Here is a 144179-nt window from a genome sequence, read left to right as displayed (position 1 = left end):
CAGAATGATTGGTCATCCTACCTCAAGCTCTCCTACTTATTAACTTTGGGATTTTAAGTGAAACCTATCACTTGTCTGAATCTAGCGCCTCATCTGTAGAAAGTAGAGAATAAGTGTTCTCTTCATTCCTGCGGGGTCATTGGAAGGAATAACCATGATAATGTAAATAGGATGCTATGTAAATAGTGGTGTACTATACAAACATATGGGTTTGAGACCGTCGTAACTCATGGCCGCCCCATGCTAACACTATATTTCTCCTATGCTTCACTCAGTTGGACTCTCTGGCAAAAAAAAACAGTCATAAAATGATGAAAAGCTTTGCTCAATTCCTCCCGTCTTTCCAACCAGAACAATATTTTCTGCCATACTTGAGAGAACCCATTTAGCTAAGCACAAATTATCATCTACCCCCAAATTACGGCGAAATGCTGTTTACCCTGTAATCCCTGCATTCTATTCATCTGACATCACTTTATGGAGCTCTTACAAATAGCATAGTTCAAGTGTACAGGCTGAGGGGGCGGATTTGAATAATTGCCTGTTTATGTTCAAGAATATAATAAAATATTTACAAATCCAGTATCCTTTCCAAGAGTAACACACGATCCTGTGTAAAAGGCAATGGCTGGTTGCAGACGGCATCCTGCATGCTAATTATGGCATTTAGGAAAGTAATAACAGAGCTTTGGGCAGAGGTTCTGTGCAAGTTTCTGGAACGTAGATACTTGAGCGCAACATACCAACAGATTTAAGCAAATTCATGAGGCTTCGAAGTTAATATCTGAAACACTGTCAAGTGCCAGATCTTTTGTTGAGCTCTGTTAGTAAATGTAACAGATGGTTTGCAAACATGTTTGGGATCTGATGCTGACTGATCATGTCAGTCTGATAGAAATAGAATGCAGCCATTTACCACATCGGAATGGGAGAACAGGAAAGCTTCAAAATTAAACCTTAAAAGAGAGCAACTCTGTCACTAGGGCTCACTAACCAAAGAGAACATGGAGTTTAAAATGTCTGTTCCCTCATCACTAACTTTTGAGTTCTTCCTTTTATTTGATGCCAGCATGGACTATTAGAATAAGGATCTGTCACCTTCCAGAATATAAATAAAAACCACATTTGAATCTTTGACGCAATGGTGAAATTACCATCATAGATAGACTTCGGTTTCCATGGGGACGATGACACTCAGGAAATAGAGTAATTCAACTTCTTCTCTGTGACTCCAGCTAAACAAGAGGCAAAATTCTGCCTGTTTCCTTCAGTCTGCCAAGGAGAATACTGTTAACCTTGCAGAAGAGAAATGCTAATAGCTGGCCTCCTCTATCTGCCTGACTTGTACTCTTCCCTTCCCCTCACCGTGCTGAAGCATAATGTAGGTCAGCCAGGACTAAAGAAACTTACTGCTATCACTGAAAATGCATGTGATAACATATTTTGCTTTCTTCTGTCACCAGTCTAAGAAAGAGTCAGGGCAAGACAATTTCCCCAATTCAGGCTCTGAAATGACGGGGTCGGTGGCAGGCATATCGGGGTTTCTGACTGGGAAGGGGCACAAAAGCTCAAGTCATTCTAGAAAGACTGCCAGGAAATGACCATTTGATATAGGATGACTTCAAAATAGGGATGAATGGAGAATTAGGGAGTAGCTCTTGAGGTCAAGTGCACTGTCTTTTTTTTTTAATTTCTAATTACAATTTATTGGGGTGACAATGGTTAGTAAATTTACATAGGTTTCAAGGGTACAATTCTGTAATACATCATCTATACATCATATTGTGTGTTCACCACCCAGAGTCAGTTCTCCTTCCATCGCTTTCTTTTTTCTTCATCTGACCAGTTGAATTGAGGACCTCCTCTGTGCCAAGCACAGTGCTGGCTATGGGAGCTATAACTGAAAAGACTGACAATGTGTCAGCTCTCATGGAGTGTACATCCAGCAGATGGAAACAGACACCAGGTGAGGTCTCTCTGAGATGGCCATATTTGGGCTCAGCCTGGCTACACCTAATGAGCAGTGACATTTTGTAAAGGTCCCTCCAATAATCTCACATTCTATCCTCAGTGTTTCTCTACGGTGAACATTCCCAATTGGAGAAATTGAGATGCACAGTGGCTGCAATGCCCTCCGCTATTAGGTACTCAGAGAAGCAAGGGAGGGATCCAATAAAAAGAATTAAACAGCCACTCATTTAAATCTCTGCTAAACCACCAGTTGTGTAACTAACTTACCTGAAATTGAGTTTCATCAGCCGTGCATACACTAACTTGAGGCTCTGTCATCCCCAATACTAATGTGTATTTCTTTCCAATAAAGGCATTCTCCAACATGACCACAATACAGGCATCAAAAGCGGAAAATCAATGTTGCTATATTACCATCTCCTCCTCAGACTCCATTTAAATTTCACCAAATGTCCCAATAATGTCCTTTACAGAGATAGCATGCTGTTCAAAATCATATGTTCCTTTTTTTCCCCCCATGTCATTTTACTATCCTGTTGAAGCAATTCCTCATTCTTTCTTTGACTTTCATATCCTTGACACTCTTGAATAGACAGGCCAGTGATTTTGTAAAATGTCCTTCAATTTGAGTGTGTTTTCTCCGGACTTGATTCAGATGCCCTCCTGAAGCCGCACGTGTCTGACATAACATGACTGGCCACCCTCCTGCGTGGACACACTCTCGTCACCCTGTTTGGACTCTGAGGCCATGCCCCGTCTGTCATCTATAGAACCACCTTCTTCACCTGTTTACACTCTGATGCCCTCACACACTAGATATCCCCCCCTGCGGGGATGATCGCCTCATCCTACTGAGGTTCGGACATCTGTGCCAGGCAGACTCCTGGGCAAATGTCCCCTGCCCCCCAGTCCTGAGCCACTGTGCTCCTTCCCACTCAAACCAACATCTAAATTGCTCTGCTCCCCCTACTGACTTAACAGGGCAATCGTTCAGGAAGAAAAGAGAAGAGGAACATGTTCCGGGAAAGAGAAATATGATTAGTATTTTGAATATTATTCCAGAGTGTTTCTAAGTACTCTGAGGAACAGTACACACTTACCTTCATATTATTCACTAATAGAATTGGTTATGGGACACACTAGTCAGAAGCCAGTGAAACTGGAAAAATTCCCACTGGGCCCTGCCTCTCCTCAGAAGGAAGCTGTGTTAAACAATCCCCTGCATGGGTCCAAAGTCATCCACTCAGGATATGTAAGCTTCTTAGCAGAAAATGATTCTAAATTTGTCCAGCTGAGTGTAAGCTCCCTACTGTTGTATCCACCCCCACTTCCCAGTTCTGCAGATGACCCCCCAAATTCTCCTTAGCCACAGGTAACTTTACTGTTCATTTTCAGCTTATCTCTGGGTGTGTTCACTTTCTTAACATCTCCATCCATCCCACGTCTACACGTATACAATAGAACTTGTTTACTGATGTAGGTAAACACCATCTTTACATGTTGCACGGGGCTTTGCAGTCTCTTACGTTGTTGTCCACTATTACTACATACCCTAAATTAAGTCTCGTTATCACAGAGATAACAATCTCTCTCTCATCTCTCTCTCTCTCTCTCTCTCTCTCTCTCTCTCTCTCTCTCTCTCTCTCTCTCTCTCTCTCTCTCTCTCTCTCTCATACACACACACACATTAAGGTTCATAGCAGCTGCCCAGAGAGAATTCTGCTGCAACTCATTCATTCATTCACATGTATTTTTAACACATACTTTGGAGCAGTAGTCATTGCAAGGCCCAGGGCTTGGACCTGAGGTTGGACACGTGATTCAAACTGAACTCCAGGTCAGTTTCCGGTGAGCTTCAGTGGCCAAGTTGAATATATTAATAAACAATTACCATTTATTGCATTGTTGATTCACTTTTTCCCTTTTGATTTGTCTCTCTGTTCAAGTCTCCTAAGTTGACAAGGACCAAAGAAATATATGTACTCTTTCTTGCTTTTGTTTTATTTTTAAGGACTTATATTTTTAAAGAGCTGATTTAGGTTTACAACAAAATTGAGAGGAGATATAGAGATTTCCGGCCCCCACACATGCACAGCCTTCTGAATTATCAATATCACTCACAGAGTTATGTGTCTGTCGCCACTCTCCAGAACATTATATACTAAAATCCACTGAACTGTACACTTTAAAAGGGTGAACTTATAGTGTGAATTACTTTTCAATAAAGCTGTTATTTAAAAAAAAAAAAAGAATCCTAATAGTACCTATTTCATAAGGTGTGAGACAGGAATTATGTATGTAAAGCACCTAGCACATAAATAACACACATTTTATTTCAATAAAACTGTTATTTTTAAAAAAATAACTCACCACAATGCTGCATTTTTACTAAGAATGAACCTGCAATTGACATATCATAATCATTCAAAGTGCATAGTTTATCTTAGGGTTCACTTCTGGTGTTGTGGATTCTATGGGTTGGGGCAAAAATATAATGATACATATCCGTCATCCTAATGTCACACAGAGTATTTTCAGTGCCCTAAACATCTTCTTTTCTCTGCCTATTCATCTCTCCCCTTCCTCCACCCCTGGCAACCACGGACTGATTTTTTCATTGTCCTCATAGTTTTGCCTTTTTCAGAATGTCATATAGTTGCAATCATGCAGTTTGTAGTGTTTTATGAATGGCTCCTTTCACTTAGTAACATGCATTTAAGTTTCCTGAATGTCTTTTCATGACTTGATAGCTCACTTCTTTTTAGTGCTGAATAATATTCCAATGTATGTATGTACCGGAGTATATTTATGCATTCACCTACTGAAGGACAAATATCTTGGTTGCTTTCAAGATCTGGAAATTATGATTAAGGCTGCTTTAAAGAACCATGTACAGCCTTTTGTTTGGACATACATTTTAAACTCTTTTGGGTAAATACCAAGGAGTGTGATTGTGAGACGTGTTGGAATGAGTATGTTTAGTTTTGTAAGAAACAGCCAAATTGTCTTCCAAAGTGGCTATCTTCCCACCAGCAATGTTCGAGAAATCCTGTTGTCAGTATTTGGTGTTGTCAGTGCTCTGGATTTTGGCTATTCTAGTAAGATTCTAATAAGTATATGGGAATATAAAGTATTCCCGTGATATTTCTCTTTAATTTTTATATACCTTATATATAGAAAAACACATGAAGTTCAATGAATACTAAAAGTAAACACTGATGTTTCCAGTACTTATCCAAAGAATTAGAACATTTCTAATATCCCAGAAATCTCCAGCCTTTCTACTTTGATGTATTTATTTCTCTATTAAAGGACATTTGATTTGTTACATATCTGGGACTAATAAGAATATGGCCATAAACATTATTTTGCTTATAATCTGATGCCCAGCTACATAAATTTCTCTATATCTAAGATTGCAATTGCTGAGCCCTTGATCATATATTCAACATTATCAGAAAATAACTATTTTAAGAAGCAATTATACCAATTTGTACCAGCAGTATGAAAGAGTTCCCATTATTCCACATCCCCCTCAACACTTGGCATTGTCGGCGTTTTAATTTTTTTTCCTTTTGATGGGTGTGTAATGATACTTTGCTATGGTTTTAAATTACACTTCCTTGATTGCTTAGGAAGTTAAACATGAATCCATGTACTCTTTCAAATGTTGACCTGAAATGTTGACTCTGAAAAGATCACTTCTTGACAGGGCATAAGAAACCGTTCAGCATTGGGCTTATGGAAAAATTACTTTAGAAAGAGGAAAATTCCACATCATTCTTCAGACTGAGAGGAAGATAATATCCTTTTACATGATTTTAATATTTTTTTTTTCTTACACGAAGTGGCTACATCAGGAAGATTTGGTACTCACCAACTACGAAGAAATCTGTGTGCAATGTGTAGTCTGATAACCCAAGAGACTACCGTACATAAAAAACAATGGTAAAGAAATAAAAATGCAACAGTAAAATTAAAAGATGTGTTGTAGGTAGCAAAGAACAGACCTGGCACGTGGGAAACTAAATTGGTGGAGTGTGTCCACGAAGAAAGAAGTGCAGATCCCAAAGCACGATCAGCTAACTTCCAGGTATGCTCCCTGGTATGCTCTCCCAGGGACACTCATCCCAATCCTCGGCCTGTTCTCCTCCATTACTCTGACTTTTACCAGTGTGCCCCACCACAGCACTAAATTCTCTTTTGCTTTGTGCTTTACGTACAATTCCCATTAAAATAAATAAATAAGTAAATAAGTAAATAAATAAATAAATAAATAAATAAATAAAACAAAACACTCCCACACACTACCCATTCCTCACCAGTCAGCTTCCAATTACACGTGTTCCAATTTATTTACCAGAACATCTCTTATGAACCATCTGTTATGACTTCACTCTATTACAATGTCTTCCATTCATCCCTCAGTCCACTGAATTGTTACATTTATCTATTGCCATATTTTCAGGAAATGGGCAAACTTGACCAAGAACTAAAGTTTCTTCTGCATCTTGATGATTTTCAATGGCTTAACAAACTCAATGTAAGGAATAAGGGTTTTCTGTAATGTTTGTTCCAAGATTCCTGGTATGCCTAGGACTCAGCTATATAATTTATAGTGAGACTATCCCTCTCCAGTTATTTCTGACTTTACAATAAATGTTAGAGTCTGACTATTGCTCCTTAAAGGTAGCTACTGTTCTAAAGCTAACTCAGATCTAACTCAGATCAAGTTTTTAATAGATAGTTTTCAAGGTATGTACAAGCTCATAGAAATGCGTGTTAAGATATGTGTGTGCATTCATGACTTTCAACCCAAGAAGTTTTAAAAATATTGATTGGATTCATACTGCAGAGGTAAATGAGGCCCTGAAGTGTTTTATTTTTCCATTCACACATTTTTTATTAGAAATTTTTTTCTTCTCTAAGTCAGCCAATTCGCCAAAAAATAACAGGTCAATGCTGTGGAAACACTAATGTGTTGCTTAGGGACCTTCATTTCCAAAGCACACTTTTCAAATTTCTTTTGTTGGTTTGGGTTTTGTGAAAAGGCCAATTCATATGAAACCTTACAGAGATCAATCAATTGGGCTTCAACAGATGTGCTTTTGTTAATTTATTACTGTTTACCTTACCACTGGTTTCAGCATGGGAGGAAGCACTACGTGGGAGGGAAAGAGCAAAGATATCACTGATGACATTGGCAACGTGGCCATGTCTGAGAGAATTGGTCTCAATGCTACCAGTTGTTCATTGAGAGAAGTGTCATAAGTTGCTTCCCCTCTCAGTTCCCATTTTCACTGGGGAAAATAAACCAAATAATCTCCATGGAACTTTGGGAGGAAGCTGTATTTTTCAACACTTATTTGAATACCATTCATATCCACAGGGCCACATGTTATCGCAAAACATTGTCTAATCTAGCTGAATTCAAGCTGGATATACTCAGACTATGACCATTCTTTTACCGTAATCTAATATATCTCTGGAGAAGGGTACTCCATATCCTTCTGCAAAATCAGTTCAAATGATAGCCCTTTTCCTTAACGCTTCTTGATGTGTAATTTAAATCTCTTGCATTTGTAATTCATACTTGTTTTTTATAAGCTATCCATGGTGAAAGGAGAAGATAAGAATTTAAAGCTGTTTCTGATCTTGCTGACCTAACTACATAAAACACAAATTTTTGACCTAGACATTATAAACAGTACAAAGGCAAATTACAAGTTGAGAAAAGAAATATATTTGGAACTTATATCACAAAGGACTTTTTTTCCTTCATACAGAGATGCTGCTCTTATAAGTCAATAAGAAAAGACCCCTCGTCCAAATACAAGAAGCAAAGGATCTAAACAGAAAGTGAAGAGAAAAGAAAATATAAATTATTCTGAAACATATGGAAAAATGCACAGGGTCACTCTTAGTAACACAAATCAAGAGAATATTGAGATACCACATTTCATCTTTGAGAGTAGCAAAAATAAAACAGATAATACAGAGGATTGGGGAGAGGCGGGACACAGGCACTTTCTTCCACGGCAGGATTAGGGGGTTACAAATTGGTACAGCTCTTGTGAAGTGCAATTTGGCACACACCTTTTGACACAAAAATTCCATTTCTTGGGATCTTACCAATAGACTAGCACATATGTAGAATGACACCTCTACAGGGCTATTACTTGCAACATTTTTTTTCTATAATAGCAAAAGATCTCAAATATCTTAAAATGCCTTCAGTATAGTACTGGTTTAAAAAAAGAATAAGGAAGTTTTTTGGATACTACTACGGAAAGACCTCCAAAACATATTTTAAAAGAACAAATTAAGGCATAGAACAATATTTGTAATATGCTAGTACAATTTGGGCTTAAGAGGGTGGGCTACATAGACATACTTTCTTATATTTAAAAAGATTGTTTCTGGAGCAATGAGTAAGGTACGGTAGCACTGCTTCCCCTTAGGAGGGGAATTGTATGAGTGAGGGGACAAGAGTAAGAGTGACAGATCTAATTTTACACATTTCTTGTCCCTTTTGAATGTTGTACCATGGCAAGTATTAACTATTCAAGATAAAATAATGTAAACATATAATTTGAAAATATTCCTCTAAGTCCATTTGACATCCATATTCTTTCATCCATTTGTTAATTCAATATTAATTTAATTTCGCTGGAAAAAAAAGGAGTAGAAAAGGTATAAATAAAAATGGTAAGGCACGTAAAATGTCACTATTGCCTATGCATGAAGGTGTGACATACATTTGTAATTGTAATACAAGACAGAATTGTGACAGATGTTATAATGAATGTCTAATCTAGAAACTATAGAAGTTCCGTGAAAAGAAAAATTACACCAGGGTACAAACAAAGGTTCATATTAGAGGTGATATTTGACTGATCTTGAGAAAGAGAGAAACCTGTGAATGGATAGAAAAAAGAAGTCATGTCAGATAGAACAGGCCATGAGTCTTAGTCATCTACACAAAGGCAGGCTTTGGACCACCTACATTAGTGACATTTAATCAACTAAGCATTCTATCTTTGAAATAATTTTTGCATATTTTTTTTTCCTAATGAACTGGCAAATTTTGCTATTAATGACATTATTATCATCTTTTATCAATTGAATTATTCAGTCATTTGTTATTTTTTTCTTATTACTACAGAGTGAAATTTTGGACTGTATTCAATAGCTTGGCCACCATGTGTGGTTGGCAGGTTGTGTCTGCACAAGACACCCTGCCAAGGAGAGACTCCAAGACATGCACTTTGGGGGCTCTGTCCACCTAGAATGGGTGCCTTTTTCTAAACTGCACAAACATATCATCTGGCCTGGTGGGCCCCCATTTTGTAGAGAAACAAAGGTTTTCATCACATAAAACTATTTTGAAATAAACTGATCATTTAATTGGTCCCCTACATAGTTCTAGTCAAATATTCTACCCATCATCTATTCCACCAGTTCATTCTACATGCCTCTTTAGAAGTCTCTTGCTGATTGCAGGATATTGCACAAACAATTTCAAACAACAACCAAATGAAATATGTAGTCAGAGACAAAAGATTTTATAAAAAACAAAGGAAGCAATAGAGAACTGTTGGAATCATCTACAAAATAATAATAAGATCCTTAATCTCATTATCTAGGTCCTTAATCTAGATCCTTAATAAATAAGAATCTAGAAAGTTAGACCAGACAATGAATAAAAACCCAAAAACTCAGTGGTATCTTTTGCAAGACAGGTACTTTAAAAAGGTATGAAAGTGAGTAACAACAGAAAAAGAGATGCCTTTGAGAAAATTGATCAAAGTGATTGTGTTATGTATGATTCTATTGTATTGTATATGAATTTGTTATAAAAATCAAACCTGTGCTGTAATACATTTATGAACACCAAAACACAAACATTTTGTTTAGTCTAATAACTGCAATTAAAATCTATTTTAGTTTAATGTAAGTTCAAATATAGTTACTTTTTAGAATATTTTTAGTTGCATTTTCCAAGATAACGTTGCCATGGGATATTTTTTTCTTCTTTTTTGCTATAAAATTGTTTTTGGTATTTAAAGAGGATCCAGTTTAAAAGGTCTTTTTAGTAACATTTTTCTTTATCAGTAGATTTTGTGGGAAAGATTATTATTCACAAGATAAACTAGAACAATAAATGTATAAGTTATTATGTAAAGCAATAATTCATTTTGGAAAGAAAAAAGAAATTCCATAAATTCTATTAGATATATTGCTGGCAGGTATATAAGTTTATATATTATAGAAATGAATGGCTATTTGTCAATATTATAGAAACCTTGAAATTTTTTCCCAGCAATTCACTTCTATAATGTATCCGAAAATTTGTGCATGTTGAAAAACATGTATCGCATCATTGTTTATAATAACGTAAATTTGAAAAATCTGTATGTCTAACAGTGGGGGATTATTTAAGCAAAATATGGTACATCCATCACAATGGAACACCATGCAACCGTTATATATGTTGATGAAATAGATTTGGATGTAAATTTATAACAATAAAAAGATTTTCAGGATTCATTTTTAAACAAAATAAGAATCATACACACACATATCCTATAAGTTCATTTGGGTCTAAACAATCAGGAAGTTACAACCTGGGGAGCTGTACTCCCCAAGGCGACTTATCCAGAGTCTGCATCTCACTCTGAGCCTGGGGCTGAAAAGAGTGATTTCATTGGACTATCCATTTTAAGTACGTAGAAAGAGCTGCCTACAGAATTGTCTATTTGTTCTTGAGGTTCTGTCTACTTCTTCAGCCTCATTTGCTCTCACTTTCTCCTCTGACTCATTTTGATTTCTCAGCTCTGAATTGCTTGTGGTTTTCTAAACAGGTGTTGCAATTTAGTTCCCCCGTGCCATGGTACATGCTATTCCATGCCCTTCTTGCAACCTCTGCTGTCTTGCATATATTTATTTACCTTTCAAAACTTTGCTCAGCTACACCTCCTTCAAGATGGCCTTCAAGATCCCTTGACATAATACACCCCCCACACACATCCAAAGAAGATTATACACGTACTAATTGCATCCTTTAAAACTTGTATTATTGAAAATATAAGAGAGTGTTGTTTTAGCTTATCTTTTCCACTTATGGTGAGCTCTCTGGTGGATGAAAATTCAATTTTAATTACTCCTGCATCAGTAATGCCTTGTGTATGACATGTCAGCAAATCAAATGAACAAATGTTCCCAAGAGAAAAACACTGTAGGACTTTCCTGTACAAAGAAAGCCTCAGAAGTTAAATCTATGACTATACCATATTGTGATATAGCCAAGTTCAATATTAGACTCTTCCTCCCCTCAAATGTAAAGGATCATCAAACAATAATTTACGTTAATCCGACTCTTTCCATCTGCATTTTCAGCAGATGTGTTTTCAATTTCTACTTTCTAGATAGATTTTTGACGAACTAAATGGCCTCATCAACTTTCTCTTGCTTTACAATGGAAGATAGCAATGGGGAAAAACTTCTGCCTAGGAAAAGAGGTAAATAACAGACAAGCTGTTTGAAAGATCCTTCTGTTCAGAGGAAAGCCTCAGGTGCTCTGAGTACAAAACACATGTCTATTCTCCACAAATTAAGTTTTCAGGAAGCTCCAGAAGAGAACGTTAATTCCGACGACTGCATTGACTCCTTTCTCTCTCTTTTTCCCACTCCTTTCCTTCCCCTTTATTCTGTCAAAAAAAAAAAAAATTCCCCCCCAGTTCTATGTGTGTCTATTGAAACCTTAATTACTATGATTCAATTGTTATGTATCTTCTCTATGAAGTTCTCCAAGATCAGCCTTGCTGGTATCAATTCTTCCTTCTGACTTCCTGTAGCACTTCCTAAGGGTTGGGCATTGAGTATTTATCCTTCTTGATACGAGAGTTACTATTACACCTATCTTATATCTCTTAGCAACCTGTAAGTTCCAGGGGGCAGAGGCCATATCATATATACATTTATTCCCCTGACTGTTCCAGAAGACGATGCATTTGCATAATGTGGACGCACTAAACAGGATGAAGGAATTTGAAGGAGGAAAAAATGCATTGTAAGGAAAGATTAATAAACATTGAATTTCTTTATTGGAAAAGGGATAGAATGGAACACAGGTAATACGTGGCTAAATAGTTTGAGTCTTACTACTCTTTGTAACTGGAACCGTTGGTTGTTGGTTCCCTTCCTTGAAAAAAAATCACAACTCTAGAGAAGTACATCATATGAGAACAAACCCAGGCAGTTACTGACGCTGACCACAAAACAAGAAAGGCTGCCACAGCATTACTATGGTACCTGTCCAGGGGCCAGGGACAAGAGCAGATGCCACATCATCACAGCTGACACTACCGGACACTACAGTGCCAGGTACTAGGCTGAATTAATCTCAGGGAATCCTCACAAACGTGGTCAGAGTCAAAGAGGCTAAGTAACTTGTCCTAGGTTATATAACTAACTGATGATGAAATCAGGAATCAAATCTTGACTGGCCTGACTTCAGAGATACTGTAATGCCCTAACATGCAGGAAAATCAGAGACATAAATTATAAGCCACCTCTTTTGTTTGATTTTGTTAAAAATAAAACTATATTATACCTGTAATTCGAAAACAGAATTTCTATGAAAATCTCATTCTAAAACTATTTCCACAAAAAAGAAACATCCTAAAGTTCAACAGAGGCATTTAAATTCACAGTACAATCACCTTCCTATGTCTGCCCTTCCTTCCCTCACCTTCGACATTCTAGTGGCTTTTCTTCCGTCATGCAATGCTGAATTGGAAAACTGGTGAGTGAGTATTAGCATACCTGTCATCTAGAGATATTTATTTCTACTAATGCAGCCTAAGATTGCATTGGGCCATTAGAGTCCATCACACTCTTCCTTATCATACTGGGTTTGTAACATTTAGGAATGTTTCCTGCTGTAAGTAACATATCACTTGATACAGAGGCATAAATAAATAGGAAAACAAACACTAATAATATGACACCTGGAGGTAGACAGCTCCTGCTGTTGTTTCTGTGGTTTGGCAATCTCCTAGCCAACATCTCTGTGATTTCCTTGATCATATCCTCCTAGATGTTGCTTCAGGAAATCAAGATAGCTGCCTTGCCTGCCTTGTTTAAAGTAGGAAAGTAGAAGAAAGAGGAAGAGCTTTGCCAGTGTGTCTTTCTTTTTCGATGGGGAAAACAAATCTTCCCAGATATTTACCTCGTCTCATTGGCCAGATCTGAGCTACATGGCCACCCCTCACCATAAGAGGCTGCAAAGGAGAAGGGATTTCAAATGGGTATTAGGTAGCCAGTAAATTGTAATTGCTACCCAAGCCTAAAGTGGACAGTTCCTTGGCTGGGCTACCGAGATGCTTTATCTCTCAAATCAAGTGTCACTTCCTTAGAGATGTTTTTCTGGACCCTTCAGACTGTGTCAGATCGCCCTCCTGTCTTAATAGCATTCCAGATTCCTCTCCACAGTCTTTATCACAAATATAAGGTATAGCTATTTAAGAAGGGACATATGAAAACTTTGGGATATTTTTCAGATAGTGTTTTGGGATAGACACTAAGAATTGGCCATGATTTAAGGGTTTCAGTGTTTTATAGCTCTGCGCATGTACAAATATGCCCTAAAATATTTACTCTATACAGCTTAGACCCTGCACTTGAAAAACGTTTCCTTTGATAGTTGGACATTCAAGCTAGACGCTAATTTGTTCAGAAAATTGGCTAGGTGTGCATTTTTCCCCCAATTATTTCTTAAAGTGAATTATAATTTCCTTCTTATTAGTCAGTTTCCATTTAAAGCATGAACTATGCTCCCAAGCGCAATTACAAATTCCGGTAAGTGTGACCTCTGTTAACATATTAATTTAGGACAGCTTCCCCTTAAATTGTCTTCCCTGTGACATCAGGTGAATTGATCACAAGAGACTTAATAACTTTGGTTTAAGTCTACACCCTTTATAAATCTGTAATCACTTCGCATCAGACTTTCCATTAAAGAGCAGATATTTGTACAGCAAATTATTGGTTTCCTCCAAAGCAGTTTGCTGAATGGTCACACCAACTAATTAGTGTTTATTACAACCTACATATCTTCCAAGCGAAGCTTTAAGCAGGCAAGACAGCATATTTGAACAGATACCGATATGTAACTACTTAGAAGACAGAGAATAAATTTGAATGCCTACATATTCGTTTACAGCTGCCTATTACTTTCTCAAACCAATAAACAATAATTCCTCCAAAGACCATGCATGGCCATTCCAATAAAGACAAATGTGCAATGATCAATATATTTTAATTAAATAGAGAGCAGTCATCAACATGGAGATGTACATTTGAAGCACCAGGCTGACTGCATCAGTTCAATTGCTGTGATTGTTTAGGTTTGTCCTTCTTAGGATGCATGGCCATGTTAGTCCTATTAAGGAATACCTTTCTGTATTTAAATTACAATAAGAAAACATATCTGCCTCGGACAAGAGGTAAGTTAGTATGTAGCAAGGGCTTGAAGGACTCATCTGCTCAGAAAACACAATGGATTTACAACCTGTGGGTGAAAGAAGCCAAACCTTAATTCCACCTTCTCTACTCCTAAAATCTAGTGAGAAAGAAAAGGATAACAGGATAAGGAGATACCATTGGCACAATTCATGGACTATAATGCATGTTATACAGTCTTTTGTTCCAATAGCGTACTGGACCCCAGAGAAATGGGTCCTGTCTTCTGTGGGTGAGGGATGAATTCGATTTTGGTCATTAGGTCATACCAGGTGAAACAGAAGCAGCATTTTAATGTTGGGAGCCTGTTCTATAATATTTTCTCAGACTGCTCCCAAAGAGCCCCAAATCCCTCTTTTTAAGGAACCACGTGGTAATATTCCTGACTCATGCCACTCCGGCACAAATTGCATGCTAACCTGTTTTGCTTTATAAACTTACAGGTTGATTTTTTTTCTCTATTGTTCAATTATTCACTTATTTATTTTCTTTTCATTACTTCTAGAAAGTAATTTCCATGAGAGCAAAGGCTATGTCTCTTTAGATCACTACAGTAACCCCCAAACCTAGTACATGATTCGATATACCCCAGACTCTCAGTCGTCCTTCGTGAAATGAATTAAAGTGAATTATACTTTTTAAAAAAATGGTCTGCACATTCAATCAATGTTAGTGCTTTTCCCCATAAACTCCAAATAAAATCACCAAGAGCAAAAACACAACGAAATCTCCTTAGCCTTTTCTAGTCTGCTTAGAAAATGCTACTGTAGGCTTCATTCTCTCTTCTCTCCTGAATATTTTAACTGAGGCGTTTCCATCCATACTGCTGGACAAAACATCCTGTTGAGCCAAAGCACATCACAAAAAAACCCGAGACCAGAGCACTGAGGATCAAGAAACTCTAATCTGGCAGGCTTTGAAACATGAGGAGACTATGAAATCCTAGGAGTACGGCCCAAGCTATTTGACAATTCCTTGGGGGGTAAACACACATATTTGGTTTTGCCCAGACTATTTGACCATGATCCAGAAAGTGGATTCAAACATTTTGGGATAGATAAACCACAAGTGACAGTGCTGGGAACCAAACTGAAGAGAGACTAATAAGAATGTTCTACTTTCCTATTTCAGATACTTTGTACCAGATGTGGCAACAATTCTTTTTCATACCTGAGCCAGCTTGACAGTCTAAAAAAACCGCTGCTTTCTCTAATTGTAAGTTTTGGAAATCCCACTGGAAATAGCAAACACAATATGTTAAGAATCACTCCAACAACAAGGAGAGGGTATTCCTTTCCTGTAACTTTAGAAGCCCTGATGTCTGTTGACAAAAGACATCTAGAAGTTGCTTTCATAGCTTTTAATTTCAACTTACTTTAATTTACAGAATGGTGGGGGGAGGGGGGAAGTAATGTGCTTACCTGTCTTTATTTGACAGTAATTCAGCTCAAGTAAATCTTCCATATTGCTGTACTTTAGTCGTATCTTTAAGAAATCATCAGGTTAAGAGGCATTAATCATAATATTTTCCCCTACAAAACAGAAAACACCAGGAAGGCAAGAATTAACCTTGCCACAAATGCCTAATTTTCTTACTAGCATAGTCAATGATTTTGAGTTTATGATTAGCCTCTCAGCTACTCCAATACCGGAATGAGAAGGTTTCAGGAAGAAGGACCCTGAGTAGAAGTTCTACCCAGTAGGTTTGAGATGTCAGGTAAATAACTTCTGATCACCTGGCTTCTAATTCCTTAATACCACACAGGTGAAGAAAAGGGTGTGGTCCAGTTACCCTTCCTTTCAATGAGAGCAGGTTAGCTATTTTCTCTTTTCAGTATTAGGAACTTGTAAGAGTCAGTGTAGTGGGTTGAACAGTGGCTCCCAAAAAGATATGTTTGTCTTGGAAACTGTGAAAGTGACCTTATGTGGAAAAAATACATCTTTGTAGATGTAATTAAGCGAAGGATCTTGAGATGAGATTGTGGGGACAGAGCCAGGAGTGCAGTTTCCAGGCTCTCCCTCACATGGAAAGGTGCTCAGTTGGGTAGTAAATGGCCATCGACTGTGATTGGATGGCCATCAACTGTGGCTAGTTGGCCATCAGCTGTCACCAGTGAGCCATTGGCCACTAATATAATTGTCGTGGCTACACTAGCAGCAAATGGGGGCTAGCAGGAAGATGGGGGCTGAGCTGGCAAGCGCGGGTTGCAGTTAGCACGGCGGACTCCCCTATTTATGGCTCTGTGGCCTCACCATGTCCTGTAGGGAGCGGGACCAGAGACCCTGCATGACACCCTGCATTACAAGATCACCCTGGATTACCCTGGCGGGCCTGAAATCCAGTGACCAGTGTCCTTCTAAGAAGAGAAGGGCTCCATGTGAAGATGGGAGCAGAGATTGAAGTAATGTAGCTATAAGCCAAAGAACTCCCAGAACCACCAGAAACATGAAGACACAAGGAAGCATTGCCCCCTAGAAACTTCAGCGAGAGTATGGCCCTGCCAATACCTTAATTTCAGACGTCAGGCCACTAGAACTGTAAGAGAATACATTTCTGTTGTCTCAGCCGCCCAGTTTGTGGTAACTTGTTTCAATGGCCACAGGAAATAACTAAGGTCAGGGTATGACAGGTATCAAGATTCTAATCAAAAGGGCTACAGTAAAGAGGATTTCATGAAGGTGCTTTTTGAAAGAGGTGTGAGCAAGACTGCAAGATCCCAGGAAGCACTCTGGGATAAGCCACAGCCTGGAGGAAGAAGTGCCACCTCTAGACCTAAAGAGACAAAAGGAAGAAACAGCTTTGTCTTTATGGGAACTAAAAGAGCTGGAGCTGCTCAGGAAGAACGACCCACTGGGAGCTGGAGAGGGACACACCAACATTACAAAAATACAAGGTCAAAGAGGAACAGGAGCCGCAGCAGAAATGCAGGAAATGCACTGGTTTCTGTTTCTCTTCTTTGTCCTGCAGGCTTTTGGTGGGAACATTGTCCAGACACAACCAGAAGCAGAGAGCAATGAAATGGAGGATTGCACCTGTAGTGTTCAGCCTTCTGGAGGACAGAGCAGGGCAGGGAAGTTTGGAGAATGGCTGGGAGAAGTCAACTGGAGAATAACCTGCAGCGGTGCTGAAGAAGGCTTAGCTTTTTAAAAAGGAATTTATTAGGAAAAAAAGAAAGCATAAAGTCTCTGGAGATTCTTTTCAGGAGCTATTTGAATTCTAACAGTCTGTGATTCTCTGAAACATTATATAGAAACATGTGCCTCTTTCCTAAATTTCAGTTTTCTCGGCTTTGAAAGAAATCGCCTCGGCAAAGTTTAATAAATCTTTAATAAATCTCAATAAATCTCTTCAATCAGCCCACTAGGAGGAAACTGGCATTTTTACAACAGTTCCAAGAACTCTTGGAAGTTATTTAGATAACTTCTCAAGTAAACCTTATAACAACTATACAATGCAAGTGTTGTTGTATCCATATTATACAGAATTAAATTGAGGCTCAGAGAAATTGAGTGAAATTTCATGGCTAATAAACAACTAAGCTGAGGTCTAAATCATTTCTCTCTGACACCAAAAGCTGCTCTTGTCACTCTTCCCTGATGCCTTAATTGTACTCAATATCCAGAAATTAAGGTATTACTGCTGTATCCCGCTACTAATCCCACCTTCAAACTGGAAAATTATGTAAATTAAAATTCTGCTGAAAAACAACAGACTAATACACTGCTGTCTTCTGGAAGAGTCCTCTTTTTACTATGACTGGACTGCTTCAAGACCCGTGTCAGCCATGTTTAGAATAGAAAAATATTAATGACTACCACTCAGTAATAGTCTTTATTAATATGCTCAAATCATCATCGTACTTTGTTATTGTCAATCATAAAATGTGTCCCATCCATGAGGAAATAACAAGAAGCAAACTTGTGCTCCCACTGTCAGCAATTAGAAAGCGGAAAACAAATAATTGAAAACAAATAACGTTAGAGGCTGCATAAGAGGCAGTTCATAGCTGATCCTTCATGAAAGGGACACAAGTGAGAAAATGAGCCCTGTTGATCTGGTTTTCTATCTGACTACAGAGTGAGATCCAAGCAGGCACACCTGGGCTTTCTCTCTGGAGGAGACAGAGATTAGACACAAGGGTGTCCATGAATGTTTGCTGAATAATAAGCTGTGTATGCAAAGGAAGATGGGCGGAGAGCAACTGGGAAAGTGTAACCTGAACAATTTCCAAAACTCACACAGATCAGGGAGACAATTTGCCTTGGTCAACCAGAAGGGAGCATTCTCCATTAATACCTGGAGTATTCAGATGATAACCCAGATCACTCACACCATAGTAATGGAGCTAACTTATTTCTAGATTAAAGGCTAGTGGAGATTTGCCCTGACAAAGCCTTAAATGAGCCTTGACTAAGCTCAAACTGATCTGCAAGTCATTTAATTGTCAGAACAAATTCTGACACTTTCAAAAGGAAGACAACAAAATCCAGACACCAAGCAGTGTAATACTCATGAAGTCTAGCATCCAATAACAATTTCAAGATGTGCCAAGGAACAGGAAAATATAGCACCACCGAGGGAAACAAGTCAACTGATAGAAACAAAATCCAAATGACAGAGGTGATAGGGCTTAAAGACAAGGACTTTACATCAACTATTATCAATATGTTTAGCATGCTTAAAGATTTAAAGAGGAGCATAAACTTAATCAGGAGAGAAGTAGACAATATCTAAAAAGAACCAAACATCTGGAATTAAAATTCCACCGGGTGAAATTAATAGTAGACTGCTGAAAAACAGATAAGTGAATTTAAAGATAAGACTGTAAAACAAAATGCAATTCCAGGAATAAAGAACACTCCATACTGATAGTGGGTCAATTCACCAAGAAAATATAACAATCCTCAGTGGGTGTACCCAATAACAAAGCTTCAGGATACATAAACAAAATGCTACAACTTCTTTTCGAAATACTTTGGCAGAAGAGTAAAAAGTGAAATATACAATTAGCATGCTGCCATTCCATTCCTAAACATTTACCAACAGAAATGAAGCATCATTCTATACAAATGACTTGTACGGGAATGCTCGGAGCAACTTTATTTGCATTACATAAAAACTAAAACAAGCCAAATATCTATTATAGATGAATGAGTAAACAAATCATGTTGTATTTATACAACGGGATACTTCTGAGAAATACAAAGAAATAAATTACTGATGAAAATAACAACAACATAGCTGATTCTTAAAAACATCACACTAGACATAAGAACCTAGACATAAACGAGTACACAGTGCATGTTTCCACTTATGTACAACTCTAGAGAGTCAAATCACTTCTAAAGTGACAGAAATTTAAAAGTTCCCCAGGACCAGGGTGCCTGTGGAGGGATTAGGAAGGGACATAAGCAAACTCTCTGCTGTAAAGGAAATGTTCTACGTCGTGACTGTTGTGGTGGTTACAGGGTATATCCATTGGTCAAACTCACCAAACTGTATTCTTAACATGGGTGTATTGTGTTGTATCTGTTTATACCACGATCAACTTGATGAACAATATGTATCTTTTGGTGTTTAATAAAAAGTTGCTAAGAAATTTTCACTCACAACATGGTTGAACAGTATTGTCAACCATCTTGTAAAATGTGCTAGAATAAAATTGGGTCTGTTTTTCACCAAGTGTTCATGCTGGTAAGAACATAATCACTTCAAACCAAAGGAAGTGGGTGTTGGTTGTCACGTACTCTCCTGAGAGGTTTCCTGGTGCCTTTCCTCTTAAAATATTGCCTTTACTTGTGATTCCCTAAAAAAAATTGTAACAATATTTGAAACATGATAAAGGTATGTTTTGTTCAAATAACTTTGAAGAAGTTATGTAAAAGTTAGAAATTTCTGAGCCACCACATTCCAGACTTGTGAATTTCCTTTACCTTGCTTATGGTGCCAAAAAGTTGAGGTATCTTCAAAGTGCTTTTCCAGGGCTCAGTGAAAGGCTTTCTTTGCAAAATGCTTTAGCATCCACAGGGAACTCTGCCACTTGGGCATAGTCTCGTTGTGTCCTTTGTTTCCTCAGATTACTGTGCAATCTGCTCATCACAGAATCTTATAGTTGGAGAACTAAAGAAATTGAAGCAACTTCCTCTGTATATAGCATCTTTCTCCCTCAAAGTAATATTTTTCTCCCCGCCCTCCCTCGCTCCCTTCCTCCTTCTTTTCTTTCTTTTTCCCTTTCTTCCTTGCTTCCTTCCTTCCTTCCTTCCTTCCTTCCTTCCTTCCTTCCTTCCTTCTTTCTTTCTTTCCTTCTTAATTTCTTAATTTCTGAGAAAGATGCTCTTAAGAAAGGCATTTTTGTCTTTAAAGACCCTTGGTTATCCAGCAGTCCTGACCCTCTTTGGCACCTGCTGTGTTGTAACATTAATATCTACTGACCAGGAATAGCACATGACTAATTTATGTATTCTCTGACTCATGCCTAATTACATGCAGGTTGAAAAGGGAAAATGTTCAAGGTAAAGGAAGTATTTTTTACATTTTTTTCTTCCTTTCTTTAAAAAAAAATATGGTTAAAAACATACTACACATTCTAGACCATTACACATTTCTCTGTCTACCCATCTCTCACATTTTAATTCTGATAGAGATGCTATATTTAAGAAGAACCTCCTAAGCTCAGTGAATTCAGAGATTCTAACCAATAGGAGAAAAGTTTTGTAGGAAGAAATGGCTTACAAATCGGCATTTACTCTATCATCCTGACATTTCCTTTCTCATGAGCGTTTTCTATTTCATACTCCTGCTGCCATTGCATATGGGCCCCAGGGTTTACGTTAATCCCTTTAATACTTTGATTGAACCTGAGTCAGATCTCCTTTCTTGATTCCTCTTAATACAGCTAATACAGACTAAAGTTTTCTAAAAAACTTTTCTGAACACAGGATTAACAAAAGTGAAATAAACACAGTGACTTCAAGAGCACTAAACCACTTGGCTTACAATTATAGGATTTTCTTGTATTAGCTAGCTAGTTCCCAGAAAAGTCTTACTAAGTTTTCTTTTGTCTAGTTACTGCTCAACTTTCTAAGTTGCTTATCACTCACTCTTAGGATGACACATTTAACCATTCTGACCCCTTCCCAGTCAAGAACCAAACACTGGGTAAGATTTCTCCTATTCGTCAAACATTTTCAGCTCAGATTTTCAGTCTGAGAGTTAACTGTCTTTGTGAAATGGGTGCCAGGAATGATGTCTTTTTTGTCATGTTTCTTATCTACTAAAGAGAGAGAGAGAGAGAGAGAGAGAGAGAAATTTTTTCCCAATGTAAGACCTATAGTATACCCATATCTCAATGAAGCTTTGTATTTAGGTAAGGAATATTTCACCTATGCCATAAAATGGTTGCCCATTCCCTATAAAGACCTCCAAAAGACGGATGCCTCTGTGTACAAAAGGGTAATTTAGGAATATTTCTTGGAAAAAAGTTGAGGGCTCCAGTCCTATCACTTTTGTTTTCCCTTGAAAATGATCTCTTCCCATTTTTGAAGGAAATGAATTTTTTTAATCTATTTTCTGCTTCTGTCTTTGTGATTTTCCACAGTTGAGCTACAAGAATTTTAGATCACACCAAGTCAAATGATAGACATAAATTTTATAAATCCGAGAAAATACAAAGAAGTGCCAAGTAGAATGTCATTTGAATCAACCTTTTGGCATTCTGTTATCACTGCTGCCAAGTCATTGAGCATAAATACAACCAGGATTATGAAATGTGGGAAGGCAAGTGATGGGATTGTTGGTGAGGTAGACTCTTTAGCTCCCTGACAGCTAATTGCTAAATTCCTGACAACAGTCCCACCATGATATTCTAAGTATTTCTTTGGGTTATCTGTTGTCTGGTGACTTTTACAGACAGGAAATACAAAGAGGTGGGGATAATGGACGACGAAACTCACTGCCGGGCAAAGGCTTTCTACAGAAGCACTGGTGAAACGCAAAGGTATATTGGGTCAGGGTAGAATATAAGATACGGATTTAAATCTCCTTTGAATTTCATTAGGATGTTTCATAGGTGTGCTTCATGCTATAAATATGATGTTAAATGATTACTTTCTAAGGGTATAATCATGAATCTCATAGAAACACTAAATGAATGCATCAAACATTTTATTTAACTCATTAATTCATAAGAGAGCCTAATAGAACTGCACATGAACTAGCTTTGTTTAGCCTGATAGAACTATCATTCGCTTGTATTCTTTCCCCCCAGATCCTCCTCCCTGTACATCTACTGTGTGTCCACTCCTTTTGATCATGAAGCCCTTAGGACATTAGGTTCTGGTCAGCGTTAAACTCACTTAAGAATAAAGCTTCAGGTCTATGAATCATGACTGAGATACAATAACGAAACCTCAAACTAGAATAAGGTTTTAGTCCAATAAAGATAACACCTCGGTCTCAGTTATGTTTCGGCTCCAGACTCATGAAAGCAGAACAGCGTCAGGAACCTCGCCCCCTGGAAACCAGACAGAACAATGCCATGACTGACACCAGGACCTGATGCCATGATCAATTGCTCCTGCCTGAGCCCCAGCCAATCAGTGGAGCCCATGACCCCAACTCCCATGGTAACCACGATGAATGGTCTTTCCCTTGTATTATAACCCGGCCACTACAGCCTACCAGGGAGCCAGGTTTCTGAGAGCACGAGCTCACCTGTGTCTCTGGGCTTGGAGCCAACTCCTTAAATAAACCTTTACTTACTTTGCTGCAATCTCCTTGTTTCCGTCTTGTTTGGCTTGGATGCGTGCAGGCAAGCGGACCCTTTGAGTCTGGGATAACACCACTCAGGTGTTAGAATAGGTTCAAAGGAAAATTTAAAGTAGCACACATATAGGCATAGAAGAAATGCCAAGATGACACACAAAAAAAAAAAAAGAAAAAAAGAAATGCCAAATGAATTTACAAATTGAAGAAAAATGGCAATTTACAAAAAGAAGTAAAATGGAATTGCATCCCACCAGACACTGCATTTCTATGCACCAGAATCTCTGGAATTATTTTCAATTTGTTTTGTTTTCACCACTTTACAGAGTTGTAAATTAGTCCAACTCCAAGGAAAGGTGGTTATCAGCTAGAATTAGGCACAATACACGATACATGGTGATCATTTTTTTGTTCACAGTTTTTCCCTGACAAAGCAGATAACTTTTCAATGAACTTCAGATAAGTTTGTCAAACACTTAAATGGTCAGTATTTTGATTTACCTCACTATGGTTAGAATAAGATAAAATAGAAGGCAGTGTGGGGTAAATTCTAATAGGTTTTATAGTTGTAAGTTACTACTTTAAGTGCAGTCTATCTGTTGCTGCTTTATACACACCAAAGCTCTCACTAGCACCATCAGATTTTTGCATCTTCTCCAATCACTACCATGTCTGAAAACACACCTTTATCTAGCCCCTCCATAACGAATATTTAAAAAGTAAGGTATTTGCAATGCATCTTCAAGCTTCAGCTACTTCAATATCATTCAAATGCTGTAGAAAACATGTATCATTCAACGAAAAAAACTTTTAAAAAGAAAAGAATGAATGGGTTGGAGTACAACCAGGAAAATGAAAAATGGCCAAAAGTTCTTTTTGAAACCCAAAGCTCTTACTGATATGTTAACGAGGTCTTTAGCCTCTAAAATGGTCAAAGCTCCAAAAAGAAATTAATTTTTTAAAGCCCTTCTGCTTTAGATAACAGCTTGAAAATACCACTTCAGTGTTTTTTGCATTGCATGTTTTTATCACATGTAATCGATGTTCTACTTAATGCAGCCTGACATTTCAAGTGATTAAAAGCCTGGTGGGGGCATTAACAGTGCAAGACCTTATTTGCATTTACACTAATGATTTTATAATGGGGGTTTTATTATATTAATTATGACGATTGGGAGTCAAAACAAAAAAAGCAGAAGAAATCCAACTCTACTCTGATAAAATAGCTGTTACCCAATTTGTTGACATAGATGGTTCTTTGCACAAAGGGAAACAAAAGTCTTTAGGACTATTAATCACTAGAAGCTTGATGTGTGGATCGTCAGTACTAAATTAATTTATCCATTATTGCTGGTCTTTATGTGTAATTTTTTTTCGTTTTTTTTTTCCCCTCCACAGCTTGAAATAAAAATTTAATCTTTATATAGCTACAGCTTGAGCATTTGAGTTGCTGGGCATGCAAAATCAAGTTGGTTTGCTCCACCTTTTTCTATCTGCCCCCCCTCCCCATCCCAACTCAGTCTAATAGCAAAACTCAGTTCACAGCTAATATCTCTGTTACTGTCTTACAGAGTGTTTGGATGGTGTATAATTTTAATATGGCACATTGCTTATTAGAAGCAAAAATGAATAGACCCCCTCCCTCTGGAGGTCAGAAGGCAGCCTGAAATATCTATTGCTGGTGTCCAACTGCAGGTACTTGCTGAAGGTAGTTCAAGAGATTCTGTATCATTTTTAAACTATTTTGTCTCTGACGGGCACAATGATTTCTCTGTGTTTGTGCAGAAAGGTTTTCCTATAGACATGAACATCTGAAGGTGCCCAATAAAATATCGTTTGGAAGACGTAACTTTCTGACATACCCTCAAACCAACCAAGTGCAGGGAAGTGAGCTAATGTGACAGTCAAGATATGCAGGAGGCAATAGAGGTGATACTTGCAGATAATTATGAATTGTGTTGTTCCTTAAAAGCAAGAGAGACTAGGAAATGGTATAATTGGCCATGCCTGTTTGTTACTCCAGCAATATACTGCTTGTAATAAGATTTCACACTTTAATTCATCAGAGAACCTTGCAGTGTTTTACAAGCACTAATTACTGAGAATCTCACCATGTTCAGCTAAGACAAGCAAAGGCATCAGCACAGATCCTATTTTTAAAGTTGGAGAATCGAAAGGGAAAATTCACCATGCTGAAGAGCACGGAGAGAGAATTAGGAGCAAAAACAGCTTGCTGACATCACAGGCCTTACTATTGAGGCCGCTGCAACCACAAAAAAGTATGAAAGTCATCCTAATAATAATGTATTTTCCAAATAAATTTTTATTTATTCAAAAAATTGTATTGAGTGCTATGTGGCAGACACTGCATCAGGCACAAGGGATAAAAGAGTCTATTTGGGGTGACAGACATACAGACAGGATACTAGAATACCTTGCAGTAAGTGCTATGATGAAGACACATATAAAGGACAATGGGAACAGAAAGCAAATTTTCTTAATCCACTCAGGGAAGTTGGATTTTAGTTGGAAGCATTAATGCAGGAGTAGAGAATGGGTTTTCAGACAACAAAACAAAAAACAAACAAATGAAAAACACCCTACCTTCTTTGCAAAGGCATGGAAACGTATTTCTGAACCAGCAAATAATTTGGTGCAGTTTCAGTTTAGGTGGGGAAGAATGCGGTAGATGGATTGCAGGAGGCATGAGGAAGAGTGAATAGAGTTCGAGCAAAGAGTATGTAGCAGGGAAAGATTTTTTTTTTTTTTCAGAAAGTAAACCCCTTATTCTTTTAAGCAGAACCCGAATTAAGATCACTTGGTTCTTTAAAATTATAGCAGACGTCTGCTTTCAGAAACCCTATATTGTAACAGTAATTCCTAAAATCTGATTAATATAGCCGCCACATTGCTTTTTAGCATCTTCTAATATTGTTAGAAAACCATGAATTGGAAACTTTTATTCCAAGCTTCTTCCTCCAAAGGGATTAGCAGTAGGTTTCCATTCTAAATTGGTTTCCTTGCTTTACTGAAGGTAAATAGTTCTAGCTTTAATAGAGGTATAATATATACATGCTGTCATTTTTCATTGGCAGTTTTGTAAAAGTTGGGCTTTCGGATACAATGTAAATGTTGCTTTTATACTTCCACTAAAGTTGGAAACATAAGGATGAAAAATGTATTTATCCACCTTCCTCCCCCTATAAGAGACTCAAAATCAGTTTAAACTTGAAAATTTTAGAAAGCTGTTGACAAAAAGGATAAAGAAGTGTTTTGCCAACCAAAATGGCATCACTGTCACTGCTAATTTGCTTTAAATTGCCATGAAAGGAGATTTTCATTTCATGCTAGCATTTATTGGTTTCAAACTAACCAGTGGATATTATATTTTATGGGCTCAGATATGAAGTGTATGGCTAAATATTAATCTTGCAAGCTGCCCCACTTATAGCCAGAACCACACACCTAGTGGATGAAAACAGTAAAATAACTTATGGCTCAATTGAAATGCTAGAGTGTGAGTTTGAAAAACGATGTCACTTAGTCCCATTTGAAATGGTCCCAAACTCTGTGGATGGACTTAATTGTTCATTGTGAGGTCAAGCACCTACTTAAAAAAGGAAAACTAGTATGAGATTTTCATGTTTGATTTCTCTGTGTTTCCTGGAAACTGTGACATAGCTTTGAAACCAATAGAAAGACTATAGGGAGGATTCCTATGACAGCTTGGGATACAGGTCATTCAAATAAACATTGAATGTTTGAAATGTTTATTCAAATAACATTTATTGATCTTCTAGTAAAAAACAAAGTACAGTGTTCTATACTGACAAAATAATAATTAGAAGACTTGCTTTCTGCCACATAGTTGGAAAAAACAAAGGCTATTAAGTAAGAACAATTCAATGTTGTAAGCATTTTAAAATATCTTTAGAGAACACTGAAGAGGAGATTGCTGACTGTCTATGAGGGATAAAAAAAGCTTCACATTTGTGCTAACTTGAATAACTGTACTCATTTAAAGTTCACAATGACATATATATGTATGTGTGTATATATATACATATACACATATATATACTCATATATATACTCGTATATATATATATATATGAGTATATATATATATATATATATATATATACTCATATATACATATGAGGTCAGACCACTAAGTTCCCAAACTCATCCTAGAAAAAGTGCTACATACCTCATTGCTGAATATCACTATGGTCACCTATGAAGAACTCCCCTTGGGAAACTACGCACTGACGCCAGCATCTAGTCCACCCTTCAAAGCAATTTGGGAACTCTTTTTCTGGAACAGCCATCAGAGCTGTCGTCCTATTACCCTTGATGTCCTGAATGTCATCAAATGTCTTCCTTTCAATATTTCCTTTTTATCTTCAGGTAAAGAAAGAAGTCATTGGGGACCTGATCAGGTGAGTAGGGAGGGTGTTCCAATACAGTTATTTGTTTACTGGCTAAGAACTCCCTCACAGACAGTGCCGTGTGAGCTGGTGCATTGTCGTGATGCAAGAGCAATGAATTGTTGGGGAAAAGTTAAGATCATCTAACTTTTTCATGCAGCCTTTTCAGCACTTTCAAATAGTAAACTTGGTTAGCTGTTTCTCCAGTTGGTACAAATTCATAATGAATGATCCCTTTGATATCAAAAAAAGGTTAGCAACATCGTTGCAATAAGTTCGCAAACTTCATTGTCAGACTCCACACACATGTGAGTGCATAAGTGCGTGTGTGTGTGTGTGTGTGTGTGTGTGTGTGTGTGTGTGTACTTGACATTTCCCCTGATGGGTGGACCATAGACACTACCTCTTAACATTGACCTTGGCCATATTATTTGCCTTGAGCAAGGGGATGTTAATGGACCTAAGACTAGCAGAAGCATAAACCTTGCTCACAGATTTGGGCCTGCCCTTTCACTCCAGAAGAATATACCCTGGAGAGCTGCTGACGGGTCAGCAGGGGGCCCGGAACAAACTGGCTTTCTAGACCCATGCCTGCTACCCTACAGGCTGAAGCAGAGCCATTAAACGAAACCCAATCTAGCTCACTCAGACTACAGTCAAACTACAGACCTGTGAACAGGAGAATAAATGCTTGTGGTTTCAAACTATTGAGCTTTGTTTAAGGTAGCAAAACTGACTAATACAATATTTATACTCGATTTTAAAAGATGAATAAGGATTTTCAAGGAGGACAAGAAGGAAAGCAATTCTAAGTAATTAGAACAGCATGTAAAAAAAGTAATGGAGGCAAGAAATTGTATGACAGGCTTCTCAAGTATCGAGGAATTAGATATGGCCAATATACAGGTTATGTGAAGGGACTGGCTGAGAATTAAACTGGAAAGGTTGGTTGATATCACATTGTTAAAGAGTTTGGAATGTATTTCCTAAATAATGAACATATTTAGAGGGTGCCAAGAAAATGTATACACATTTTAAGAAAGGAAATCTGTATTAAAATTGTAATAATCAATATATACCCACAACAAAAGATGAATACAAGTTACGTTTGACTTCTGCAATTACAAGAGGTGCTCAAAGTGGTTACCATCAGCTTCCAAACACTTCTGATTATGGCGAACTACTGCTTGAACAACGCTGACCAAAGTGTCCACTTGTATACAGTTTTTTGGCACCGCTGGCCCCGTATATATTTTAAGAAATATAACGTTACAATTCTTCTGTGGGTTAAACTTTCAGGCATGAAGGTCAAAGGGCTCACTTGCGTTCCTTCCAAAGCATAGGACCAAGGTCGTGCATTTAACTGATTGACCCCTCATAGTTCCACACAGTGAAATGGTTTTCCTGGTGCAATGCTTGCCACAAGGGCCAAAACCTTGTTCACACAGCGAGAGCTGAATGAGTTTTATCTTTTAACTTGGTGTCAGGGACTCTCAGTCATAGTGAAGGAGAGGAAGCAGCGGTCTGACATCTCTCTGACTTTTCAGGTTCCAACTATGCAAATAATTGTTATGAAGGACCATTTGGCTTTACTTAGCATTCACATTGGGTTTGACTTTAATGTAGCGCACTCAGTTTTTCCCAAAATATCTGTCCTTCCTGAAAACACAGCAAAACTCCAACAAACCTTTGCCAACCACAGGAAACATGGCATCTAAGACATGCCTCTGTAGTCTTTTCAGGAGGCAGGAGACGTAGCTACTGTCATAATGAATATGCTAGAGATTTATGGGGACTATGATTGTGGCTCAGGGAGCCTGCTCAAGCAGACATAAATCTTGGTAAAAGAGTCAGTGAAGTCATATAAAGATGCCATAAGGAAAACCGTTAAGTGTCAAGGGCTGTACTTATTAGCATTACGAAATTAAGGAATGCTATAAATCTCATTTACATATAGATACACCCATCTTGTTCTAAACCATCTTCATATTTAGCAATATTTCTATATTACCAATCAACAGAATAAGCAATAGTTACTAAAGGGAGATAAGTCAGTGATTAAAACAAAAATACTGTAATAATTTCTCACATTTATGTGGTGCCCCCTAAATTACAAAGTGCTTTCATGTACACTAGCTTATGTTTTTTAAGTCTTATTAAATGTATTGGGGTTACATTGGTTAATAAAATTATATAGGTTTCAAGTGTACAATTCTATAATACATCATCTGTATGTATATTGCATTGTGTGTTCATCACCCAAAGTCAAATCTCCTTCTGTCATCATGTATACAATAGAATACTACTGAGCCATAAGAAAAGATGGAATAACTACCTTACTGCTTTTTTTAATTAAAGTTTACTGGGGTGACAATTGTTAGCAAAGTTACATAGGTTTCAGGTGTACAATTCTGTATTACATCATCTATATATCACATTGTGTGTTCACCACACAGAGTCCATTCTCCTTCCATCACCATATATTTGATCCCTTTTACCCTCATCTACCATTCCCCTCCCCCCTTACCCTCTGGTAACCACTAAACTATTGTCTGTGTCTGAGTTTTTGTTTCTTCATTTGTTTGTCTTGTTCCTTTGTTTTTTTTTTTGTTTTTTTTTTCAGTGTTATATCCCACTTATCAGTGAAATCATATGGTCCTCAAGTTTTTCTATCTGACTTTTAAAGTCACTGCAAACTTGTGAGTCAGGCAATGTGGATACTTTCTAACTTTGTCTAAGATAATCAAGCCTCAGAAAGTTTAAGACGAACTTGCCTAATTTTGTTAATGACTGAGTTAGGACTCAAAATGGGTCTTTTAACTCTCTGGCTCAGCCTCTTGACACTAATTGAAAGAATCTCAAAACAATCAGACTTCGGTTGTAAAAGCTCTCACAGTAAGACTTGTATCTAGCTAGAAGGTAGGGCCACTGCTAATGACTGAAGGGTTGGTGTCTCCCCCAAATTAATACGTTGAAAACTAACCTCCAATGTGATGGTATTAGGTGTGTGTGAGCAGGGCATGGGGGCTTTGGAAAGTGATTAGCTCATGAGTGTGGACCACTCATGAATGAGGTTAGTGCCCTTATAAAAGAGAGCGGAGAGAGTTCCAACACATGAGAACACAGGCAGGTGGCCAGCCTTCCATGAACACTTTCATGAGGAGGAAGTGAGTCCTCCTCAGATACTGGATCTGCCAGCACTCTGATCTTGGATTTCTCAGCCTCCAGAAAAGTGAGAAATAAATGTTTATTGTTTAAGCCACCCAGGCTACGGTATTTTTTATTATTATTATTGAAATGAAATAAGACAACCATCCATTTTGTGCTAGGGCATTTGTGCTAGGGCATTTTGTGCTAGGGCATTTGCCTACCCAAATGCCCTGTTGTTATGTGACCGATCTAATAAAATCAAGAGAGGGCTTCTAGTGAAATGGGAGCAAGTGATTAATCAGTGAAACCATAGTAACCTTTGCATTTATGTAATGCCTCACAGTTTAAAAAATACTTCCATAACCAAAATTAAAATTATTGATTTTAACTCTGTGGCGTGTTTTCTCAGGGGAAGCATTTGTGTCAAAATAGCTAAAATTCTAAGTCAGGGGATTTGACTTACACAAATTCTTATATATCACTTAACAAACTCTAATTTCATACATATTTCATTGAGGAAGTGTATGCCCCCAGCAGTGAAAGACTTATCAAGAATAACTCATTCAGTTAATTAACCGAGACTCCAAACCTGTTGTCCTAACTTGCAGGTCAGACATTACACAACTATGACTATTCATATTGTCCGTTCTCAATGCTGAAGAAGAATCATTCTACCTTATTCCCAACCCAAATTGCCACCCACAGTCAACATATGCAAAACACACACACACACACACACACACAATGTTAGGATTCTCTCTATATCTAGTTGTCAAATGTCATTACCTTGTTCTTTTTAACTAAAACAAAATTGTTCTGCCCAGTAACATTTCTGTAAATTGCCACAGGCTTAGTTTCCAGGCTTGATTTTCTGCTCTCTCTCAATATTGATTTCACACACCTATCACCTCCAGCAGCCATTCTCTTTCATTTGTTCTGTACTAACCCACTTGGAACACTCAGCCTATTTTTCTTTAATTTTCAAAAAAATACAGTCAAGTAAAACACTTATGAGTAGCAAATTTTAGTGGAGGCTTTGCATGTTTGGAAGAGCTTACATCACAGAAAAGTATATTACTTAGATTATTCGCAAACCTATTCATACAAGTTCCTTAATCATCCCACGCGAAGGAATTTCTCATTGGCCACTTAATTAGTCATATTTTTCTTGGGTTCCCACTCTCCGTCCTATAGCTCAATAACAAATCTGCTGCATAATTGTGCTTTCCATCCATTATTGTATCAACCTTTGTGTACCCAAGGATTATTTAATGTACTCTGCCAAAACAAAGACCGTACATCCATTATTTCCCCTTTGTCAGGACAGAGGGCCTATCAAAAGCTTTGGAATTCATGTATCCTTCCTTCCTCCACCTAAGTCTCTCATAGTGGGTTGCAATGATGAGGTACAACTCACACCAGATCCCACATCAGAGAGTAGAAGTGACTATACTCAATTCAGGTTTTAAGCCACACTTTTTTTATATATATATATAATCTTGTTCGAGGAAGTAAGTAGAGAATTTCCCTTGAAAATAACAGTTTGCTGTCAAAACCACTTGACATTCTGTCTGTATAAGATACCAGTTCTGAGTTTCTGCAACACCAGCTGCTGGTTGAATAAACCATGTTTAAACAGAAGAGCTGGTGTGGAGGGAACCAGTCAAGATGCTCATAAGACAGGTAACCTCCTCATAATTTAATTAAGTGGGGAGTTTCTATCTTTCTGTGTTTTAAAATCAATGCGTGCTCTGGTTCTTGAATCTCTGTTCCCTAGTCACCTAAGCTGCTTTAAGTAAAACCATTGTTCTCTGTCTTGGGCCCTGGGCACAGTGGATAATAATAATTAGAAAAAACATGTGCTCCCTAAACTTTCTTCAGCTGCATATGCTTGTTATGCTGTAGGAAGCAGCTCATGTAGTCATCTCCATCCCCAGTTGGTCTGGAAGCTAAAGGTGCTGTTAAAGTTAGTGTACATGGCACTAGAGTCAAATCCTGGCTCCACCATCTATCACCTCTGATCAATAAGAAATTTCTAAATGTCATCTCACGGAACCTGTTGGTAGCATTTGACATAGTTTACGGTGTCTCCTTCTTGGAACACTTTCTTCCCTCGCCTTTCAGGATACCACCCTCTTCTACTGTATCCCTTACTCACTGGCAGCTCCTTTTCAGTTTTCTTCATGGGTGTCTCCTCATTTCTTTGATCTCAAAAAGCTGAGGTGCCACAGAGGTCAGTCCTGGACTCTCTTTTTCCACCTTCCCTCACTTCCTGAGTGATCACAACCAGTTTTATGGCTTTAATTTGACATCGATTTCTCCCCTGAACTCCAGATTCACATGACCCACGCAAAGGCCAACGCTGAGTTCATGATCCACACCTCCCCCAAACCCCCCAAACACAAGTTCTTCCTGCAATGTGCCCCATCTCAGGTGAGGGCAAATACATGTTTTCACCATCTTTTTCTGTCATGCTTACATTCAATCAATCAAAATTTGCTATCTTATCTCCAGGTAATTCATCATCTGACTAGTTCTCACCGTTGTCTACTGTCAAGGCACCAAAATCTCTTGCCTTAATTATGGCTATTGGTTCTTCTGTGGACTTACATCCTCATATTCTATTAGCAACACAGCAGCGAGAATCACCCTGTGTCTAACACAGAAACAGATATATGCCAGTGACTTGTTTGTGGGCTTTTAGCCTTGTACTTGTCCTATCTTCTCCATTCTGTCACTGAGCTAAAGGCATGAACACTGCATTTCCAAATCCTGTTTGCTGAGTGTGCTGTGTTTGGGCTCTGCCAATATGAGGCACTGGTGGGATGTTAGCAGTTGTTTAGCAGAAAAAAAGAATACATGTCCTCTGCTTCTGGCTCCTACCGCAGCAGCAGGAAAAGACCTCAGGCAACTGAGAGCTCCAACATCCTTGGTGATTCCCATGTCATTGGAAATTCAAGCATTAGCAACAGGGCCAGCCCCTGCGCAGTGACGCTTTCTTAGTATCAGCAACGGTGATTCAGGCTGCCCTGGTGGAAATGTCAGCGAGGATTTGCTCTCATCTAGTAATGAAGGCAGGCCGATGGGCTGCAACGGGTACCGTGGCAGAGTTCTGATCTCTGGAGAAACCCTCTGCTCCCTTTGGCTCTTCCTACTCCAATCTCTATGTACATCACTCTCTGTTTCTGTTTTCCTGACTGGACATTCATCGAAACAAAAAATAATTGTTATTCTGCTTGTGGGGAAAGAAGTGAGAAAGCTTCATTGGGGAGAGATTTCTTGCTAAGGTTCTAAAAGGTGAACAGAGGAATGGCATAAGGGAGAAGAAGGAAAACATCCTAGGCAGAGAAAATAGCAAGTGTAAAGTTAGCCAGATTTCTTTTTTTTTTTTAAGCATGATATTTGGAGAGGGATATATTATATATATATATATATATATATATATATATATATATATATATATATATATATATATATATATTCCACCACCCCCCACCGCACCCCAGAATTCTATCCCAGTTATGTAACTGTATCCAGATTCTTCTAACCCCTTTTAACTCCACAGGATTCCAGACTCTAACTGGCCAAGGGCAAAGTTGGGAATAAAAAAGGATGGGCAAACAAGTTTCATACATCTTGTTTGACAGATGAAAGAAATTAGCAACTATGTAACCCACAGGAATACATTGAAACATAATTAATCAATGTTGCAAATTGCTTTGAGACTCCGAGTGAGTAAATACATTCGAAAAGTTGTATCATCATTTCTCTTATCTAAAGCAGTTTGTTTCTGAGGTTATAAATTACTGAGTGGCAGAGAGCAGGTAGCTGCCCATATTAAGTTTAAGAAGGACAATTTTATATCAAGAAAATAGTAAATGTCTATTAAATTTGATTAAGATTGTTTTGTTACAACAAGCAATAATAGTTATAAATAATTAAACAATAAAACAAGTCTAGGCATGTGCAATTTAAAGTCTTTAATGCATGCCTCAGGCATGTGATAAGTCATAATGATAGAATCAAATTGACTTTAATCAAGAAGCCTGCATTAATGACCTAGTAATTCATACCCTGTTGTCTATTTGTTGTTACAATAACATCAACATTTTTACAAGTTCAGAGATCCGCTTTCTTTTTTTGCACCACACACAGACACACACACACACACACACACACACACAATGCTGATTAAGAACAGATGTCCTTTTCTCAATATCAGTATTTAATATTAATTGCAAAATCTTGAAGGTCCTTTAGCTTTAAATGTCGCATTTTAGGTACAAAGCAAGATGTGAACATAACAATTCTTTTCACTTTCCGTCTTGTTAGATTGTTCCTGTGATGCAGTTAAACAGACCATGAAATGGACTCTTTCAAAACTAAATTTCAATAGATTAAAATCCATAGGAATTTTCACACATTTACTCTTCCTATCTCATAAATAGGGCACCTTAAAATAGTTCTTGTTTTAAAAAAATCGCAAATTAGTGCCTTTAGTAAAGATAATTGGACTTGAATAAAATTTCCAAATGACTCTCTCATATGCAAGCTTGCCATCAGAACCCGCTCATAGCTCTGCATTTACTGAAATACCATAAAGTTTCATGGTAACTGGCAGGCAACAAACAAAAAGATTAAGTCTGGGGGCAGCCGGTTAGCTCAGTTGGTTAGAAGGTGGTGGTCTTAATAACAAGGTTGCCGGTTTGATCCCCACAGGGGCCACTGTGAGCTGCACCCTCCACAACTAGATTGAAACATTTGACTTGGAGCTGATGGGTCCTGGAAAAACACACTTAAAATACATAAAAGTTAAAAAAAAAAAGATTAAATCTGGTTAATATTTATATTTTAGTGACACATTCTAAAGAAAACTAATTGATTCTAAAATTGTGCCTCTGTGAGGCCCAGTGCAGCTCCTTAAGACACCACTCATAAAATTTTCTATTTGAATGATGCACTAGACCCGACTGCCTAGGCATCTCCAGGGCGAATCTGACATGGATATGACTGTTTCGGTCCAGGATTCCAGCAGAGATGGGGCAGCTCATTCATTTTATGACTTGATTCTTTCTTGGCTTTCCCAGAGATTTTGAAGAATGTCACCACTTCTTACGGTTTCTTGATTTAGCGTATATCAGAGGATGGCAACCCTTGGATTACATGCCAAAAAAGTATATCACTCACTTTCCATTTAAAGCCCTCTTCTTTCCCTATTTCAGAGAAATGTGCAACACCCTGCAAGAGTTACCAACTAGATCATAGCCCCCCTTTTTCTCTTTGATGGTTCTCCAAGGTCTAATGCTTAAGTCCAGGTGGAGCTGAGTTTATTTTTCCAATATCATTTCCCACCAACATACTCACCACCTCCGAGGTACAATAAGCTCTGGGAACAATGGGCTACTCCACAATTTTCAGAAAGGTCACGTACTTTGATGCTTCTGTGCATTTACGATATTTTCAGTACTTGGAATCACATTCTGACTTTTTTTTTCTCTTGGGAAGATGATATTAATTCTTCTAAATTAGATTTTTTGTTTTCTCAGTGACACATTGACTTGCCCAGTCAGATGTATTTCATTCATCCAACCAATATTTATAAGATGCCTCTTATCTGTTGGGTATTAAAGGTCGAGACTCAACAATAAAAAGAACAGATCCCCTGACCTCACCAAGATTACAACATTTATCAAAGAGGCACTTGTAATGCAGAAGACTGAGTGCTACGATAGAGAAGTCTTTAGTGCCGTGTTAAGGTGAAGCCCTTAGGACACCTAACCCAACTCTGGTGACTCCGGAAAGATTTCCTGAAGAGTGGAATATCCAAGTGGACACATGAAGAATAAGCAGAAGTTAAATGGGCAAAGAGCTGAGAATCTCATTTCCATTAAGAGATCAAGCTTTCCCCAGAATACAATACTTTGAAATTTATAAAGCTTTTGTAGACATCATCACCTTTACTTCTTTGGGCTCTGAATTAAATATTATTATTCCCATTTTTCCAATGAGGAAATCAAGGCTTAGCCCTTTTGAGGGAAGTTCAAATAGGTTCATATTCCCATTTTGTCCCATGGAGATGTTGGGTCATGATGTTGGATCACCATTACTGAGTGAATCAGTCCAAGTTCAAACATGAGATAGAACTTAGATAGGAATTTGAATAGGAAAACTTTAACATAAAGAATTAGTCACTGAAACTAAGTAGTGAGTACAGAGAAATGACTCTTAAGAATGCTACATAGCTATGGGGTCAAATATATGGTGATAGAAGGAGAACTGACTCTGGGTGGTGAACGCACAATGTGATTTATAGGTGGTGTATTACAGAATTGTACACCTGAAACCTATGTAACTTTACTAATCATTGTAACCCTAATAAATTTTAATTAAAAAAAAAAAAAGAATACTGTACAGCTGAGGAAGACTACCCCCAAATAGGACAGCTTGGAAGAGGAATCCCATTCCAAGCCTGGGATTTACACTTTGTTGGAGAAGATGTTATTGTAGCCTATTGGATGGTGTGGAAGCTCACTAGCTTCCACGAGCCAGACTTGGTCCAATATGCATGTACAATCAGGAAACATCTTTCTAAGGTAGAGACAACCTGAGGCTGCTAGGCAGGCATGCAGAGGAAGTAAAGGAAGTCGGGGTGTGTTGACCCTGCTCACAGGAGGGCAGCATATGACCTGGGCTGCATGTCAGCAGGGCCAGAGGAATAATCCTCCAAGAGTCAGATGGGTTGAAAGGGAAGAGCAGTAAGGTGATCATAGGGTTGGGAGCCCATATGATGGCAGGGCAGTGTACACTCTAGAGCATGTGTTTGGAGTAACCATGTCTTGGAGACTCCATGTAAGAAGAAATAAGGGAGACTGTCTGCCCGGTTCCTTTCCACTGTCTGTTTCCCACTGATCAAAGTTCTCCCCACAAAGAATCTCCTGCACTACTGGGTTCCATCATCTGGCCATTGTGTAAGCCATTAGAATGCCAGATCCCACACCATGCAGTGCGTGTTTCATCCGAATGTGGAAGAAACAGGAGGAGCCAGAAACCCTGGGCTGACGGAGATCAGCACAGGTGTATGACAGGTACAAAGAGGGCCTGGTACTCCCTGGACAGGAGGTTGCTCAGTCCCTCATGGGTCCATGTGGTCCCGGTGGTAGGTAGAGCTGAAGGACCCTCAGCAGGAATCTATCAGACCCTCTGACCCTTCTTGTTTAACATCCCATGACTGATTAATCCCCATGAGACAAACAGGTTGCCACTAAATCTCAATTACCATTTTTTCTGTCTTTCAATGAAATGCATATATTTTTCCTTTTATATAGTCTATGTTTGTTTTGCACTGGTATTTTCAGTCTGATCATATTTTCTAAGTGTATGTGTGCTGGGGAGCCTCACTCTGACAACGAAAAGTAAACCAGAACTTGAACCCAGATCTTCCAGTTCTTTCTATCCTCTTGGGTGAGAATCCTGTATAATTCTCTTGAAGGCAGTTTCTCTTGAAACTTGTATCATTCTCCTTTCCTGTCCTTCTCCTGGGAAGTTTTTAAATCAATCTCTTTATTCTCATTAGATTTGCATCAAATTATTCCCTGAACACAGGAGTTCCGAGGACTCCATGAATGAAGATAATTGCAGCCTTCCAAAGATATCATTATCAGAGCAAGAAGGATAATGAGAGACCCCAAATCTATGAGTCCTAAGGATGTAGAAGGGTGGTTATTTGAAGCTCTGGAAGCAGAGGAATGCTGTGTTAAAAGCAATGGGCACTGATGCGGAGGACATGAATTCAGATATGAGCTCTTCTGCATCTTCACTGTGTGGTGTTGGCCACTTCATTTTCCCTTCCTGAATTTTGTTCCCTTATTTGGAAAAATCAGAAAGTAATACTGATTTTTCCAGGTTTTCGGGAGGAATTACATCACACCTATTTGAAACTGCCTGGCCCAGATCAGACACAAAATAATCTTTTCCATTGCTTACTGTTCTGCAGCAAGAAGTCCTTTTTGTTTCTTTTGTTTCTGGGTTGATTTGGGTTGGGTTTTGCACAGTTCTCATTCAACACGATTAAAGGGAAGTTTTGAACACCCAGGGGCATTGTAACCATTCCATCTAGCCTTTATTTGATTGCACTTGTGTGGCCCTGACTCTGTGTGCATGAGGGCATTTGTCTGGGTCTCTGTACGCTTGCATTAAAGCATCTCTCGTTATCTGAAGAGGCACAAATACAATCTAACTGATGTACCTGAAAGATTTAAAGTTAAAAGAGAAACAACTAGAATGTAGATTCACATGATATCAAGGCAATTCACATCATGACAAGATTTTATGAACCCCCTTTTTTTTTTTGCCATATCAGATATGGTAAGTTATACTTTGTTAACTTTTTTCTAGAGAGAAGCTGGTAGGATCTTCCTGTCCTTAACACACAGCAGAGCCCATTAAAACTCAAAAGACAGGCTATTTATCAATGCACAAAAGAAACATTCGCTCAACCTACAAGGTGCATGTGGCACCACAGATGTGCAAGCTAGTGAGTGAGTCATGGACACATTTTGCATTATTGTTTTTAAGTTCTTAAGACTCTTTTCTCAGGAGATTATTGACTTATTGGGGGGAGGGGATGTACTACTTCTTGGCAGTGGAAAATTAGACCAAGGAGAGGAGAGGAAAGGGACCAGCATTTATTATGCACTGTATCAGGGAGCCCAGGCTATGCAGCACTGAGACATCAGCGGCTAGAGTACAGAAAGGGTAGGGAAGGGCAGAAAATAGATCTGGGGACAAAGGGAAGAACACCAGCAGAGGTTTTGTAAATCAACCCTTGTACATTTAACCATCTCCTTCAATTCCATGAATCTCCCAAGCTCCAGTCACTATAGCATTCCACAGTCTATGTGGAACTAGAGTCTTCAACAAAAGAGAAAGGAAGAGGGTCGGTCAGATGGGTCAGTCGGTTGGAGTGTGGGCTCTCAACAATAAGGTTGTTGGTTCAATTCCCACATAGGATGGTGGGCTGTGCCCCCTACAACTAAAGATTGAAAATGGCAACTGGACTTAGAGCTGAGCTGCGCCCTCCGCAACTAGATTGAAGGGCAAAGACTTGGAGCTGATGGGCCCTGGAGAAACACACTGTTCCCCAATAAAATGTATTTTAAAGAGAGAAAGAGAGAGAGAGAGCCTGTTATATTTGCCTTACAAGGTTTGATTCTTTTTCTTTCTTCCCTTCATTCTTTCCTTCCTCCCTCCATTCCTCTTTTTCTCTTTCTTTCTTTACATTTCATTTCATCATTTAAGATAACCTCAGCTAAATTATGATCTCAAAGGATTCCAGATGTATCACTTTCCATCATCATAGTGTTTTAAGTCCTTGAGTTCTTCCATGATGTACCACAGATACATCAAAAATATGAAGTTGCCCAGCTGTATATATGACTCAAAAGAAATAGGGACTTTTCATCCTTCTGTTTTCTATCAGAACCCTTCTTTGAGATAAAGAAAACGGTAGTATGTGGAGGAAATTATTCTGTATTATAAAGGATTTTAAATAGATGTCAGAAGGGAATAATGGTTATTAAGTCTTGAGTAAAATTAATTATTTATGTAAATTCCAATTTAGAATTGAGAGAGAGAGAGAGAGAAAGAGAATAGAGATTTCAGAATCTTCAGCCATTCAATGCTGTTCAATCAAACTCTATTTGAAGCCTCTTTTGAATAACAACTAGTCACTTACATTATCAATATTTATGCCTTAATTAATCCTCACTCACAATATATGAGGTACATATCATCATTTGCACATGAGGAAACTGAGGTCTAAGGAGATCGTAACCAGAAAGCAAGTGGCAGAGCCAATATTCATTCACTTCCTGTGCTGCCATACTCCTAATTCTCTGTTCTTTCCTCCTCACCTTACCTGAGGTTGATAGACGCAGATTTACACAGGGAAGCATTATTCATTTTGCACTTAATGTATTTACTAAATGCAAATTATATGTATTTACATGTATTTACTAAATGCAAATTAAACACAAACATTCCTTGCACTAGATCCAAGAGTAATTATTTCTGTGTTTATTAATAACTAAAAAAGTAGTGCAGAGAACTGGAACCCTAAAACCCAACAGTCTAAACCTTGAGAGGTTTCTTACAATCAGATAGTTGATTCTCTGACATTGAATAGGATATGGAAAAAAAATTACCAGTAGCAGTACACTGTGGAATGAAAGGGGGACTCTTATGAGAAATATAATTTCCCTGACATCATTGAGATTCAATGAAGCAGTTCTGAAAAGGCACAGCAGCAGGCAATTACCCCAGAGCAAAGATATCACCTTAGGAGGGATGGAATAAAATGATTAGGGTTAGTGTGATACCAGAAAATAATTAAAGTTTTGACCAATAAGCCATGGTATCTCTTGGTGATTGTAACTCACATCAGACTGGTAATATCTTGACAACAAGTTCAAAAGCAAATCCTTCTATAAACTTTAGCTGTCCATCTCTATTCAGATGACTTGAACTGGTCGAGAAGTTTAATAATTGCCTGGAGAAAGCATTTTGTGAAGGCTTTTATTCCCGTTCAAAATAGAATCAGGAAATCCAATCAATAAATATTGTCTACATGGCCTTGGATAAAATTGTGAAGATAATGAAAATCATCACCAGAAAACTTTAGTCATTGTCTTCTTTCCACACATATTATCCTCTCTCAGTGGCAGCTCTGTTCACATTCCTTGATCCCCAGTGGATTCATTTCACCTTTTCTCCCCTCCTTTAAAATTACCAAGTCTAACTGGCAGGAGATTTGAAACTCATTCATGGTAATTTATGCCTGATTGATTATATTAGTTACCTGTTGCTGTGGAACAAATTACCACAAATGTAGTGGCTCAAAATAATACACATTTCTTATTACAGTTTCTGGGCATCAGGCTTAGCTGGGCCCCTTGCTTAGGATCTTACAAGGCTGCAAACAGTGTGTTGGCCATGCTACACACTTGTTTGGGGAAGAATCTGCTTCTAAGCTCACTCAGGTTGTTGGTTGAATTATCCTTCCTTGTAGCTACAGGATTCAGAGCTTCAGTTTTTTGCTGACTGTTGGTCAAGACGCTGTCTTAAATTCCTAGAGGCCATCTCTAGTTCATTGTCATGTAGACTTCTCCAACATGGATGCTTATTTCAGCAAGCCAGGAAAAAGATTGCTAGAGCAAGTCAGCCAGCAAGATGAAGTCTTATTTACGGTAACATAATCATAGCAGTGACATCCTTCATCCTTGGCTTACTCATATTTCATTGGTCAGAAAAACGTCATAGGTCCCACCCACACTCAAGTGAAGGGAATTACACAAAAGCATGAACACTAGGAGGCAACGGTCACCGGGAGCCACGTTGGAGTCTGTTCACCCCCTAAAAATGACGTCTTTAAGAGATAGCTTTCCAACACATGTGCTTTTAAATGTGAATTAAAATAAAAGAATAATCACTTAAGACAATGAACAATGTGCAGCAAGAACATTTGAGGAAGAGAGACTAGCAACAGATCTTTCTGATTTCTCCGCAATTAGAGATTTCCGATGACAGCATAAGCCTGTATGATATGCTAGAAACTTTATTCCACACCCATGTTTTACTATTATGTACTCATACTAACAAGCAATGGGATGTTGGGCAAATTGTAAAACCCTTCTAATCCTTATTTTATTGATCAGTAAAATTTGTAATAATCATACCGTACTGGCAGATTTGGTATCTGGATTGAATAACTTTGAACATCAAAAGGACCTGGTATATAGAGTTGCACTTTGCTCTTTGTATAATGTTATGCCACTTCCATCTGCAAATGAAATCTAATTATACACTAAACTTTGCCTTAAGGTTCCAAGTAGCCAAGACGAAAGGGGGAAATGTGTCTTCAACAATATTTTCTATAAAGTCTTTCTTTTATAATTCTTCCATAACTCAATAAAAGCAACTGTCAAAAAATAATTTTTAAAATGTGAAATATATAAAATATGTTAATTTCACAAAATTTCAAACATCACAGATACAAATTCCCTTTGCCCACCATATGCATTCTAATTTTGATATGAGTGTAACTACTTTTATAGATGTTTAAAAATATTATTTCAGAACTTTTACTATGCACTTATAATCAATTTTGTAGATAGTTTTGATAGATAGGTAGATAGACAGACAGACAGACAGATAGATAGATATAGATGGATAGTCTTTTACTCTACAGTATAAGAACTAAAATTCTTTAACTTTCTTTTTCATTCAGCATATTTCCAATAGTTCTATCCAGGTTAGTACATAAAGAGTAATATAATTCTTTTGAACGGTTCCATAATATTTCCATGTCCACCAATGCTCTATTGTGGATATTAAGGTTATTTTTATTTTTAGCTGTAGCAAACATGCTTGAATGAACTTCCTTGAACATGTCTAAATATGCAGATAAAAAGTTTTTCTGAAGTAAAAACAAAGAGGTTGATGTAACCTAAGCTAAAGGCATTTTAAAAAATATATACATATTGCCAAAATACTCATACTCCCTCAGTAGTGAATTTACACTCTATCAGCAGTGAAATATTAGGTTGGTGCAAAAGTAATTGCGGTTTAAAAAGTTAAGAATTGCAAAAAACACAATTACTTTTGCACCAATCTAATGTTTTTATAGTTAAATAAGGTAATGTGGGTTGTATGCCTAGTGTAGCCCTTGTCATATAGTAAAGTGCTCAATAAATGTTAAATATTACTATCACAGTGAGCTAAAAATGAGCTATTTTCTAGTAGTTTGACTTGTTAGGAGGATAGAATTTGGAAGAATATCTAGGACAGTTGGTAAGTTTTATTAAATGTATGAGTGTAAATGTGAAACTCAAATGAGCAATGCAATGAGGACAAACTATGCTTCACAATTTTGCTTAAGGCCAATTCAGAGTGTGCTTAGAATGCATGTATTAAAATTATTAACATATCTGGCACAAGGATATAACCATCAATGTCCTCAAATTGGTGAAGTCAAGTATTCCAGCCCCAACTGTCCCTCATTAGAAAGCTTCATGTGAACTAAAATATTTTCATAAATTGTATGCCTGTTGAATTCTAACAGACTTAAAGTTTCATTTGACTTAATAAATGTTACCACATAAATTGAATGTGACTTAAAATATAATGACATACCAATCCTAGCATATTGCCGGAGCATAATGAATTACTAAAATGAGATGAGTCTTAATTGGTAAAGCTCAATGACAAATGCCAGGATTTCTCTTTTAAAACATTCAATGTTTGACTCCCTGAGCTAGATTAAGGGGAATATAATTGAATTTCTATTGGGTAGAGCTGGTAAATACAAAAATAGCGGCTGAAAAACAAATTCTTAGCTAATTTTTAAAGGATAATAGAGAATTGGTGGTATTAAACATTACACAAGACAATGATATAACACATATTCCATATATTTCATTCATTTTGGTTTTGTCTTATTAGTTTTTGTTATAAAACATTATATGCAAAAAGAAAAAATTCAACTAGAACTAAAGGGATTATAGTGAAAAGTCAGTCTTACTGCCCCCGTTAAACCCCTTCAAATAGCCTCTCTAGAGGTAACTGGTATTGCCAATGTCTTCTATGTCTTCCAGAAATATTCTATTTATACAAGAATATGTTTTCGTAGACATATTTTTCTCCAAGTATTAGAGTTAGAATAAACATTAATTTGCATTTTTATTCAATATCTTAAGTTTGATTCCACAGAAGTACACTATTTTAAATTACTGTAAAATATTTTATTCTAGGAACATACCATTCTTTATTTAATCAATTCCACAATGATAGGCATTTAACCTCTTACCAGTCTTCTGTTATTATGCTGCTATACACTTCTTTGTACATATACTTTTGCTCAAATGTGTCAATATCTCTGAAGATCATGTATCTCATTAAAGTAGAATTGCCTGGGTCAAATATCAATTTTCATAAATATTGGGAATTGCAATGAAGGTTGAGAATGTACAGTCCCATACATATTTCACTAAAATTTCTGTTTCCCAGACTCTCTCCAAATTGTGATTTATCAAGGATTTTTTATGTGTCAACCTGATAGATGAAAAATGGATAGCATTTATTTAATTCATAGGGAGATTGATTTTATTTTATTTTATTTTTTTATTAAATTTATTGGGGTGACAATTGTTAGTAAATTTACATAGATTTTAGGTGTACAATTCTGTATTATATCGTCTATAAATCCCATTGTGTGTTCACCACCCAGAGTCAGTTCTCCTTGATTTTATTTTTACTAGCTATTTATTTTTTGTGTGCTATGCTTGTGGTCTTTGTACATTTTTTTTTATTGTGTTGATGTTCTTTTACCCATTAAATAGATGAATTTTTCATATATCAAAGCAAGTAGTATTTTTCTTTGGTTTCAAGTATTTTTTCCCTAGTTAGTCATTAGTCTTTTGAATTTCTTTATCCAATTTTTTTTTACTGTTCGCAAACTTATAAGTAGACAACTTTATCAATATTTTTCCTTTCAGCCTTTGAGTTTTATTTCTTGCTGAGAAAGATCCTCCTCATTTCAAAACTATAACATAACTTATATTTTTCTGGAAAATTATCTATTTCATGCAAGTTTTCAATTTACTTGTATATATTTGAGCAAAATAGTATCTTAAAATCTATAATTAAATTCTCATTCCTATATCTCCTTTTATGTTTGTGTTTTCTCCCCTTTTCTCTTGATGAAAATAATGATCATTTCTCAATTTTATTTTTCCCAAAAGAACAAGTTTAGGAGTTTATTTACTAATTCATTTTCTTTTTTCTCTTTTACTAGTTTAAAGTTTTATCTGTACTTACTTTGATTTCCTCAGGTATCTTTTGTTCTTTTTGTTTATTTTATCACTTTCAATTTTTATCTTTACTTTTATCTCTTTCCTTAGGTTGCTTTGTTGTATGTTTTCCTTCCTGAGTTCCTGAAATCAATGTTTAACTCATTTATTTTCAGTCTTTTACTTTTCAAAACATAGTTAAAAAAAAAAAAATTAGGCACTGGTTTATTTCCATTAATTTTAAGACATAACAGAAATAAATTAATTTCTAAATGTATTTAATGTACATTTCCGTAGGAAAAATATATAAGAATAATTTGGCTAAGCATACTGGACATATCCATGTAAAAATAAAAACAAAAAAAGTTCATAAGAGAGAAAAAGGATATTTAGTAAATTATTCTGTTATATTGATTCTATCACAACATAACATATTCAATAACAGAATAATTGTCAGGAAAACTAAAGGTGAAATATTCTCTGGTTTTAGTTATAGTCCCAGGCATTTAAAATATGATTTTATTTAAAATGTTTAGGCAATTTTAATTGTAGCATATTGAAATAACATTTATAATGCAAACTGCCCATAGCTGTTTGTTTTCAAAAGTTGAATGGGAAATCAGAATTTCAAAGTCTTAATTAGTTCTTCTGTACCAACTAAAGGGGAAACCTTAGAGCTGGTAGTCTTCTGTTTAAACTTCATGTGGTCTTGGCTATTCCACATTGGTTCTGGAATTTCACAGTGAATTGAGAGCTAAATTCCTCAGGAGAGGGGGTTGAGGAGGACCCCAACCAGAAGGAATGCAAACTCAGAAAGACAAAAAACTATTTGAAGGGCACTGAAAGACAGAGTGAGGTGGAACAAAGTGACAGAAAGTTGAAGTCTGCAGATTAACGTCTCTTCTGAAAAATTCTAATTGGTGAGGAGTCTAAAGTCTTTTATTGGAAATAAATATCTAACCATAAAATTTAATGTGTCTGTTTTACATTCATGAAAAACCCTCTATAGTCAGAAGTCTTCAGTGATGCTTGCCATACACAAATATGTGTGTGTGGTTTGGGGAGGGTCTCAAGAGACATGATTGCCTTCTATTCTAAAGTAAATGCTCTAAAAAAGGAAACCGGGAAATTCAGGGCCTAGAGTCAGTAAGAAGCCTTTGTAAAGCTTAGTCACACTGAAAGAAACATTAACATTGTCTTGGTCACTGGAAAGCCACAAAGTATTTTGATTAAAAGACCATAATTTAAAGAAATTCTGGATTACAAAAGGAGAGTCACAAGAAAACTCAACATATAGAGCAATCTTAGACTCTCTGTAGGAAAGAGAGAAACAACCTCATAAAGGAAGTTTTTCCTGGAAAAGCCATGTCCTAATCTCAAATAAAAGCTCAAATTTCAGGCAGGGTTGAAAAACTGCAGTGAGCCATGGGGCAGATTCTGGTGGAATTAATTAAAGGCCACAGAAATAACTGCATGAGGCCCCTCTCAAAGTAACGCCCTCAGGTGAAATCTCAAATAGTCTTCTATTTAAAAGCAGAAAAGACCCAGCATGGTCTTTGGTTCTAAAGAAAAAAAGAGGAGTTTTTTTTGTTTTTTTCTTTCAAGTTTATTGGGGTGACAATTGTTAGTAAAATTACATAGATTTCAGGTGTACAATTCTGTATTACATCACCTATAAATCACATTGTGTGTTCACCGCCCAGAGTCAGTTCTCCTTCCATCACCATATATTTGATCCCCTTTACCCTCATCTACTACCCATCTCCCCCCTTACCCTCTGGTAACCACTAAACTATTGTTTGTGTCTATGAGTTCTTTTTTCTCATTTGTTTGTCTTGTTCTTTTGTTGTTTCAGTTCTTTTGTGTCTTGTTTTGTTGTATCAGTGAAATCATATGGTTCTCTGCTTTTTCTGTCTGACTTATTTCGCTTAGCATTATAATCCCAAGATCCATCCATGTTGTCACAGAAAGTCCTATTTCATCTTTTCTTACTGCCAAATAGTATACCAACAGTATGGTATTGGCAGAAAAACAGATACATAGACCAATGGAATAGAATTGAGAACCCAGAAATAAAACCACATAAATATGGACAGATAATTTTTGACAAAGAAACAAAAAAACATACAATGGAGAAAAGACAGCCTCTTCAATAAATGCTGCTGGCAGAATTGGAAAGCGACATGCAAAAGAATGAAACTGGACTGGTATCTGTCACCGTGTACTAAAATTAATTCAAAATGGATCAAAGACTTAAGCATAAGACCTGAAACAATAAACTGCATAGAAGAAAACATAGGTAGTAAACTTATGGACATTGGGTTCAAGGAGTTTCTCAAATACCTTTTCGATTGTGCTCAAGAGACAAATGCTGTATGGACCTGCCATGTTCTGTCATCATCCAACCCCTCTCTGCATGACCACACAAATCACAGCCATCAAATCAACATTTGTATTCACCTCCAGTAGAATACAGATTTTTCTCATATTGAGGACATGAAATACTGATCAAACAGTCTTTGAATTATAAAAAGCTATACACTAATTGCTAAACAGACTAAACACTCAGAAAAACTTACCACAGAACAAAACAGTTGTTGCAGGAATCAGAAGAGAAGCTCAAATTAATTATAACTAGCATCTTCTGAGAGATTCAGAAGGATTTCACAATTACTGAAAATTAATTGATCACTATTTAAAAAGCAATAAGAAATTTCAGCTATTAAAATCAATGTGATGGATGGGGATGAGGCTTGGTAAGCAACCTTGAAGATGGTTCCCCGTGATGCCTACTTCCTGTTATTCATGCTTTTGTGTAATGCCTTCCCTTTGTGTATGGGTATGGGCTGGACCTAGTGATTCTCTTCTCACAAATAGAATATGATAAAATTGATGGATAGCTCTTCAAGATTGAGTTACAAAGAGACTGTGGCTTTCATCTTGTTCTTCTTTAGTTCTTTGCTTGTTCACTCACATGGAAGTTAGCTGCCATGTTGTAACCTGCCTTATGGAAAACCTCCAATAACAAGGAACTGTGGGAGTCCTCCAGGAAACAAACAGCAAGAAACTGAAGCCTCTGTGCAACAGCCTTGAGGAACTGAAGCTTGCCAACAACCATGTGAGTAATACTGAAAGCAGATATTCACTTAACTGAGCCTTCAGATGAGATTTCAGCCCTGGTCAACAACTTGAGTTTAGTCTTGTGAGAGACTAAAGCAGAAGAACCCAGGTAAGCTATGCCTGGATTCCAGACACACAGAAACTATGATATAAGTGTTTGTGTTTAAGCCCTTAGATTTTGGAGCACTTTATTATGAAACAAATGAAGATATATAGGTGGATGGGAGATGGGGCAGGTAGAAGGGAATTTCCCTGAAGGACAAATAGTAGAATGACTCCCGCTGAAAATCAAATTAATGAGCCAAAAGTCAAAGGAAAAGAAAGTGGAGAAATGATTGGAAATGTGAAGAATAAGCATAGGAGATGAATGGATAGGAAAGTAATAATAAGGAGATATATATATATATATCCCTAATCTAAAGAAAGTTGTGAATCTTCATCTAGAAAGAATCAATTTAACAGTGCTTAAATTATTATTTAAAAGACATCTAGTAACATTGTGGTGAAATTCGTTAATGCTCAAGAACAAATAGAAAGTTCCATAAATTAACAGAGAGATAGCAAGAGAAAAAGAAATATTTCCAGTATTCTAGAAAACATTCAAAGATGTCCACAAAGTGTTCGTGGAAAATATTTTAAACTCATCTAAATTATATTCAAATATAAAAGGAAACCAAAAAAAAAAAAAAACCCTCAGAAATTCAAGGAATTAAGAGGCTTAAAACTAATTCCTTCTCCTTGATTAATTATTAAAGTATTTTTCCAGCAAAACAAAAATTGAAGCCAAGAAAGAAGATGACAGAAGGACATGTTAATGATAAAACACATAAACAACTATAAATGATATGAATAATTCCTTTAAGGAATTCATAAAATGGAAGCAACTTCAGTTTTAAATGGCAGATTGACCAAACATTTCTTTCGTTTCTCCAGGTAATGTGTGATAATTATAATAAATAAATATGAAAGACATAAATACACAAGGTAAAGAGAATGGAAACAGGAACACCTACATATTGGAGATTTTAACAAATTTTTTAAAGACTAAAAGCAAATGGAAGAGTAAAATCTGATTTATAATGCAGAGGAAGCCAGACAAGAGTGCGTTCTGTGTAAGATATGCTAAGAAAAGAACTTATACTTGTAACCTTGCAAAATCCCATATTTTGGAATGCAGAAATTCTGTATAAGTAGAAGGCTGAAATTTAGTGACAGGCTGAAATCATGAGAGCTCAATTAAAAATCAGTATACAACATAGTCTAATTCTTCCACTCAATCGAGCTCTTAAACAGCTCTCTTTTTAGGTACAAAGTCAGGTTTCTTATCAGGAGAAATTAACTAGCAAAGACTCAGGACTCTAAGAAAACGTAAAAGTCAGAAATTAAAGTCTATATAACATACAGTTAAATTTCAACTGCCCTATCATGTACAAAATGCCACCAACTAGGTTTTAACATCCAAATGCAAATCAATTATTGATTTTTTCCATTCCCCATTTGAATAACCCCAGGAAAAAACAACTTAGCATATGGCATTTGGAGATCCTGCAGTAAAATGGACAACTCCTAACCTCACCCTCGAGGCTAAAGCTGAGCCTACAAGTAGAAAAATCCCAATCAAGTGCATAGAGCTTCCAATTAGCTTTTAAAATGTTGCTCTTAGATATGAATTTTTTTGTTAAAAATAAGTTATCAAACTAAGAATAGATAGAAAATTCCTTAACTTGATACACCTACCAGAATTCTACAACAAATGTCAAAAAGTTTTGGAACATTCCAACCAAACCACTAAAAAAAAAAAAAAAAAGAATTTATAATATTGAAAAGGAAAGGATTTAATTCACATTTGCAAGTAATATGATTATTTTTCTATAAATTTCAGAACAGACAGATAAACAGCTATAAAAAAATACAGAGGATGTAGTATGGTAGTTAAGTTAAACAAAAATAAACAAAATAAACATGTATATATCTGAAATAACCAAATAGGATTTTTTTGAAATATTAGCACTTCTATTGCTAATATCAACTATTAAAAATAACAACATCCATCAAAGAATAAGCAAAGAAAAGTTCTAGAGAATATGGCTGGTGGAGCTGGCATTGGTAGTTTGAGGAGGAAAAACAAGGTGTGAATGAGCTTCTAAACGACTGGGAAGTGAATGGACCAGGGAGATATTTTATGATTGTATAGCAGCATTAAAAGTCCACCTGGCATTTGTGATCATAAATTTAAAATGAGATCCATTAGCTTGATTTAGTATTTTTAAATAGGCACGTTTATTCACATTGGTACAGGTGCAGAGTTGACAGCTGGATTTCCCAGAGTTGTGATTTTTATTCAGTGAGTTTTAAAATTGAGAGAAAAGGCAAAGGAGTAAAGAATACATTCACGCGAGTGAATCAAATGGTTGGCCACAGAATGAAAGCTAGATGAGGGGAGAAAAAAGGACATCAAGAAATAGACTGAAGGACAGAAATGAGGGGGTAAGAAAAATTAATTGGAGGCCTCATTCAAGTGGAGGGATTGTTGAAATTGGGGTAAGAGGAAGAGGTTGTGCACAAAATTGAAATTATGAATCAGTTGAAATTTTGGGAAATGACAAGATCTGAGTGTGACCATGGAATCGTGACTTACAGTCGTGGACAAGATGATAATCAGAAAATAGAAAATCGAGTAACTAAGAAGTATTGGTATCGCAAAGGCCATCTATGTACCTATTGAAATCAATAACAATTCAGATAGGCAAACTACTGGGGAAAAAGTGGGTGGCAACAGGATAGGCAATAATGAAGCATAATGGGTAACATAATCTAAAACGCTTGTGATTGATTTTAAGCTGAAATTTTTTAAGGAAGAAAGAGGGAGAAGGCTCTGGAAATGGCAAGGGTAACACGAAGCTATCTAGGCTCAGTGATAAAAGGAATAGAAATAAAACAGGTGGAAATAAACAACTACTGCTAAGGTGTAAATGAGCTTCTAAAAGATGGAAGTGAATGGACCAGGGAGATATTTTATGATTGTGTAGCAGCATTAAGAGTCCATCTGGAATTTGTGATCATAAATTTAAAATGAGATCCATCAGTGTGATTTAGTATTTTTAAACAAGCACATTTATTTGCACTGGTACAGGTGCAGAGTTGACAGTTGGATTTACCAGAGTTGTGATTTTTCCAGTGTGTTTTAAAATTGAGAGAAAGCAATAACCCAGGGGGGATCCTGGCTTATGTTGGAGCAAAAAGAAAAAGACAACAATCAAGGAAGAGCTTGAAGACCTAGGGGATTTCACTGGTGATGAAAAGTGAATTGTATTGGTCTGAATGGACAGGTTGAGGAGTTGAGGATGAGTGTAAGGTGGAAGAAAAGAAGATGTGCAGATCACAAATGTTTCAAAATGTAAGAGATGAGGTGTCTGAGGCTGTGAGGACATGAAAGGGTCATAAAAGGGAAAGGGCAACATGAGCTGATTTCTGGTATTCTTAAGGAAGTTAGTGTTCATGAGGCTAAAGCTTCAGGGAGGTGGGAATGGTGGTTGTGATGTTCTCTCATGATCACTGTCCATGTCAGGACGAATGTCTGAGAGAGTAGGATGGTAGTCCAGGTGCCTGTCTGAGATGAACAAAATGTACGTGAAGCTTGGCGCTCTCCTTAACCAAGATGATGGAACTGAGTTCTCCTGCGGAAGTCAGGTGTTACTCTCTATCCCCATTAATGGGGTGGGGGGCTGAGGGTTCAGTTTGGGGACTCACTCTTGACCAAGCATAGTATAGGGCTCATTAAATCTCAGTGCCCAGGACCACTGCTTGAACTCTGTATGTGGCACTGAGGATTCCTAACAGCTGGGAATGCCCTGAGTCCCACTAAGGAACCTGAAGAGAAGCAGATTCCCTCCCAGCCCGGTACTGAGAATTTGGTCAATAAGCCTAAGTTTTGCGAGTCAGGTATTTCGGACATTTTCACCAAGGACTGTGAATAGTGGAGTAGTGATGCAAAGGCTTGGATTAAAGGAATTCATCCACAACATCCAGAGTATGACAATGTGTGGTCAAGTCAGTCAGTTTTGATAGGCAGCCATAGATGACCAGTGCTGACAGTTCCTATAGCAGTTCCCTGAGTAGGTTTCGGAGGTTGGCTGTGCTTGGGCTCCCCTAGTTCCTTCTTAAGCTGTATTCTCCAAAATCCCAATATGAGCACTTCCCACAAACACTTATAAATTGCTTTCCTGCTTAAATAAACCAAATTGTACTTCGGATATTTACAGCCAAGAATGCAACTAGCAGTCCTGGATATGAACAAGATCTAGCTAGCCTCCAAGCTTATGCACTTTTATTAAAGAATCTCCCTCTGGTCCTTTCCACAAGGAAATACAGTGTGTAATCTTATTTTTAAAACTCCTGGAGCTTTCCTATGGCAGGGCTGCTGACAAAGTTTACTGATACTCTGACATTTTAGTCTATCCCACACACCAATTACACCATCCATGTTCAGCAGCTGTTTCTTAAAAGTAGTAGTTCTTGGAGTTGTGTTTATAAAAAGCAGCATTCAATGAAAGCTTCACTTATTATAAGTGCTTATTCCACACTGCTAACAAAAGGACCTACTGGTCCTTACACCTGAGAAGTAGGCCTCCATTATTCTTTTTTCCCTCCACTGGGTAGTTTTCTTAAATTCCATTCCCTTAAAGAAAAGTAATTCAACCTTAATCCTCGTTTTTTTTTGTTTTTTTTTGTTACCCTACATTGAATTAATATAAAGTAAGAAGAAACAATGGCAAATATTAAGCACAAAGTAGGAGTTTTCAAAATAACTATATGAGTTAGACCAATATTTTGATTCACAGGTGGCATTGTTTTACTTCAAATTAAATCATCAGACTGTTCACCGAACTTGAAGCTTGTGGTTTTTCAATTGGTTAGCACAGTCTGTTACCCCAAATAAAAATTTTAAAGGAGTCTATCTTTGAATATTATATCCTACATAGCTGACAGGGACACTATCTAATTAGCTATTTATATGCAAAGCAGAGGAAAGGATAATTAGAGACATGGATTATGCAAAGGCAATCACACTGACAGAGGGCAAGAGAAACTGCAAACACATTCAATCCAATTGGTATATGTGTTTCTACAGTTTATCATGTTTCATTTGTATTCTATTACGTTTATGTATCATTTAACATGTTACAAATGAAGTAATATCTTAATCTATTAATTGATAAACTAAATATAAATCTTATAAACTATGTATTGGACTACAAATATAATAAGCTTTAGGGAGTGAAAAGAAATAAAGTCCTACATTTGGAAAATGCCATCTATAGCTCCAACATCCTGTACTCTTTTCTGTAGGGAGATAGGGGGAAATTTTGTCATAGTTATCTTTCTATTACTAATCCCACAGTCCAAGAGCTTATTAAAAAAGAAAATTCCTGGCTTACAGCACCAGTTCTAGTTATCTACTGTTGTGTAACAAACCACCCCAAATATTTTGGAAATAAAAAAGACAAATATTTTATTATGCTCACAGTTTTGCGAGTCAGGTATTTGAGAGAGGCATAGGGAAGATAGCTTGTCTCTGCTCCGAGATAACTAGGACCTCAGAGGGATGACTTAAATGATTGAAGTTTGCTGGGAGAATGTGACTAGGACCATATGTCTGGGGCTTCAGTTCTGGCTTCAACTGGTTTCTATAGTTCTTTTCCATGTTGCATCTGCTGGGGATTAAGAGTCTAAGATGGCTTCTTCACTCACGTGCCTTGTACATAGGCCACGATGCAAATAATTAGAAGAACCCAACAGATATGGCCAATAGTAATCCCCTTTGTGGAATGGAATGAGAGTCATGAAGGGTAGAAAATTTTTCACCCTGCTATACTTTTCATAGTAGTTTCATGGACATAGATTCTCTGATAATTTGTAGAACAGATGGCCATCCAAAATGCACAACGCTTTTCAGTTTTCCTTGCATTGAAATGTGGTCGTGTTGCTAGGGTCTAATCAAGGAGATATGCTCAGAAATGTGTAACAATTGTCAGAAACCATCAAGAGGTATGTAGTGCGTACTTTTTATTCCCTTTTGACTAGAGTATTCCTCTTCCCTGTTGCCTGAAACATGGATGCTGTCTTGGAACATAAGAATGAAAGCCATACACTGGAGAAACATCCAGTAAGTAGCCAATGTCTTTGAGAACTCAGTAGAGTAGGGAGGGCAGATGAGCCCTAGACTGCATAGCTCCAAACTTTTACATGAGAGAGAAATAAGCTTTCATATTTGATCTAAATCAATGTTATTCTGAGTTTTTTTGCACATGTATTTAAAATTAATTTTAATACGTTACTTTTATTAAAAACAAACTTGTGCTCTGCCGTTCACTTTACTTCCCTTTTGTTTTCTCAAACAGCTTTCTCATACTTCCTTTTTTTTTCTTTTAAATATAATAACTGTATTTTTAACATCAGTCTCTTGATGATGTGATCTTTGATGAAGGCCATGGTTGCTTCACCATTTGGAAAGAGCTCCTAGATTATCTTCCTATGTGCATCTTTGGAGTAAAGCAAGGCGAATATTCTGCCTTCTAGCACACCATCCGTGTACTTAAGCACCAGTACACATTTTGGCACTTTTGAGAAGACCATGGCTGTACGATGTTAATACTGTCTGTAAATTCCTTCAGTTATTAGTACAAGAAAATGGAATTTCAGACAAGCAGCCAACATTAATAAAGCTCTCCTTTTAGTCTTGCACATGTACATACGAATTTCCATTCCTTTCCAGGTTTACATAGTTATTATTTTTACTTCCTTGCTCATGAGGTAAAGGTATAATGTAAATGCAAAGTATCTTTACAGACAAAGTCAAATGGGATGCCGGGAGAAAACCTGACAGCACCCTGGAGGAAATGACCAGATGTTTGTCATACACATTTCTAATGCTATGGCCTGGGTTGAAACAAATGTTATGAAATGAAAACAAAAAAGCTGCATATTCTGCACATTAACCAAGACAACAACGTGCTTTAATCTCTGGCTGCCTTAGTTCCCATGGTGAAATTATTTCATCCAACTTTATTTCTGCAATTCCCAGAACAAATAAAATGCCTGTGCCCCTAAGCTAAATGGGTAACCACTGACGTGCGGATCAAGCATTACTGATGAACTGTATAATAAGTCATTTCAATTACTTTTTCACAGATGGGCAACATTTATTTAATTGTTTAATAACCTGAACTCAAAAGGAAACTTGCTAATGCACCTACAATTGAGAAACAATAATGCTGTTTCAGGGAAACATGAATTTACTTACCTTTTATGACGAGGTCATCATTTGAGTAAACTTGAAAAGCTTCGTTTTAACTGGCATCAGTCAAAACATGCACGAGCATCTGATGTAGGAGAACCCTCGGTCATGCAAAGGCTCAGAAAAGGAACTAACCTAGGCACTAGAGATTCCAAAATGTGCTTCTTGTTATTTTGTTTTGACCCTGTGAAATTTGTATATATTTGTATGTACTTGTCTGTCAGATATTCCCCAAAGGGAGCTTATTATGTATAATGTGTTGACCAAAAGTACTTTAGAAAACAGAAAACACTCTTCATAACCAATTGGAGGTGTATTTATTATAAGAGGCATAATATTTCAGCTCTAGACTTCTCTTCAAATTCCACTTGAGTAATACCTTAAATAAGGACCCTTCATTCTACCGTTTCCATCTGACAAAGGACAACAACGATGATTTTCAAAAGTTCACTGAAGTTTAAATTCAACAAATATTTCTTGAACACATATCAGGTACTGCGTTAGTTGCTAATTACCTGCATGCCCTAGCATTGAAGTCAACTTGCTCCAACTAAACATTTTATCTCAGAAACAGGGACATGTCAGTGCTATTAAAATAAATTTCTGTTTTTGATGGAGACTCCTTTAGTCAATATCATTCTCATTGCTTTTAACTCAATCAGGGACATTTTTACATGTAAAATTTCAACTTCTTTTTTATGTGGTAGTCACCTTTGCCAAAAGTCAAGTAAGGAAGAACACTAGACTTTTGGACTATTCACCTTGCGGCAACTTCGCAACTAATTACTTCATCTCCATTAGCATCTCTAACATTCCCATCCAGTCTGCATTTCTTATGTGTAGGATTCGTCTACTCTGCTGCATGTTACTCACTGTGTCCCCCATGGTCACACCCTGAAAGATGATAGAGCCTGAAGTTGCACTCTGAGATTGGAAATAACTAACTCAAACATTGACCTCCCCAATCATACCTATTCTGACCATTTATTTATCCAAGCATTCCCACCAAAATATTTCTTTCATTTAGACAACCAATAAACTAACATCTTTCCAGTCTCTATCTAGCCCAGTGATTCTCAACTGGGGGACGTTTTGTCCCCAAGAGACACAATAAGATCCAGGGACATTTTTGGTTGTCACCAGTGGGGATGCATGTAACATTGTTATCTAGAGGGTAGAGAGGCCAGGAAATCTACTAAATACACAGGACAGCTTCCACAACAAAGAATCATCCAGTCTCAAATATCAATAGTGAAAAGGTTGAGAAACCCTGCATTTAGTTCCCTACTCTTTTCTTTTTCTTCTTCTTCCATTTTAGACTCAACAATGCATTACAACATCACTCTTGCAAATACCCTCAATTCTTTTGCACATATCTCCTCCCATCACCACTCTGGAAAAATCCCAGTCTTGGCTGTGGACTCCGTAAAAAAAAAAAAAAAAAAAAAAAAAAACAACCAGAAGTACCTGTTGATTGAGCACAACTAAAGTCATTTAGATTCCTGAAGTAAAGAAGAATACCACCCTGACAGGATCTCAGAAGACAGAGGTCAGGAAAAGATATCTGTGGAGTTGTATGCTTGCACTAGGTGATTTAAGACAGGTATTCAAAGGTAAGAAAATAATCAGGAATGGCAGAATTTACGATACACTAAGTTTTGGATTGGTAGACATGCTGATATGAGGATTTTGGAGTACTACTGACAAGCAAGCTACTTCGGTTGTTTCACAGTCTCACCTTCCAAGAGCAAGTATTTCTTGAAACAAGCAGTTAAGTCAGTTTCGTTTTTGTTTTCTTTTTGCCTGGTCTTGGTTTTAGTTTTGTCCCAGTGATTGTTTAGCACAGAATCAGGAAAGTATTCCTTATACCAGAATTGATTAACATAATTAGAATTTTCTTTGTGTGATTATGTGTTTAATAATATGAACAATACCTGCTTTATTTAACACAGCAGACTTTAGCATCTATATTGTCTAATAAGTAGACATGCAATAAATGTTTGATGAATGACTTGTTGAATGAATCAAATAACTAAGCTTGCTCAGAGAGGCTGAATGACTTGCTCAAGGAAGAACACCTAGCAATTACCAGAACTGAGAACGAACTGACAATTTTTATCTGACTCTCTAAATCATGCTGTCTCCTTTTTATTACATTACCATTACACAGAAATAATTGAGTTAATTTTTTTTCTCTGTCTCCCATGTTCTCATTTTTTCTCTGTTTCTGTCTATATGTCAATATTCTCCTATTTTTTTTTACTGGCTTTTCTGATCCATTTGAGTCTTGAAATACAGGATTTTACACTTCTTCAGTCCTATACAGTTCTGAATAGAGTTTGAACTTATACATCAAAGTTATTCCATTTAAAATTTTTTATCTTTTAGTTACCAAGTCTTTTTTAGCTTTGAGTGATATGAACCTTTAAAGGTCATAACTGCTCTTTGATCTAATAGAACACTATATGACTAGTGACAATCTTGGGATGTGCCACTCAGCTCTTTAAGAAAAAAACTTGTCATTCAGCTGCAAGGAATGTAGTTAGCTGGCAGTCTTCAGCTATTAGCACCATGGGGAAGTGCCTCAGCTCTCTAACCAAGCCCATGCTCTTCCCAGGAAGATTGAGGCTCTTCCTCAATCACTGAGAACGATTCCTCCACAGTTAGAATCCTCTAACAGGCCATCTTTGTTCTAGAATTGTCAAGTGGGACGGCTGACACTGTCATATCTGCATTTGAAGCTGAGGCTTTCCCTGCCCAATCAGTTTCTGTCTCCCCTCCTTTTTTTCAGATCTGCTTTATGATGGTAAGTTTTTCCTTGCTCAATAAACCTCTTACACTCCATCTCAGTGTCCTCTTTCAGGAGGACTCAAATGACAGACTAGTATGGGACTACATTCCTATGCCCCTGGGCAAGTCATCGGATCCAATTTACTAAGTGTTTATTGAGTACCTATGTATTAATGGAGTGGGCCCAATATGTTTTAAGGGCTTCTTATATGCTCAGCATATTACTCGTATATATGCAAGCCCAGGAAGTCAATAGCAGAGTTATGGATGAATCACACATGTGTCTGACTCAAAATCCTGGACTCTAGCTGTTACACGCACGATTCCCCATAGTAAGGTAAGATGTTAGTTGCTGTGAATGACAGAAGAATTACAAGATACTCTCTTCCCCTCCGGCATTTGTAAGACTTCTATTTCTAAATGTGTATGAATCTGTGAAATATGAATTAAATGCTCTATTGTTGTGGATAAGATCCAGGAAGCTATAGAAACCCCCATGTTAGACAGAATGTCCATTGCTGTATCACGCTTACAGTTCGAATTGGTCATACTATATCCCGGATTTTAAATTGAATGTCAAATTTAATTTGCCCGAGGAAGCCTAAAGCTCAAAGTCTATCACACAACACAGAGCCAGATGTGACAGCTGCCTGATGAACCAACCTGATAAGGAGGAAAGGGGAGTAGATGATAAATCACTGTTCAGAGCATCCATGCCTCATGCGCCCTCCTCCTCTAAACAGCTGCACCTCCCATTTGAAAGGATTTTGTCTTTGTAAGATAAACATCAAAGAAAATGCACTGTTCCAGATCATGACAAGGCTCAGCCTATAGATTTCTGCTACCAAGGATTTCCATTAACCATTTCTCTGTCTTTCTAAATATTAATTTTCAAGGTTCAGCTACAAACTTACCTATGAGAAGTCTCATTTCACTATCTAACACTCACTGAGTTCTCTTTTTCTGAATCAAGGACTACCTATACTTTGATAATAAATTTTAACATCTGATTGTCTTTCATTATTTTTATTCAACACATATGTCTTGACTACTAACTATTGGAAACATTCAGTAGTCATTGTGGGAGACACACAGATAGACAAAGCCCTCTTTCTGCCTTTGGAACTTGAAATCTAGTTTAAGATGAATAAATTTAAATAACGTAGAGAAGCATGAACCGAATAAGAGTCTGTGGATTTAGATTCAACCTTGCTAATTACTAGACGAATGAGCTTAGACTGTCTTTCTAACAGTTCATGACCTATAATAGATAGAGTACAATAAAACACAGTACTACATGGTCAAATAAAATAACATACACCAGAATTCTTTTAAATGGTAAATTTCTGTACAGTTCTTATTTGTTGATAGTATTAGTATCATTAATAAATTATTACAAGGCAAAAGAAAATAAGTGACATAGTAGAGATACAAGTAAAGTCTTGGCATACAGCCGCTAGTTTGTGGAAATAACATTTAAATTAAGCTGGCAAGTGTGAGTAAGTTGTTGGCTTTGAAGAAGGGAAAGGTGGACAATAAAGACTGAGAAAGTATTTAAACCAATGCAAGTCTACAGGAAAATGTGTGATGTGTTTAAGAATGGGTAAGTAGTGCGATGGGTCTGAATTATTTTATGCAGAGAAGGCTCTACTAGAAATAAGATTTGAAAGGTAGGATAGGGCCCTCTCATAGGCAGTCTTGATTGTCATGCTAAAGCATGTAAACTTGCTTTTGTAGAGATGTTCTTGTAGTAGACATATGTTTGTTTCATCCTGTGACTTTCATTGATTTCTATTTAAGTTTTGTCTGTTCAGCATCCTTCCCCTATGTCACAGTTATTATAGTGAGTTTTTGTAATCAAGCAGCCCTACCTCTAATGCCAGGGGTGGTCATGTAACTCAAACTAAAACAAGGTGCTGTGGCCTAAACATTTGCATTTTGAGCAGAGCCTTGCAAACTATGTTTGGAGCTGAGTCATTCAAAGGAAGAGTTTTAGAGAAGTCCTGATTCTCAAACCTCTATAGCTGCCCTTACTCTTGCTCTCTCTGAGGTATAATCTTTCAACTTTTCTTTTAATGCACCATTACTGCTAATGTTAGCCAGAATCCCTTTTTATTCAGGGCCACCACACACCTCTGATAGAGCAATGAAGAACTTTGAGGAGGAGATTAGTATGATTTGACTTACCGTAACAGTGTGTAGGAAAAAGGATTTTTGAGAGAGAAAAGTTCAAATTAAGAAATTACAATAACAATAATGAGGATCTAGAATTTCCCCAACATATTCATTCTAGTGTAACCTTCCTAAAGCACATCTCTATGCACGACTCTTCTCTGCTTAAAATCTTTCAGAAAACACAACACGTCACTTACAGGAATATCAAAATTCTTTGGCAAGGCATGAAGTTTCCTCAGATCTGGCCATAACTTTCATTCCAACAGAAGTTCATTACTCCTGTTCAGGTATCTAATTTCAGGTCTCTCTGAAACTACTCACGATTACTTGGACCTCTTGATTTTTGCCCCCATGTCTGTTTGAACTTCCAAAGACCCGGCCCTTAGATATAGAAATCAGAATGGAGCACTAGGGGGTAAAAAAGGGAGAAAGCCTATTTTGTTCTCAAGCAATAGAATATAAACATTTCACCCTGATAGTCCACCCATTTGTACCTTTCTGAATGGCATCTGCATATTTATTAGCAAGCTATAAATACGTCACTGTTCACCTTGGAGGAACAGTGACATTATCATGTTAATGTCTTAGAAGGTAAACTCAGTTGACTTTGTTTTGTTCTGAAGGTGTTGTTGCCCTTTCTATAATAGTGGTAGGGTTCTTCTACAGTGCCACGCAGATTTCCTCTGTAAATCTTATTAACAATGATGGGAATTATGCGGCTACCCTGCTGGGAAGTTCTGGAATGGCTCCCATAGTGCCCTCATCAACAGTGTTGAGTGCAAACCGGAGGGCTGCCAGCTGACTAGCTGTGTAGCAAGGCTCTGGGAACATATGGACCAGAGGCAATTACTGGCTAGTGCTGGTTGATGACATTTATTGAGCACCTACTGTGTGCAGAGCCTTTACGACTGCCAGCAACTCAAGGGGAAAATTGCCCTGTAACCTTGGGGGGTTTGAAAACTAATTAAAGGTTTAGAACATGTATATATGAAGAAAAAGGAAATTAGGAACTAGCAGAAAGCAGCTTAACAGCAAGTAACAGTGACAGCTAAGGCAAAGGAAGAGCACTATAGAAATGCCATTCTCTCCACCCATCTTTTTCTATTCCTGGCCCCTATCACTAGGGGAAGTAAACGTCTAGTAGCACCCCATACTTTATCTCTTAGCACTTGTCACCCTGAACTCTAATTAATGTTTACTTGCCTGTCTTCTCCACTGGACTTTAAGGTCCAATCTGATTTATAGCTATAACCCACCCCTTCATGCATTACCTGGCACAAAATAAGAACTGAATCATGAAACAGTCAATAAGAAAATCTTCTTTGGATTCAGGGGAAAGGGACCAGCTGCAAAGCAACCTAGAGTTCTAATAGGGTTCTGGGCAGTTGGGTTACAGTTTTGGGTGATGTTGCATTAAGGAGGATGGTGACTAACTGGAAAAGTAAATTTGGAGGATTACATCCAGGAATTTAGAAAATGAGAAGAATCGAAAATTTGGAAAGATTGACAATTTGAGCAAGGTGAAAGGATTTACCATAGACACCAGAATTGTAGGATTTTTTTGTTTTGTCTTTGTGTTTTATTTGTTTGCTTGTGTTTTCTGTTTTGTTTGTTTGTGGGGAGAGAGAAAAAGTCAATTAAATCTCTATCAGACATTGCTTTCATATCAGTTATCCACCATTTATAAACATTAAAAATAGTTCAAAGACAATGCACAGGGCTAGAATTGGATAATTTAGCAGGGTGTGCTATGGACATGAGGGGTTACATGTCCATATAACCACCCCCTACCCCCCGTCCACGAGGGGGTCACAGGTTGACTGTGGAAGAAGATTCTGCAGCAGTATTTCTATGGGAGTGAGGATGAGAGTGGGAATTGCTACCACTTGAAGGAAAGGGGGTGCACAACTGCAGGCTCAGAAGGTTTAGAGGATCTAGACCAGGGGTGTCCAAACTTTTTTCAACGTTTTTTACCAAGGGCCATATGCGGTAAAATAATCAAACAGCCGTGCCACTCACTCAAGGTGAACTACGTATTGCCTCACCTGGTTTATTTAAGTAAACTAAATATATTTTTGGAATTTGCTGTGGGCCAATAAAAAATGGATTGCGGGCCACAGTTTGGACACCCCTGATCTAGACAGTCAAAGTTTTCCAGGGCACCTATCAGATATCCCATTCCCAGTGTAAGGATTTCAGGTATTCCCAACAAGGTATCTGACCTTAACATACAGACCTGCTTTGGTTGAGTGTTTAACTATCTTTGAAGTTCAGCTACTCTGACTATTAAGTCATGGGTTTGGTCGTTAGCTTTCTCTGCCCTTTGGCTTGAGGAAATAAGAACTTCCATCACCAAAGAGACTCTCTGGCTTTCCGTTGTGGCTTTCTATTGCCATGTAACTTGTCCACAGCTGTTTTATCTTTCTGAGAGAAGAGGTTCTTAGGGTGTTTGTGAACCAGCAGAATTAGCATCACCTAGGAACTTGGAAATTGTTTCCAGAATTGTAGAGAGAGGGCTCAGGCAGAGGGCTGTCTTCTGTCACCTGAGACTTTTTGTTAAGAGACACAGCCAAACCCCGCTGGGAGGGAACTGGGGTGATAAAACCCCCTCTTCACTCCCCTGCCTCCCTCCAATCTATTGCCATGACTTTCACAAGCCAAACCTACCTGGAAGCCAGGAAGTAAGGGAAGTTGGCGATGACATGCAAATGGTACAAATCAGCCTCCTGGAGCGAGGGCAGGATGAAGAAGGATGGAGAGTGGATCTGCAGAGGCAAATAAAAAATTTTATCATACTTTTGTTTTTGCCTACCAGCCAAAATGAGGATACACTGGGTTAGACTATTTATATGAACTGATGTTCACATGAGAGTGATGATAAACGAACCCAAAGTTTTTATATGTGAGAGAACACACCCATCAGAACCTAAGAATATAATCTAACAAAAATTCTGCAAACTCTAATGTAACAAAACAGTTCTTTTAAGGGTTTTTAAAAACAGTTCTCTGTGTTTTTAAAAAACAAAACTATCCTCATGTTATAAATGAGCCATGAAATTCTTAGCTCTAACAGCTTAGGAATGATACAAAAATCAAGAAGGTATTACAAGTAGAAAATTCTCATTGATTATTTGAAGCTGTTAAGTTAGCTTTGTCTATTCAGAGATTGGCAAAATGTTTTATGTAAAAAGCCAAGTAGTAAATATTTTTGGCTTGGCAATCCATAGATAGTTGCAACCACAGTTACTCAATTCTGCCATTGTAGCCTAGAAACAGCAATAAATAAATGGGCACGGTTGTGTTTCAATAAAACTTTATTTACAAACATAGGTAACTGGCTGGCCCATGTGATTATTGGTCAAAGGAGAGAGCAATGGTTTTGAACAGACATATGTGGGTCCTGATCCCAGTTCCTACACTCTTAGCACAGTGGCCTGGGACAAATTGGTTATTCTCTGACCAAACTCCCTACTTCATAAAGTCAGTGAAAAAGTCAGTTCAGAAAAATATAGGTAAAGTAACCTGGTACAAATAAGCCACTCAATAAATTGTAGTTGCCTTCCTTATCTACACAGTACCAAAGAAAATATGAAAACTCAATAAGTGAATTTGGCTCAAACATGTTGAGGTACTTACAAAGTGGGTCAAAAGGTCTCTAGGGAAAATTTGGAGAATATATTGTCTAAATTCATTCCATGGAGAAAGATATCACATAAAAGTGCCAGAGTTTTAATTTTTAAAATGAGCAACTTAATATCTTGAGTAGAGTTTAGTAGATTTAAAAGAACAAGGCTGCATTATTACTGCCAGCGGGGGACTACCTAAGTGGGAGTCCATCATCTACCGTAGAAAACACAGCTGGAACCCAATCAACTCGTGGTGAACAAGAAAAGGGTGTGCAGGAAGCTGGGGTGGAATAAGGCAATGTGTGTCGAAAGAGAGAGAAGCAAAAATAAAAAATAAAAAGGCATGGCTCCAAAGGAACACTCAGCATCAAATCTCAGAAACATAACATATAAGTCAGTTTCCCAGAGGCATGTTGTGATTTACTGAAAACACTTCACCTCCATCTTCTCTCCACCAATACTCCTAAGATTTCAGCAAACTCAAATTCTCGTCAGAAAACAAAAAGGGCATACACCTTTGATCTCACATTGGCCAGTGTCTTTTTCCCAAAATCAGAAATTTCTCCATTGCCCAAGGCTGGATAAATCCTCCACCTACATGTTTCTAGCACATTGGTTTATCCAAATAACAGGACAGTATGGCCTCTTTATTTCTCTGTCTCTTCCATTTGTCCGTAAGCTCCTGTAAAGAAAGTACTGTGTGCTATCATTGGAGTTCTAGACACAGTGTCTGGTTTAGTCTAAGGGCCCCTAAGACTTTGGTAAATATGTGTATTTTTTAAATGAAGAATGAATACCTGAATGTGGACTAGAGTTGGGTTCCTTTTTGTCTTTTAAGATACTTCTATCTTCCTTCAGACCTCAGCAATAAATAGTCACTCTTCCAAACTTGATCTCTCTAGCTTCCATTCTCTTGATCTGTGAAATACTTCCCTTTCTTGTTGAAGTCTAAGTTGCATAATAAGGGTGAAGAACCTATCACAGACTCTGCCAGTTGGTGTTCATTCAATGCATATTAGTTCTTTCTCCCCTTTCGTGTCAGTATGCTAATGACCTCAATGATTTCTTAATGAAACATTGCCTGCAATTATATTTGCTTTTGCCATCTTCTTTTGAAATCACTTACAAGACAATGAAGCAAGCTAAATTTAAATAATAGTAAACTACTTTTCTTTTAGCTTCCATTGAAATTGCATGCATTCTAGACCAGGTCAATATTAAACTTCGCTTTACCTAAAATTACACCCGAAAGCAACCTAGGCCTTTGAAAAGGATGGCTTTTAAATCAGCAAACCCCAAACATTTTTACTCTTAATTAATGTCAGAGCGGTATGTACAGCAAGTATAGAGTCCATGCATTATCAATAGATATCCTTACAGCTACCCACATGTAGATTTACAATAGACAGTAGGCCCAAGGATACAACTTTTGGCAGCCGAGTCTTGGTGTTCAAATCCTAATCTACCATGATGAGCTGGTAGAAAAAAATAATAGTACTCAGTTCATTGGGCTATTGCAAGGATTAAATTAGTTAATATATAGAAATCACTTACAATAATACCAAACACAAAAGAGCCACCACAGTTGTGTTAACCACTGTTACTATTATTACCATGTGGATCATTCTGAAGAAATATTGGCTGTCTCTGAACCATGGGTCTATAAGGACCATGACACATTGACAGAACACTTTTCCATTTCATAGTGCTTTCTTACCACAAACTTTCACCAGGAAGATGGCACTTTATCCCTCTTACTCTCCATATGGCATATGGAGAAAGTGGGCTGAGAGGGGCTAAATTATAAGTAACTGACAGAAACAGACTAGAAACCCAAATCTGATTCCATTTTCAGTATTTATCCACCACCCCACAGCTAAGGCAGAAAGAGATATTCTAAATATGTAGCAACAGGTGGAATCCACACCCAAGTTAAAGTCTAACTGCAGTGAGAGAATGTGTACATCACTGGTAAAAAAATAAATTTTAGTATGGATCAAAATGTGGTAGCACATCTGTAAAGGACTTGTAAGTTCTGATTAGGAAGCAGCTCCCAACATCAAAGTGCCTAGTTTGCATTTGATCCCAGATCTTCTGAGTCAAACACTAGAACTGATTCATTCCTTTGCTATTATGAGTATGCCATCGTTCTTCTCTGGAAATATTTAAATGCTGAAGAAGAAAACCTGTTTGCAAAAGAGTATTACAGGCATTTATAAAAATGTGCTTGAGTACAGATTTCACATGGACTTTGGAACCTGCTATAAATGCATTGCTTCATCTTTCTTAGCGTTCCTTTCATTTTGTATTAATTGAGTAGCACGTGCAATATCCTCTCCTAGGAAATGGTGATTTGCCGTGAAATGAATATATGTCGGTTATCATAGACTTTAATAGCACATTTTTGTTCACTGTGTATTAATAGACCCCATTGAAGCTTTCCATATTTTTTGAGATTTGTTTTTTCTTTCTATAAAATGTGCTAAATACTGGTGCAGCATTCAGGTCAGTTGTTAACTGGCAATCATTTGTATGTTAAAGTGACTTCTTAAAAACAAGACAGCATCATCAGGCAGATGGATAACATCAATGCCGGGCTATTAGGCTGCATTACATGGTGATAGGCTCTTGCTAATTGGCAAACACAGATATGTCCTCTATTAGGGCTGCAGAGAGCGTGATCCATCCTGCTGCTGCAAGAGTCAGAAGTAACCAGTGCATTTCGATGCAATCTTCAAATCCCCTTTTCTGAATTAAGCCGCGGGAGATGAAAGAACCATGCGACAAATCTTGGTTCAAAGGCTCTCTTCTGTACTGTCATTGCTTTCTGTCATTCACACACCTCAATTTCCTTCTCTAGTTACACTTCACCCTCCTTATCCTTTCAGTCAATAAGTCATCCTTACACATCATCTTCTGAGATGGTATCAACTACCTCTATGTCGGTAACTCCCATATCTTTATATTTAACCTTGATTCCCCTCAACACCCCCCCAGCCCATGATCCCAGCTGTATATACCCACTGAGTCTCTCCACCTGGAGATCCCACAGCACCTGGGTGATAAAAACTTCCTCCTGACACATCTAAATCTGCTTTTCTTCTCGGTCTTTATCCCCAAAAACATTTCAGAGTCATCTTTGGTTTTTTCTTCTTTCCTAAACCCCTTCTTAAACTAGAAACTTTCAAGTCTATCTCTGAAGTGTCATTCAAATTTGTTTGCTTCTCTCTATCTCTATTACTAATGCTTTCCATTGAGTCCTCATCTTTTTTTTCTTGGACTGATCCAGTAGATGTCTCATTTATCTTCCCACATCCTGTCACTTTCTTTTCCAAATCATTCCTCACACTGACTTTCTAAAACACAGATCTGATCACGTAATTTTTCTTTTCCTAAATAGCCTCTCTCCCTTTCCATGCCAGTGAATGTCTTATCAATCTTTTAAGACAAAGTCAACTGTTACAACATCTCTACATCCTATCTAGACTTCTCCATGCAGATTTAGTCTCTCTTGTCTGAATTCCAATAGCCCTTTTAAAAACATCTGTTACAGTGCTGTCACTTCCTTTGTGTATTGAAGTGACCCATGTAATAAAGACTTTGAGAAATGCACCAAGGTGACAGTATTCAGAAATTTTCTTTTCAGGATCCCCAGGCTCAGAGCACAACTTTGTGGTTCTTGTGGGGTACTGAAATTTCTCCTGTTAATCACCAATAGAATGCAAGTTACTGAAAACACAGAGTTAGTTCAAGTAAAGGGTTAAAATCTTTTTTGCAACTCTATACCAAGAGTACCAGGCCCAAGCCTAAAGCACACTGTGTTATGTGTCTGTATGTGCCTGTGCACACATGCCCACTAAACCCAAAACTTTAGAATTGAATTCTCTGGCTTGCTTAAACTGTCTCTTCTTCCTTATTAAACTGAAATTCATAGTGTACTTTACTAGACTTTCTCACCCTTAGATGATCTGCCTCTGAGAACTATTAACTAATCTCAGCCTTGACCCACCTCACTTTCTTCTTTCTTGTCTCCCCCCCGCCCCCGCAAAACTAACCTAAGTAACTGTATCTTCTGTAGGTACCAACAGAAAGGGACAATCTCCCTTTCATTCTAACCCTCTGGATAACAGTAAATCAGGGCTTTATTATTGCTGTTCCACTTTCCTAGAACTGATTTGAGAACTCTTTAACATCTGTTGAATTCAGTGGCAGCTACATGTTAGTAGTAGGCACTAAATATGTATTTGCCAGATAAATGGACATAAGATCTTTGTGAAAAGTTAGTCTTGAATCAAGAAATGAAGCTGCAGGTAAATAAGCCCTAGATGTGAGTTCAGTATGGCCTAGATTCTTTGCCAAAGAGAATCCTAAAGCACATCAAGTTGTGGGGTTAAGTGTTACAGAAACATACTAGAAAGACAGCATGCTAATCTAGAAAGCATTCTAAGATGGCTCTGTGCTTTTATGCTAGTTATGCTTGTTGTTGTACTGCCTTTCCATTATTCCTGACTAGTCAATAAAATTTTATTAACTGTTACTGCTGGGTCTCAGTGACATGTAGAGAAACAAAGGAAGGAAGGAAGGAAGGAAGGAAGGAAGGAAGGAAGGAAGGAAGGAAGGAAGGAAGGAAGGAAGGAAGGAAGGAGAAAAAAAAAGAAAGAAAGAAAGAAAGGAAGGAAGGAAGGAAGGAAGGAAGGAAGGAAGGAAGGAAGGAAGAAAAGGACAAAAGGAGGAAGGGAGGGAGAGAAGAAAGGGAAGAAAGAAGGAAAAGAAAGTTGTGTGTATAAATTAATAAGTTCTAATAGTAAAATAAAAAATAAAAAACATTAAACAGGATAAGGAGAACTCAATTGTGGGTGTTTGATGGGAATGGAGCAGATTGCAACTTTTATTATTGTGAGAATAAGTCTTATGGAGATAGAAATAAGGGGAATAGTATTTGTGGAGTTGAAACCTTTTGATGAACAGAGATCCCTTCCTGACATGTACGGCACCTGTAACATACTCATAAGCAAAACATTTTGTTGTGTCAAGCTTTTAAGATCTACAGGTTGTTCTTTACTACAGCATCACTGAGTCATCCTGCCTGAGACAGATACATTATGAGAAGCAAACAAAAAGCAATTTAGATAATCTTGGAGAGTGGAATCCACTAAGCAAAGCAGAAAATTCAGAAACTCTAAATGGAGAGAACAAATTTCATTACCTAAAAATGAAAACTCTATAGAAAAGGTACTATAAGGAAATATAAAAGATATACAATACAATGATGATGGAATTGCTGATATACTCACATAACAGATATCCATAAGATATAAAGATTTCCTAAAGATCAATAACAATATAAAACAATTCCAGAAATATTGACAAGGGCTATGGAAAGGCAATTCATATGAAAGATCTGTATGTAGTAATATTGAATAATATTCAGAATACTACAGATACATAAACAGATCTATACCATACTTTTCTTTTAAGTAAACATGAGTGTATATGCCTGCATACGAGGTCTGACAATTCGTGAGCTTGCCACCATGAGCTTACATTGGTAGCACTGCACAAACAGCTCAGTAAGGTTTCATAATGGTGGTATATCCGTGTCTCACAGTTGTGTTTGTGTCGACGTGTGGCGGTGTCTTGCTGAGTGGAGTTCATTATTGTTGTTGCATGTTTTTGAGTACCATTATGAACAAACATAATTTCTTGTTAAACTTGGCAAGAGTGGAAGTGAAATCAGGGACATTAGTCCAAGTTTATGGAGATAATGTCATGAAGAAAATGGCTGTGTACAAATGAATTCAATGTTTTTCTGAGAGGCGAAAATGTGTCACAGACCAAGAGAGGTCAGGGCGGCCAGTAACGAGCAGAACTGATGAAAACATTGCAAAAATTCATCAAATTGTGCGTCAAAATCGTCAGCTTACTGTGAGAAGCATAGCAGACCAAGTAAACATCGATAGAGAAACAGGAAAATCTTAACTGAAAACCTTGGCATGAGAAAGGTGTATGCAAAAATAGTCCCCAAGAACCTCACGGATGCACATAAGCAAAGATGAGTCGAAGTTTGCCAAGACTTTTTGAAGAGACAAGACAATGTTTTGGGCTATGATATCACTGGTGATGAAATATGGGTGTACCAATTCGACCCTGATACAAAGCATCAAAGTGCACAATGGAAGTCAGCCATGACCAAATTCTCCATGACCAAAAAAGTTCCGTCAGTCCAAATCAAGAGTCAAAACGATGTTGCTAAACTTTTTTGATATCAGAGAGATTATTCATTATAAATTTGTACCAACTGGACAAACAGTTAACCAAGTTTACTATTTGGAAGTGCTGAAAAGGCTGCGTGAAAAAGTTAGATGATCTCAACTTTTCGCCAACAATTCATGGCTCTTGCATCATGACAATGCACCCGCTCACACAGCACTGTCTGTGAGGGGGTTTTTAGCCAATAAGCAAATAACTCTAGTGAAACACCCTCCCTACTCACCTGATCTGACCCCCCAATGACTTCTTTCTTTACCCAAAAATAAAGGAAATATTGAAAGGAAGCCATTTTGATGACATTCAGGTCATCAAGGGTAATACGACAACAGCTCTGACGACCATTCCAGGGAAAGAGTTCCAAAATTGCTTTGAAGGGTGGACGAGGCACTGGCATCACTGCATTGCTTCTCAAGGGGAGTACTTTGAAGGTGACTGTAGTGATATTCAGCAATGAGGTATGTAGCACTTTTTCTAGGATGAGTTCATAAACTTAATTGTCATATTGTGCATATATATAGATGCATAAATTCATATATTTTTATTTGTATGAGTGAAGGAAAAGTTTTATAAAAATATGTAATAATCTTTCAATTATTAGTGTTCCAGATATTTTTTTTTTAGCTGCAAGTTCATTAATTGTATGAAACAGTGTTTCAAAATGTCTTAGTATGGTCCATTTTTGGTAGATGTCTCATTAGCACTTGAAAACAATTTTATTTTTCAGTTTTGATTGTGGTGTTCTATAAATGACAATAAGGTCATGCTGTTTAATGATATTATTCAAAGCTGCTTTATGCTGACTTATCCTCTTGTTCTATAAGTTACTGAGAAGGATGTATTAGAATTTCAAACAATGACTGTGGATTTGCTATTTCTTCTTTTGCTTCTGTCAACTTTTCTTTATATATTTGAAGCTATGCTATTAGGTATACACAAATCTAAGATTGCTACATATTCCTTTGTAAAAACATTTTATCATTATGAAATATCTCTCTTTTTCTCTCATGACACATGTTGTTTAAGGTCTAGTTTGTCTGATATCATTGTAGTTATACCAGCATTCATTTGCTTAGCATTTATTTATTAGCATGATATATTTTTCCATCCTTTAATTTTAACCTATCTGTATTTTTATTTTAAATGTGTTTCTTGTAAACAGCATTTGTTAAGTCTGTTTAAAATCCAGTCTGACAAATTTTGTCTTGATCCATTTAAATAATTTATAAACACATGAAAGGGTGTGCAACATTACTCGTCATCGTGGAAATGCATTTTAAAACCATAATTAGATGCCTCTACAAAGCCAAGAGAATGACTAAAATGTAAAATAATGACAATAGCAACTTTTGCAAAGATATGGAGTAACTAGAACCCTCACACATTGTTAGTGGGAGTGTAAGTAGGCTAAGCCACTTTAGAAAATGGTTTAGCAATATCTATCACTAAACCTAAACATATGCTGCCCTAACACACACAAGTTCTACACGTAGGGATATACCAACAGAAATGAGTGTATATGTCCAACAAACGACATGCACCAGCATATTCATAGAGCTTTTTAAATCACAGGCAAAACTGAAAATAACTCAAATGTCATCAACAGGAAATAGATGAATAAATTTTGGTTTATTTGTGAGATGATATACCACACAATAGGAAAGAACTACTGATACATAGAGACACATGAATGAATCTAGTGGATATGATGTTGAATGAAAGAAGCTAGACTTAAAAGTATATACACTGTGTGATTCAAATTATATAAAGTTTAATCAGAGGCAAAATTAACTTTGGCTGATAGGTGTCAGAACAGTGGTTACCATGAGGGAGGATGATTGATGATACAGTTGATTGGCAAGAGGAAACCCTCTGAAATATGAAAATGTTCCATATCTTGACCTGAATAGTGGTTTCATGGGTACATACAAACACAAAATGTCATTACTCTGTATACTTAAGATGTGTGCACTTTATTATATGTTATACTTCGACATAAAGAAAAAACATAAAAACATATAAAAAGAAAATAAATATCAAGTTTTTTGTATTAAAAAAATAATAATCCCCAAATCCATGTATAGGAAAGTGACTTAATTGATATACTAGTTTGGGTTTTGTTGTCTTTCCATAATGTAATGTTGGGTAAAGTAAGGTGTTTTCCTATAGTACTGCTCAGCACAGCAAACATGTTTTGGGTGACATTATTTCCAAGTTTTTAAACAGTGGAATTGATCTTTGGTCCTCAAGAAAGGTTGTGCTGACGACACAATGAGGGAAAACGAGGGGGAAACATCAAAGTATCAAGCTCCAGGCTGGTTACCCTTTCCCTTCCAGAGAGGATTTGCTCAGGTAGATGATATATTAGGAATAATATTAATAATTGTAATTTATATTCTTACTTATGTTGCCTGGTCTTTCTGTCACTTTTTGAGACAGCTAACTAATAATAATACTTTTTGGAAGTATTATAGTTATACAACAGAGTAGCAGTTATATTCATGCTGGTGAAATGTGTTATATTTTCTGTTTAAAATTACAATGCTATTTTGCTCCTTTGGATAAACCAGCTGAAGTTTCTTTAAAGCCCAACTAAATATACATTATCCTGTGAAACCTCACTTCTGCTAGAGAATAGCCATTTGGAACCTCAGGGACATTTAAGCAGATGAGGTATGAGAACAAAGGCTGCTGTTTTAATGATTGTGTGACTGATTGAGCTCAATGGAGTTATTATGCCAAGTATTCTGCTTGTCTCACTTTCATCTCAAAGTAGGTAATTTTGAGAACGAATATTGGCAATAATCCTCCTTGGCAGTTTATAAGCTATCTAGTGTAGGCCTCGAGACGGGCAGCTCTGGAGACAGACTGCTCAGGTTCAAATCCTGTGTTCACACATAATAATTAATAATGATAGCTCTCTTCATGTTTATCTTTGCACTTTGAAACAAATGTATGTCTTTTGAACCTAGACATGTCTCAATTCCTGAGTAGATTCAAAAAAGATATTGATTAATTTTTAATCTCTTTATGATTCATTGATGACAAAGCATGAGTGTGGGGATTTGAGATCACTTGTCAAGAGGGGATGAGGAATAAGAAACTCTTTCATTTCACTTATGTGGGATCTCTTTAAAATCTGGGCTCTTAATCAGACTACGTTATGCTCTATTTCCCACATGGCAAAATGGACAACCGTTAGAACATTCCCTAGTCCTCCATATTACTCCTTATTCCATGTTATTAATTCTTTTTTTTCCCTTCTATTAGGCGTAGAGATCCTTCAATAGGATTACATGTTAGCCTTCTGGATTCAACGGAATTTCCCTTATTGCCTAAAGCCCAGGTTTTCCAACTTCTCAGTATCTGGCAATTCATCTATTCATCATCTCTTGTAAAGGGTGATGCGTTTTTACAGAGTTGCAAATAAATTTAGCACCTTCTCAGAAATTCATTTCCCATTCTTTGAACAACCACGGTCACTGAATAAAAAAATCCTCAAGGACTCCACTTTATTTTATGCCTAGTGGCAAATATCACTTGATAATGCTGGAAGTTAGGAATGAGTCAGCTTTAATTTAACTTTTCTGAAAAATAGCTTGTAGCCCACTGTGTACAGGATGACAAAAGCCTGGTGACAGGTGAACACCTTAGCTGTCCATCTGGATAATTACTAAATGCCAATCATCCAGGAATGTACAAATGGCTGAATGGGTAACTGAATTTTCACTTTTCTTCCCCTTTTTATATCTTTTTCCATGTTTGTTTGGTTTTTTTCTTTTCACTGTTCTGATTTCCCTTCTGATTCATCTATGATAACAGCCATTGGAGCGTACTGAATTTTCTTTCAGGATGACAGCATCCCTTACTGTTCTACCAGAGTTCCATTCTCCTTTCTCCATAGGATTTATGTTAGTTGAGGAGCTAAGCAATTGATAAACTGTAATACTCATCCTTATATATAATTGATGCTGGCATTCATTCAGGGACTGTCATATGATTTTGGGGTATAAATATAACTGCCTGATAGATAAACTGTGTTCAGAACTCTAGATACTCAGTAAATTTCCCAAATTAATAACATCTTTGGTGCTTTTGATCTTGATTAATGAGGGAGATGATAACATATTTGGCCCTTGTGGCTACCTTGAATTTAGATTCCTTATCATCACATCTTGCTGTCTGTATAAACTTTGGCAATTTTTTTTTTTCACTTCCTGAGCCTCTTTTTCATAACCAGTAGAACCAAAATTACCTGTGAGGGTTGCTGTGTGGACCAAATGAAATACCATAATCTAAGAAAGTGCCTTGGAAACTATCGAGGGATTTGTAATTATGAAGTATAGGGATATACAACAGCATTTACTATGTTGAGAAGGATAACATTAGCAGCTGAATACAAAGCAGAGACTTAAATGCTGATAGGAGTCTCAGTGACAGGAATCAGGCCATTGTATTATTCTGTGCTTATATATTGGCTGTAACGAGGTGTACGCCATAAAAGTTTGCTAAATAAGAAAAAAAAATTTAAACTATGAAACAGAAGAATCATTACATTTCAGATCTCATTGCTGTATTCTGATAGAGTCACCCTGTCATACAAAGACATTATTTTCACCCTGCTAAAAATCAATCAATACTTATTTCTCAAGAACTTACTATGCACCAGGCACTTGGCTAGAACCATAAGAAACACAAAGGAATCATTCAAATTCAAGGAGAGAGAGTTCTGGTTTGGGGTAGTAAATTCAGCCTATGTATTTAACTCTCTTCTGTCCCCTTCACCCATAGCGCCTTCCAAATGAGTAAATCTTGTCATCCCCAGGAAGCAGAAAAATGTCAGAAACCTGCACAATTTCATTGGAAGTAAAGGTTTCCAACCTCCAATTCATGACATACAAAGAGAAAAATGATCTATTGAATACATATAAAAAGGAGCCCAGGAGAAAGCCAGCAAAGCAACCAAAGTCAGGGTAACATGGGCTGGAAGTAAGGCTAAAATTCTTCCTTCCTCCTATTGTAATAGATTCAAGTAATAGACACTGAACATACTAACATCAGGATCATTACTTACAGACTAAATATACAATTGCTCGAAAAAGAGAAATGGAGGTACTCTATGATTGCCCCACACAAGTAGAACGAAGCCAGGAGTTGTAAGCCTACCGTGTGCCAAAAAACAGAACCAGAAATTTAGTTACAATGCTAATGACTGAGCCCACTGAGCCCACCATACTACTTTGCTTTCAGAGTCAAAAATACAGGAAGAAACATAACTTTGCAAATGCATGCTGATGAAAATAGATGACACTCAACCCCTCTTCTCCTGTGACAAACAGAGAGATATTTGGCCCCCCAAATCTCCAAAGTGACATTCCATATATTCTTTTTGACAGCCACTTCAACGTTGAATTCTAAAATCACTCAATGACTCGACATTAGTAAGAAAAACTTTCCTCATAATCTTCTGCATGGCATTTTCTGGAACAACATCAGGAAAATAGTGCCTGAATGTACCCTAGAGATTAGATTTGGATATTTTCTTTGAAATAATTCTTAAAAGCCTTGTCTTTATAAGCTTCATTAAGACAGGAAAATGATGAGGTATTTTAAGAGAAAACTTGCTGAATCCATAGTTGGATTCCAACTCTATCTGTTCAGAGTAAATCATAAGGAGAAATGATGCTGGTATTTCAATGTATTCAAAACTTCAATAGTTCACCCAACTACACCAAGCTCTCCTGAAAGTTATACTTTTTTGATAGTTGAAACCCTTAGTGTTATGCCTGATTTTAGGAAAGCAGGGAAAGATGTGTTTCAACTTGTAAATCCAACTAGGTTGCCTCCTGTTGACAACTGAGGTGTGAGACAAAATAACTTCATGATAACATTCAAATTTTCACAAAGCAAAGCAACTGAGTGGTGTGTAGAGAATATTTCTTCATCTGACCCCCTTATAATATGGTTAATGTCTTATAGATTATTGGGCTGTTTGGGAAGCCAATGCTTAGAGCTGAATTGTGCAAGTGGACCTTAGTGAGAGGGTGAGAGTCCATGCTTTCTGTGAAAGAAAGCCCACTTTTGCCTGTGCCCTATGGGGGCCATCCCTCCCCTCCCAAGGACGGGACTTGCTCCCTCCCACAGGGCCCCTACACTGAGCTTGATCCCATGATGGCCAGCCCTCACTAGCTGTTCAGATTTTGAGTTTTCTCCACCGTGTAGGCCTTGTTTCTTGAGTCAGTGGCATTTTGGTTTGAAAGAAATGGGACATCAGGTAAAATGTGACCGATTCCCTCAGGTCCTCCTGCCCTGAGGCCTCGCTGGCATTTGCGAAGAGGAAAGCACAGCAAGATAAGCCTCTCAGAGATTAAAAGCAGCCAGAACTGGTAGAAGTCCTAGGCTGGGAGGAAGCTCGGAGTCACTTCTGTGACAAGAAGCACAACCTACAGCTTGGGTGGTTATCTGCATCGGCCACACTTGTCTTCAGAAGTAAAAGCCAGCCTTGGGCTTGCATATTGAGACTGAGCAAGCTTAAAGGGCTGAAGCTGAGACTTTGAGGCTGGAGTGCATGTTTATGCCAACACTTTCTCTGTACATGTATCTCCAATACAATAAGGCCATTTTTCTCTGCTGAGTAACAGAAACCACCATGCAGCTACTGTATTATACCCTCTCAGCGACTGGTCGCAGTCTCTTCTGCCCCATTTTCTACACCAGAATTGCTGGGTACCACGGGGAGCTCTTTGCCCTCTGCACAATGACCTTCCAACCACCACCAGCCAGGAGTCTGCCAGTCTTGATTACTGCCACAACCAGGACCTTGGGTCCACCAACAGACACTGTCAGTGATAATAAACTTTTTCCTGGTAAGAGGAGGAAACTCCTCTCCACAAATGTGTTTGGGCTTTGTGCAAAAAGCACTTTAAAAGAGTCCCATGAACTTGAAGTCCATGAGCCAGGGGCCTATGCAAAGGTGCTTAAGCGTTTTGGGTCTGGTTTCTCTGTTCATCTCCAATACTGGTGCTGTGGAGCAGGAAATCATGCTGACGCCCAAGGGCCACAGATGCTGGCAACCATTTGTCTAAATTTTCCTTCATCTGAGAATGTCATTATTTCACATGCATTCATGAAGGGTATTTTCACTGAACATATAATACAATTCTGAGGTGACAATTCTTTTTCTTTCTTTTTTTTTTTTTCCCAGCACTTCAAAAGTGTGGCACTTCCTTCTTCCCTCCCTGGTTTCTGACTTGAAAACTGAAGTCATTCACATCATCACTTCTCTATGAGTAATATCATTGCTTTTTATTTTTAATTTATTTTTCAGTTTCCAGCAGTTTGATTATCTGATCGTGAATTTATTTCTTTTCTCCACTCCTACCCCTGTTGGGTTTCACTAAGCTCAAATTTGTAGACTTCTCCCAATTTGGGGAAGTTTTATGCCATATTTCTTCAAATTTTTTTTAGCATCACACTCTTTTTCTTCTTCCTCTGAAACTCTAATGACCCAAAACTTAGAATTTTTTTGTATTGTCCTACAAGTGTCTGAGGATCTGTACATATGTTTTTTCTTTTTTCAAAATTTAATTTAATTATTAGTTTCAGGGGTGAAACACAACATAATGATTATACATTTGTACCCCTCACAAAGTGATAACGCCACCAAATCGACTACCCCTCTGACATCATACATAGCTATTATACCATTGTGTATATATTTCACAACTATTTATCTCTCTGTTATTCACATAGGATAATTTCTATTGACCTAGCTTCAAGCTCAGTGACTCTGTCTCACTGAGTATACCCAGTGATTTTTTTTTCTTTAATAGTTACATTGTTTTATTTCTGAAATTTCCATTTGTTTCTTCTTTTCTTCTCTTTCTCTACTGAAACTTTCCTTCCATTCTTTTGAACAATGTTTGGCTATATTTGTTGGAGCATTGCTATAAGAGGTGTCTAAAGTCTTTGTCAGATTATTCCAACATTTTTAGGCTTTGGTGTTTGTTAATTGATTGTCTTTTCCCATGCAAGTCAAAATTTTCATGGTTCTTTATATGCCAAGCGATTGTGGATCAGATCCTGGACATTTTGATTATGTTATGAGATACTGAGTCTTCTATAAATCTTATGAGAAACACTGGTATTTTTTGTTTGAGCAAGCAATTTTTAAGATTCATTTAAGTTCAGATTGCAAATTCTGACCCACCTTCTATGAGCTCTGGCTCTAATATCAGTTTAGATTTTAAGCTTTCCAAAGCCTTTGGACTGATGTTTGGATCTCTCCCATGAGTGTCACTCAGGGGTTCAGCCTGGGACCTGGAAAGTGGTCTGTCTGTTATTTCAGCTCTCAATTCCTTTGGTATGCTTTTTAGAATTAGGCCTAGGCGTGGCAGCTTTAGATGAGCCCAAGAGTTCATAAATAATTTTGTGGAATCACTTTCCCAAGTTTCTTCCTCTCTTGTGATCTTCCCCAGTACATCCCATTTACCTGGGAATCCTTTTCAGTCCTCCAGCAGGCATACCCTACACTGCTAAACACATCTGCAACTACACCTGTGAACAAGCTGTGGGAGACCTGAAGGGGAAAAAAGTGTTAAATTCACCTTCAGTTTGGTAGTATTCTGAATGCTGGAATTCTTTCCCGATCAATCTGCTACTCTTTATTTTTCAAAGTCATCAAATAGCTTCCCCATGCCTTTTGTTTTGCTTTTATATCTGTGCTTATTGGGCTGCGCTCACTCCATTCTTACCCATGGCCAAAACCTGAACTTTATTTTTAAATAAATGTACAATTTCAGAAAGAACATATTTACATGGGCAAGATTTCTAACAAAACAACAGTATAAATTGTACTAAACACATTGGCAAGCGTTTCAGGTACCAAACTTGGACTTTACACTGCTCACTCTGAATTCTTTCTCACTCTATCTTCTAAGTATGCCTACCACCTATGATTACTGAGAGATTTGCTCTTTGTTATTTGCATCATAAAAGCAAGGGATTTATTTTTCCATTTTTCAAGTATAAACTTACGTTACAAGATTGAATATTCTCTTTCAAACCATGTATGTCCCTTCAGATTTCCTCATGCTTTGCTATGCCCTTTTGACTTCACCTCCCAATTCAGAATTTTTATCCTAACATACACTGAATATGTATAGTTTGCAAATAGCCACAAAGAATTTGTTAATTGAATATTGGGCATTTGTGGACCAAGTACTGGACAAGTAAAGGCAACCTGAAAATTTTAATGTGCTTCATGGAATTTACCATGTGGGTTAATCCACAAAAGAAAAATTGAGAATCTTCTATACATAAAATTTCAACTAATATTAAAGACCTTAGGTACATAAATTTGTCTTTATAAAGTAAAAAATTACCCCAAATTGTTACTCTTTCACATGGTAGAACTTATTAAATTACCAGGGGAAAACATGATTGTTCTTAAGAGTTTATCTATTCTAAGAATCCATTTGCCTACTTCTGTCTCTGCCTGGTGAAATGCTTCTCATCTTTTAAGTTTAAGTTGAATGTTAAATTCACATTGAAGCCTTCACTGATACCCCCCAGTCATAATTACTTGTTGTCTATTCTGTGTTCTTACAGTGTTTTGTTGACACTGCTAACACTTTCCATGCTGCCTTACAGCTTATTTTATATTGTTTGCCTCCCAGATTGTTAGCTTCTTGATGGCAGGAACCTAGGACTATTTCATTTTTTTATCCCCAGTGTCTACTTCAATTGCTGCTAAGATCAAGATATATATCTTTTTAAATAGAGCTCCAGTGGTGATTCTGATGCACAACCATTTCAGAGTTTATATGAGATATGTTTTAAAATAATACTATTTGTGAAAATTGAAAACTTTGACTAACAAACCAGATATCGATTCAGCATAAGAGAGTACTCAAAGTATGACGAGTTACCGTCATTAACTCCTATTCTTAATTTTCATGATCTTTTTATCATTATTTACCAAATAGTTTTTACCATCGCCAAGATACCCCACTTAGTTGCCCCCGTCTCCCTGGGCACTTTGGGTAAATAGGGCCAGTTGGATTGACACAAATGTAAAGAAAATTTATTATCCTCATGATGCCTGCTAGCTTCATGGAAGCAATCAATGTAATATCTCAAATACAGCTTGAAAAGTACATTTTTTGTCAAGTTAAATGGTTAAAGCAAAACAAAACAGAAAAATCCTCTGCCCTATTGTACGATTGTTTTCATTCCAAAGCATTCATTTTTATAACAAGCATCCCATGTCAGACAGAAGGAGTATTTTTCAGAGAGATAGAGTGGGTATGTAAACCAAACAACACCCTCAAATAGAGATATTTCTCAGCGGAAGCGGTTGGAGGTAAGAGTTCTACAACTTATTCACTTGATAGTTTGAAATGAATTTGTTTAGGAATAAAAAACTATTAATAATTTCTGCGTAGGAAGGAAGGGAATTCATTATCTGCTAAATGCCAGGCCTGTAAATGTACTCTCAGAACTGATATCTTCCGTGATGTTCTTTCTTTTTAATTAAATTTATTGGGGTGACATTGGTTAGTAAAATCATACAGGTTTCAAGTGTACAATTCTGCAATACATCATCTATATACTGCATTATGTGCTCCCCACTCAAAGTCAAATCTCCTTCTGTCACCATATATTTGACCCTTTTTCTTTTCTCCTCCCTCTCCTCTCCCCCCTTACCCTCTGGTAACCACTAAACAGTTGTTTGTGATGATCTCTTCTAACCAACTCTACTCTTCTCACATTGTGGTCCAGAGTCTGTCAGTGCATTCCCTTATGGCTTTAGGGCTCCTGAAGTTTCAAAGGCAGCAAAGCCCCACAGTCTTTATTTTCTCCTATGGTTGCAACTTGCATTGCCCTAGTGGGAACAAGTCATTTCCTACATAGACCCCCCTAATTAATCAGAGAAACGGTTTTCATTATATCAGAACAGGGAAAGACCGTACTCAAAGTGTGACCTCTGACAACTGCCGTCATAACCACTGGCAGTGGGTGTTTGAAAGAAAGATTTCTAAGTGTCACTGTAGCCACACAAATGCAAAATCTCTGAAAACAGGGTCCAGGTACTGTGTTTTAACAAACAGGTAGGTCTTGGGTACCCTAAAGTAGACAATAAATGATTAGGAGGTTCTCACAAGAACCACTGTTTAAGAACAAACTCTTCAGAGTTGTCTGAGGGGTCCCTTACTAAACCCGCCTAAATTTTTAATTACCCGCCTTATAAATTTTTAATATAAGAAAAAGTAACTTGTTATTATAGTGTCTTGACTAAATTGTGATTGTTTTATCTAGTTTGAAGTTATTTTTTTTATCTTTCTTTTTTTTCTCTCTAGGAAAAATCATCCACAAAATTTTAGTTTTTTATCTGACTTTGTTGTCATGCTTAGAAAACTTTGCCTCACATTAAGATTATAAAATAGTCAACTAATACTTTTTTATTTTAATTAAAATAGTATATCAGGATCAAATTTTATTTTTGTCCAAATGACCAGTGATTTTTTTTTTTCCTAACAGATTTGTTTCAGAATTTTCTTTCCTTGATAATATCAATATTTGGCCTATTTCTCTTTTATTGATTCATTTCTGCTTTGATAACATACTTTAAAAAATTAGTTTTGAGTTCAGACACAGAAAGGAGAGACTCTTGTATTCTGGCTTGCTCTTCAAATTTGAAATTCAGGAAAATATAGGATGTTAGAAGCAAAGACATTTAAAAGTATAAGAGGTCACATGTCTACAGGGTTCCTGAATGGTGATATTGGTATTCTTTCACTGAAACTGAACCAAGAGATTAAGATTTGGTGTGGAAGGAATTCAAAGACAATGACCATATGATATCAATCAGATATCAATGACTAGCTGATATCAATCCACTGGCCTGCTACGAGTACCAGAGAGTTCAAATGATTCTTTGGTATAGATCTCAGTTCTCTAGTAAAGTTCTCCACCTTGTTATTTTTGTTTCTGGACATACCAATCACAATTATTTTAAAGTCTGTGTCTGAAAACTCTAATTTCTGTATTATCTGAAAGTCAATTTCTATTGTCTTGATTTTTTCTTCATCCTTTCTTATAATATGTTTGATTTTTTTTTTTTTATTGAATGGACATTTTATATATACAAAATTATGAGAGCTCTGGATTAGCTATTAGTTTCTGCCATGGAATTAAAGTAAATGCAAATAACCTGAATCCATGTAGGAATGATGATGCTTTGAGGTGGGCTTTGAGTCTTTCTTGTGTTCTTTCTTTACAGAGTTTTTTTTCTTTCTTTTTTCCTTCCTTCCTTCCTTCCTTCCCTCCCTCCCTCCCTCCCTCCCTCCCTCCCTCCCTCCCTCCCTCCCTCCCTCCCTCCCTCCCTCCCTCCTTCCTTCCTTCCTTCCTTCCTTCCTTCCTTCCTTCCTTCCTTCCTTCCTTCCTGTCTTTCTCTCAGTGTGTAGTCCTTCAAGATTCAAAACTGAAATCCTGGGTGTTTTATCATGGTCTCTCTTCCTTGGTAAGTCATAAGCTCTGATTTTTACCTCTTTAAGCACCATGAGACTGCCAAAAGTTCAATTAGGTCTTCATTCTCTTCAATACTATTCCCCCCTTGGCTTCTCTCTGCTCTTGTTGCTTACTTATGAATCACGAATACCTTGATAAGAAAAGCAGTTAAGACTGTCAGGCTAACCTTTCTATACTTTTCTTCTCCCTGGAATGTTGGCTTCTCAAGTCTTTGCTATTTTATTAGTCCTGAAATCCAATTTTTATCTGGATCCCATGAAATTGCCAAAAGTTCTCTTCACCTTCTCTGCCTCTTCAAAGTCACTTTCTGGTTGACTTTCCAGTCTCTCCAGCTTCTACCAACCAGGAGTCGATGGATGTTTTAAGGTAAAAAGCCATAGACTATCAGGTTGCCTCAATGAATTTCCCATCTGTCATTTCTCTTTTTGTTTTTCACTTAATCCAGTCTATCTTCTTGTTTTTATGTGTGTGGAAGATTTGGTCTGCTACAAGCTATTTTACCATTATCAGAAATGAAAATTCTATTCATTGACATTTACAACAAAATTTTCAACAAATATTGTGAACCAGGCTTCTGTGTTTAGAAAGAATTATATGGAGTACTGCTAGCTTCCTTTTATTTTATTTTATTTTGTTTTTTTATCAAGGGTGAGATTTGGAGATCTGGCCAAAAATTTGTCTAGGTCAGGTCCAGATAGGAGGTGGAAAAAGAAATTCTTTTTTTTTTTTTTTTTTTTTTTTTGTCTAATTGGTATGGGAAGCAAAAGAAAGAGCTGGAGAGAGAGAAGTAAAGGAGGCTATGCTAATTTCATCCAAATTCCTGTCTGGTCTTAAGGGAACACTGAGAGCAAGGAACTTTTGTCCACTCTCCTTTCAAAACTCTATGTCAAAAGGCTCCTTGCAAGGTCATTGTCATTGAAAAGATAACTTGGAAGTGCAATGTTTCCAGGAGGAGAGTGATCCTGAGACGTGTGTCTTTAGCAGCCCCTTGCTTCCCCATATCCTACATGGGACTCCAAAATAGTTGAAGAGTATGCCAGAATGGAGTAGTATTTATGACAAAGAATACTATGGAATGAAGGCTAAAGAATAGATTTCTCTGGCCAGAAACAATTAGAAGTGAAACTAGCACCCGGTATGTATTATTGTGCCAGGAGGAGCCAGCGAGGAGCAGGAAAGGTTAACCAGGGAGCCACTGCAAACATGGCGTGATGCATCAGAGACCAGATCAAGAATAATACCCACCACAAACTCTCATGGCATTGGGGCAAGCAGCAACTAGGTGAGTAAGAGACAATGACACAGAGATAAGATGCTATCAGCACACACCCAAACACTAGCCCAAGCCAGGAAGTTACTTTCTCCATGACTCAAAAATGGGCCAACCAGGATTCTATCATATGTAAATAGATGACTTTGGGGAGGAGAAGCAAAGGGAGGGAGAGATTCCTAAGAGACTAAGCCTTGTGATCCAAAGAAGAACTTGAATATTGCCAAAAGCAACTGAATATTTAAGTGATATTTTAAAGCATATTGGACTTTTAATTAAAAGTCATACCTACTGACTAATGGATGGAGGTTCAAGAGGAAAACCAGAGGATCTACATGTTCCTTGAATATTTGAATGGCAAGTCCATAGAATGAGTGTAAATAATAATAATAATAATAATAATAAATTCATGAAGCCAAACATTCTTATTGAATTAGACAATGCAGAACGTACTCAGAATGTTTGAGCTAGGACTAAGGAAGAGAGAAAGAAGAATGCAGAAAACATTTGAAAGCTGGTGTGGTTTTTCTGCTGTCCTTTTCGATAACAAGCTATTTTTAATTTACTCTTGTCATGCTGTTGTGTCTTAGACTTCTTTACTCCATCTTTAGCTTTTTAATCTAGGAGGACTGGAAGTCTGAATGTGGCATTGGTTGATAGGGGGCACAATACATATTGCATGTGCAAAGCAATGAGCTGATTTGGGGCCACCCTCCTTCTGCTCAGCCTCATTAAATTATGGCAGAAAATGTTCCCTGAGGTTCTTATTAATAAGTAACTTCCTATAAGCTCTCTCTAGTGTATATTTAGAAGTCACTATCTACTACTTAAGATGATGTCCCTGTTAGATATTTTGAAATGTTTCATTGTTCCCCGTTATTAAATAAAGTAATTTATCTAGTGAAGGCAAACACTGAAATAACAAAAATAGAAATTTCCTCCAACTCACAGCTAAATGTTTCAATACTGTTCCTAATTGTTGACAGGAGATCAGAAGCTTCTATTCTATGAATCTGCCTCTAGTGAGCAGATTGGTCACCAAAAATGCTACAATAACTGATTCCACCTGTCTCAGAAAGCCACAGCAGCAAGAACCTGTTTGAAACTAGGCAGAAATAATAAACATACAGTGTGAGACTGAATAACGTAGGAGTTCACAGGATGGGTTCTGTAGCAAGACTGCTTGGTTATGAAACATGGCATATGAGTTTACAAGCTGTGTAAACTTAGGCAAGTGATGTAATCTCTCATTGCAAAATTTGCTGTGGTCTGTGAGCTCTCCAATATTTGCCTCTCTTATCAAATGGTGCCTCAAGAATCACATGGCTTCACCATCTCCACATTTTTTCCTGCAGTGCCTTTGTGTCATGAAAAAAAACAAAACTAACAGTTTGGAAAGACGAATTTTACTGACCAGAAGTGACGCAAACCATTTGCTCAGAGTCCATTGGCCATAACTCATCACATGACTCCATGTACATGCAAGGAGGCTGGGATGTATCATCTCATTGTCTTTGAGTCCATGATGGAAAGGAGAACTAAATATGCATGAGAACTATGAATCTCTCCCTCATACACAGAAATCATGCAATAAATTTAGCTATTAATATTATTGCATTGCTTTTGACTCAGGAATTCTATTTCTCAAAATTATCCTGAGAAATACTTGGAAAAGTATGCAAAAATATATGTTAAATAATTTTATTTACAGTGTACTTTATATTATTGAAAATTTCAAATGAGACTGCTATTTAAAAATTTTGATAAACAGCTTTAATTAGTGTAGATGTGTGTTTATGTGTATTTCTGCATATGTATATAAGTGTACAAAAAAATATATGTAGGATAGACACCATAAAGATTGTCATACTTATATTGGAAAGTTAAAACAATGGGCTTTGTCCTTTAGTGGTAAAATAATGATGTACTCTTAAAAATTGTCTTTTCTCATTTTAAAAGCAAAAGTACACTTTGGTTTCTGCTTTTATCCTTTCATATGTTTCACAAAGGAAAAATTGCATTGTACCCATAAATGTATTATACCCATAAACTCATTCTAGAAACATGTATATATCAGAACTAAAGTAAATATAAATCTAAAAATGAAAATGGGAAACATATGCTATTCACTATACACTGAAAACTACAAATAGTTAGAAACAAACATAACAAGAAAGAAATAGGAACTACATAAGAAAAACAATAAACACTTATTGTTCAATATAAAACTATATCTGAACAAATGGAAACTCATACCACTCTTTTTAAGAAAGGATTTACTAGCATAAACTACTATTCTCCCTAAATTAATAGAAATAAAATGCAATTCCAATTGGAATGCTAACAAGTGCTTAAGTTGACTTTTATAAATGGATCCTAAAGTTCATACAGAAGAAAATAATCCAAGACTAATAAAAAAGAAAAAACAGTGAAAGTAGTGAAAAGGGACTTGCTTTAACAGATGATATATAACATGATATATATAATCATTTTAAATGATATATTAAAATTCCCCATAATTGGATGAATACATCATTGTCATAAAAACAGATGCATGGATGGAAGAAATAGGATGTGGAAGAAATAGATGGACACTAATATATATGAGAATTTCCTATACACTAACACTGGTATTTCAATTTAATGGGGGGAAAAAAAACTTATTTATAAGATTGTATCAGACTGGCTATTTATCTGGGGAAAGAAAAGGAAAATTGTACACTAATATTAGGCCATATGCAAAATAAAATTAAACATGTTGAGAAGTGTATCCTTACCTGGGTAGGGAGGTGAAGGGAACCTTCTTAACCACAAGAAGAAACCAGAATCTATCAGTAAAAGATAGCCATTTCTGCCCATAACATATTTCAAACATTGATATGGCAAAGGGTCTAAAAACCAAGTCAATAGACAAACAATGAATTGGAAAGAAAATTGTGAAATATTCAACAGGAAAAGTTTTGCTACCATAAAATTGAGAGTTTGCAAAAACTAAAATAATTTTTCATAATCCTTCCTCAATGCTATGTACTTAACTAACAATTCCTAAACGACAAACCACAGAACAATGTGAACGTAAGCCATCTCTAGAGTCTGAGCACAGGGCCCATGGCCATTTAGGTTAAGACAACATTTAATTAATTACTGACAGTTAATCAATTAATTAATTAATTAACCAGTTGGATTAAGACAACATTTAATTAATTACTGACAGACAATCCTATAATGCAGTTAAAAAGGTAGTTATTTCCTCTTGTTCTGCATAAAAATTCTTTCCCAAACGTCCATGCCGAGTAGATTTTGTGGATTACCTTCATGTATACGTGTTTGACATATACAAGCTTTTGACATTTATATATATTCCTTAACAAAATGCAAAGCTCTGGAGTATTGACAAGAAAAAGGGAAGGGGTATGAGAAAAAGAATACCTCAAGAGTAAATCTCAAGGTCAAGAAATATTTGTTCAAACTCACTGGCAGTCAGATATATGTGAATTAAGTAACATTGAGATATCACTTCACCACCATTAAACAGGCACACCGCTAAAAAAAAAGAGCAGTAACACTTATTGTTAGAGGGGATGCTGGTAAAGGATGCCCTCAGAGGAGGAAACAAAACCGGAGTTGTTCAAAGCCTTTCTGGAAAGCAATCAGGTAACACCTATTAAAATTAGAAATTAATGTCCCACTTGAGCTATCAAACACCGTTCTAGAATTACATCTACAGAAACAAAAACACAAGTATTTAAAAAAAATGCACACATACTTCATTAGAGTATTGGTCATAGTGAGAATGGTTGAAAAAATATGGTATGTCCATACCATAACATATTACACAGCAATTAAAAGCAATAAATAAGAATTATATTTGCTAACTTGAAGGAATTTCCATGAGGTATTCTTGAGTGAGGGAAGCAGAATGCAGAGTTTGCATACAATCTTATATTGAAAGAAAGAATAACCTCCATTTGTGTGTAGATATAATTTGCATTTGTATGTTATTATAAAAATATAGACAAAACTTTGGAAGTAAAATTATTAGGATGTTATCACAAGTTTTCTACGAGTGGAGGTGGAAGACCTAAAGGAGTAGTGGTATGAAAGGAAGGAAGGAAGGAAGGAAGGAAGGAAGGAAGGAAGGAAGGAAGGAAGGAAGGAAGGAAGGAAGGAAGGAAGGAAGGAAGGAAGGAAAGAAAGAAAGAAAGAAAGAAAGAAAGAAAGAAAGAAAGAAAGAAAGAAAGAAAGAAAGAAAGAAAGAAAGAAAGGACAGAGGAGGAATGGAAATAGAGGACAGAGGAGGGAAGGAAAAAGGAAAAGAAAAAAAAAAAGATTTTGTTGGTGGTGATTTTTCATATGGTTCTAAATGACTCTGGTTAGGAAGATTCACAAAGAATTGTCTTCGTTCATGCAAGAGATTTCATAAACCATTAAGGAATCTGCATACTGGTGTAATAGAAGTATTTATTGGAAATGAACAATCTCAAATATAAGATGTTGAACTTTAGAAAGTTATTTAATGTCTCAGATTTTTACTTTCCCCAACTTATAATAGGATAATAATACATAGCAACGAACAGAACTGAAAAGTTATTGATGTAGAGTATGTAAAATGCTTAGCACAGACCAGGTACTCAAAAATGTTAATTCTCTCCTTTCCATTTCAATCAAATTATGTTTCTTGATAGTCAGTGGCAGTCACATAAAATCAATTCCTAAGACTGAGAAAGGCTGATAATTCAGGTTAGTTTTCAAAATCTAAGATTTCAAATATACATTTTTAAAAATAATAAGAATGCAAAGGTTTTGTTCAGCACCGACTAGTACATGACAATCCCCAGGGATAATTCACTTATGTCTATTAATATATTCACTGACAATTTCAGGCATGGCTTTTTCTTTAAGGCCCTCACAAACTCGAGTTATCCTGCCAGACCAGACATTGTTTCATTATTTGGTTGGATGCAGATGGTTGGTTTTCCTATCGTTTCACAATTCTTGCCATGAGGTTCACAGAGAGTAAATATACGAAATTGATTGGGGGTACAGGACAAGGGAAGAGCTGAACGCGTCAGGCTGCAATGAGCTTTACCTAGAAATTATCCACCTTCTGCTACCCTTTCCACATTCTGCAGTGTACCTGATCTCACGAAATACAGCTGACTTACACACTATTATTACAGGAGTTGAAAACAAGAAGAGGCAACAGGTTCAATGTAGATATATACTCTAACACCCACTCGCACATCAAAAGTTTTCCATTTCTCTCTTATTTTTCCCCAGGCCTTACATTGCTATTTTACTTACATTCAAAAACTTTAAGTGCTAGCCACAACTTATTAAGTGAATAGATAAATAAATAAATATATTTTTACAAAGTAATAAGTCAACCATTCTATTATTTTGCCCAGCCTTACAATTTGAAGATTCTTAGCAATTTTCAATAATTTATGCAATTACATTATTAAATTGCCATTCAGCTTCTCCTGGAAGTAGTTCAACATGGCAAGAACCAGGTTTGGAGAAGGAAATAGAATGTAGAAGAAAGAAATGGGCACTAGTATATATGAGAATCCAAATAATGCCACTAAATGACTGAATAAATTATTTTATTCATTTATTAATTTTAACTATCTCCAAATTATTCTACAACTTACCCTAACCACCTAGTGATTAATCCTTACTTTTCTTGTCTTCAGAAATTATAAAATAATACTCTCAAGAAGTCAGATCTTTGTATGAAAGTTTCTAGAATGTTCCAAACAGGTCTTATAATTAAACTATGATTTAGGGAGAATGAATCTCAGTAGATAGTCTAACACAAATTAGGTCATAAAAAGAAAATAGCTGCACAAAACTTAAGGTTGCTTGTTAAACTGGAGAAAACCATTTAATGAAATTTAACGTATGGATGTGTGCCTTCAGGGTTTGTTTCTGATTTTAATTGGAGAATTACACTTAAAAATTGCTTCTGTTTCTCAACAGACTGTATGGCAACAAAATAAAACAAACCCTTCTGTACTAGAAAAGGCATGAGAGAACTTCTCTAAAGCTGTATTTTATAATAGTTCTAATAAATGTAATTACGTGAATAAAGCATCCAGGTAGTGTATTAGATACACACCCCACACCACCCCATCTCTCTCAGTTAATTACCATAGAAAATGAAAACAACAAATGTTCTCAAACAAAGGAATGCAAACCATTGTCATGTTTAATGTTTCTTTCTTAGCACACTAATGTACCATACACATTAACCCATTTAATAAGATAAACATGTGCTTAGTATTCAGGAGTATGACTATCTAGTCATGGCTGTGTAGGTTTTTGTGTGATCTAAGGACTATCAAAGAAAAATTGCATTGGACAAGGTAAACAGGCAAGGAAGACTTTTATTTAAGACTACTACAATGGGTGGCAAGACTATTCCAACATGGGAGAGAAATTGAACTCAACTCCACTAGAATAAAAGAGTTCTTAACCACCATGGTGAGCTAGTGGAAGAAGTAAAGGAGGACAGTATAAGGGAGGTTAGTATGTGTGATTAGGCCATCTGTGTATGTTAACTGGTTCTTGCCCAAATTAGTGTTCCACTCTCTCCCAGAGACTGGGAGAAAGAGGTTCTTTCTTGAGGACTCAAGTTCAAAGGAATGGTTTCCATGTCCTTGAGAAAGACATCCCTGAGCTATGAACAGGCAAGAGGCTGGGAGAAGATTTACATCTCAAAGGGGCAGAGAAAGAAATTACAATTACAAATTTTCTAAAGTAAATGCTCTAAGAAGAGGATGGTCAACGGTCAGAGGCCTGTAATCTGGAAGAAGCCTGCCTGAAGTTTGGTCAACCTGAGGGGAACATTGGACTATCTTGGTCCAACAGTTATTATTATCTCCAGATATAGACTATGTTATCTAGAAAGTTAGGAGGGGAACAAATCAAATTAGAAAGTTATAAAAGCAAAAAGAGAGAGAGAGAGAGAGAGAGAGAGACAGAGACAGAGAGAGACAGAGACAGAGAGACAGAGAGAGAGACAGAGAGACAGAGAGAGACAGAGAGAATTTAAACTTGATTAACAGTAAATAGTGTTTTGTGGGAAGCAAATCTAACAAGACGTATGAGATGTTTCATAACAGATTTGGCCATCCTCAACTAATGTGGTATTTACTCTGCTAATTCACAATGCTTGTAAGCAAATTACAGATGCTAAGGAATCTTCAAGCTAAAAATCAAAATAAAACACTGTTTAGCTTTTTCTTAAGACAACATTCTTCAAATTGAATACCAAAGCACACACCACAGAACTTATATTTCAAGGAACAGAATTAAGTGTTCCCTTTGAGTTCCAAAATTTTATTATATGCATTTAATAATATGGTTGTTCTCTTTAAATATAAGAATTCATTTCTGCTTTTTCGTGTATTTCTCAGTTCAGTGATGACTATTATTTCCCCACATTGACTCCTTAAGACTTTTTACCCTAAATTTTTTTGTGCCTTCTTTTTGTATCCCAGACACATTTGTCAAAGCTTGTTTCCACTATTACATACATACACAGGACTCTAGTATATATTGAATAGGGAATCACCACAGATTTTTTAATTCTCTGATAGGCAATAACTATTCAGTTCTCTAAAAATGTAGCTATTCCCTTTATCACGACTTGTATCCTAGAACATGAAGGAGTCCAGAAAAGTTCAGGAAAAAAAAATATTCTGTGCTTTTAAAAAAACCCTAAAGACCTTTATAAAGCAACAACTTCTTATGTGTCGTTCTCTGACAGTTTTCTGAGAAATTTACAAAAGATTGAAAAGAGGGAAGAGGGAAAATATGGAAGAAAGCTGTGTGTGCGCATTTATCTTCAAAACATCTTTATTTTACTAATTATGTAAACAAAATTTATATGTCCCTATTTATCTTACTCTTTAAAGAATCCTGAGAGTTTTCGCTTTATAACTCCTCAGACAGCAACTCTGCTGCAAACTTTTTATTCATCATTGCAGAGGGAGGTGTTACATATTGGGAGAATTTCTTTGCCTGGTCAAATGAGAAGAGCCAAATGGTTGGTGTTGGTGAATTTCTCTCATTGCTGGAACAAACAAGCATGAGATAGCTCTTTTGTGCTACATAATTCTATTTTGGCCAATTAGCAAGCTAGGTGAACTTCTTAAGAAGCAAACTGGTATTGGACTTTTTAAATAAATAATACAATTACATTGTGTTACCACAGAAGAGCAGATATTAATGCACTGTTCTTCAAAGAAAGTAACTGATTAGGTCACCAACATAAATGAAATGAAATGTGTACAATTATCAGCTCAGAGAATTAGATTGAAATATTTTTTGAACTCTCCCAATTATTTAAGTATAATATATTAACAGTGCTGTTGAACATATACTTACATAAACATGTTTATATGTTAGTATGTGCATTTAAATTGGTATATCTAAGACTAATTATGATAAGCAAAATAACTAAAATAAATTTCTACTACTGCTTGCCTATGAACAGTCAGTGAGGGTAGAAAGGAATACCAGATTACATTTTTCTACTAAAAGTTATTCAAATTTTAACCCTAAGAAAGAGTTTTATGCTGTAATTACAGGTGTCAGTATAGACTTAATTCTTAACTCTGAAAAGTAAATTTTAAGTTCCAAATATGCATTTTAGAAATACAAACATATGTAAATTTTATACTAGATACAGTTACTTTTAAGGGTAGCAGGACATTTTAGATAAAACAAATAGATGTGTAAATAATATTATACTGAATAAACGTGTTCATTTCTTCTAGGCTCCCATATTTGTCCATTTTATATCTTCAGTCCTATCATGTACACAAATTAACATGTACTATTGGAAAAATGATAGATAATAACAAATGTTGAGAATTGACCTTATCTTTTAACAAATGAAATACATTTTTTAAAACAACCAAGACAGATAAAAGTTATTTTCTGTAAATCCTTTTGTGTATAATCTATTATTCTAAATCCCATTTTATTTAATCTATTACTCTGAGGAAAAAGCTGATTAATAACGTTATGCTACATAAGATAGAATATGCATATTCATGAGCCCTCATGAATTATTTGTGAAATTGAAATGAGTAAAACTTTACCGTATAGGAAAGCAATTAAAAGTACTTGACTCACAAGATGATAAATCAAAACGAAACATTTAGTCTCCTAAGCACACACAATTTGAAATACCACAATAAGAAGTAACATATCATACTAGATTTGACTTACCAGAGTAAAAGAAACATTTTAAATATTAAAGTTGCTTTCTTAGATCACAAAACATCCTGGTGTACAAAGGTATAGCACATTTTCACAAGCTAAGCGGATGGGTGATTTAAGGCACTTTTGGACAGCGTATTATCTTCTGATATACCTGCTTTCCAAAAACCTAAAAGGTTTTATATTTTTATTAAAATGCCTATGTAACACTGAAAACCAAGAATATTCCTCAGGCTGGGAGAATTTAAATTTACTCAAGCTGCACAGCAGAAATTAATAAATGATATAGAACACAATATCGTCCTATTACAATTGGCATGCTAGTTTAATAATGAAGTGATATATAAAGTTGTCAAAAGGCAGTAAATTTACAGAGAAAAAATATATAATTGAAGTGAATGAACAGAAAAAAAACATTCAACATATAATATTATGTGTGGAAAAAGCTCAAAATTGTGCCCTAAGGTTAATAATTTATATAAAGTAGTTTAGCAAAGGATATTCGAATGACTTCCCACCTGGAAACATATTTTTCTTTTCTTTTCCCATTCTCAAGTACGAACAAAGCTTGGTTTTTTTTAACCTGGAAAACGTAGCTGTTATGGGAATGCATCCTACTGTTGGGAAAACTCTTCAGGTGCTATTGTCCTATTGCCAATTATATCTTAGTGGTTGTTCTATAGTATTAAATGGTACTGTTTGAAATATTCTCAGGTCCCCTTTCCACATGTTTATATTCAGTTTGCCATCTCAATTTTAAGATACTTCCAAAGTATAAACCATTTTTGCCAACTTTATGCTTTCCCATTTTCTTTTCCTGACAAATCTTTGTTTCTCAAACCTCCCCCCATGTAAAAAAATAAAACAAACCTGCTTTGTTGGGAACTGTTTATGTAATAAAAGCTCATTTACTTTTATTGGCTTTAACACACGAATATCTATATGTTGTGGGAGCACTACAGCTTTACATAAGATATTTTTCATTTCATAAAAAGGGAATAAGATATGAGGAATAAACTGAAATGAGCCAAATTCAAAAACACTTTGGTATATGGCGGGGAGGGTAGGAGAATGGATAAAAGTCCTGTAATTGGATTCAGAATCATGCTATAAATCTTTTTTGACTCTTATCAACCACTAGGCCTTAGAGAACCTGAGTCACTCGATTCTCATAACCTCGGTTTCATCATCTATTAAGTGATATATTAAGGCTGAAGTGAGATAATGTACAGTAGTCCTTGCTTACCTGCAATTTTGCTTTTCATAGTTTCAGTTACCTGCAGTCCATCAAGGTAGGAAAATATTAAATGGAAAATTCCAGAAATAAACAATGTATAAGTTTTAAATTTCGTGCTGTTTTGACTGGTGTGATGAAACCCCACTCCTTCCACCTGGATGTGACGCATCCCTTCGCCCAGCATACATAGTATACGTTACCTGTCCATCAGTCACTTAGTAGCCACCATCTCAGGTAACCCTTAGTTCATTTAATAATGGCCCCACAGGGAAGAGTGGTGAGACTGACAATTGAGGTCTGCCCAAAAAAGGGGCCATAAAGCACTTTCTTTAAGTGAAAAGGTGAACGTTCTCAACTTAATAAGGAAGAAAAAAATCATATGGTAAGTTTGCTAAGATCTACAGTAAGAACAAGTTCTATCCATGAAATTGTGAAGAAGAAAAAGAAATCGTGCTAGTTTTGTGATTGCACCTCAGACTGCAAAAGTTATAGCCACACTGGGTGATAAATGCTTAGTTAAGATGGAAAAGGTATTAAATTTGTAGGTGGAAGACATGAACAGAAAACATGTTCCAATTGATGGCAATGTGTTGCACCAGAAAGCATTGAGCCCATATAGAGACTTCAGAAAGAGTCCCCTGAAACGAATGATGCCAAGTAAGGGATGATGACACAGATTCAGGAATTGGTTTAGACTGAAAAATATAAGAATTACTGGAGTGACTGTGTCTGCCAAAGAAGAAGCTGCTGCCACATTTCCAGCAGAGTTGAAGATGTTGATTCGGGTTCATTACTATCCACGATTTCAGGCATCCATTGGACATCTTGGAACATATTCCCTTCCCCCCTGGCAAAGAGGGACTATTGCCTACAGAATAATTTATACTGTAGAGTACTAGGAAATGTAAGAAAAACACTGTTATGAGACAGAATGCATAGCTGCTAAACGACAGCTGGGATATCAGAACAATCTTATCTCAACACTACATACTGAACATGTCAGTGTTTATTCCTAGGAATTTGTAGGGACATAATAGAAGAACAGTAGGTTTACAACATGAAAATATCTGTGAGGAGGAATGTGACACCCAAGAAAGCCCTTAAAGTCTGCCTACCTCTGGAACATTTGGGGCCACAAAATATCTCTAACCACACAAGATCGTGTAGATACTATCATTCTTTTTCAACTTTGATCCTACTCTAACGCATGGCTCTAATTCAATCACAAGGGAAGTTATGCCCCTACATCTGACCTCTGTTAAGTTCCTTGATGGCCAAGCTTCTGGATTCTGAGTGTGCATAAGAATCGCCTGGAGAACTTGTTAAAGCACAGGGATTCTGATTCACTAGGTCTGCAGTTAACCTCAGAGTCTGCATTTCTAAGGAGCTCCCAGGTGATGATGGAGCTGCAACTCGGGACCACATTTGAGGAGCACAGTTCAAAGGCAGTAGTTCTTCTGTCTGCACGTTAGAATCACCCAGAATACTTTTAGTATCTTTTTTTGGGGGGGTGCTTCACTCCCCAGATAGTCTGGTTTAATTAGTCTGGGTCAGGCAATGGTATTTTTTTTTTTTCAAAGCTCCCTGAGTGATTCTAACATGCAGCAATTTTTGAGAGCCACTGCTCTATGGCTAGTTGTCCACATCACTAGAACTGGTAGGCAAATCCATGTCTATCTCCTGCTCCTTTTATTTTAAAAGGATAATGTGTTAACATATGAAGCCGTGATATTTCTGTCTGTGCTTTGCCCTATTTCCTTTCTTCCATTCAAGGAGATAAAAAGCTCTGTGTTCATTGCCTCAGGGGAGAGATGTGACAGAGAAGAAAGTACAAAGAGCCTGTAAATCATTCAGATTCTAATTTCCACAAGTCTAAACTTTTAGGAGAATTTGCAAAGTATTCAAGAGGAGGTAAGAAGAAGGCTATTCAGACAATAGTGAGAGTGGCTAAAGAAATTGAGAATCGGCAAAGTTTAGCCAAGAAAGAAAGAAGCCTGTGGATGGGGGTGCTGAGAGGACCTACTTCCCTTTTCCTGGAAATTCTACTGCCAAATTATTTTCTGACTCAAGAGAGTCCTGTCTGCTTTATCCATTCAACTTGACCAGACCACAGACAACATGGCAAAGGACACCTGTACCTCAAGTGTAGCACAAAGCAACAGAAGCTCTTGGGAGCTGAAAGATGGATAAAGGTGACCAGCCATCTCAGCCATAACCTGGTAAACTAATAGCGAGTTTTCATACTTCTTCCCCCCCATCCTCCCAGGATAAATGGTTACGATACTAGAGTTCTGGCACAATTATGGAGTGAAAGAAGAAACCCCAGGAAGAACTGATATCCTCAGAACTTTCTGAAGTCCTGTCTAAATAGAGACTTAAATAAAAAATGAAGTTGAGTTAATGACAAGTTTTAAAAGTTACGTGTCTTACATACCTGAGATTTTTTGCCAGCGATATACTACTATCAACCAAGAAATATCTCCTCTGTATTTTTGTCTGCATCTTATAGTCAAATGAATAGACACGCATCCTTGCCAGGGAATATGATTTTGAATTGTGAGACCATTTGAAGTGAGCCGACCCAAAAAGCTGCTGGTTTTGGGTATAGAATCCCCACATATCTTGTAGGCCACGGATATTTCTCCACAAGTTTATCTCATTTTAAACAGGAATTCCCTCAACATTTTTTATTTTATACTATCAGAGGAGGAAAGCACTATTAAATACAAAATTCATCATGTATTCTTCACAGGCGAGAACATTTTTTTTAATGAGTTATAATGAATGTATTTTGTCTGCTGTAGCTATTCAAACATCATTTCATTCTATTTATTTCCCTGTGGCAATTCTCTGACTACTCTTTCAGTACACAGAGTAATGGTAAGATACATTGTGCTACACCACACACTCGTACAAGTATATGGGATTTTTAAAATCATACTTTTAGCCTTAATTCATGCTTCATGTTCTGTATCTAATTTTGCTAAATTTAAGATATAACCTTAATTTTCCCCAAAAGTGTTTGACATTATTTGCAAAAAAGAAAAAAATTCAAAGTTAGATTTACTGTCATAAGAACTCATAAATTGAATAATTTGAACAAAACCCAATCATTTCAAGGCTCTTTAGTCATGGTGTGTTTGCTCTAGGACTATACTCATATGTAAGGCAATGTTCTGGGAATGGGAACACAGGGAGAGATTGACCATCTCTGCCCATAATGAGTTTACAGCCCGGTGGTTTGGACATTATTTTAATTCAGGGGGAAATTGTGGAAGGTTTTTAAGAAAAAAAGAGAGCAGTTTTTGGAAGATTCGTCTGGCTATTGTGTTTGGAATTATTTGGAGGGAAGTGAGACAGAAGACGGAGGATTATGATGATGACATACAAGAATTTTCACAAGATGACTTTACGTCATCTCCCCATTAGATTGTTTTATTCTCATGTATTTCCTTACATTTTTTACTACATGATTACATATTCCTAAACAAAATATATCTTTGTATTCATTTAATCTTTGTGAGCCATCCTTTTCACCTATTTTTATTTCTGTACAAAATAGTATTCCATTGTAGGAATGCAGGCACATTTTAAAATGTATTCAATATTGCTAAATTGTTCTCCAAAATGATTGTAACAATGTTTACCCCAACTAGCAATGTATAAATAGTTTTTGTTATGCCATATTCTTACCAGTAATTGGTATAGTCAAACACTTAATTTTGTGAATACGATGGAAATCACTGGTGAAGTATTTTTATTATTTAGATTTTCGGGGGGAGGCTAGGATATCACATTTTCTCTTCAAATCTTTTTGTTCATCTTTTGTGAATAAGAATTTTTTTATATTTTAGTGGAATTAGGAACACTCTTAATTTTTTAATGTTGATCTGATATCTTAAAACCTTGATGTTATTTATAATAATTTGACTACAAGTTCTCTTGAATTTTTATATATACATAATCATCATTTGAAAATAAGGAGAGCTGTACGACTTTCCATTATTTCCATTTCCTTTCTTTTATATCTTTGTTGTCGTAGTCATTGTCTAATATCCCAGTACAATATTGAATATTAGAAGTCATGGCAGACATGTTTGTCTTGTACCTAAATTAAAAGAGGTATTTCAAAGTTTCAGCATTTAGTTTATATTTGCTATCATTTTCCCTCCACAGAAACTCTTTTATAAGGTAAAAAACCAAAAGAGCATTTTTTTCCTATTCCCAGTTTGTTAAGAATTTTTATTGAATAATTTTTCAGCGTTATTTAGGAAAGTATATTTTCTTTTTTGCTTCCAACTGTTAATGTGATATTAATATGAAAACAGATTTCCTGAGATTCAATAATCATAATCCTTGGATGAACCTGGTTTGTCAGAATTTATTTTTGGTAATACATGCATAAATTTAATTCACTAATATTGCATTTGGAAGTATTGTATGTATACATTTCATGAACATAATTGGTTTATACTTTCATTGCACTGCCTTTGATCAATTATGCTATCAAATTTCTATTAGCTTCATAAAATAAGTTGGGTAATATTCTTTATTCTCTGAAACAATTTGTAAGTAATAAGGATTTTCTGTTACTTAAATGTCTGGTAAAACTTTCTGGTCCTTTTGGATAACACTTGAATTACTAATTCATTGATAAACTAATTTATTCAGTCTTTATACTTTTGAAGTCTATTTTGCCATTTTAATCCATTTCTTCTAAAGTCTCATACATATTGTGCTAAAGTTTTTTATGTTGTTCTTGAGAGTTAATTTAAACAGTAAAAAAAGTTTTCTTTATTGTGCCCTCTGATTTCTAACTTTTGAAGCACTTTCTTTTATTTTTGATTCCTATCCTAGAGTTTTTTATTTAACAAATTGTTTCAAGTAAACAACTTGGATTTTGTTGATATAAACTCTGCAGACCGCTTCCTCGTCCTCTCATTTCATTTTCCTCAAGTGGTTCATCATTTTTACGTTGCTTTTTCCAAAAAAAAAAAAATCTTTTCTTTCACTCATTTTTTTCTCCCACCCCTTCTCCTCCTTTTTATCCTGTTCCTGTCCTCTTAATTCAGAGCTAAAACATTATAAAGAAGAACTGAAATGAAAGGAAAGACCCCTTTCTATGTCTTCTCACCTCTGTCTTCATTTACCTTTGGCCAGAAAGACGTGGTCATTGGTCTCCGTTTCTGGTAAGTTTACTATTTCCAGTAGCATCAAGTAAGTTTAGAGACCTTGAGAGTAAAACCCTTAGAAACATATGAAGAGCTGATCACCAAGAAAGCAAATCAAAGCTCTTTTGTTTTTGTTGTTTTGTTTTTCCTTCTTTACTCTTTTGACTGCCTTCAAAGAGCATTTTGATGGATGCAAGAATTAATTGCATGGGTAAACATATGGATAGAAAAATTTGTCTTCCTTTTTTTCATTATTTCTTTCTGTGTTCATAGATATGTACTAGTATTATAATCTCAGTAACTACAATAAAAGCTGAAACAAAAAGTCTGTAAAGGAAAAAATGGATAGGAGATTGATTCTGCTTTCAAGGATATTTAATCTAGTGGGAGAGACATACAGGCAAGTAAACAGGAGGTTGTAACTCTCTGTGGTAAGTGTTATGATGGCATAACTTAAGGGTGCATGAGTACATGTATGACTATGATGAATATCACTCTCAATAATGTGCCTGGAAAGTATAATATTTTATTAATTCATTTTGACAGGTTCTTAGCTAAATAAAAATTAACCCATTTCGTTATTGTTGATTTAATGTCTGCTTGAACTGCTAGAATTCAAACTCCAAGAAGTTAGGAATCTATTTTTGTTTTCTGTAGCATTTCAATCCCACAACTTAGTATAATATCTGTCATTTCATGGGTACTCAATAAATGCAAATTAAATTAAAATCTGATAATTTAATTCAAGATCTCCAGAACACCAAGTATTCAGTTGAAAATATTTTGCAAATTGTTAAGAGCTGTGCAAATACCAGCATGCTTAATGTCATGAACTTACAGTCTTTAAGTGATTAACTTTCTTACTGTTTTCATCCAAATGGAAAATCAGACATCATATGTCATTTAGTTGAATCTTCTGTACCATGCTCCCCATCTTTATTAAGCAAAGCAAATTATATAAAGATGATTTGACTTTCTCTGCAGTCACTGCTAGACATTGCATCCTTCCTAAAACTGTGCTCTTCTCCATGAAAGACCTTTCTACATTGAGAAATGTCTTTTACACACACACACACACACACACACACACAATACAATAACTTCCAAACCAGTTATCAAAATACATTTGTCAAAGAACATAAATGAGAAGACTGAGGCCTTGTTGTCTCAAATCATGGAGCTAGTTAGGTTACTCAAACTGTGAGTAACACTCGTTTCCCTGGATCTCAGGTTTTAACATTTTTTAAAAATCTATTCTTAATAAGAGAATTTATTCTAATATAGCATATAGTCAACTTATATGGTGAAAACACTACATCATATGAGCAGTTCACTTATTTGAATTAATCTACCCACACTCAGTTTAAAATGGGAAAGAGAGAAAAATAATAATTTGAATTACATTGGAAATTCTTCCCACTAAGCCAATCAATAAATCTATGCCCAGAAATCAAACATGATGGGAAATGCTATTATCCTAGTATTTTTGTTAGCATCAATTTTCCCAGACTCATAGTCTAAGCATCTTGCTGCATTAAATTGTATTTAAATGTATGTATTTTTCATACAATATGCCCTCCAGCCAAATGCATAATCCAATGTCCGAACAGAGAAGCAGAAAAACTTTTTTTCCCAGTGTTGGAGGAAAAACTGGCTGTGCTGGGCATATTTTCAGATGGACTATTGAACTTCATTGCTGTACCTTCATCAAGAATATTTAAGGGTAAGTTGTACATCTTATTTTTCAATTTACAGGATGATTTTAAAGCCTAGTAAAGTGACTTGAGAACCAAACTCCTTTGTAGATTCAACATCAAGGATGGATAGAAAACATGGCAATTTTCCTTCGTTGGATGAAAGGCTATGGAAAGTAAGAACTAAAGATATCTAGAGCTACTAAACTAAGTGATAAAACCAGCTGTATAAATGGAAGGGGTTAACTTAAATGAGCTCTTTCATATCATTCACGTCTAAGGTTCTATAAAGTCTATGAAAAAAAATTATTAAAAAATAGCTGTCAACTATCCAATTAGCCTAGCTATAACCAATGTAGTCAGTTATGAATACATGGTATCTTATTTAGGCCATGAAAATGACTATTTTGAGAGCTACAAGTATCACTGACCCAGATAGAGTCTCAGTGGAAAATACTGATTTGTGTCCTCCCTTTATACTGTTGCTCTTTCTCATATTCCCCAGATGATAATTCTTAAATTCTAGCATGCACCAGAATCACCTGGAAGTGATTGTTGGGCCCACCCCCAGATATTCCAAGTCAAAAAGCCTGGTGTGCAACTTGAGTTCCCAGGTGATTCTGGAAACGTCTAGTTTCCTTATAAGAAGATAGAGACCATCAGAATTTATCACAATCTGAAAAGGTCAGAAGGGAAACTGAAAACAATGTTTAAGGCCTCATCACATCTGAGCACCATCTTCTGGATTCCTTTAAGAGGAACTCTTAGGGTCAAATTACATCTGGCCCATAATCTGCTTTCATTATCCTGAAGGGTATGGAAGCACAGAAGGTTACACACAACAGCAAAGATTATGTATCTTTGATAAAGTAATAACAAATCAAAACAGATCATCTGGCTCGTCTGATTGCTTGAAATTTCATTAAACATTAAACGGATAAAGCATTCAAATAAATTCATAGAAAAGCTCTAGTACAAAACGTCAGTATGAAATTTTTAATGATGATTTGATTAAAATAAGATTAAAATAAGACAATTTTAAGCAAATTTATTTGACATCTAAATATTGCAAAAAGGGATTCTTCTCTCTTCCCCCCACTGCCCCTCAATGTGCATTTGCTGTGCCTGACACAGCTCAGTAAATATAGAGGGTGCCAAAAAATGTATGCACATTTTAAGAAAGGAAAAATCTGTATTACAATTGTAATACTTTATATATACCGATAACGAAAGATGAATACAAGTCGTGTGTATACATTTTGGGGGCACCCCTGGTATTTGTGGAATAGATGAGGCAAACAGTCCCATTTAACAAGCCCCTGGACAGTCGTGAATATTGGTAAAAATTGAATTTGATAGGTAAGGAACATTTTATTTTTACTTAAATCAAGTTTCACCAAAAAACCCCTTCTGGGAGGCTTTTGGACTCAGTCTGCTAAAAAAATTTGGACTGAAAGTGGATTGTATTTGTGTATTTTATACTTTTTCTAGTGAAAAAAAATGTTTGTTCACTAAAGAGAGTTGATCATTTGTTTGGAAAAAAACAAAACAAAACAAAACATCGGTAAATCTGCCCAACTCTATTATGTGTGATTACTGCCTTGTCACTCAATGTAACATAACAACCACTGGGTCAGCAGGACACAAAGAATCCAGAGTATTAGGTTGGTGCACAAGTTATTGCGGTTTAAAAGGTTAAAAATAATTGCAAAAACCGCAATTACTTGTGCACCAACCTAATATTATTTTTCTAGTACATGAAAGTAACTTCGTAAAGGAGAATCCACATTAATACCTTTTTCTTACTATTTTGACCTACAAAACTATTTGGGGGAAAAGCACCCCGTCACCATCCATTAAAATTTATGCTGGATGTCATCTTTCAGAATACGGATTTTCACCTTATTCCTGTGTTTAAGTACAGCGACACCACCTCTCCTTCTGCATCAACTTCTGATGAGGAAAGAAGTCACTCGGCAATCTGTGTCCCAGGAGGAAACTTTACAAACAATCTTCCTATTTTGTAGCCCCAGGTCCATACACATCCAAGTCTTCAGGATTACCTGGTACCTCCAAATGCTAATTTTTTCCTAAGGTGCTACAATGTGAATTTCTCATCACAACAAGCTTTATATTTTAACGTTTTTTCCCTCTGAAATTATCAGTTCTCTAAGTACTTTTCTTTTTTTTTCTAAGTACTTTTCATCTTCATATACTCTCTTTCAGACTTATAAATATCTCCTAGTTTTAGTGAAGGTGGACTGTTTCTGTTTAGCATTCTCCTTGTTTTGGGGTGATTTTTGAAAACAAGTTGTGGAAATGTCTTTTTTTGCTTTGTTGTTTGAAATCACAAGTCCTAAAAATTTAAATGAAATAAATACAGGAATTTTGCCCTCTATCTTAGGAAAGCATTCAACTAAATAAAAACGTTTTCATAATACATTTAAAATATTATTTAATTTGCAGAAATTTCTGATTAAAATTAGTAGTGACTCTATAAATTAAATAAATTTGTACTTACGCTTACCCTGTAAGAATATTCTCATTTCGATGCACCTACTATTCCATTCCACCTTCATATTAACTTTCATATTAACATTCAAATCTACCACCAGAACCAACAAGATCTATTGGCCCATTAAAAAATAAAAAAATAAATAAAAACCACCAAAGCTTAAATCTGCTGTGTGTAGACAATAAGGGAATAAAAGTAGAAATAACAAAAATGAAAAGAGACAGCAGTAACTCTCTCCATACCTTATCAAAATTGTATACTTCAGGCAATACGAAACTGCAAACTTCTAAAGCTTGGAAAATTTAATGGTTAGGGAAAGAAAAAGAAAACTAAGTTCTGTAGTCAGAATAAAAATATAGTCATGCAAAACTTCTCTCTGAGAGAAACAGATTTTGTTCTACTCTGATAAGTTCAAGAGCTCCAGAGATTGGTGGGCAAAGCCAATTTGTGACTACTGATGGTAAAATAAGAGTCCTCCCTTCATGATATTAGCGCTCTAAATTTGTTTGTGGTTACCTTTCACTACAATAGTTCGAGAAAGCTGCTGGAACTGATGAATAAAAGGCCATAATCTATTTTTTTTTAGGATAGGAAACACATCCCCAAATTCCCTCCAGGCAATTGCTTTATTTAACGCAGTATGAAAATCCACCTGAATGATTTCTAGGATCTAGGTTTTAGCTCCCTCTGCAAGATGACAATTTGTAGCCCTAAGAAGATACTGTCGGCAGTGATTGTTGGTCACCGTTTGGGAGGAAGGAGAATTCCTGAGGAGAAGGAGGGCCTGGAGGGAGACGTGCGAGTGCCGAAGCGGAACGGACGGAGCCTGCCTCCTGAGCCGCGAAGTGCCGAGCCTCGCTCTCTCTGGACTCCCTGTGATTCAGGCTGTGTGCCCCTGCCTCAATTGAGAAGCCAAGCAAGAAAATTGAGTTAACGTGATTAAATCTAACACATTGTTTGGCTTTGAAACAGAAGCCAAGGTATCCTGCCAAGAAGCCCCTTGGGGACTTTGAGCTGATCAGTCAATTCCGTGGCTAGTCAGGTTTGTGTGGAGGGGGACATCTCAACATGGATAAACTCAGCAATGAAAGTGAAGCAATACCTGAGAACCAAGTAAAGATGGAAAACCAAGAACAGCCACAGGATGCGGGAAAGCCAGAAATGGCTTGTACTCTGGAAGACAAGGAGAAGTTAGAAAAGGAGGAAAAGATAGAAAACAAGGGAAAGGCAGAAGATGAGGGAATACTTAATGATAAGGATAAGCCAGAGGAGGGAGAACCAAAAGAAGAGGGAGAGCCAGAGAGCGAGGGAAAACCAGAGGGCGAGGGGAAGCTGGAGAGCCAGGGAAAACCAAAAGAAGAAGGAAATCCAGAGAATGAGGGAGAACCAGAGAATGAGGGAAAGCCAAAAGAGGAAGAACAACCAGCCAGTGAACCAAGGGCTGCAGTAAAGCGCCCAGCTGGGGATGATATACCCAAGAAAGCTAAAAGAAAAACCAACAAGGGGCTGGCTCAGTGCCTCAAGGAATACAAGGAGGCCATACATGATATGCATTTGAGCAATGAGGAGATGATAAGAGAATTTGATGAGATGGCTAGGGTAGAAGATGAGGTGAAGAAAACCAGACAGAAATTGGGGGGGTTTATGTGGATGCAAAAAAGCTTACAGGATCCCTTCCACCCAAGGGGCCCAAGGGAGCTCAGGGGTGGCTGCAGGGCCCCACAAAGGGGCTTTGAAGACATTCCTTTTGTGTAGTGTCCCCCAGGCATTTGCCAGGCCCTGAGCTGTAACCTTAGGCTAATGTTTTGCTTTAGGGTCACTTTCATTATCCAGCTGCAGCCCTCTTTCAGCAGCAGATTTTCATTTATTGCATGGAAAAATGTCTACGGTGCATTGTAAAACTAAAAAATAAAAGATTGCAAAACCATAAAAAAAAAAAAAAAAAAAAAAAAAAAAAAGAAGATACTGTCATTTTCATCTTATATGATGAGGCATAACACAGGCACAGCCTGGGAATTTGAGGAAGAAAACTAAATGAGTGAATGAAATGCCTTCTGAAAGCTAATCTGCTCATCAAAACAGAAAAAAAGCATAATTCCATGTTCCTGGGATGCCTTCATATCCAAGGAAAGAAAAGTTTCTGAGAGAAATTGTTGACATTTTGACTACTTGAAGTAGATGACTTGGGAAATGAGATTTGTGCTTATAGTAGAATGCCCTGCATGTACCTACCAGGTCTAAAATACAACAGAAAGTAAGTTCTCTGTGATTCCTCTTGACTTTTATATCCAAAGATCGATCTACTAGAAAAACAAAGAGATTGTATTCATACAACCCACCTCTGCATTACAAGGGATTTAAAAGAAAAAAAAAATTGGAACTTTAGGAGCTATCATTATTTTGCATCGTATGAAGCAATGAGCCTTCAATTCACCCCTTACTTTCAGCTCAGACTTCCCTTTTCTCCCATTAAACGCTGAAGTCAATAAAAACATTTTAATTGAATGTGAGATCTGAATCGCAGAGGGCAAAAGAATGACCTACATCATAAAAGTTTATGAAGTTGGAGAAAGCAAACAAAAATCTATCATTTTTAGATGTATCCATTCAAAAAATCATATTTCCAAGTTACTATCCATTTTCACCTGGTATCTATTTTTATTTCTTTTCATCTCTTTTACTATATTTGTATCCTAACAAGTCTTCACTAATTTATGGTATTACGGAACATGGCATAGATTAAAATGCCTTTCTTGAGGTCCTCAAGTATTATTGAATCAATTGTAATAATAAACTGCAGGTATCAGGAGAAAGGACTAACACATTTTGAGAATTTCATATCAATTATGAAGATAACGTACTTCAAGATATAGAATTTGACACACTGTGTGTACTAATGTCTATAATTAGCCACAATTCAATGGGACCTTACTGCATATCTCAGATCTATACTTCACTCAGGGTACCCATCAATGTCTCTTATGTTGTTTCATCTACATATCTAAACCTCTCTGCCAGACTATACCCTCCCAGAAAGAATCCTTACTTGTTTTTATGTGGTGGCTGCTAATTTCCCAGTTCCTTAGAACCCAGTATTCACTCAGTAGTAGTGTTTGTGGAATGCATGAATGATTTTCATCTAAGTTCTTTCATCTGCAAAGTGCTTTTCTAAAAATACTTTTTCAAATTCATTCCCCCTCAAAACACAAACTTAAAGGGTCCTTGATTACTGTGGCTGATTCATATGAATGGTTTACATTAATTTTACTTGTTAATTATACTCATTAATATGATTGATCCTAGAATTAATTATAAAGATGGAGGTGGCAATAATGGCTGGCATCAAATGGTTCTTTACAAAAGAGAAAGCTTTCAGTCACATCATCTCATTTGATCTTCACAAAATTCAATGTGCCAGCAGAGTGGATTCTATGATTCTTATTTTACAGTTGAGCATGTGAGGACTAAAAAAGCCAAGTGACTTTTCCAACCAAGATCACAGAGATAGCAAGATAGTAAGTATGCAGGTATTGGGGGACTAGTAGTCTGGGCTTTCTGACTCCAATAGCCCATGTTGAATACAGGTCAGTCCCCAATTTACAAATACCTAAATTATAAAGCCTTCTTCAATCTAAAAACAAAACAAACAAACAAAATAACAAACACCCACATAATTAAAGAAATCAATCCACATGACCACACAACCATAGGAAATTCTCATTCCCTTTGTACCTCTCATTTCATGCTCCCAGTAGTTGCTGAAAATAGAAAGCAGGTACTTTCTCAAATTGCTTTCTATTTGCTGGAGTAAAATCCTTTGCCAATATATTATTTTCCGCGGAGACTATTTTCATTGCCTACTATTGGCTTGTGTTTGTTTACTCATCCTTAATGAGGTGAGAAGTGTCATGCTGCTATGTATGCTGCCTGATTCTGAATTGTCACAGATGAACTTATTCCCGAATCATCTGGAAGCTGTGGATCAGGAGAGGCTGTTGGCAGATCATGTCCTGCATTTCTCTCGGGGAGGACTACACAGAGAGACCAAGTAGAAGTCTCCTCCTACCTCCTTTCTCTAGGGCCCCTCAGGTTTTCAGTTCAACCCCTGCCCTGTGACAGTTAATGCAAACTTCTTTCAGAGCCTTCGCTCCATTTATCTACTCCTGTCCCATCCCTTATAGTATATTTACCACACAGCTACCAAAGTAATCCTTTTAAAACAAATCTAAACACATGAACCACTTGTCTGAAATCCTTCAGGCACTCCCAATACATTTCTCAACTCCTCACTCCCACCCATTTCAATGTGTGTTTTGGAACTATACCAATTTTACCATTTTCCTTATTAAAAAAATCTCAAAGATGGATGAAAGTATAATGTAGCATTAGCCAAAATTCTATCATTTTTCCATTCTTTAATATGCTTTGCAAAACCCACCAAGATCTATCAACTATTTTACTATTACAGACCAGTAAAATTGAGCATCAACCCTCTCTAGGACTTGCCAATCTAGATGACTGATAAAAGAATAAATGTGAATTCCTTTTGTGGTCTATGACAGTGCCATATTTCTACACTACCAATCATTGCCTCTTGTCCTGGGAAAATAGAACCTCTGTGTTCTTACTCTTCAAAAAGAACCTTCTTAAATTCCATTTGGGTTGTCTCTATTACTAAACACCACTTCTATATGCTTATATTCCCACAGCCCATCATTTCTATTGAATAAGGGCCCTCAAAACTTTAGCAAATCCATTTACTATCCCACTTGAAGTGAAAAGTAAATCTGATAAGTTCTTTTTTTGTTAGTTTTGGGTTTTTTTGCTTCAAATTTAACATCTTTTGAAAGAGATAAGCCAACCCACTGTGTGAAACTAGTCACTATTTGGCTATCCACCGAAATGAAAAGTGTATTATTTTTAAGAAACCTCTCTTGGAATGTTTCTTGGAACTGTTCACGAACTAATAAATTTTTGTTTCTCCAAATGCAGTTAATAGCCAAATATTTATTAATACTCTTTTTTTCATCATAGTCTTTTGAAATAAGCATGTACAATATGTTGTAAGCATGTGTGAGCGTAGTAAGTATATTAAGCACAAATAGGAACTGATTTATTAAGCCAATGCTTATTAAACTCAAATTCTATTGTAATTCACGATATTAAGCATGAAGAAACAGTCCATGGAGAATGCTAGAAAAGCATGCATAGAATTCTCAGCAGTGTATAGCCATTATAGAAGATTATATACCAAACAAAAAACAGTATTCACATACTACCTTATAGGAAAGCAAACTCATAGGAGTTAATTGATGGGAGTCAATTCTCTATGAGTCTCTGAATTTCTGCATGTGTAATGAGTAGGGGCACTAACTGCCCTTTTGTTCTGAACCATCTTTCCAAGGATGTTTATATAAAAAAATATCCTTGGAAGTTAGAGATAGTGTCTCTCTCTGGAACAGGAGGCAGTTTTGCTCACTGTTCAATACAATAATTTCTCCTTCTGGAACAAACATTAGGCAAGTTTGCTTACCGTCCATTATAAAAGATTCAAGTTACCTAAGTTTAGGGCTTTTCAGCTGTGAAACAAAATTTACTTAATACTGCAGGACCCCCATGGGAGTTGGAGGACAAGTAGAATGGACACAAACATGAAGTTCCTACGGCCTTCTAGGCAGTGAGTAATAAAGTCCTGTGTCTCTGACCAAGGAATTCCGTGTCTTCTGCAAGCATCCATAAAACTATGGCAAGTTTATTAGCTTGCAAATAGGGTAAAAAGCTAATTTTTAGCAGTTCCTGGCATTAATTAATAAATATCCAATATTTACAGTTTTAACCAAATACCACTAGAAAATAGGGGATAACATTGTGTTCCTGTTTTATGCAGAAATAGTCCCTACCTTCCCTGGCCATTGAAAGCTGACTTAGGAATTACAATATATCGTCCTTGAAGGCTATAAGGAAGCTTGCTGTCTACTCACACAAGAAGAAAATCAGTGCACCATGCCCCATTGTGGAGTCTGAATGTATACTACTTGCTATTTATAGTATTTATACTACTTAGTGTGAAATTTTAACAAAAGACTGAATTTCCTGAAGGACATAATGGAGAGAATGGGAAGACAATAAATGATGAGATAATGGCTGAGCATTTTCAAGAATTCAAGAAAAACATGAGAAATGAGGGAACGATGTTGAACCTCAGCTTTATTTGAAGTCCGTTACTCTACTTCACTCACACAGGTCATTTTTCAGTTCTGTAACCGATGCCAAGTTCTTTCACACTCTCAGGGACACCACACATGCTGTTCTTTTCCCAGAATGTTGTTATCCTTGCTTTTGATGTGGTGTGCTTTTTCTCATTCTTTAACTTAAGCAGCACCGCCTCTGAAAATTTTCTGACCATTTTATCTGCAATAGTCTCATTTTCCTTATTCTTCACAATATATCTTGTTTATTTCCATGGACTATGGTTACTTTTTTGATCTATGCATATAACTTATTATTGTTTTTCATGTTGAGGGCTGAGACCATATCTTTGTGTTCTCCATTGTATCCTGTCTGAGCCAGTTTGGACTGCTCTAACAAAGTGCCACAGACTGGGTGGCTTATAAATAACAGAAATTTATTTTTCATAGTTCTGGAGGTTGGAATTCTGAGATTAGGATGCCAGTGTGGTTGGGTTCTGGTGAGAATCCTCGTCTGGGTTGTAGAATTCTTATTGCATCTTCACATGGCAGAAAAAGAGTGAGAGAGCTCTTCGGGGTCCCATTCATGAGGTCTCCACAGTCATGACCTACCTACCTATCAAAGGCCCCGCCACCTCCAAATACCATCACATTGGGGGTTAGCACTTCAATATAGGAATTTGGAGGGGAGACACATTCAGGCCATTGCATAGTCCTACTGCTCAACATAATGCCTAGCACATGGCAAGCCCTCAATAAATATTTGTTGATTGAATAACTATATTATTGAATGTAAGCACTTACTCCATTTGACCATAAATATAAGATTAAATAAATATGTAACTATAGTTACAAAACTATGATGTTTAATATAAAATTGTAGAATGATTGAAAAGATAATCCCCTTGTAATAGACTGTGACAAAATAAACAAATACTCATAATAGTACCGGCAGCAGGAAATTATTGAGAAATATTAGGTTGGTGCAAAAGCAATTGCAGTTTAAAAAGTTAAAAAATTGCAAAAACCACAATTACTTTTGCACCAACCTAATAAAATAAGTGGGATCTTTTCAAAAGAAATTTCATCTCTGAGTTGAAAGATTGAGAAATATAACAGTAAGCATGTTAATAAAAATTAAAAAGGTAACCCCTAATAGAACTCAAAATAGACTAGATACTTTCCAGATTATTAATATTAGCCAGAGAAACTGAGCGAGTTGACTATGATCCCAAAATTAAAAAAGCTCCTTCTTCTTTAAAGATTACCAGACCAAGATAGATTCAGGAGTAAATTCTGTAAAATTTTTATTAAATAACTCATTTCTATGGTATTTAAAATTTTCTTAAGTATTAAAAAAGACAGGTCACTCTTATGAGTGCAGATGATAAGATCCTATATAAATTATTATAATTTAGAATCCAGCAGTGCACTAAAATAATAATAATCCATGACCTAAAGAGGTTCATTCTGATTTAACCCAAACTAGAACCGTTTTTGAAAGTAAAAGAGTGTGTTATTAATAATTATTCCCTCATACCCAACATTCAGTCTATAAAGAATTGGTCTTGGCTGCAAATTCAAAATATATGCAGAATTCAACCACTGCTCCCTGTATATTCTGATTTTAACTCTGTCTAAATCATATGAATCTCTCTCTTGGTTCTCTGCAATAGTCCCTAACTGGTCTCCCTGCTTCGGCTGCTGCCCTTTATAATTTTGGCTGTTGTTTTCTCAAGAGGACAACTAGAAGAATTCTTTCAAAATGTACATCAAATTACAACTTTTTTTCTGCTCAGAACTTTTTGATGTCTTTCTATATCACTCAGAATGAAAGTCAAAGTTCTTTTGGTAAAACAAGGTTCAATATAAATTAACCCTCTCCTCCCTGGTTCCTATCCCAGCTCTCTCCCTCTACATTTCATCTACACTGTTTCATCCTTGCTGTTCTTTGAACTTGCTAGTTAAATTTCCTAGCAAGGACTTTACCACTGGCCCTTCCCTCTGCCTGGAATATTTTCCCCAGAGGTATCAGTGTGGCTTATCTCCTTCAAGGCTTCATTGTAATGTCACCTTCTAAATAAGGCCTGCTCTCAACCCTATTTAATTTGCATCCCTTCACCCCAACCCCTCCATCCCTGCCCAAAATGTCTTATCTGTTTATTTTTTCTATTGTACTTACAACAAACTAACATAGTATTTATTTACTTATTTGTTTATTTTTTTAATTTTCTCTATCTACCAGAATGTAAGTGACACACTGGCCAGATTTGTTTCTTTTGTTCTTTTCTCTTCTCTGTTCTTTTTTCTGCTCATATTAGTTAATAAATATTGTTCAAGTAATGAAAGAGTTAAACATGTTCTCTTGAGATCTTTTCTAGAATTCCAGTTTGACTCTTTTTATATATTCTAGTTCTCTTGAACAGATGATTCAGTTTCCTCGTGGGCAGTTTCTGGATCTCCTGCGGGTAAGTTTCTATCATCTATTGCAGACATTCCTCTTCTTTCTCCCGATGCCTTATTATTTTTTATTGACTACCTGAAATTTGTAATGAAAAAATTGCAGAAGTAATTTGAAGCACTGGATGATGGTACCTTCCTCCAGAAAGGATTTACTTTTGCCTTTGGCAGGCAGTTAGGTGAGAGGCAGGTCACTTTAATTCATTCAGGGGCTGAACTGATTCAAAGCTGAGTTTCAGTCTTTATGGGACCTGCGCTATTCTGGATTGCCATTACTCAGAGGTATATCCCTTCAGAGGTTCCCAACTGAAAAACTGTTGTATATTTTAGTGCCCGCTCTCCCTCCCTGGCAGGTCCTTAACTCCAAGATTGGCAAAAGTTCTGTACAGTTATTCAGCTACCTTGCTGGGAAGAAGGTTGGAGGATAAAAACTGCCTGCCAAACTGGAAGTAGATGTTCCAATATTTACAGGCTTTCTGTTATAGAACCTCGTGTATAAACTCTTACATGAGCTTTAAGTAATGCCTGATTAAATGTGGATTCAGTTATTTTCAATAAATTAGTTTATTTCCTTTATAAAACCACAGATTTAAATATTTCTCCAAATACTTAAATCAAGATATTTGGTTGATATAAAGATAAGTTACTTAACTATAATGCTGAAATTATTTTCCCCAGATGTGAAAAATAAGTAAGCCTTATTCCTTATGAAAGAATTGTATTAAAACCAATAAAGCAATCTTTAGGACTGGATGTGATATATACCATATTCATAATACTAGATTATGTAACATAGAACAGCATTTCTCAGTATGTGATTAAGAAATCTCTTAAGAGATATCCCTCTACCTCTCCAAAAAAGTTTATGTTTAAATATATTGTAAATATTGTATATTGTATATATATATTGAATTCTTATAGAATTCTTATAGACATGTCCCCAGCTTGTGGACATAGAATGTGTTAGCATTTTAAATGTTCTGAAGTGTTATATAATAAAGACTTGTTTTTCTTTTTTTTAAGCCAAGGTTTTCCTACTTTATTAGAAAAGATAACTTTTTTTTAACCTCTTGACACCCAAGAAAGTGGTTTTCTATGGAATATACTGTAAGTAATTCTGTCTAGAGGAAACTGAAAAACATAACACAGTGTCTCTACCTTCTAGGGATTTTTAATCAGGTAGAAAGAAAAATACGTTCATATTAAGTTCAAAGGGAATATACAATTAAAGCCACTTTACACACACACACACACAAAAAAAACAATAGAAAATAAGTCACAAGAAGGCATGATTTAGGGTAAAACTGATTACCCAATTTTGTGTGATCAGTTGGACCATGGTGCCAAAAGACCAAAACCTACGCCAGGGTTTAATTTAATTGCCATTATTAATTTGCAACAATGAATATAAAGTCTTTGAGGTCAAAACTATAGAAGAAGAAGCTTTGAAAATTCCAGGGCTGAAACAATGTTATGTGCCAACAAAGTAAAGGGCACAATATTTTTTATTTATTAACTTAGAAGGTTTAGGGTGCTCTCTGCAAATCTAGTGCAACAAAAATGAAAGGCATTAAAATAACCTTGCTTCCCCGTGTAACAAACCCTGGACATTACAAAGGATTCCAAAATAACACACAAGAGGTTTTTTTCTTATATATTTCTCATTAACTTTTTAAAGCCTCCTGACTTTGTGGAATCACTGCAGTAAGTTCTAAATGATGTATGAAATGGAAAAGAAAATACAGCCTGTCCTTCTTCCTCCTAGGCAATAAGCCATAGCATGCTTGCTCGTTTTTGTTTGTTTGTTTTGTTTTGTTGTTGTTTTTGTTTTGCTGGTTTTTTGCCAAATTACTGTCAAGATTGTCATCCTCTTCTCTGTAAAGCTTTTAAAGAAACCCAGCACAGCCACAAAAACATGCACTGGGGGGACACATAAAAACCAAAACCTCAGAATTCATTGTGATCACAGCACATTTCACCTACTTTGACCTGCTATTTTTAGCTTTATTATCTGTGGTGTTGTGGGGTTCTCTCTCTGTCTCTCTGGTCTGTTTTCTAACTGATCCTCCTTTTGAAGAGTGGAATGGGGCTGGGGGTAGGGGTCGGGGGTTTGAAATAGAAAGATAAACAGCTTCTATATTGGAATCAACACAGTGGCATCATAAACTATACTACTGAAATTCATACCCCACAGGGGTATTTGTGATTTTATAAATATCACAGTTATTCATTTTCTTCCATGAAATAAAAATTATTTTACTTTTCACTGTGTACAGCAGTTAGCTAATTATAGACCTTTGGGAGAAACGAAGTTCATTCCAGTACAGAAGGTTATCATTAGAGTTCTTTGGGACTTTTGGTCATATCTGACTAAACGTGAGGCTATAAACACTAGTGTGGGTTAATTTTTCCCACACTACTCATTAAGAGCCTATAGACATGCAGATCAGGGTTATTTAAGTGGTTCGGTGATATCAGTGGCCAGGATATGTCAACTTCAGGAGCCTTGAATTCAGGGTTACAAGATGGCCACAGTAGCTCAACAATGTCTTCACAGGACAATATCCCTAAGACGGGGCCATGGTTTCCTTTCCACGAACAATCTCTATCAAGGAAAAATAAATATTTCCTAGAAATCTGCAGGAATCTGCTTTTCTGTCTCAGGGTCCAGCTCTGTTTCATCTGCCTGTGCCCCAACTGCAAGGAAGATTAGTAAAACCGGCATCTGGTATCTTTAGCTTCCAGAATGCAAGATGAACTCTGTCAGCAAAGAAAAAAAGATTGGTTGTCCAATCTCTAACAGCATCTACCATAGAAAGAGGCAAAGGAAGTGGGTCATTCTTCTTATGTGGACCATTAGTGCTATTTGTGCAACCATGCACTGTCCAATTTTACTTTTATTTGATATTGGATCAAGCTTTGTCTCAGTTCCATTAGAATAAGAAAAGTGTTCTTGATTTAAAAAGACACATTTTGTTTATCCATTTTATATAACTATGACCTTTAATAGTGTTCTTCTTGAATGAGTTTTTGGTTGCTTTTCAACCCCATCATAGCACAAGTGAGTAAAAGTTAAAATACAAATTATTCTGAAGGTCAAACCACAAATGACTTAAAATTTAGGGCTTTTAACTACTATAATATCTGATGGTGAAATCAGAGGTCTATGGAGTTTCAGATAGTCTGCTGAATCCTACTGAAATGGTAATCAAAATTCCTGCATTCTCATGCATATAATTTTTGTTTTTGTAGAGGAAGCCCAAAATTTTGGCAGATTCTCAAAGTGCCCATAACTGTTTAAGGTTTACAAACACTGGTAACAATGATTGATTATAATAATTCAGGGTATTCCTATGAGCTGTTTTAGAGGGGAACAAAAACCCTCACCTACATTTAGAAATAGCATTGATGGAATAGTCTCATTAGATTTAGAGACATAGTTTCACACAAGCATTTTCACAATTAACCCCTGTAATATTTGTTGCTTATCCATATTATTGAATAACACAGAGATTATCAACCTGAATTCAGATTATCAACCTGAATTCAACCTGATTATGCCTGAATCCAGGAAAAGTCAATTGATAGTAAAAACAGAAGGTGTTTTCAAAGCAAAATGTAGGTGGGAACTTCATCTTTTCTTTCTGGGTACTTCTTCTCTCAGCTGTTCAATAAGAAGTGACTGAGTTTTTGCAGTGTGCCATTGGTTTATCTCAACTGTTTCATAAAATTTAGCAAACATAAAGCTCTGGCAAGATTCGCTGCAGGTCATATAGCTAACAATTGTTGGAGATTCAAAGCCGGGACACATAATAAATACTAAGCGCAACATTCTTTATACTCTACCACAACTGGCTTTCTACACAAGGCCTATTTAGAGTATAATCTACCTGCCCAAACTGGGAGAGAAAAAACCCCACAAAAAACAACCAAAATGTCCTTCGATAGATGAATGGATAAAGAAGTTGTGGTACATATACACAATGGAATACTATTCGGCGTTAAGGAAAGATGATATAGGAGCATTTGTGACAACATGGATGGATCTTGAGAGTATAATGCTAAGTGAAATAAGTCAGACAGAAAAAGCAGAGAACCCTATGATTTCACTGATATGTGGTATATAAACCAAAAAGAACAAGACAAACAAATGAGAAACAAAAACTCATAGACACAGACAATAATTTAGTGGTTACCAGAGGGTAAGGGGGTGGGGGGTGGGTGATGAGGGTAAGGGGGATCAAATATATGGTGATGGAAGGAGAACTGACTCTGGGTGGTGAACACACAATGGGATTTATAGACGATGTAATACATAATTGTACACCTGAAATCTATGTAAATTTACTAACAATTGTCACCCCAATAAATTTAATTAAAAAACAAAACAAAAAAAACCCAACTATTCTGATTATCCTACTCACAGAATTCAAGGTAAATGTTCAGAGTCCGCATTTTCAGTGACAACATTGCACTTCGGCTGAGTACATTAACGCTCTCCACATGACATATGTATGTTAATATAGTTCTTGAAAACTAGGCACATGAATCCAGAAAATAGGGTAGACCCTCACTAATTTGTGATTTTAGTTATGTGAGTACCTATCATATAATGTACATACAGAGAAATAATTAAAACATTAAAATTACCTTTTGATCTGTTAGAATGAAATTAGTAGCCAATTCTTTTTAAGTTTCTATTTTAATCATTGTGAATAATACATTTAATTAAATGTCATTGTTTTCCTCAGTTCTTGTGCTATGGATAATTTAAATTTCATTTAAATGTTCACTGTCAGGAAAAATCCTTTATAATTCAATTTTATCCTGCCTTAATTTTATAAAATCCAGGATATTTGTTTTGTTATAAAGTATGATGGAACGTGATGATTAGAAGAAGGTGAAAATGAATATAAATTTCTGCAGTAGTCTCCAAATAATTTTGCATAGTGATTCCAAAAGAGTCAAATATACTGTTTTCATGTTAGTTTCAGCAAATCGAGCTTGAAATTCACAGACAGTTGCAGTCAAGCTGCAAAACTTGTCTTCATTCAAAAGAGGAAATGATTACCTTCTGGTCTTTTCATTAGTTATCAGCAAGTTGCTGCAATTAGATTAGGAATGGATGAAGACCTTATTTTCCATTTCTCTCTGTGTTACATTATCTATGCAGTGCATATTGTGTATTTAATAGAAGTTTAGAGAAAAAAGTAACATAGATTTATAATTTTGATGGGCTCAGTAAGAAACAGTGCCACAGTTGCCTGGTCAGATTGAAAATCAATTTATGAGTATTAAAATGCAAACTGTGTTCAGTTTCAAGCAGAACTATAGGTAGGCCTTCCTTAGACAGATGCGGGGCTAGTCTTTTCACAGGTGCCTCCGGAATACCTAAGAATATGTTGTTCTTAGCATATGAACAGTTCTAAGAATCTCATACTGAGCCAAGCAATTCTTTCTTCATTAGTAAAGAGAACTCAGGAATATATTCTGCCAAAGAGGTCTGGGTTCAAGCACTTACTAAAGACTAGTCATCGTTATTTACTTTAATTATTAGCACATGAATTATGTGTGGTATAGCAACTGCATTAATAACCCCTTTGACCTTTTATGTGGCCATCCCCATTGTCATGGGACTTTCCACTTTCTCCCACCAAGAGGTGGAAGATATTTTCCTGTCCCTTGATTTTAGTTGGCCATGTGACTAGTATTGATGGAAGAATGCTAACAGACGATACACAAAGGAGATTTTTTTGAGAAGTCCTCACTTTTTTTCACTTGTGCTCTTACACCTTTGTCACCATCATGAGAACATGACCCAGATGGCCTGCTGGAAGATAAACACTGCATGACCCAGTGACCTCTGTTCCCCAGCCAACAATCAACCACATTTCAGACATGTGCATAATTCCAGCTGAGACCAGAAGCACCACCCAGGCAAGCTCAGCCTTAATCACCAGACTGTAAACTGGCGGGCTAACTAAATCGGATTGTTTTAAGTCATTATGTTTTGGGATTGTTGGTTATGCGGTGCTATTGTGGCGGTAGGTAACTTATATACTATAATAATCACCATTTCATCCAAAGAGATAATGAGGATTATTAGAACCATATCATTAGTGCCTACTTGGCTGTTGGGGGAGGAGAGAGGGAGAAACAGAAAAATAGGGGAATTACTTTGTTCTACATAGCAAAAGTACTAGTATTTAGTCTTCTCTTTTGGCTATGGAATGAGAATGGCTCCATTGGGCCTTATCTCTGCAGTATAAGAAAATAGTCACTACCAGTTATCGTGCTAAGTCTGGATGAGCCAAGACAAAGTCAGGGCTTAGGAAAAGGCCAGGAGTTGAGAGGGAAGTAAAAGAGAGAGATACTGCCTCTGGCACAACAGCCCTGCAGGCAGATTTGGTTGTTTCCTATTAAATGAGAAAGTTAGCCCAAACATATGTGTTTTTTTTTTTCAGTAGGGTTGCCAAATTTAGCAAATGAAAACATAGGGTGCCCAATTAAATGAGAATTTCAGATAAACAACAAATAACATTTTATTGTAAGTATGCTCCTTACACCAGACATGCTGTGTATTCCTCAGGCATTGAAACTTCTGGGAAAAGAATTTGGGGAATGGAGAACTTATTTAGTTTTAAATAGAGCTTTATGTATCTCTTTCTGGCATTTATTTTCTATTAAATGGTCTAAGGAATAATATCTACAAGTACCTTCTTTGCCACGTTCTGTAGGATAAGTGTTCAACTATTACAATGCGTGAAGGTAGAATTCAATACAGAATGTGGATCTGGTAGAAAAACCTAAATTATCCAACCCCTCCTTCATTTATGACACTTGTAAATTCAACTATAAATACCATGACAAATGAAGCACCAGGAAGCTCTCTTTCCTCTTTAGCTACTCACTAACAACTGATTTGGCTTTACACATAGTTCATCCCCAAATACTTTACATACCTAACTACAGTATGTTTCACACACACACACACACACACACACACACACACACGAATAGAATTATATTATGCAAGCTACTGGGTAACCTGTTAGTCTTAATATAGTATGGACTATTTCATTGTCAATAAACAATAAACATACATTTACATCCTTGATTTTAATGGATGCTGTCAGAGTCAACAATATTTATTAAGCTCCTACTAAATGCAAGATATGCTGTATTTCATTGCACATATATCCCATGACAGATTTAACTAATTCCCTATAGTCACGCATTTTATGTTGTTTATAATTATTCAGTACTATAATCAAACCGACAATGAATACCCTTGTAAGCCTACAAATCAACAGATAGAAACAGCAGTGTCCAGACACACTAGAGAACAGTCAACCTCCTTGGAAATATTCTGATTGTACCATGACAAAGTAATTTTTATGCATATTGTTAGATATACAATCAATAGTCTGTAAAAAGACTAGTCGATCATTCAACTCTCTCCTTTTCATTCCTGACACCTTTTCTCACTTCTCGTGTATTTAAACAAGGTCTGACAATTAAGTTCGCGGACTTGTTGCAACAATGTTGCTAACATTTTTTGATATCAGAGGGATTATTCACTATGAATTTGTACCAACTGGACAGTTCACCAAATTTACTATTTGGAAGTGCTGTAAAGGCTGCGTGAAAAAGTAAGACAACCTCAACTTTTCGCCAACATCTCATGGCTCTTGCCTCACAATAATTCACGAGCTCACACGGCACTGTCTGTGAGGGACTTTTTAGCCAGTAAACAAATAACTGTGTTGGAACACCCTCCCTACTCACCTGATCTGGCCCCCAATGACTTCTTTCTTTACCCAAAGATAAAGGATATGTTGAAAATAAGACATTTTTATGACATTCAGGATAGCAAGTGTAATGCGATGACAACTCTGATGGCCATTCCAGAAAAATTTTCAAAACTGCTTTGAAGGGTGGACTAGGCACTGGCGTCGGTGCATAGCATTCCAAGGGGAGTGCTTCGAAGGTGACCATAGTGATATTCAGCAATGAGCTATGTAGCACTTTTTCTAGGATGAGTTCGCAAACTTCATTGTCAGACCTCATAGGTATAATTATACTCCCATGAGAAAGCAAGGGGGCGGGAGAGAAAGTCAGTAAAATCAGTCTCATGGGGTTATACCCATGCCAGCATCTAGGGATATACATTTTTTTTTATTCACTAAATATTTACCGAATACCAAATACGAGTATGTGCCAAGCCCTCTTCTAGATACGGTATACCATGAAGACAGAATGGCTCCTTCCACATGACTTATGGTGTGACCAGGGCACTTTCCTTATGCTTTCAACCATTAGTGTATATGGAGACTGCCCATTTCCTCACATTTTCTCTAATACCACCTATGCACTCTTTGCCATCTTAGTATATTAGTATAATAATCATATTCTCATAAAATGCTACTGTGACTAGTAGTTGTAGGTTAACTTAAAAAGTTGAGATAAAACAGGAACCATAAAAATAATACATGAGTCTCTTAGACATTTAAATCTATTTAAAATATATCAAGGTGAATCGATTCCTAATATTTTGAGGTATGGTCAAAGCCTTTTCCATTTTGAGCATGTGTCTGGTAAAGCATAATTTTCAAGTGAATTACAAACACATTTCAAAGTATTCTTTTGGGCTTGCTGCAAAATAAGTAGCTCCAAAGAATACCAGTACAGATATTTATTTAGGGGTAAGGGTCATCTTCAGGGAGGAGGAAGGGGCTGCTAGATACACATTCTAAACAAAATATAAAAAAGGAATGCCTATTTAAAAGTGTAAAGCTAGTGACAAAATGGGTTACAAGCTGGATTAGTCTGCTTTTGTTGCAATAATAACAAACATCAGAAACTCAGTGACCTCCACAGCACCTAGTTTACTGTCTCTCATCACAGTTCTGTGGCTGAGCTGCGACACAGCTTCACCCTAGCCCAGCTCAGGTGGGGCCATCACGTGACTCCAGGCTGCTGAACAGATTCAGGTTTCCCCCTTGCGTCTCTCACGGTAAAGCTCAGGCTGAAGGAACAGCTTCAATATGGGGCATGATCTTCTCATGCTGGATGTCAGAGGCTCAAGAGGGCTCCCAGAAATTGGTCAAACGTCATAAAACCTTAGCTAAGAATTGACACATTGTCACTTCTATCCACTTTCTACTCACTAAAATAAGTCACATGGGCAAGCCCAGCGTCAGTGGGTTAGGGAAAATACACTCTTCTATAGAGGGGAAGAGGTGTGCGTGAGTAGTTGCCAAACATAACACAATCAGTCACACTCATTATCAGCTGTGCAAATTAAAAACTAACATCAAAGATGGGCCAGTTAATCGCATGTACTGCAAATTAGTACAGACATCAAAGTACTGCTTCAAACAAGCTAAACAAAAATTGCTGAAGAATGTTATTAAATATCGTACATGGCATGATTTTGCTTCTATCAGGATTGGAACATGCCCTCCCCCCCCCTTTTTCAGATACGTGACTGAATTTTCTTGCATAAACCCCTCCTATAAGCCATCTTCCATGAGTTCTATTTTCTATTATAAAATGGACAGAAAATCTAAAGTACTTGGCATGCACACCCCTTCTATTTTATTGTTTCCCTTTCTCGTACAGTTATCTCACCTGCATCTAACTCAATACCAGTTATTTTTATTGTCATCTGTAGTAGACTTTTTAAAGCACTCAGCTTTTATAGAAGAAACATTTTTCTGCATTAGTTGTATGTAACGAATTTACATAATTAAATAATGTGATTACAATGTCAAGTGTTGTTATTATAAAATTATTTCAGAACAAACACCACTGATTCAAAGGAAGTCTGGGGCTCAACTGGTAAGAGAAATGCCCTGCCACTGTCAGAGTGTTCAGTTATTCTTCCCATTAATTAATCATTGTGTTTTACAATGGAAATGGAGAGGGTTAATTGGGTGAGCCACTTACGTGGAGAATGTCTACTGTTGATTTAATGTTCATATTTTTGATTACTGAAGGAGCCAAATATTTTTCAAATATGAATTAGCCACATATATTTTCCTAAAGAATTCATTGTGTGTGTGTGTTTTTTAATAAATATAAACTCATACCTTTTATAATTCATTCAGAACAAAATTACATATCAAGTTAAGGGAATGAATTTAATGAGCTTTAAAAGAAAGAAATGTATTGGAAAGATAATATTCATAATGCAATTAGCATCAACATATTATTTGCGAAAGATAACATTTTGCACTTAAAGACGCACTCAGACTGAGTGGTATTTTTTTGTGGTAAATGTCCTGATTTGTATATGCATTTCAGGTTTAATGATGTTTTATGTAAATAAGCTGCTGCTCATTTCAATTAACATTAACGTGCATTAGACATTTGATAAAGAATACAATTCATCAATAGGAAGGTTTCTTTTTTTTTCAGTTTCAGGTGTACAAAACAATGTAATAGTTAGACATTTATCATTTATACCTCTCACAAAGTGATAACTCCCCTCCCCCAATCTACTACCCCTCTGACATTGCACACAGCCGTTACATTTCCAGTGTCTCTATTCCTAATGCTGTACTCCACTTCTTGTGACCACACACACACACACACACACACACACACACACACACACACACACATATATATTTGGTTAAATATATATAAAATTAGAGTTGACATTCATTACTCAGCTTCAGCTTCAGGTGCACAGTGCAGTGATCAGGCATCTACATCACCCCTGAGGTGGTCTCCCTAACGAGACAAGTGTCCATCGGATACCCTACAAAATCTTTACAACATTATTGATTATATTCCCCAAACTGACTTTCATATCCCCATGGCAATCTTGTTTTGACCGACTGTGCCTTCTAATCCCCTCACCTTCTCCCTCATCCACCTGCCCCCCCCCATCTAGTAACCCTCAGTTTTTCCTCTATATCTCTGAGACTGTTTCTGATTAGTTTACTCATTTACTCTTTTCTTTAGATTCCACATACAAGTGAGATCACATGATATTTGTCTTTCTCTGTTTGACTTATTTCACTTAACATAATGTTCTCTAGGTCCATCCATATCATTGCAAATGGTAAGATTTCATTCTTCTTTATGGCTACGTAATACTCCATTGTATAAATGTACCACAGTTTCTTAATCCAGTCATCTACCGATGGGCATTTCGGTTGTTTCCATGTCTTGGCTTTTGTGTATAGTGCTGCAATAAACATAGGGGTGCATACATTTTTTTGAATTAGAGTTTTAGATTTCTCCAGACAGATATCTAGGATTGAAATTGCTGGGTCATAAGGCAGTTCCATTTCCAGTTTTTTGGGATACCTCCATACTGATTTCCATAGTGGCTGCTCCAATCTGCAATCCCACCAACAGTGAACGAGGGTTCCCTTTTCTCCACATCCTCTCCAGCACGTGTTTGTTGATTTATTGATCATAACCATTTTGACTGAGATTGTATCTCATTGTGGTTTTTATTAGCATTTCTCTAATGATTAGTGAGGTTGAGCATTTTTACATATGTCTATTTGCCATCTGTATGTCCTCTTTAGAAAATGTCTCTTCATGTCCTCTGCCCATTTTTTTAATTGGGTTGTTTGTTTTTTTGGAGTTCAGTTGAGTGAGTTTTTTATAAATTTTGGATATTAACCCGATTGGATATATCATTAACAAATATCTTCTCCCATTCAGTAGGATCCCTTTTTGTTTTATTGATGATTTCCTTTGCTCTGAAAAAGCTTTTGAGTTTGACGTAATCCCACGTGTTTATTTTTTCTCTTACTTCCCTTGCCCGAGGGGATATATCAGTAAAAATATTACTCCAGGTAATGTCTGTAACCTTTCTATATTTTCTTCTAGGAGTTTTATGGTCTCAGATCTTACATTTAAGTCTTTAATCCATTTTGAATTTATTCTTGTATATGGTATAAGGAGATGGTCCAGCTTCATTTTTCTTTTTCTTTTTTTTTTTTGCATGTGTCTGTCCAGGTTTCCCAGTACCATTTATTGAATAGACTGTCTTTACCCCACCATAAATTCTTGCTTCCACTGTTGTAGATTAAATGACCACATAGGTATGGATTTATTTCTGGGCTCTCTATTCTGTTCCATTCATCTATGTGTCTGTTTTTATGCCAGTACCATGCTGTTTTGATTACTGTAGACTTGTAGTATAATTTGATGTCAGGTATCATGATACCTCCCACCTTGTTCTTATTTCTCAAGATTGCTGAGGCTTTCTGGGGTCTTTTATGGTTCCATATAAATTTTAGGATTATATGTTCTATTTCTGTGAAAAATGTCCTTGGTAGTTTGATAGGAATTGCATTGAATCTGTATATTGTCTTAGGCATTTTAATGATATTAATTCTTCCTATCTATGAGCATCCTGTTTCCATCTATTTGTATCTTCTTTAATTTCTCTCTTCAATGTTTTATAATTTTCTGTGTACACGTCTTTTACTTCTTTGGTTACATTTATTCCTAGTTATTTTATAGTCCTTGAGGCAATTGTAAATGGGACTGTTTTCTTAATTTCTCCTTCTGATATTTTATGATTGGTATATACAAATGCAACTGATTTCTGAATATTAACTTTGTATCCTGCTACTTTACTAAATTCATTTATCAGTTCTAATAGTTTTTTGGTGGAGGCTTTTGGGTTCTCTCTATATAGTATCATGCCATCTGTATATAACGACAATTTTACTTCCTCCTTACCAATTTGGATGCCTTTTATTTCTTTTTCTTTTCTGATTGCTGTGGCTAGAACTTCCAGAACTATGGTGAATAGAAGTGGCAACCTTGCCTTGTTTCTAATCTTAAGGGGAATAGTTTGAGCTTTTCCCCATTGAGTATGTTAGCTTTGGGTTTGTCATATATGGCCTTTATTATGTTAAGATATGATCCCTCTATTCCCACTTTCTTAAGGGTTTTTATCATAAAAGGTTGCTGTATTTTATCAAATGCTTTTTCTGCTTCTATTGATATGATCATATGATTTTTATTTTTCATTTTGTTAATGTGGTGTATCACATTAATTGATTTGCGGATGTTGAACCAACCTTGCATATCAGAAATGAATCCCACTTCATCATGGTGTGTTACCTTTTTAATGTATTACTGAATTCTGTTTGCTAATATTTTGTTTAGGATTTTTGCATCTATGTTCATTAGGGATATTGCCCTGTAGTTTTCTTTTTTTGTAATGTCTTTGTCTGATTTGGGGATCAAGGTGATAGTGGCCTTGTAAAACGTGTTCAGAAGCTTTCCCTCCTCTGGATGTTTTGGAATAGTTTGAGGAGAATAGGTGTAAATTTTTTTTTGAATGTTTTGTAAAATTCACCTGTAAAGCCATCTGATCCAGGGCTTTTGTTTGTTGGGAGCTTGTTGATTACTGATTCAATTTCCTTGGTAGTAATCAGTCTATTCAGATTTTCCATTTCTTCTTGCGTTAGCGTTGGAAGATTATATACTTCTAGAAAATTGTCCATTTCTTCCAGATTGTCTAATTTGTTAGCATATAGTTGCTCATAGTAATTTCTGAATTTTTTTTTGTATTTCTGTGGTGTCTGTTGTCAATTCTCCTTCATTTCTGATTTTATTAATTTGGGTCCTCTATCTTTTTTAATGAGTCTGGCTAAAGGTTTGTCGATTTTGTTTACCTTCTTGAAAAACCAGCTCTTGGATTCATTGATCTTTTCTATTGGTTTTTTTTTTTGGTCTCTATTTCATTTATTTCCACTCTGATCTTTATTATCTCCTTCCTTGTACTTCCTTTGGGTTTATTTTGCTGTTCTTTTTCCAGATCCTTTAAGTGTAAGGATAAGCTGTTGATTTGTGATTTTTCTTGTGTCATTAGGTAGGCCTGTGTTGCTATGAATTTCTCACTTAGGATTGCTTTTGCTGCATCCATAGATTTTGGGTCGTTGTTTTCATTTTTGTTTGTCTCGAGATATCTTTTGATTTCTTCTTTGATCTCATTGTTGACCCATATATTATTTAGTAAGGTGTTATTCAGCCTCCATGTATTTGTGTGTCTTCCAGGTTTTTTTCCTGTAGTTGATTTCTACTTTCATAGCACTGTAGTCAGAGAAGATAATTGGTATGATTTCAATTTTCTTAATTATTGAGACTTGTTTTGTAGCCTAACATGTGGTCTATCTTAGAAAATGTTCCATGTGAGCTTGAGAAGAATGTGCATTTTGCAGCTTTGGGGTGAAAATATCGATTAAATCCAACTGGTCCAATGTGTCATTTAAGGCCAGTGTTTTCATATTTATTTTCTGTCTGGAAGACCTGTCCCTTGTTGTCCGAGGTGTGTTGGAGTCCCCTACTATGATAGTGTTACTGTTGATCTCGGTCTTTATGTCAGTCAATATCTGTTTTATATATTTAGGTGCTCCTATGTTGGGTTCATAGATGTTTTCTAGGGTTATGTCCTCTTGTTGGATCAATCCCTTTATTATTATATAGTGCTCATCTTTGTCTCTTAATATATTCTTCATTTTCAAGTCTATTTTGTCAGATATAAGTATTGCTACTCCAGATTTTTTTCTCATTTCCATTTGCAAGAAATATCTTACTCCAACCCTTCTCTTTCAGCCTCTGTGTGTCTTTTGATCTGAGGCAAGTCTCTTGTATACAGCTTATACAAGGGTCTTGTTTTCTTATCCACTCAGCCACCCTATGTCTTTTGATTGGAGCATTTAATCCATTTACATTTAAAGTGATTATTGTTAGGTACACAGTTATTGCCATTTTGTTATTTGTAGTTAGATTGTTTTCATCTTTCTTCTGCTTATAGAAGCCCTTTTAATATTTCCTGCAATGCTGACTTGGTGGTAACGAATTCCTTTAGCTTATTCTTTTCTTGCAAGCTCTTTATCTCTCCCTCAATTTTAAATGATAGCCTTGTTGCATAAAACAATCTAGGTTGTAGGCCTTTGTTTTTCATCACTTTGAATACCTCCTGCCACTCCCTTCTGGCTTGCAAAGTTTCTGTAGAAAAGTCATTTGATAGTCTTATAGAAGTTCCCTTGTATGTAACCCACTGTGTTTCTCTTGCTGCTTTTAAGATTCTCTCTTTATCTTTAACCTTTGCTGTTTTAACTATAATGTGTCTTGGTGTGAACCTGTTTGGGTTCATCCTGGTTTGAACTCTCTGCACTTCCTGGGCTTGTATGTCAGTTTGCTTCACCAGATTAGGGAAATTTTCAGTCATTATTACTTCAAATATTTCTCGATCCCTTGCTCCCTCTCTTCACCTTCTGGTAGTCCTATGATGAGCATGTTGTTGAGCTTGATGTTATCCCAGAGGTCTCTTAAACCATTTTCATTGTTTTTTATTCTTTTCTCTTTTTGTTATTCGGCTTGAGTGATCTCTGCTAACTTGTCTTCTAAGTTGCTGATTTGATCTTCTGCCTCATTTAACCTACTGGTAATTCCTTCAAATGTGTTATTTCAGTTATTGCAGTCTTTAGTTCTAATTGGTTGTTCATTATGATTTCTCTATCCTTTTTTATGTTGTCACTAAGCTCCTTAAACATTCTTATCATCAGTGTTCTGAGCTCTGTCTCTGATAGGTTGGTTACCTCTATTTCATTTGGTTCCAATTCTGGAGGTTTCTTCTGTTCTTTTATTTGGGATATGTTTCTTTGTTTCCCCATTCTGGCTGACTCTCTGTGTTTGCTTCAGTGTATTAGGCAGATCCCCTAGGGTTATTGGGCTTTACTGGGTCATCTTACGTAGTATGTGTCCTTTATATTTGATTTGCACCACTTCCCTATTCTCCTGTGTGTGTGCTCCAAAGGTGATCCTTGTGTTGTGTTATCCTGTTAAAGCTGACCTTTAATTGCTTCTAGCTTGTCAGCGACCCTGGTACTGTAGTTCTAGATGAGTGGGGCGATGAGGTGTGGATGGTAGTTTTTACAAAGTCAGGGTAGTTTCTGCTCTTGCCAGCATATACGTGCACTGAGAGTACCATAGCCAACCCTGTGCCCAGGTCTCCTGAGTCATAGGGCACTTCTTCCATTGAGGAGGGTATGGAGGGTGTGAGATTTCTGAGCTGCTGAAAGCCCAGAGCAGCCTCTGCCACCTGCTGCTGACCCCTGGGTGTGTAATTGCCCTGTCCTAGGCAGACCAGAAAAGCTGGGGGCTGGGAATAGAGGAGTCTTCTCTCTCCCAGCCCAGCAGTGTCACTCTTCCCAGCCTCTTCCCTGGGTTCCAGCAGCTGCAAACTGGGTCTTCCCAGATTCTGAACTCTACTGCTCCTCTGTAATCTGACACTAACCCTCAGTTCAGGGGCCAGTTTGAGTCTCTGGAAGGGTGGGGATAGGGTCCGGAGAGTGGGGGGAGGGGCCCACGTATGGTGTTTATTTGTTTGTCTGACCTAGGGCCCAGCTGGAGGTCTCAGCTGAGGTTACTGCCTCAAACGCTGGGTACGCTGCTCTCTGGTCAGGAGAGATCAGCTGTGGGACACAGGGAAAGAGCCCATCTCCTGGCTCCTGGTCTCTGTTCTTTCCTGCGGACCCTGGCATCTCCGTAGCCACAGAGGCAGGCCACACCGCTCCCTTCCCTCTCCACACTGCTCCCTTCCCTCTTCCTCTGATGCGGTTTGCCCACCTTCAAGTAATCTTCATACGAGTCTGTTAGCTGTCCTGTGATGAGCAGAGAGTCCTTTAATGGCTTACAGGTGTTCAATTTGTTGTAAGTTCTGGAGCAGAACTCAAGAAGACCACCTTGCTGCCGCCATTCCTATGACATCCTTCTTACATACTTTCAGTTGCTCCCCATTACCCACCAAAAGCTTCAACTCCTCAGACCAGCAAAGTTTTCAACCACTTGGCCTCATTTCCCAATGATCCACTCCCCATCTTCCCTCCACATCTTCCATTTCCTGCTTCCCCCCTTTACTCTCTGTTCCCTCTGCCTTAGCAGGAAGGTATCTTCAGGAAACCCCCAGAACCCTCTGTTGCTTGGCTCTTTGCATCCATCTAAACAAGTTATTCTTCCCTTTTTCTCGAAAGATCAATTGTGGAATCAAGGCTTCTTTCATTTCGCTGGAATTATGTCAAAAGGAAAGGTCACAAGTAGGTTTAGAAACCTGCTTGAATCAAGAATCCATAAGCAAGGCTATTCTGAAAGGCATTTTGTATTCCTCCCCAAAGAGAGGCAGATGGCAAGTGTGAAACTCCTGCCAAGTTAGGTTACTTTATCCAAGCTCCATCCGACTTTTCTTAATGGTAGGTAGCAAAATCGAGCTTCCAATTCAAAATAAATTTCTCTGGGGTAGGAACTGGAAAAGACGAGCTACAGTGTCAAGCTACTTATGATGATCAGATTTGATAGGTTCAGGTCAGCCTGAATACATTTCCATTTCACCTCTCCTAGATTATCCTGCTCACTGCATTACTGAAAGCTGAGACACTAACGGCCCTTGTATTAAAATAGGACCGACAAGTTCCAGGCTCAGAGAGAAAAATAAAAGGTCTGCCGTCTTAAGATGGGTTGCACATCTTTACATAGATTAGAGAAGGTGGTTAATAACAGGCCTAATTGAGAAATACAATTTTTTGTTGCTTAGAACTTCAGAAGACAGACTGACTGTCTTTCTTCCTTGTATTTATCACAGGCAATTGAACCTGGTAAATGAAAGGAAATTAAGTTGGGGGGGGGGGGGAAACGGTTCCAAGTAAAGCTTAGGAAGCAATTTCTACCCATGAAGTAATTAAAGAGTGAAATGAGTTTCCACATTAGCTCTTGACACAGAGTCATTTTAATGAGAAACTCTCTTGGGAAAGTATTATAAGTAATCTGCCCTAATGGTCAAGCAGTAGCTGATTTTGAAGTTATGGAAATATAGTCCTTTACAGGCAAGGTGTCTTCTTGCTCAACAAAGTATTAAACAAGGTCATTTCTTTCATTTTAATGACTTGGTACCATTTCAGCAGAAAATAGAGGGTGGATATCAAGGGATTTTAGAATTGCTTTGGTGATCTTTTATGTTTTTGTTTTAATTACAAAATACTGCATGTATGTTATATTTAAAAAAGAATTAAAAAGAAGTGTAACATGGAAAGAATGAGAGGGATTCACCAAATAAGCGCATACTTGGGTGCACCCCACACATCTCTCGCAGGGATAACCACTGTTCTCTCTCTGAATCCAGTTCTGTGAATTTCTTGGAACTGAAAGCTCCATTGTTAGGGAAGTCACATCCCTCCTCCTCCAGGTGTACTTTCTAGAGAGATCACTCTGGATGCTTTAGGAAAGTCAGCCATCTGGCTAAGGAATCACTTGACCCAGGCTAAAGACCAATGTTTAAATAACAGCATTTAAAAGAGAGAGATTTCTCCATTCTGTGTCCTCTGTGGAAACGTAATGATATGTGACTTTGTTATCATTGCATTGCAATAAAAATCAAATCACTGTCCAGTGTTGCCTAGCGGTAAAGAAATTTCAAGCAATAATCCTTTGCCAAAAAAAATTACGTTTCTTTCTCTTTGTCTTCTTCAGTTTGCATTAATTACATCTGTCTTGATTGTCTGGTTGGCAACTTCTTGCATTCCAGAATAAATCTCTTTATGTCCAGTATATTTTGAGTTTTTCTGCAAATTATCTGCCAACCATCATCTCTTCAGAGAGTTAGTTCAGAATACTGTGAAAATACTGTGCTGTAGGCGAGTCAGTTAGCTCCTTGTTTTTATCATTTGTACTCTCTATTCCTCCCAGTCTCCAGGACAATGTTTCTCAAACTGAGGTCAGTAGACCCTTCGGTATCCAAAAACATATTCTGTGCATATGGAAAATCTCTGCAAGAATTGAGTGTATGTTCACTTTGATTATTATCTTTTTAAACAGTAGATACAAGCACTGTCTTGATTAGCTAAATGAAAAATTTAGTGTAGATCCATAAAATTACGGATTTAGTGTAGATCTTTAAAATCCCTAATTTATGTGCCCATGTTTTCTTTTATGCACATGATCAGCCTATGGGAGCAGGTTCTTGCTTGGGCTGGACTGAGTTAGCAAGCAGTTGGTTGACGTTAAGAAGGCATAAACTAGTGCCAAAATGGCAATCATCAGCTTACATCCATCTTTGTCTTCATGTTGATTTTGTAAGCAGTCATAGGCATCAAGTATTCTTTTGCAAGAATAATTCATAGTGAAAAGATATTTTTAGAGACTAGGACTAGTTCTATAGCAAATTGAGACTGATTTGCCATCATGGAAATAACATTAGGTAATGATGATATAATATGATATGTGCTGTAATAGAGGAGGGGCCTCTTACCAAACTGAGGAGACCACTGGAGTTTAGGCATGTAGAGCCATTAGCAGTTAACACATGTAGCAGAGTTGGGGTGAAGACTGTGCAAAGGAAACATCCATGCAAAAATGTGGATGTAGGAAAGTACACTAATTGCATGAGTTTATGCATCTTAAAGAAAACTTCAATAATATTAATTGGTACATTACCAACAACCATGTACTATAGGTAGTGAATTTATTGTTTTACTGTTTACATATGGGGAAACTGCTGCTCAGAGAAGTTAAATGACTTAGCTTTGGTCACACAGCTAGGGCGTGGCAGGGCTGGGACCAGAAACCATGAGACTACTATTTTATTGAACACTTTTACTAAACCATGACTTCCTATTCCAGTACTCGAGAAGGCTTGAAGAGCACTCTATGTTTCTCTAGTTTATCTCTGTCCTGGTTACCATCCAACCATGTAATGAACACTATTAGATAAGCAAGTACACAAATCCAGATGCTTTGCGAATTAAAAACCTGTTGAAAAGTTAATGATGAGTGAAATCAAAAACAAACAAACAAACAAAAAAACAACAATATATATTTAGTGTCTGTCTGTTCCAGCAACTTTGGGAGGACTGAGCTGGCCAACACAGATGTGCTGAGTCCTTTCTCCAGCATAGACTTAGATCACCCCCATTTCACCTGTTCCAATCTGCTTGGTGATGTGACCCCTCTGTCTCTGTGCTTGTTCCTTGTTCTCTCCTCCAGTGCTTCTGATTTAGAAGATCTGTTGTATACTCACTTTCTATTTTGAACTTGACGTTCTTCCTTATGTTCTGGTTTGGTCTTCTGGCCTCTTACACAATGACCACTGCTTTGGCCTTACGGAAATTAATGGCTCTGTATACATCCTGCTAGGGGTGCGTCCATAAAGATGTTATTTATATAATCAAACAAAAAAATAAGTAGAGGGACTACCGCATGCATAAACTACTGAATTCTCTTTTAGAAGACACAAATATCTGCTTGGTTAATTGGTTTTGAGTCTTGCTTGAAAGACTTCTCCTCCCATCCTTATTATTCTTATTGTCACACGTTTTAGTGGATTTCTCACAAATCAGCTTCTGTTCTCATCCTGTATCCACCTTGAGGTGATACTCAGCATTTTGTAAACCGTTCCCTCAAAAAATGAAAAAAAGGGCTACAAATCACGCCACAGCTTCACTTCTACAACACTTAGTGAGTGTTATAGGTATGCTGTAAAATTTATGGAGAAGTGGAAGATTCAACTGATGTTATTAAAGACAAAAACACAACAAAACAACAAAACCACTTACAATTTCTGATTAAATGCATTTATTCATTCTCCAAAGTTCTTTGGTGGCCAGCCATCTATTCAACGTCTCTTCTTTCCCTTTCCCTTCTTCCCATAGCCTTTCAAATCCCTTATACTGCCCAGAAATTACTTCAAAAGCAGTTTCATGGTTTTGCAGTCATGATCCTGGGGACTTTGTGCTCCTGGAGGTTTTCCTCCAGACTAAATTGTTGAATTACAGAACAAATCTATTGGGCATACGTAGAGTCACGGAGATGGAGGCAGTTGTGGACTTGGCCTTCTAAGAAATAGAATTATGTTCCACATTCTTACATTGAGATAGTGAGCCAAACTAATTGCATTTCAGATTTTATGCCTGCCCTTCTGATAATATATGAACCATCTTCTTGATATTTTAATTAACTCATACTAGGATTTTTATATAAGAATATTCAGAGTTAGTAATAACAAATCACCCATTGCCTAGCCTACAGAAAAGAGCACAGATGGAAATAAAGTCACAGATCAAGAGATAATGCTTTTGCTGTTTAGAATCCTTCACACTTTCAGAGTGCTTTTACGCACACGAGGGAATTTTGTCCTTAAATTAATCCAATGAGGTAGGTAGAGCAGGGGCTATCTTACTGTAGAGAAAGTCAAGGTTTACTAAGTTTATAAAACTAGTGTGTGGTAAAGTAGGATATCTCAAACCTATGTTATCTGTGGGTGTGACAGCCGCAGATAGTCATTAATGCTAATCACCGAGTGTTTCTGGCTTTCCTCCTTTGGGACTCAGTAGGTTTGCTCTTCTCCACCCCATTTCAAGATAGGCTGTGTGACATGCTTTGACCAGTGTCACCTGGATGAGAAGGATGTGTCACATCTGGGAAGAAAATTTGAGTCATCACAGATTCCCTTTATTCCTTGCCATCTTCCCTGGTTATGGAGGAAGCTTGCGGCTACATGGAGCCCTTCTTAGTCTCTCCCTTAAGCATCTGTATGAGAAGGGCACCAATGTCAACTCACACTCACCATGTAATTTAGAATTTTATGACATTTTGTGAGATTAAGCCACTGTGGTTTGAGAAATGCTGGTTGCCATAGAATAACCAAGACTATCCTGAGTCACATACTTCTGACTTCTGCTCTTTCCCCCTTCTGATGCAAAGTCTTCACACAGTATGATGAAATAGCTGAACGCCAATTGGACAATGGATCTGAATCACCAAGTCTATTATCTTGATGCTGTTACACTGGCTGTGACTGGTAGATCTGACTAATAAACAGAATTACAGTCCTCTTTATTTATCGTAATTAATTCTTCCCTAACATAAAAGAGCAAGAGTTTTTACTGTCGACCACCTACTAATGGGAAATACAACAGAACACAAAGGAACTGAAGGTCATCCATGAATAACCACTCTCGAGAGTTATACCCAAAATGTATGCCAAAGCATCTGCTGGCTGCTTCCTGGGTGGTGAGGGTAACAAGGGGCAAGAGAAGAGTGAAAAGGGTGGTGTTATTGTAGGAAAGTGAAAAAGAGAAAAAGATTAATAGTGGTGGATGAAGACATAGAAAGGCATTATCTCTAGTGGTCTAAACTCTGCTAGAAATGAAACAACAACAGTTGAGATATTAATAAGACACACCCATAAGAAGACAAAGGATGATGATAGGTCAAGTGTGGGTAGGAGAAAGGATGACTCTAGAAACTTCAGTATCATTTCCTTCTTGTCTCTTCTCCTAACTAGGTAAAAATAGAGACAGTGATAAATCCAATAAAAATTGGCAGTTTGTGAAATGTTTAAGCCTGTTACATTTGCTTACAGATTCAGTGCTGGTTATAAACTGTTTTTCCTATGAATTCTATCAAGAATAGTGAGTATTCCAAGATAAAGTAGGTGTGGTAATTTTAAATAAAGGAAGAAGGCTCAAAAAGATGATTTGAGGCTTCGTGGCAGGCTTTTGCCTTCACCATGTTTTCCAAAGCTAACTCAGGACAAACTGAGTGGCCACTTGATTATCACAATTTAAGGGAATAACTAAAGGCCAGTGTGCCTTCTCAAATATAAAATGGCTTATCCTTTTCCCCATTACTTCTCTCATTCACAAATAAGCTTCTGAAAAACCTTCTGTACACTGAAAATTGCTGTTATCAGGAGTTTTCCTCTGTTGACATTCTTCAGGAAGAGATTTTTTTCCCTCCCCACAGGTAAAGTTAAATATAAAGAAGGAGTTTTCTAGATTATTGCTTCTCTCAAACCCTAACGTGCATACTATCTCTTGAAAATCTTGTTACAATGCAGATTCTGATTCTATATCTGGGATGGGGCTTGAGATTCTGCATTCCTAACACTCTCCCAGCAATACTGATGCTGTCGGTGAAGGATAAACTATTGAGTGACAAGGTTCCAGATGAGGACATCAGATCTCAGACTGGTTAATACTTACTAAGGACCATGCTTAGTAAGTGGTTAAACCATGACTGGAAGGCAAGGCTGTCTGACTCCACAGCCTGGGTTCTTGGTCAATAATTTATTCCTCTCCCATTGAGATAGACCCACATAGGACATTCTCTGATAAGAAAGATGTTAACCTGAGGACAACAGGTGGCTAAGTTAGGAAAAGAAAAACAGGCATATCAGCTATCACTCATCTGGGGAAGTTTGTGTCTTAAGCTCAAAAACCTTAACGTTGGACTCTTTCAGCCTTACAAAACGTTAGCTGTTTTCACGGCTTCCCTCATGAAAAACCACCATTGCCCCACTGATGAGAGAGAGTAAAAGAGAGATTTCACAATACACAGGATCACCGTTTGGGGCCAACACAGCACAGTCTCCATAACATAGAGTCACTTCACAGAAGAGCCCAAAGAAGATGTTTAACGAGGCCATTAAGTCTGGGAATTGAGATCCTCAGTATCAGGTGCTACTCTGGGAATCTCTTACAGAAAATAACTTCTACAGTGCATTAATATGTCATGGCTTAGGTAAAAGCCCACTTCCCAAACTCCTTAACTTATTTTGTGTTTAATTACTGCTACTCTCCAGCAGTGGATACCTTAGGCAGAAAGCAAAAGCAATCACTAAAATCACTACAACAGCAACAAGGAAAAAAAGGTCTCAACAAACCCCAAGCCTATCAAAGGAAATAGCACCCCAGAGTGCGAGACCTTTTAACATGGAGAATAGAGAGAGAGAGAGAGAGAGAGAGAGAGAGAGAGAGAGAGAGAGAGAGAGAGAGAGAGAGAGAGACTCTGAAAGAGAATAGAGAGCACTCAAACTGGTGGGCCAGGAAGAATCAAAGATTACTGTCGCCACTTAACAATTTACCCAAAGCAAAGCCTTAGCTTTTCGGTCCCTGATTCATTTTTCAGAGGTTTATCTACCTAGCAGCTCCAACATGCTATTTCCTGGACCTGTCTGCACCTGTGTCACCCCGCTCTCCATCACTCTTTCCCATCCCACACCCACATCACTTTTCAGTCTCTTGCATGTTCTTGTTCCACCTCTTCATCAAAAGTAAAAATCCCACTCCTCTGTCTTTAAAGCCCAGCAGAAAGTCATGAATCCTTTTCCGATTCTATTTCTCTCCACTGTTTCCACTGCCTCCACTTTGGTCCGAGCTGTCAGCACCTCCCCCTGCACAGCTGAAAGAGCCTTCTCATCGTTCCCCTGCTTTACTGCTTGACCTGCATGTGTTCATTCCTGCACATAGCAATGATATTTATCAAATGTAAATTAGATCATGCCAATCCCTCTTCTTACAAAACCTCCCAGGGTCTTCACCATACTTTTCCCATCACACTCTGCAGCATCTCAGCCCTGGCCGCCCATGACAGTCTCCTGTAGAGCTTTTGTGAAATAACAAAGCCTGGGCCGCGTGCCAGACCAGTTAGGTCAGATGTACCACTCACCTAGTGACTCTCACCTGGCCAGGTATGCAAGCTTGCATTCTACGTGGTCTGGCCTGTGCCACCTCAAGATCCACAGCACTTGTTCCTCCTGATCTTTGCATGGCTCTCTCCATGTCGTCCTTTAGTGTCAGACCAAATGTCACCTCCTCAGAGCGCCAACTCTGAATGCCTTTCCCAGGCCCTCTGTCACAGCACCCTGAAGCTCTTTTCTCTGCCTGGATTTACCTTTCTAACTCACGCTGTGACCTGCACTGTCCTACCAGAACATAAGCTCCAATGACACAGGAAACTGGAGTCTTGTTCACTGTACCTGGCCCAGTGTACAGTTACCTTTACAACTCATTTGGTAAAGCTCTATGAACAGTGAATTCCCCAGGCAGAACTAAGCCCTTCCTCTTCTGTATCCTGCAAGCACTTCAGAGATTTCTTCATCGAAACACACATCCCATATTTCATCGAGTTGCGTCTGTGCCTGTTCCTTTTCTAGACTGTCAGCTACTTGAGTGTAGGAGCTAGGTCGTAGTCACCTTTCTATTTCTGTTCCCTAGCATCACATTAAACATATGATAGGTGCTTAATAAAAGCAAAATATCACCTTCCATTGTTGAAATTAGAAATGTACGAGTAGTGGCATACCAAGGATGGGATAGTCTATCCTGTTTCATCAGTAACTTCAGCCATTATTTAAAGATTAGGCCCAACATTCCTGAAGGAGAACTGTTCACACGGGCATTATTTAGAATTGCTGGCCCACAGTGATAATAAAAAGCAGGTGACTCTTTGTCAAGTTTATTATTGCTTTTGGATTGTCTACAGACAATGTATCCCTGGGCACGTGCACTCCAGGCTGACCGTGAACTACGTCTTGCCTTCAGTATACCACTGTTTATAAGAAGTGCAGAAATTGTGATGCCCGGTTATCATCGTCTTTTATCAAAGCTTCAGACAATTAAGAGCTAAAGGCTCAAAGGTAGAGGAGTTCTCTTGGCTAAGCTTTAGCAAACAATTACATGTTCCTCTGAACCCGAGACTCTGGTAATCCACCATGAAGCTAATTACCTATTTGCTATAAGCCTGCAGACACTGTTATCATGAAAACAAGAAGAAGCCCTACTGTACAAGAATAAAATAATATTATTTGGCATATTACATTTAAAGAAACAGCCCAGAGTCATTTTATGTGTGTGTGATTGCATTCATTTTATTGGTTTATTTTTTTTTCTATTAGAAAAGTAATACAGCACTGTTGTCACAAGGCAAACACTATGAAGGTATGGAAAAAAAAAACGAACAACCTTTCTTCACTCTCCAGTCTAACTCCAGTATTTCAAGGCACCTATGTTAATTTGCAATATGGTATATATCCTTTGTATTCTTTGCTGTGCTCTCAGAGATAGATGGATGGATGGACGGAAGGACAGATGGATGGACAGACAGACAGACAGACAGATAGATAGAATACATACACATGATATATTTACATATAACTATGTACATGTCACACTTTTATTAAAACTGAGTCACTGAATACTCGTATACTTTTCTATAAAACTTACTTTCTGTCAACAGTATACCCTATTCTTCCCTCTGGGTCATTACATATAGATATAACTCATTCTTTTAAATTTATATATTCATTCATTCATCATGTATTTATTATGACTCTCTACAGATATTTGCTTTAAACACTCAGGTGAACAAAACAGACTAAATTCTTGCTTTTATGGGATTTGCATTCTAATGTGGGAGACAGACAAGGAACACATAAGGAAATAAAATAACAACATGTCACATGGTATTGAGTGTCCTGGAGAACAAAAAGCAAGGGACTTGAAAGAGGGGCGTCCAGGGGATGGTTTGCTGCTTTCATAAGTGCGCAAGGAAGGCGTGTAAGCCAAGAACTGAAGGAAGTGAGCGAGCAAAACATGCATTTGTCTGCGGTGAGACTTTTCCAAGCAGGGAGGATGGACAGCAAGTACAAACAACATTGCCAAAAATATCCTAGTGTAAATTTTCTTATGTACTAATGCTTCTTGAATCATTGGTCAAAAGATATACACATAAAACTCAACACACCCCAGATGACTGTTACAGCAATTCATATTCCTATCAGCAATATATAAGGTGCCCCTTCCACCACAATCAGCACTAGATATGATCACTCTTTCATTCTTGCCAAATTGATGTTTAATTTTCAATTCTCTGATGACTGATGTTAGGCAACTTTTCAGCCATTTGGGGGACAATAATAGAGTCTCAGTTCAAGGCCTTTAAAACATTTGTGATAATAATGTTAATATTATTATTACCTATCCCTGGTTCTCAGACACAGAGCAAAGCAGAAAAACACCAACCATGTGGTAAATGATCACCACGCTAAGTTTAGTTAATATCCATCACTATACAGAGTTACAAATTTCTTTTTCTTGTGATGAGGACTTTTAAGAGCTATTCTTTTAGCAACTCTCAAATATTCAATAGAGTATTATTGCCATGCTGTATATTATATTCCCATGAGTTATTTATTTTATAACTGGAAGTTTATACCTTTTGCACTCCTCTGCCTATTTCACCCACCCTCTACACCCCGCCTGTGGCAACCACCAATCTATTCTCTGTATTTATGAGCTTGCGTTTTATTTTTGTTTTGTTTTTAATTTCACACATACATGACATTATATGGTATTTGTCTTTTTCTGTCTGATTTATTTTATTTAACATAAAGCCCTCAAGGTCCAGTCACACTATTACAAATGGCAAGATTTCATTCATTTTGTGGCCAAATAGTATTCCACTGTGTGTGTGTGTGTGTATGTGTGTGTGTGTGTGTGTGTGTGTGTGTGTGTGTGTGACATCTTTATTCATTCATCCATCGATGGACACTTGGGTACTTTCCATATCTTGGCTATTGTAAATAATGCTGCTATGAACATTGGGGTGCAGATATATATTTGAATTCGTGTTTGCATTTTCCTTGGATAAATATCCACAAGTGAAATTGCTGGATCATAAATAAGGTAGTGCTATTGTCCATTTTGGGGGGAACATCCTTACTGTTTTCTATAATGATTGCATCGTTACATTCCAAACAATGCACAATAATTCTCTTTATCCACATCCTCGTCCACACTTGTTATTTCTTGTCTTTTTGATAATAGCCATTCTGACAGGTGTGAGGTGATATGTCATTGTGAGTTTGATTTGCATTTCCCTGATGATTAGTGATATTGAGCATGTTTTCACATCCCTGTTAGCCATCTGTTTGTCTGCTTTGGAAAAATAGTCATTCAAATCTGCCCACTTTTAAATTGAGATCATAATTGAGCCAATACATTCGTGTCTTGGGAAATAACCTAGAGCAACAGATTTAAGTGCCGTAGTTCATCCCAGAGTAAGAGGGGCCAGATCTAGAAATAGACACACCGATTACGACTCATTGGAATTAAGCTGCACTCCCAAACTGGCTTCCATGTCTCCTTTGAAAATACGGCGTCTGGTCAAAAACACATGTGCAATGTTGTACATACAAATCTAAATCTATCTCTTAGCTACTCACAATGCACATTTGCATTTTGAGACCCTGCGTACTTCCAACAAAGAAACACGTTCCACTTTTTCAAATGATTTTTAAAAATTATTGACACAGTACGTTTTTGACTGAGCTTTCAAATTACTTAGGAAGCACCACAGAACAGAGTATGGATTCTGGAATACGCTATCATTGTATATGCTGTGGTGTCACAGAGGCCCTAACAAGGTGCATTCAAGAACAACCGTTTCTTTATTAATAGACACCATACTGATTTTTAAATGTGCACGCAAAAAAACTGGGATCAATACTATTCAAATTTTAACTCATTGGGGCCCAGGGACTTCAATGTAACTTTTGTTAAAATGATACCAATGCTTTCACTTCAGAGGGCTCACTGTGACCTATGTTTTTGCTGAGTTCACTGAGGATTATCTGATTTAATACTCGGGGTAACCTCATGACATAGGTACTAAGATTTCAGTCTTACCGATGTGAAAGTTAAGGTTTAGAGAAACTAGTACATTGCCCAAGTTTCCAGAGCTGGCATGTTTAGGGTCAGAGGTTTGAATCCCAATGCTTCAACTGTAGAGTTTTAACCACTGTAGATATTGTCTTGTAAGGCACGAGGCTTTGGCAGCGTGTTTTAACTATTGAGGTGCTTAGGAACTAGCAGTGACTATAGTTGTCACTGGCATTAGAGTGCTTCACTAACAAGACAAATTATTTCTTGAGTGAAAAAAGAAAAATGCGTGGTACATAAATATTGGGAATCGAAAAACAGGTGGAACGTAGGTATTGGGAATCTAAAACTTGCGACATTCAACAGAAATGTCAGAATTCAGCATCACGGAAACAAAAAATAAGAGAATATGATCTCAAAACGACAGAAGGTCTATCTTTTAAATTTAATAAAATTAGCCTTAGCAAAATTTCTCTAATCACTGTTCTTTTTTTCAACAACCAGAGAAAAGGTCATTACAGCTCAGGAAAGCAAATGTAGCATAAAAAGGACAAGTACTAAGGGGCTGGAACTAGGATGCACGAGGCACTTGGTCCCAAGAATGAAAAGACATCCAGTCACTGAAAGTAAAGCTGCACATCAGAGACTTGCTCAGTGGCAAAGCTTGTTTGACCCTGACTGGTAAACATTCACTTAGTCTCCTTAAGTTTTACTCAACCCCCACCCCACCCCATGACAACAATAGCAGCAATAACACACACACACACACACCCACCCCCACCCCCAGAGGAATTCATCTCAGCATGGAGATCAATTCAAATAACATCAACTATAAAAAAGGAAAAAGTCTCTCTTTCCTCTAACTGCTCTGTGCCTCCTAATTCATCTGAATTCCTTTCAGAATGTCCCCAAGCCCCTGGGAAATATCCCCTGCTTTCTTGACTTCCTATATAGATCTCATTAAGGCTTAGCTAACACATGTAATCACCACATTCCTTTCCTGAGTGACTAATGTCTGATCAGAGGTAACTTGGCCAATCCGGTGTCAGAGAATCTGAGCCATTTTTCCAAAGGGTTAAAATTAACTTTCCCGTGTTGAACTAGTAGACACTGCTTGTCACTTCATTCTGCCTCCAACACCTTATAGCTCTCTGGCCTTGGGCATGTTCTTTATCTTCCCTGTGCTTCAATTTTTGATTTATAAAGTGGGCAAACATGACAACTGTCTCTTAGGCTTCTTGTTAGGATGATGTGAAATAATTCATGTAAGGCATTTAACACGGGGTCTGGCAATCATAAGTTCTCAGTAAAAATTAGCTATTATTATTATTATTATTATTATTATTGCTATTGTTATTTTTGTTGTATGTTGTTGCAATATTGGCTATAATGAATTCTTAAACCTGGAATTTCAGTCCAGTCTGCACATTGAGTTGCACAGACAGGCCTTAAATTTTGCTCATCAGGTTGGTGAAGGATGCTTATTGGCTAACACTGAAAATCTTGGCAAAGGCGGGCAGGAGGGCTGGCAAAGGAGCTGCACTAATTACTGAAGGTGCAAATTCTACATATAGCACACTTACAAGACATAATGAGCCTTGTTGAGGTGAAACTGGTTTGTTACATACATTAGAATTAGACATTATAATTGCTTAGCATCCCAAATGGGAATGATTTCCTGAGAAAGGAAGACAGCAACCCACCCCCCTCTGCATGACTACCAAAGAATCCCCTTCCATTTTCTGATAAGCAGGGAACTGGGACAGAAGGGTAATGTGGTCAAAGCAACAGTTGATTAGATATGCTGCTATCTGTTCTCAGACACCACAGGGAGAAACAGAAATTTGTGATGAAGAAACAGTGGCCTTCCTCGGGGAGAACCTGCAGCATTTCTTCACTGGTTCATGAGGAGACTGGCCATGGGTGAGTTGTGCTTCTATTGCTTTAAAGCGTGAGGGTTTCACCAAGCAAGCAAGCGGCAACCATGATAGGAATTAGAACAATTTTTGGTGTTTACCTTTAAGGAATACTGTGCATTATCCTGAACAGGTTCAAATAAGTTACATTTAGGGTTTTTATGATAGAATCTAAGACAAATTTAATGGTCTTGAGAGAATACACATATTTATTTATTATAGCAACGAAGTCATTCAACAAATTGTTCAACAGTGCCACCTATAGGCAAACATATGCTCATTTCATGGAGTGATGGGAAGTGTGCCAGGAGAGAATTACCCCTGCTCAAAAATTTAGCAAAGCCTTTCAGATCCGACTCCAGTTCTAATCCTAATTCTGACTTTATTAACTACATGGACTTTAGAAAGTTTCTCAGCCTTTCTGAGTTACTCAATAATTGTTTTTGCACATCTAGTGACAAGAAACCCATTTTAAGGGGAAACAGGCTATCCCATTTTGGACACTGACATGCTAAGATGTGCTT

At 36.9% G+C, this 144179-nt stretch overlaps 1 protein-coding gene across 1 annotated transcript; it reads left to right on the top strand.

Annotated features, from left to right (window-relative positions):
• Positions 1-105342: 105342 nt before the first annotated feature.
• LOC308488310 (uncharacterized protein) lies at positions 105343-106539 on the top strand. The gene has a single exon (XM_081027977.1). It carries the CDS (start codon positions 105679-105681, stop codon positions 106363-106365), a length of 687 nt encoding a protein of 228 aa, XP_080884103.1. The 5' UTR covers positions 105343-105678; the 3' UTR covers positions 106366-106539.
• Positions 106540-144179: the final 37640 nt, after the last annotated feature.

Source organism: Rhinolophus hipposideros (genome assembly GCF_964194185.1).
Source record: "Rhinolophus hipposideros genome assembly, chromosome: 20".
Taxonomy (NCBI): Eukaryota; Metazoa; Chordata; class Mammalia; order Chiroptera; family Rhinolophidae; genus Rhinolophus; species Rhinolophus hipposideros.
Note: the sequence above shows the minus strand (reverse complement) of the source record. Positions and strands in the feature narration are given on the sequence as shown.

Coding starts and splice junctions, on each gene's coding strand:
- LOC308488310 (XM_081027977.1), top strand. CDS start 105,679: ATGGATAAACTCAGCAATGAAAGTGAAGCAATACCTGAGAACCAAGTA.